Source organism: Periophthalmus magnuspinnatus, chromosome 15 (genome assembly GCF_009829125.3).
Source record: "Periophthalmus magnuspinnatus isolate fPerMag1 chromosome 15, fPerMag1.2.pri, whole genome shotgun sequence".
NCBI lineage: Eukaryota > Metazoa > Chordata > Actinopteri > Gobiiformes > Gobiidae > Periophthalmus > Periophthalmus magnuspinnatus.
In genome coordinates, this window is record NC_047140.1 from 14,993,683 (window position 1) to 15,137,861 (window position 144,179).

The window sequence follows — 144,179 nt, forward strand, 5'->3', positions numbered from 1 at the left end:
AAAATAGGGCAAAGTAGAGGATAGTGCTCAGGTTGCCATACTTCCCCCAGCTAGTTACTCCTACTGCAGCTTATCTTATCCCGGGTTTTAATAACCCTAACTCCCTCACTAAGTAACCTGGTCATACGCTATACCGAAGAGGAAGGTTTTAAGCCTGGTCTTAAATACAGAGACTGTGGGGGCCTGTTTAACATCAGCAGGGAGTTGATTCCATAGCACAGGAGCTTGGTAACTGAATGCTCTCCCTCCCACTGTACTTTTGGACACTCTAGGAACCACTAATAGTCCTGCATTCTGAGAGCGGAGTGCTCTGTTTGGCTGGTACGGGACAATAGCATCTTGCAGATAGGATGGGGCCATACCGTTTAGGGCTTTGTATGTCAGGAGGAGGACTTTGAATTTGATTCTAAGCTCGACAGGAAGCCAGTGCAGATATTTTAGTACAGGACTGATGTGGTCTCTTCTTTTAGTTCCTGTTAGGACTCTGGCCGCTGCATTTTGGACCAACTGGAGGCTCCTTATAGTACTTTTGGGGCAGGCGGCAAGCAGGGAATTACAGTAATCAAGTCTGGAAGTAACAAATGCATGGATGAGTTTTTCAGCATCGTTTTTAGGTAAAATATTTCTAATTTTAGTTATATTTCGCAGGTGAAAGTATGCGGTTTTACAAGCTAGGTTTATATGGGCTGTGAATGAGAGATTTTGATCAAATAGGACTCCAAGATTTTTTACAGTAGGGCTAGAAGCTATATTCACATTGTCGAGTGAGAATATCTGGTCTGACAGAGAATCTCTTTGACCTTTGGGACCAACGACAATGACCTCTGTTTTTTCAGGATTTAAGAGCAGGTAATTCAAGGTCATCCAGGTTTTGATGTCCTTCACACAGGCACTGAGTTTATCTATTTGATCAGTCTGATTTGGTTTCATTGATAAGTACAGCTGAGTGTCATCAGCGTAGCAGTGAAAATTAATGCCATGTTTTCTGATAATGTTACCCAATGGCAACATATACAGAGTAAATAGGATTGGACCAAGCACAGATCCTTGTGGAACACCACAGGCTACTTTAGAACAGGGAGAGGTGCTCTGGTTTATACTAACAAACTGGTACCTATCTGATAGATAGGATTTAAACCATTTGAGGGTGGTCCCTCTGATTCCAATGTCACATTCTAACCTCTGCAGTAGAATGTTGTGATCAATGGTGTCAAACGCTGCACTGAGGTCCAGTAGGACCAGGACTGAAGCCAGCCCGTTATCAGCAGCTAGTAGTAAATCATTTGTTACTTTAAGCAGTGCAGTCTCTGTGCTGTGGTGAGCTCTGAATCCAGATTGAAATTTTTCAAATATATTATTGTCCTGCAGGTGGCGGCAGAGCTGTTTCACCACAACTCGTTCTAGAATTTTTGAGAGGAAGGGAAGATTAGAGATAGGTCTATAGTTGACTAATTCATCAGGATTTAGGTTAGGTTTTTTCAAAAGGGGTTTAATCACAGCATACTTAAAGGACTGAGGAACGTAGCCATTTTCTAACGACATATTTAATATGTTATGGATGGAATCTATTATTAGGGGGAGGGCTTCTTTGAGGAGTCTGATTGGAATAGGGTCGAGCAAACAGGTTGATGGTTTTGACGACATGATGACTGAGGTAATCTCCACCTCATCAACAGGAGTAAATTTATCTAATATTATTAGAGGGTCCATATGGGATATTGGCATTACAGACTGGATTTGCTCAGAGCTGATTTTTGGAGTAGCTTTGTTAATTTTGTCTCTAATGGTTGTGATTTTGTAATCAAAGAAGTGAAGAAAGTCATCACAACTAATGTTCGAGGGGATAAGAGACTCATTAGCAGTGTGGGAGTTTGTCAGCCTGGCTACAGTGCTGAACAAAAATCTGGGGTTATTTTTGTTTACTTCTATTAGATTTGAATAGTATCTAGTTCAGGCTTTCCGCAGAGCGGCCTTATAAGTGAGCAGGCAGAGCTTCCATGCCTTCAGAGACTGCTCAGAGCGCGAGCGGCGCCAAAGCTTCTCTGTGCGTCTTACATGTTGTTTGAGTGTCCTGAGCTGTAACGTGTACCATGGAGCCGGAGGTCTTGGTTTAATGCTTTTCTGTTTTAGCGGAGCTACAACATCGAGAGCAGATTTTAAGGTGAGCATTGTTCTGTCAACCAATTGATCAGTGACAATTGGATTAAAATTATTGCCATTGTCACATGACATATCTTTCAGTAATGGCTCAATAATTTCTTTAAACTCTGTAACCGATTTATCTGATAATGTTCTTTTCATTATAGTTTTTTTCTGTGGGGCTGGATAGTCTTTTAGTATAAATTGAAAGGTAATTAAGAAATGGTCAGAGAGTATAGGGTTTTGAGGAAGGACAATTAGATCATTAATCTCAATACCATAGGTTAGAACGAGATCTAGAGTGTGATTGTGACAGTGAGTCACAGTAAACAGTGGAAAGGAAAGCATAGACCTCTGCCAAGGCACTATTATTTTTCTTTGGTAAAGACATCACACTTGCCCAGCTGAGTGCCTCATTTTGAAACCATGAAAGGAGGAAGATATTTAAATAATTCAAAATTAAATCAAAATGGTTGCTAGCTCTCACAAACTTTTTGGTACATTGCTCGATTCACATATTGTTGGGCTTCAGATGATGTCACAATATTCTATAGGCCAATAATATTTAATACAGATGGGGACAGGTAAAATAAATATTGTTAAAATTCAGTTTTTTTTCATAATATAGTGAATTCTTGGGTCTAGTCAGTGACAGAAGTAACAGCTTCAACATTTGTACATTCACCTTTTGGATATTTCATGTCAAGCTACAATGTAACTAATAGGAAAAACTGACCTTTGACCCCTCGGAGTATGACATCATCACTTCCTAGTATCTGAAAATTACCAATATTATTTTTTGGGCACAAGTTAAGAGCAGCTTTTTCAGATAGTGTATCAAAACAAAAAAGTCAGGTACATGAACTTTAACAGCTTTTATAATACTATCTATAAGGGAAAAACAAAATGTACTCGTTTGTGAGAAAAAGTCCACGACCAGATAGTGTAATCCCACATTCATCCAGGAGGGATCGTCTACCTTGAGAAAAAAAAAAAAAGTAATGTCCTGTTGTTGTGTTACATGCTATAAGTATGCCACAATAGTGTATGTTTACATTCTGAGTATGAATACTTGCACTTGCACCACGCTTATTGTTTTTGTTGTTACAATTACAATAAACCCTTCTCTCTAGTACTTTGAGTTGTTGTGCAAATGTTTTGAAGAGTCATTCAGAGACATGTGGATGACATAATGTCACACGAGAGGCCTGGGTTTGACATGAAGGAGGTGACAAGGAGTAGACGATGAAAAGACAAGCAATGACACTTTTGCTATATCAGCTATGAGATATAAGAGGAAGTAGAGTTTTTGGATTTTTGGTTTATCAGTTTGATGAGAAAAATGCGATTTGCTCTTAGGGCAAACACTAAACTCAGTCAGTATCGAGTCCTTGGGCAAGACACTTCACCCATCTCTGCAATTACTGGACCTATCCACATAAAAAAAAACAAAAAAAAAAACAACAAAAAAACAAACTGACACAAAATCCATTGTCTTCTCTGTCAGTGCAAATAATCAAAAAGGAATGCGTTTTTTCACAATACTGTCATTACAAATGCATGATTCTTATTAGTTAAAAGGAGTTTAAGCCATAAATTTAGTATGGCAACTTTGTACAGCCAACAAATAATAATCTGGTTCAGTGGGTTAATTTCAGGTGGGTCATTATGCCAATTAACTTATCTAGCATTTATTCAGTTGTAAGTGTTTTTATAGCTAGAAAAACATTAAAAGCATGTTTTTTTAGCAGGGTTGCCTCTCCACAGACATTTATAGACAGCCACAGAGATAAGCAGGGAGCGGATCTTACACCATTTACTTAGCGCACCTTTATAAACCAGGCTAGATATGACTGACCTACTGATTCACAAGCAGCAATTGTACATATTTATTTTTGTCAATTAAAAACATCATGTGATTTGCAACAATACAATTTTATTATTATTAACTGTCAATTGTCGTGTCTCTGCCCAGTTTTGTGATTTCCATTATCTTACGTAATAAATTGTCGTGACAGGTATTCAACAGTTCCCAGGCACCTGTACTTCCTGAACTAAACAAATATAGCGAGTTTCAGCCAGCCGTGCCAAATATGTGCGGCATACTACGACGCTAACACGCTAGCACGCTAATCACGGCTGCACCTAACATACAGCTCAGCAAGTTTCATTCACAAGATTCTCAAGGCGCAGTCAATTGAATGCAATGTAAGGTATGATGAATAAGTCAACAAAAATAGTACAAACAGCGTGCATTGTTTCATGACTTAAAGAGCATTAACAATTATGTAACTTTTCTGGTGGAGAGTCAGTGATCTGTCTCCATGGAGATGTAATTGCCTTGCCCGAAATGTTGTACACTGTGACACACCTATCTATTTCCAAGCAAATAAGCCAAGGCCAAGTTACAGGTAAGATCTGCGAAGAGACAAACCCGTGTCTGTAATTGAATAAATGCAAAACGTTTAATGCCATACTGTGGAATATTGCAGGGAAAACAATAGCAACTCCATGGACACAAGTAGGAAGCAGACTTCACCACAAAGAAAGTGATTAGTAAATCTAGAATATACTAGTAGATTCTCAAGTAAAATATCATAGTAATAAAAAACAAAACAAAACATGTGAGTCATTTTACAGTTGCAGATTTGGATGTTTGTCTGTCTGGTTTATTGAAATTACAATTATATTTGATACTGACCAAGTTTAAATCCAAATTTTTCATAAAATAGCAAAGTTGTTTTAAATCATCTACAAAAGTGCATAAGTTTGTAGTTGGTTACAAGTGGAATGCTGCATGGGTTAAAGGCTTGAAAATAAAGAACTGATTAGCCATGGTATTTTGAGCGTTTGTTTCCCTTGTTGCCTTCGGTCTGTGCACCTGCTGCTCCTGACAGCTTTTGGTTTGACAAGAAAATGAGGCTGAGCAGACCTCTCCACTCAGCTCTACAAACACTTCATGTGGAGTAAGGGTGAGGGGTAAGGCACCTGCTCTGAACCTAGGACAAAGGTCCTTACAATCATGTGGGGGGCAGCATCCTAAGTGGCAAAGCTGTTAGTACTCTTGCTAAATAGGAAGTGATCATGGGTGTGCGCTTCTGGCTTCACTGACTCTGGCTCCAATTCATTTTACATTGTCACCCTTCTCTCTGTAACTGCTGCAGTTATTTATTTCGCTATTGTGTCCGTAAATGAAGTCATGAATATTAATAACCGACAAATTCTGTGCCCTCTTTCCCTGAGGTTGCTCCCGCTATTGTTAAGAACAGGTCTGATTAACAGTGTTGCTCAGCACCCGCTCCCTGCAAAACCAGTGGTGCAGGCAGGAAGAGACATTACCTTCAACAGCCTTGCTCCTGATTGGCTCTTTGGTTGCTATGATACTTACAGTTGAATTTACAGATATGGAACTCGGCTCCAAATTCGCCCCTATAATTGCTAGCCTCAATAAGCTTCATTTGACTGGAGCTGAACGCTATGGGTGACGCCACACTCCCTTAGTCCACTTCTTTATACAGTCTATGGTCTTATATACTTTTACAGACGCTCAAGTCGTTTTACAGTTTTGGTGCATTATTAATTCACTCTACACTCAGTGGTGGTAAGTTACTATTGTAGCCACAGCTACCCCAGGGCAGGCTAACAGAAGAGAATCTGCACCCCTCCCACCACCACCATCACTTTCATATTAGGCAATGTGGGTGAAGTACCTTGCTTTAAGACACAACAGTTTCTGTTATTTTTGCCACTGGTGCATCACTGTAGCACCTGGAATTCCCAGTGGTCTCCCATCCAAGTAGTAACAAGGCCCAGCCTTGCATAGCTTTTGAGATCTGATGAGATCAGGCTTTGGCATGGAGGTTTAGCCACAAAAGTAGAGCTAGTTTTAGAACTCACCACTTCCTGTATTTTTGTACTTTCTTTTCAACTTTTCTCCTCAAACTGCCACTTAACTGTAAAACTGTGCTAAATATTTACCACAGGTACAATCCCACCAAATGATGTAATAATTAGAAAAACTTAAAAACCTGTCAAATGCACTTTAACTTAGTCTATGGAATCCAGTTTCCATAGTAATCAGATCCACTATTCACGGCTATTCCATATTTTAATAAACTCCCAGCTGCGAGTGTAAACCCACAGCCCCCACAGACAGCTCTAATAAACTTTTCAGAAAAAACTGATAAAGAGTAACATTCTTGAGCTCTGGCCGTGATAAGAGGCGCTGACAGACTCTAATCAGAAACCTTTGACCCCACACAGAGGGGGCTTTGTGGTAGAGGGGCCTGGACCACCTCTGGACTGAGACAGGACGTATTAGAGACACAGAGGAATGTTTGAATGAACCCAAGTCTGTGTGAAGAGAGAGTACACCTGCTGCTGCACCTGTCTTTAAATATGGCTGAAGGTCAACATCACAGTTTGGATAAAACAAATAAATAAACCAAGAAATAAAGAGAAATTTATTAAAGTTAAGGTAGATCAGATGGCACAATGAAGACTGCTACCCCTGTACACGTGTCATTAAACTATAGTAATCATGTACAATACTGTAACACTGAGTGAATCTTTACTGGTGCAATTTACTCAAGTCACTTTACCTGCACTTTATTTATTTAATCTGTCCATGTAGATAACCATAGTCATAACCATCTAAGTTTTGTCGCTTCAGGATTGTATAATCTCTGTACCACCTTCTGTTTATTCTGCTGACATAGCTTCAAAGAAAGAGGAAAGAAGTCATAGCTTTTCTCTGCTGGCACAATGTTCATTAACACCTTATTTATCTGGATTCTGACTGCATGTTTTTACTTTCCTGAACTTTGTGTTGCAGCTGTAGACTATATAAAAAAGTGGACCAAGTGACATCACTCATAGCATCTGGCTCCAGTAAAATTAAAATTAAGAATTAAGTAAAGTTAAGAATTAAATAAAGTTAAGCTCATTGAGGATAGCAGTTATAGGGATGAATTTGGAGTCAAGTTCCAATTTTGGAAATCTGACAGTGAGTAACCTTGGTCTGTTATTAATGTACATATCTTGATTTACAGACACAATATCCAAATAAAAACACCAAAAAATCATGTAGAGCGGAGTAAAACAAACATTTCAAGACCTAAATTATGAGCCTGACATCAGCATTTACAGAGGAAGGGGCGACAGTTTTTCAATAGAAAGTGAATTGGAGCCAGAGTTGATGGAGCCGAATCTCACCCGTTCTCACTTCTTATTTGAAACACGTCAACTAACAGGTTAGCTATGTCCATGTATTTTAACAGTCTATAGTTGTAACACTGTAATTTCCCTATTGAGAAATAAATAAAGGTTTATCTTATTTTATACCCTTTTGAGAGAAATTCAGGCTCTGCATTTGACCCATTCTTCAACCAGTCAGGAGCAATGAGCTACAGTGAGCGATACCGAGCTCAGACCTATCTCCAGATCTTAAGCTAGTCTTGGTCAGGACTACGTTAGCTGGACAATTTGACGTATGACAGTAAATTATGCTAAAAAATGTTGCATACTTTGTGTAACTCGCTAATATTGACATCACGCAAAAGTACACAACCCAAATGAAACCAAACTGACTAAGAGAAAATGACGACTTACTACACGAATGTTGTAACAAAAATCCTGTCCATGTTTTGTAATACTTTCTAATCTCACGCACACCAGGCGAGTGTAAGGCGTGTGTAACCCCAGGGCAGGTAAAGTCTTTGGGAGCAGATCTCTCATGACTCAGGTCGAAGGAGCTGAGTAATTGGATAATAATGTGTTTAGGACAGTAGGTTTATGCCTGTGACCACACAATGAGTCAAGATGGCAGCGGCACGGTTGAGGTAAAGATACTATTACTTCATGACAATTAGGTGTAGGTTTCACATGTCACGCTGCACATCAGGGCTATACTATACATGTGTGTTGGAATGGGATAATAATGCTTTAAGTGCTTTAAATTAGTCTTGATCAAAGATGTAAGTTCATATAGACTTGATTCTACTGCTGTAGGACTGTATACAAGCATGGGACTACTTCAAAATAATATTACTTAAGTAAAAGTAGTGGTCAAAGAAATTAAGGGTGTGTTCACACTTTGTTTGAGCACAGTTCTTGTTCCAGTCCTGGTTATGCTCTGTGTTTTGTCTGGGAGGTTGGTTCATATGTAACAGTACCCCAAGTAAGAGTTATGTATTTGGGAAAACTACTACTAAAATAAGTCATTTCATATTGTCAACATAACAATTTTTTCTCTTGTAGACTCAATCACAGCGGAAAGAATAACCAATATTAATATTAAAGTAAGTAAGTATTGTTACACTGTAAATTATATACTGTAACTCAAGTGGGAGTAAAGTATGGTGTCTGGAAACTGCTTTGAGAAGTACTTGGGTTGTAATCGAGTAATACCAAATGTCTTCTTTACCTTGTGCGTAAAATTCTGTTATGCAACCATATATTGCAATATAGTACAACACAATAGACATGTTACAGTACTTACAGAACCTTGGCTGGAGGATTTTTGCCAGCATATTTTGGGTGGATGGGGAAAACCAAAATACCAGGGAGAAACCTGCCCAGACATAGGAAGAGCATGCAAACTCTACACGCAACAGTCCCGCCTGCAGGTTCAAATCCCGAGCCTTCTTGTATGTGCTAGTGGAAATGTAGAGGACAAAATTATATAAACCTCTGCAGTAAAAATGAGTAATTATTGTTTTGTTTCAGTCAAACTAAAATCCTCCTCATCTGAAAACTGTTCAAACATTCAAAATTATACAAACTGTGTGTGCAGAATGTGCAACGAAAGCAATGAAAGAAGTGGACCTCTACAAAATAAAAACAGCAGTACTATTTCAGTCACGCTTTTGACATAGTTGGAATTTCCACTTTGGAATTGGGAACTGTCTTTACGATTCCACAGTTTCAGAGAAATTCAAGCATATTTAAAAATAGACAAAAGATTATAAGGTGGAACATAAAACCTGCACTGGGTTTGGTATCAGACCAAGTGGCACCTCATTGTTGTTTATTTTTATATTAAGAGAGATTTTCCAGCCAAACTTGAGCCAGAAAAGTCCAGCTGAGTGCTCTTACAACAATGGAAGCTCTGACGAAAGAAACAGGGACGTGACAACCTCACGTAGACCTCACCTAGATCTTACCTAGACCTCAAATCAACTCAGTAAGAGCAGGAGACTATCGTAAGACATCATCAGGAGTAGACTGGTGAGTGTACTAGCCATAGATAGTACTCAAGTAAAAGTACTGCACTTCAAAATACTACTACTCAAGTACAAAATAGTGGTCCAAGAAATTACTCAAGAATAAAAAGATATTTTGGGAAACTAAAGAAAGCTGTGAATAAGTGTAAGGGTAACTGTCTGGAAGTAACATGATTCATGAGTTGAAGCTAAAGATACAGTATGTAACTTTATGGAGGTTGCATGTCAGCTGCATGATTCTATGGAAACAGAAAGTTAAAACCATACTTCGAAACATTCTCCATGGAAATAAATACATTATAATGCCATACTGTAGACGATTATATCCAAAGGAACAAGGTTTCCATGGACAGAAGCAGGAGGCCTTTCTCAGTCAGGTTTGTGGAGATGCAAGTTTTCAAGTGCAATAAAAACTAAATAGCTGTTATTTTTGTTTATTATTTGGCTAAAAACACATACCTTATAGTAACTAGAAGGACAATACATTAAATAATGCACAGAATCTGGTATTTTCAAATGATGGACCACAAAAATGTATTTTCAATCCATATAAAGCTCCGAGTGGGAATATTAATCAAAACATTTACATTGAGCAGTACATTACTCACGTGAGAGTAAAAGTATGGTGCCGGAAAACTACTCAAGTAAGTTCAATTTTATTTAAAAGTGACTCGAGTAAATGTAGCTGAGTAGATGGATATGAGCTGATTCTGAAGGTCAAAGGAGGGTTGATTTTTTTTTTTTTTTAAAGCTTTTTAAAGCTTTTTTAAATTATTATTATTATTATTATTATTATTATTATTATTATTATTATTATTATTATTATTATTATTATTATTATTATGGAAGTTTTTATTGCACTGATAATAAACATACATAAACATCCATTCTTACTCATTTATCTCTATAGACAATGTCCCGCAGTATGGTTTTAACTTTCCATGGACTCGTAACATGCCACCTCCACAAATTTCTTGCTTTAAGAAAGTGCAACAAATACTTTACAAATTGAACTCCAATGAACTGTAAATTGAATTGTGACTTGAACTTGAATGATGACTAGAACTGATGCGGAGTGTAAAAAGCACCTGTGCATCGCGGTCTTTGCCTAAACCTCTCCTCTGTCTCTGCACAGACCTGAGGAAGGAAAGTGGTTGTTGTTGACACCAATTAGCAACGAGTAAACACAGGAAAACAAAGAGCTGTCACTAAGTTCAGAGTGCAGTGTTAGAATCTGCAGCCTTATGTCAACACAGCTGAGGAATGAGGAGCCACCGCACAAAGAGAACTGTCACAAACACAACACAAAGCTACTATAAGCGCAAAGTGTGGCTTCAGCTCAGGTTATGTAAGCCGTGGGTCTGGATGAAGCACATTTAAAGCCACAGTATGTCACTTTTAACCAAAATAAAAGTATGTTGTTGTTTTGTTTTTTTTTTCAATTTGTTTGTCTTTATTGCACTGAAAAATGTGTCCTTACTGTGAGTACTGTGGGCTTGCATCTCCACAAACCCTCCTTCTGCTTGTTTCCATGGAAATTGTTCCTTTGGCTATAATCTTCTACTGTATGCCATAATAAGGTATTGATCTTCATGCATAATGTTATGAGGTATGGATTTAATTATCTACTTCCATGGAATTATGCAGGTGACATGCATCTCCAGGAAATTACATACTGTGCCTTTAAGCTTTGGAGATTTTATTTGGAACCTTAAAATTAATATGATTTTTTTTATGTAACTTTTCTGGTTATTTGGGTCACATTTAGAGTGCTTGAGTACAAAAATGTTACGTATGTCAGTAGCATGTGGTGACTTTTATGGGTGAGCAAGCAGACTAGTGGTGGACATCAATATTTAGTCAATAACAATTAAATAACACCACATTTTATACAAGCGACATTGCAAATTAGTATTGTAGCGTTCTGTGTAAGGAAACACCGAACGAGGGCCACCGTAGGCCATAACCCGTGCCAAAACTAGAGCAAAAAAAAACAACACAACAGCAGTCAACTCAATAGAGCTGGTCTCCAAAACACAGCAACGGACGAGTAGAACCTTCACATTAACTTGTCGGCATAACAACTAAATCCCACAAACAAAAGCAGCTGGATTAATAACAACACATCAGCATTTACAAGAACAACAAAAGGTGTCAACTAACTGTGAACTAAACACAAATTATCAGATCATTACAGTATTTTTATTTTGACTGACATTAAACAGATATATACTGAGCCATTTAGAGTCAAATTCGAGAAGCTTAGACTTATAGTTCATATTTTGGACTGTATTTGACTATTTCTTCACCAAGTTATCCTTCTCCTACACTACATTTATGCAGCTGAGCCTTCAGTACTATTGTTATTTATGTGATTATAATTATGCATCTAGAAACCACGTGAGTGACATACAACAGCTCTACAGATGTGTCATGCACTTACAACACAAAATGCACATTCATGAAGAGATACTAACAACAATAGTGCACTTATCAGGCAGGTGCACCGGTCAGACAGGTGTACTTATAATAAAAAAATAAATTAAAAAAACGTATATTGTGTCACAAACATCCCCTTAAACACAGTCACGCATTAAGTTTCTGATTCATAAAAAGAAAATTAACATAGAAATATCCATTCCAGTCCACAAACTCTGCACTTTGCACATTAGGGTTTTCAGGGAATATACTATGGAACATTACAGGCAGAGCAAAGAGCGAGATGAACACATTGTAAATAAATAAATACATATATCCAATAAATGCAGTTTTCTGTGTGAAAGTACATGTGTTTGATATTACTGTCAGCGGCACCCAAGTCCAAAATACATGGATTATAATTTTGTTTCCTGTGCTATCTTATCGTTTTTGCATTCATATAAACATTTAAACTGAAATCATGACTAAGTATTTCCTCAGTGAGACAGCAAAACTCCAGTGTCATGAGCGTGCATCACAGCCTTGATCATGGTTCCAAGCATTACTCATAACTCACCTCAGGTCATGCTTTCATTTCATTTCAGTGACTATGGTAAATGTATAATAAGTGGGATAATAAGTGGGATATATATATATTTTTTTTTTGTACTCGCTTTTACTTCAAAATAACATTGTTCAAGTATAAGAACAAAGAAAGGACAAGGACATTAAAGATATTAAAGAGACTGGCAGTGCAACTGGATTAAAAGTGCACTATGTCATTTTTCTGGTGGGAGTCTGACACTTGCTTGTCCCCATGAGATTTTTTTATTCTGCCTCATATGTTACAATACGATATTAAACATATTTTTTGCATTCATTAATTGTGTGTCTTGTAGTGGTAGTGTAGTGTAGTGGTATAAATACATTGAAAAACATGTATTCTTACTGGTCACCTGTCCACAGACCTGACCTGGTGGCATTGCCTGCTTGTAAATATATAAATAAATTCCATATTGTGGTACATTTCAAGCAAAGCAACAACATCTCCATGGAGACAAGCAGGTGACAAACCCTGCACCAGAAAAGTTACATAGTACACCTTTAAATATATCGTTGTGAGGTTGTGTAACATCCATTGCCTCTGTATCATCCAGTACAGTTCATATGATTTAGTTTCATGACTTATTATGGTTAATTAAACTGAAATCAAAACTACGTATTGATTAAATTCCCCTGAGCTGATTTGAAGCGTTCTCTCGTGCAGCGGGAATGTTGCGTGCGGAGGGATCTTGTTCAGAAGCACGTAGGCTTATTTGTCTCTCTCTCTCTCTTTAGTGTGCCTCTCTCTCTCACTCTCTCTTTCTTTTTAGTACATGGCTCCCTCTCTCTCTCTCTCTCTCTCTCTCACTCTCTGTCTTTAGCATGTCTTTCTCTCTGTCTTGTTCTTGTTCATCCTGTTCTGTGTTTCATTAACAGTGTTCACCTGGATCCAGAGGAATGTAAACTATAGCTCTGACGACACTGTACAAAAACATATATTAAGTTAAAGGTATTTCAGAATGTTGACTTTGTGTGTGACTGAGTGGCTTTGATTAGTATTTGTGTAATATTTGTTTGAAGATGCACAATGGAACATTTCTGGCGAAAGGTCCACCATCTGCATGTTGTTGTATGAAATGTTTCACAGTACAAAATTTGTAATAATAATAATAATTACACTTGTAGTGCACTTCCTACCAACACCTGCACCATCCTAGTTTGTGAATGTTGTTCACTGACAATGGCAATAAAACTGATTCTGATTCTAAGGACAAACAGCGACTTGGTCAGGAATCAAACCTCTGACCTTGGCAGGACCATGAGAGACAACTGCTCTAACCACTGAGCCACTGCTGCCCAATGTCCATTTGCAAATATAGATAGTAAAAAAAAAAATAAATAAATATTATTATTATTATTATTAATAATAATAATAATAATAATAATAATAATAATAATAATAATAATAATAATAATAATAATAATAATAATAATAATAATATCATAGTGAAACCAAAATCAAATCCAAGACTTTCTGATGAAAATACTTTTTGTAAAATAAAATGTATTAAAGTAGAAAGACATTTGAAAGATGGACATTAAGTTTTTACAGTGTGACACACAGAAAGGAATACATAGAAAGAGAAAGAGTGAAGACAGAGAGAAGAGAGAGAGAAAGGAGGAGAGCTATTTGTGAATGGGACAACGCTGTGTGACATTCCATTCATAAATGTAACTGTATGTGATCTGTGTCTGCTGCTGCTTCACAGAGAGTCTGATTGTACAGGGTTAATCCACAGGGTTTAAACACTCACAATATAAATGTATAGAACTCTGACAAAGATATTTTAGTTGGATTCAGTTGAAGTCTTTCTCTACACACTTGTCTTCGAATCTTTGAAATGAGCCGATAATATCTTCCAACAAGGCAAGGTATTTTCTGTCTCTTTTTCAACCCAATCCACGCAAACATGTTACTCTTTAAGTTATTATTATTAACTTTTTAAGTTATTATTATTACAATAAAAAATACACGGTCTGCTCACTGCAAACGCCTTGGATTACCATAGACTGATTTCCATTTTTTGACCAAAATTTTCTCTCACAAACAGTCTCATTCATACACAGAGCACTTAGACACTGGAGGCATTGTGGGTCAAGTGCGTTGCCCAAGGGCACAATGACAGAACACACACTTTTTTCTAGTGATCTCCAAGTACTAACCAGGTCCGACCTTAGCTTCAGAGGTCAGACAAAGTCATGATCAATGACTTTATGCAGTGACCAGTGTGATTAGGGATGGTCTGAAATTGATTTTTTAAGTTAAACTTTTGTTGATACCATATAAAGATTTCCATAGCAAGGACTTCAGATGTATTCCCTGGGATCCAGAATACGCTTTTCTGGGCTTGAACAGAGGATGTGGGGAGTAGACTGATATTAATTTGTATAAAAAGTACAAAGAGATGATTGCCTGGATTTGTCAGGCAATCAAATATATGTTACTTTAATTTTAAGTAAAATGAACTTGAAACACAAATTAACTAAACGTGTTTATCTGGAATATATTGCATGATTGTGTAAGCATACAGACATATTTTTTAGCCTAAGCAAATGTCACCGATGCTGATATTGAAACCGATATATCACACATTCTCCTTATTTCTGAAGTTGAAAAGAATGTGGAGGAGCTGAAGAGAGACATTCAAGTTCTTCCAAATGAAACCAGAGAGGAACGAGACACGAGTGAAAACCTGAGCAGACCAATCTACACGAGGAACACCAGGATCGTCCTCAACTCTTAAACATCGCGCTCCTAAAACCGACTTAACTGCATTCAAAAAATAAATAAAAATTTAAAAATAGATGATGTTTTATGTGGTGCTGTTTATTTCATAATGTCCAGTGTTGGTTTTATTGTTAAATATATTGTTTTGGTTTGATTTATTTCACATATCAAGACAACGGTAAAATTTGTACATCAGGTGTTTTCAGAAGAAGCTTTGAAAAACAGAAGAAAGAAAGAAACTGTCTGTGAACCACCTCCTTAAAATTCAGTGATTAAACTCATCACAGTGATTCACATGACAAAGAGGGGACTAAACTAGAACTAAACCAAGATTAAACCAGGTTTAAACCAGGACTGAACCAGGACTAAACCAGGACTAAACCGGGACTAAACCGGGACTAAACTGGGACTAAACCAGGACTGAACCAGGACTGAACCAGGACTAAACCAGGATAAAACCAAGACTAAACCGGCACTAAACCAGGACTAAACTAGAGCTAAATCAGGACTGAACCAGGACTAAACAAGGACTAAACTGGGACTAAATCAGAACTAAACCAGGACTAAACTGGGACTAAACCGGGACTAAACTGGGACTAAATCAGGACTAAATTGGGACTAAACCAAGAATAAACCAGGACTAAACTAGAACTAAATCAGTACTGAACCAGGACTAAACTGGAACTAAACCACGACTAAAGTGGAACTAAACCAGGACTAAACTGGGACTAAATCAGGACTAAATTGGGACTAAACCAAGACTAAACCAGGACTAAACTAGAGCTAAATCAGGACTAAACCAGAACTAAACCAGGACTAAACCGGGACTAAACTGTGACTAAACTGTGACTGAATCAGAACTAAAGCGGCACTAAACTGGGACTGAACCAGGACTAAACCAGGACTGATAAAGTTGGGTCTGTGGACCCAGAGCCCACTCGAGGGGCTCATCGAGAAGATCCGATCTACAAATTAAAAGCTCTGATTAGTGGTAATTTGCCTCGGTATTAAACACTTATTCTAGATGGACTACAAAGCTTTTTTAAAGCCTCCCAGAGAATAATCAGCCTATTTTGTATCATATTTTAGCCATGAAAGTCCACTGAAATGAATGGGATTTGTGTTTAACCAGTAGGCGGGGCGTAATAAAGTCAACAATCATAATCTCAAAATACTCACTATTGTTTTACTGTCTATTCATTCATCGTCCACTTATTCACACATTAGATTCATACGGACACAACAACAGGACTTAACCAACAACCTTTGAGTTTTAGAGAGACTCCTCCATCTGAGCCGGAGATGTTTGTTTGTTTAAAGACTTAATGACAGCAAAATCTGATTTCTCTTGGTCCCCCAGATTACTCACATCAGATTTTGCTATTTGCATGTCATTTATTCTTAAAGCACCCATATTACGCTATTTTCTGATCTATGTTATAATGTTGTTTCCTCATCAAAAACAGACCTGGAGTTCTGTTTTGTTTAATTCGCACATGTTTAACACACAAACCCTGCATATTCTTCTTGAGTTCTTCTTTCAAATGGAAAACACTCTGTTCCACCTTGTGATGTCATGTGGTAATACAGGAAGTGCTCCACTGTGTTTTCAAACACCATATACCTTCACTATCATTGGATGATTTAAGACTTAGAATTGCCCATCTAAAGGTAAAAGGAGCTGTTAACTTGAAATTTACCGTTTCATCACAATGTGGAACTGAGCATTTTGAGCTGTGGAGATGTAGACAGACAAATAATGAACGATTACTCAAACATGTGTGAATGAAACCAGAAATCCAGTCTAGAAATCAGACTATAACCAGATTTGGGTGTGCATGTGCAGCAGTAGCTCAGTAGGTAAAGTGTTTGTCCTCAGTTAGCGGTTTCGACGCCCACTCCCTATATAAACACCATTGGTTTGAGCGGTCAAATCCACTGATCCACAAGTTTATGATGCGATTCCACTTCCTACAGATGAATGCTATCATTGTGTCCTTGGGCAAGACACTTAACCGCCCTCGCCCCTAGTGTCTGCGTACACTGATATATGAATATGTATGTGAATGGGTGAGCAGTATCTTGATGTAAAGTGTTTTAAGATATGCCTTTATTAGTCCCGCAGTGGGGGAATTAAGTGCCTTGAAGATGGAGAAGCGCTATATAAAAATGTGACCAAAATGTGTAAACAAAGCCACTGTCACATGCATATTTTTTTTTTACTTAAATTTAGCTGTGTAGTTTGGCAAATAAAAACATTTTGCATCCCATAATTTTGGCCAAATCTCTGGGGACAATGCCATAATAATTCCTCTTTAAAATGACAGTGGACGTTATAGTGTAAGTGAATGGGAATGTGTGTTTGAGCCAATGTAAACACAGGGAGGAAGTGTGTCTGTCAGTGTGTACTTCAAAGACCCACTCAGAGCGCAGTAATCCCCCATGACAGATACTTCACCTGTCCACACCACAGAGCCAAAAGTGAAATGTACCACAGCCATAGAAACACAGAAACACAACACAGGGACAGAGAGAGACAGAGAGAGAAAGAGGGTATAGAGAGGAGAGATGAGGAGAGAGAGAAGAGGGCAGGAGAGGAGAAATAGGAGAAAAAGGGGACGAGGAAGAGGAGGGAGAGGGGATATAGGAAGGGGAGGAGAGAGTTGGGAGAAAGAGGAGAGAGGAGGAAAGACACGAGCGAGGAAGGAAGAGGGGAAAATAGGGGGTAGAGATGGGGGAGAAGGAGAGAGGTGGGTTGGAGAGATGATATAGGGAGGAGAGGTAGGAGGGAAAGAGATGAGCAGGACAGGACAGAGACAAGAGGAGAAAGGGAGAAGCGGAGGATGTAGGGAAAAGCGGAGAAAGACGTGAGAATAGAAAAGGGAAAATAGTAAAGAGGGTTGAAAAGAGAGAGAGGAGATACTAGGGAGGAGAGGGAGCGAGACAGGGGAAAAAGAGAGGGAGAGAGGGGGAGGGAAAGAGAGAGTGGAGAGAGAGTGATTGGCAATAGAAAAAAGGAACAGGTTTGGACATAAACGCGATGAGGTAATCGACTGTCAAAATCAGCTGGGTTTACATGAGGTCAGGAGGGAGTTTATTGGCAAGTGTAGCTAAAGGGAGAAAACTGTTGCAAATCCAGTGCAAAAAATATATAAATACGTATAAATTACTGTTTTGAGAGAGAAAGACAAATGTACAGGTTAATCCGATGTATGTATGCGGATAATTGACGGATAAAAAAAAAAAAATCTATTTTAAATGTCTCTGTGTTTATCATTACTATATGCCAGCACTAGACCACATTGCGGAAAACTAGTGTGCACTTTGAGACGCCCTATGGAATATGTTCTGCAAACCTATCTATCTCCATGGAGACTCTTACAATAAATGGTTTGAACTTTCTACTTTTATGGGAGCATGCAAGCGACACATCAAAAATATCTTGAAAACTTTGTCACATCCATCTCTGTAAATGCACTAATTTTTTTATCAACTGGAACGCACAAAGTGAAACAGCAATAGGTGCCAACAACCCCAGTGCACCCAAAAAGTCTTGAGTTTTTTAAAGTGATATTATGTAACTTTCTGGGAGTGGAAAGTCACCTGCATGATACCATCGAAATAAAAAGTTTAAACATACTAAGGAACATAGATACATTTTATGCCATTTTGTGGAATATTATAACTAAAGGAACAGCATTTCCATGGAAACAAGCAGGAAGAGCCCTCCTCCAGGGTAAATAAAAGTCAGGTTTGTGGAGATGCAAGCCCACTCACAGTAAGGACATGTTTTTAGTGCACTTAATACATCCATAATGAAAAAAGAAGCTTTTATTTTAATCTGTTTTTTTTCTTTCTTTTTTTTTTCTTCTTTTACTGGGGCCTTAAGATATACATAAAAGTGAGTGACAAAGTGAGACAAAGAGGGACAGGTGGTCACCATGGAGACAGAGACAGGTCCTTCTTATTATAGAGTTATTAGAGCATGTCCAGTCTTTGTGTGGGGGCCGCTGGACACACCGAGACACTCAACCGGTCTGACCCTGATTAGAGGCTCGTCTCTGGGGTCCCTGTCCACAAACACCTTAAAGTGCATGTGGCAGGTTTGGATGATTGTCTTATTTTGACTTAAGTTTGACTGAGTTTTACACCAATGAAGAAGCAGTTGAAAGTTGTTGAAATGTTGAAAATGACAGGAAGTAGAGAGTTCTGTTCCATATTGATGACACCAGGGAGAAATCTATCCAAAGTCAGACACAATTTATGAAAGAAACACATTTTTTCTGATATTTTAAACATTATTTCAACAAAATAAACGTGCTTTCTTATATTTATATTTGTCAAATTATAATCTCTGTGGACATTAGAGGAGTTTTGACCCGCTGTACTACATGGCTGCAGGGTAACACTCATGGAAGTCCCTTGCATCATGATTTCCTTGAATGTGTTTTGTTGAAATGAGTAATCCAACCTGTTGTAGACTTGAACCATTGTTAACCAGAAACATCAACACAGTCAAAAGCTAGAGCTAGAGTAACCCATAATTATGGTTTTCTACTTAAGGTAAAATGTTGATATATTGTGGTAATTTGAACAAACCCACAAAGCATATTACGTTTATAATGTATAACTATTTTAAGAGCCGTGATGCACCTAGAAAGATGTTGTGTGGGCCGTGATTCATTTGGTTTAGATCTCATATAATGTTTATTGTGTGCTTTTTTTGCATTTTGATAATTTTTTAAAATATCTTTTTGTCTTGTTGGAAAGTAAATGGGTAAAATAGGAGCAACAAGTGTGGAGAGACATTCACAATCAATATCTCGGTGCAGAGGTCAAGACAGAACAAACCTCTTGGCCTCAGTGCAGTTTAATTTAGGTAAAAATGACTGTGGACCTCTCCATTAAAAAGACCCAAGCTGATCATGACTATGAGAAATCACTGAATCTCCATTAAAATTTAATTCATTGCACGTCTGTAACTGAAAACTACATTTATTAGTTTTTAATAAAAAAAACGTCAAATCTACTAGAATTGAGATCAGTGAATACCTTAGGAAATGTATCTTTTTGGCCATATTAGCATCTCATTATCCCCCGCTGTGGTTTTCATGCATGTCCCTTTGTAAAGTCTGTGTTTTTTCTGGAGTTGTTGGAGTGTGCAGCTTCACCTCTGCCTCAACCTCTGCATCTGAACCCAGTGTTGTGAAAATACTGAGAGAACTTTATGCTCCACCACTCACCCAAAGAGGGATGAGAGAAGAGAGAGCTGCGGGATAACTATAATACATCATCATTACACTTTTGAAAATGTACAAAATACAGTGAGAATACAAAAGCTTATGGTAAGTATGACAGGTAGTTCTTATGTTGAAGACCAATAGAGGTTGTGCACTCTGAAAATGCCCTTTAACATTCTGAGCGGCAGAATTATGGACAGCTTTTTGGTCCAATTTTTTCACCCCACAAAAAATATTTCCTCAACACTTGAAACATGTTACTTAAGGAAAGAAAGGTTCATTTCAACTGTGATCACACAGTCTGTATGTCTGATGATAAATGTGCATGTGCAGTGCCCCAGTTAGTTAACTGTTAACTGCTTTTTTTGTGTATACTGGATTTTCTTGTTTTAGCCAAGTACAAACTAAATATTTTTATCAGAGATGTAGACTTTTATATTTGTTATTAAACTGTAACAGCTCTTTGACATTTTAGATGTGTTTTGAGCTTTTACAGGAGAAAATGTCATTACTCGTTATTGACACTGTTATACCTGTACCATTGTGCCTAGCAAACGGGGAATGTTATCTCTCTGTATTTTTATACAGATTGATATCAGTCAGATCCCCACACCTTTACTTGCGTCACAAGCTCAGTCAAACGTGATCGTGCAATCAGATTTGTTTTTATCAGTGACACGTTTTAAACGAAGGAACTCATTGGTCACGTCTGATTTACAAATAAAGTTCAATTTATCTGACCTCAGATGAACAGAGTTTAGGCTTTGGCTCATTGACTCTGCAGAAATCCATGATATTTTTCAGTGCCCTGTGATTTTATTTTATTTTATTTATTTTTTTGTTCCTGATTTACTCATCCACCTGTCAGTTATGGCCATCTTAAAGTAGTGAGATTCACCAAAGTGAATTACAAAGTGTGTGTTCTGGATCACAGGCAACTGCCATTCACTAATAAAGTTCCACAGTTTGTGATGTCACCTGTTTAACCTCTGTTTGACTGTCAGATTGCAGATTTGTTGAACTGGTTTATGGTTAATATCCCTGTAATTACTGTGCCTATTCACATGAAACAAAAACTTGCACAACATTCAGTGTCTTCTCTGTTAGCTTAAACACATAAAAGTGAACATTTTGACAACAGCTTCAGAAAGTGGTGCCATTATTTAAAGTTTAAGATTAATACTGCAAGTTTGTGGAGGCAGTTCCACATAAATAATACGGTTCAATATTTGTGGATTGTAAGTTTGGATATTTCTTTCAAAAACAGTGAATGTCCCATAGACTTATAAAGCCTCTGTATAGCCTCTTCTCATCTGAAATTCTCACCATATTCTAAAACTTATTTATTTGTTTCAGCTTCCTGTTTTATGATGCCATTTTGAGGACTGTTGACCAATCAATTTTGTTTGTCCTTTTCATCAGTCTGAATCCCATGGATGAGACAGGCTGATAAAAGTCATTGGTTACCTCGTATTCAACCACAGAACTGAGTAGAGTTTGGTACGTGCTCCTGAGCAATGCTGTGTCCGATAGTATCAGAGCTCTGATAGAGATCTCATATTTGCCTTTTGGATTCAAACTAACTATGTCACCAATGACTTAATAAGCCCAGAGTGGAAATAGACTGCGCCCGTTCCACATGTTTACTCTGAATGAACCTGGTTTTAGATTTAAAAGCACTGTATGGATCAAAGACAGACATAAAATGGTGAGTTAAATGGGCAGCAGATTTGTAATAGACAGATAATGTGAAATGTGCCGGCTGGAGTCCTCACAAATTAAACATAAAAGCACATCTATTTAAATTTGTAAAGGTTCACTATGAAACATTTATGGTGGATCATCTGTCTCCATAGAGATGCTATTGCTTTGCTTTGTTCCACAGAGTGACGTTAAACTCATCACTCTCACATCCATTCAGTTATAGGTGTTGTTATTGCTCCAAAATATATATTGAAAAGCACGCTCACTATGACATGTAGCTTGATCTGATAGCCTCACCTGCTTGCTTTCATTAAGATAGATAAATTTAATGCCATATTGTGGAACATTCCAGCTGTGCAATAGCATTTCCGAGAAGACTAATGCTAAATGCGCCACCAGAACAGCTACGTATTGCCCCTTTAACATAGTAAAATGTCTGTCTATTAAAATGCACTTTTAAAACACAAAGATAGGTACATTTCACGCATTATTCCTTGACTCCTCTGTTACACTTGGTGGTGTGCTAATTCTGTAGCCACAGCTGCCCTGGGGTAGACTGACAGAAGTGAGACTGTCAATATGCAATATGCCTTGGTGAAGTGTTTTGCCCAAGGATACAACAATTGTAATGGTCCGTACTGGACTTGGATTGACAACCACTGAATTTGTGGGTGACTGCTCTGAACCAATATACATCAAAACAATGTGCAGTATATTGTTTAAAGGCCCATATCAAAATATTTTCTGGTCGATGTTATAATGTTGTTTCCTTATCAAAAACATATCTGGAGTTGTGTGTTGTTTCAGTGTTTGACACACAAATCCTGCATCTTTAGGTGAGATCTTCTCTCAAACAGAAAACACTGTACCACTTTGTGATGTCATGTGGAGTTTGAACTCCATGCACCTTCACTAGAATCATTTGGATGATTTCACCCCGGAAATGCCCATCACTACTGAATGAAAATTGAAAGATAGCTGGTAACTTGAAAACTACCACTACATGGGGCCCAGCCGGACACAGCTCGAAAGAGTTACGTGGGGCCATCTTCCCATGAACCCACCAACTACAGGAATATCTGTAAGGGGCCGGTACACAGGGATCTGGGTGGCAAAGGCGGGGGCCTTGATGATCATATCTCTGGACATGAAAACCGGCCTTCTTTGAGTCTCTGGGAGGGGTACTGGGCAGTGAACCGAATGGTGACTCCATTGTCCACGGTGGATCTTCAACGCCCACATGGGCAACGACAGTGACACCTGTTGAGGAGTGATTGGGCAGAACAGCCTCCCTGATCTGAACCCAAGCGATGTTCTTTTATACGACTTCTGTGCTAATCACAGTTTGTCCATCATGCACAAGAGTGTCCATCAGTGCACATGGCACCAGGACACCCTAGGTCGGAGGTCGATGATCAACTTTGTTGTCATGTCATCTGAGCATCATCTGAGAATAGATCCTGGGGGAGGCTGAGCACATGGAGCCCGAGTGGGACATGTTCTCTGCCTCTATTGATGATATGGCTGCTTGTAGCTATGGTCTTAAGGTCTGTGGTGCTTGGCGTGGTGACAACCTCTGACCCCCCCAGAAGGATTCCATTCCTACTCCTAAATTGAGGCTATGATTCTCCAAAAGGTGGCCCTCTCTCCAGGTGGGGAGAGAGTCCTTGCTTCAAGTACAGAGCATCATGAAGTCACGTCTGCATTTGTAGAGCCACTTCCTCAGATAAAGTGAGCCAGAAACAGAATGTTAAATATGCTCTTATCACTGTTATGTGTCTATATTTATCTGTACAGACACATTCCTAAACTTAGACACCAATGGAGTTTGGTGGCGTTGGTTTTCCCCTTTGGCTTCCTCTAATAGGGACAGATCCACTGGGATGTGGCTATTCCTGTACCTGCTGTAGTCTTTAGGGAATATGGGGTGTGGAGGAAGTGTCACTGCAGGCTAAACATGTGTAAATATACTTTTTAGAGTGAAATAATTTGGCAAAAACACAAGAAAATGCCATATTGGATAAGCAACAAGCGGTTTTACAAACTGTCATCACTGTTTTCATAGAGATGTTATCACTTTGCATGAAATGTACCACGATATGGCATTAAACTTATCACTCTTGCATCTGTAGAATTACAGGTGTTTTTACTGCTCAGGGCATTGCTGTTTCAATCATTAACCCAAAACATGCATATTTTAGATACATAAAATAAAGAAATAAAAATAAACTGAAATAGCCTGAGAGTTGTAAGATGAAGTATGAAGTTCTAACGCAGGAGAAGTTTGATGGAGTTTGGTGGCGTTAGTTTTCCCCTCCAACTTCCTCTAATCGGGACAGATCAGCTGGGATGTGGCCTTTAGGGAATATGGGGTGTGGTGGAAGTGCTTCTGTGGGCTAAACATGCGTAAAGGTACCTTTTATAGTGAGATAATTTGGCAGAAAACCAGAAAAATGACATCTATCTTTGGTTTAGCAACACCGTTTACTGTCATCACTTTTTCCATAGAGATATTACCACATTTCTTGAAATGTACCATGGTATGGCATGAAACTCCCTTGCACAGGGAGACAGATACTACAGGCATCATGACAATTATCAACTGTTTTTCAGGCTGTTTTTCTAACTGTCTACACAAGGTTTACATGTTACATGTGAATCAATTATTATTATTCTTTAATCTTTCATTCATCAAGGGGTATAGTGGCTTGCATTTTGTCCTTGCAGAAAAAGGTTGCAGGTTCTGAGATGTGAGCAGCATTTCTAGCTAAATTTTTATGTTCCCCTGTTATCTGGGTGGGTTTCCTCAAGGCATTGTTGTTTACCCCATTAACCTAAAACATACACATTGTAGATAAATAAAATACAGAAATAAAAATAAATTGAAGCAGCCTGAGAGTTGTAAGAAGAGATATCCAGGAGAAGTTGTAGGGAGTATTACACCTCTGATGACGTAGGCCAAGATAAAAGCACAGCTCAGTTTCTCTATCAATATGAAGTTGATATCAATGCACATTGAAGGATGGGTCAAATGCAGAGAAGAAAGTGTGTCTTAACCTTATGTTCAATGTGCAGTGGTGTGAGATCTAGTTGGGGTTGAGCTGTCGAATTAGTTGCCTTATTTAGTCTGTGCAGGTTTAATATAGCATTTACTGCAGTACGACATATATAAACTGCACAATAAAACTTCTAACAATACCCTGTATGAGAGTGACTGATGACTGAGTCCACCCACACGATTATCGGACACAATGAGTGGATCGAGTTCAGCTCTGGGACTAAATATAATCCTCATCAGGGAATAACCTGGGATTTACAATGACTTCCTCAAAACTCATTGACCTCACGTCGCCAAGAGAATGAAGCCAGATATTTTAAAAACAAAATGTGTGACTGAGTGTTGGTGGTGGCCAGAGGGGCCAGTGGTGCAGATTGACAGCCTTACAACCACTGAGATTAAAGTAACTGAATAATGCAATGTAAAGTGTCTTTGAGTGTCAAAAAATAAATAAATCTATATATAAATCCTATATAAATCCAATGCATTATACATACTTTGGAATGTTCCAGGCAAAGCAATAATTTCTCCATAGAGATCCATAGAGACAAGCAAATGACATGCTCTCCATCAGAAAGGTTACACAGTGCAACTTTAATCTCAAATTGAACGTGTGTGATTTGTGTATGACTTTGTTGTTTGTGAGCTTATGACTGAAGGGGCTGGGGCAAACCAGTAAACGGTGCAGTAAACTGTGACTTATTTTTCAGTCATGTGAAAACACAGACTGTATAAAACCCACAGCCACAACAGCCCAGCTCTGCTCTGCACCAACAAGAGGACCTCTGCAGTGGACCACGAGGAGGAGTCCAGACACAGGAGCTAAAGGGGATCTTGCACATGGTCTGCTGAGCCTCTTGGGATTTAACATTTCAGGATTTTCTGCTCTCATAAAATTGCTTATTTTGGACAGTTTTTGTTTGAATATTTACAGTTATGTTAAGGGGCAGCGGCCAGACAAAAATGGTTCCTGGTCCTCTCGGTTGGGGATTAAACACTGAGCTAACTACCTGTAAAAACTTTTCATTAGAAACATCTAAAGTGGAGACCTTTGCTTCTCATATCATGGGGTCAGAAGTTGCCCAGGACAGAGGAAAGTGGATGAGCCTGAGAGATGCCCTATGTCCCCAGGGAATCAAAAGGAATAAGTAAGTAATTGTAAAAGTGAAACTGGGTAACATAAGATACAGTTAAACTGTGTACTGTCGTTTGTTATTGCAATTATAGTTGCAATATTGCTTCCATTTTGGAAAAAGTCCCATGCATGTCTTTTCTTTCTGTTTTGTTTTTAGGTTGAAGTTGGCCTTGAGTGACTGTTCTGTCATCATGAACACCTGTCTATCAGCATTAGAGTAACCCCAGTCTAACCACAGCCCAAACCCCATCCTACCCCTTCATACAGGGGCATCAGAGAGGGGCAGGGCCACACTTCCTTTGAGCGCGCCCTTTCACCTTCGCTGATGGGGCAGATAAACAGACTGCTGTGAGGGTTGGTAATGAAAGGGCAGTTAAGGGAAGAAGACTGGTTTGATCACCCTGAGAAGAAGGGGGGTAAATGGGATTAGTGCAGAGCTGCAGCGCACGTTGTCTTTTCCTCTTAAAGGTGGAGACTAAAGGCTATTAACAAGACAAACTCCAGGAGAGACAGAGGAGAGGAGAGGAAGGAGCTGCAGAGTGGACTACAAAACTCCTTCAGTTTGTTTGATTAGCTGCTATTGTTTTTTGAATTACAAGAAAAGATTGCCATGGAAATAGAAACTTTACAAAGATTAGTTAGAGCTTCAATAAAACCATTAAAGGTGCTTCACTTGCCTGCCTCTTGCCTCACTTGCTTGTCTCTGTCTCTGTGGAGACAAACAGCTCACACTAAAAATGCATCTTTTATTAAAGGGCCTGTACCTGTTTTTTTTTTCCCTGTATTGGATGACAATTTGTCTTACCCCAGTACAGATATATTCTATAAGCAGCTCTTTAGGTAAAAAAAAAAAAAAGTATGTGCTGTCTGCATCTAATTATAAAAGATTTTATTGGCCAAGCATCAAAAAGTTGTGAAATGTGAAATGAAAATTGTGGTGAATAATTACGATGCAAACAGTCTAAAATGAAATAGTTCAGTTTTTTTCATTTTTAAGACAGTAAAAATCAAGAACAGTGCCTTTAAGGAATCACTTTGGTAATAAAAACTTGTAATTGAATAAATGCAAGATCCCCCTTTAGGATAAGATTTCAGAATTAATGTAATAATTTTGAAGCACAGAGGTGAGAATTTTATAAGCAGTCTGAAATTTAAGCTACTCCAGTTAATCTAAATTGTGAACTGATTTGCATAGAAACAAAACATTGCCCAGTATTTTCAGTCTTGTGGCCTCGTGATGTCATTTCTTTCTCACAGTAATCTACAAAAACAAAACGCCTACGCCTTCATCTAACTCCATTCAAACCCCAAACAGTGTGTATACTTCCCATTCTTCAGTCTTTTCATTGGGGCCAATACAAACATTAGCCGCAGTTAGCAGATTGGAGCGGCTTTATTTTAGACAATTTGTGAATGCGCAATCATGCATTTCGAAGCGTAACAAGCGAATTCTGAGTAAAACCTTTTGAGAGAAGACGAGACAGCTTCACGGACGGCTGACTACACTTCAGACACAAACACAAAAAAGTGAAAGAACCACAAATTCAAAGGCAAGTCTGTATGGTCATTACGCGGCAAACTCATTAGAATCACTGGCGCTTTTCTGGGGTATTCTGGGAAGTTTCAGGGCAAAAAAGGGGGGTACGTTTTGACATCGGGAGTCGCGAGGTCAATGAGGGTTTTCGGTTCGACCAATGTGAAAAGTTTACCCCAACGTTCAACTCTGCTCGCTCTATGCCAGAATAACTCCGCAGCGGCGTCTATAAAGAGCCATAATTAACAAGCCGGGGTCATCCACACTGCCCCATATGTGAGCTTGTGTATTTATGTTGACTGTTAAGTGTCACACAGGATTACGCAGTGAAAACATACTTAATACGTTGTGATTTTTGGAGAGTTTGAGGTTGGCTGACCACGGCTTGTTGCTGAATGGGTGTCCAGGATTGTCACAACACAATTAAAGATGGTTTATGTGGGACAAAGGCGGGGAAAGCAGCGTGAGGGGAGCGATAGGCGAGAGTCAGAGGAGGACAGGCCAACCGCCGGGCAGCCGAAAGTCGGTCAGTCAGTGCAGTGTTTCACAACAAGAGACAGATTCAGTGAAATTTGGCGTCGAAATAAGTTTAGGTCAAAATTAATCCACTGCAAGCTGTTTGCATCTAATTATGAAGAGTTTTATTGTTCAATTATCAGGAAGTGTGTGTTGTCATGCTAAATGTTGTTAGCAGTACTGCAATGGCAGAACTTCGCTCTGATTTGGACAACCGCAAAGTGTTTTTAAGGCAGTAAAAATCAAGGAACGGTGCCTCATGCACTGTTAAACAGCTCATCAACCTATAGCAACACAAGTGAGAGCTTCTTTCACCAAAATGTTTAGCATTGAAGTCTGTTTTTTTAATTGTAGCATAACAAGTTATCAGACTGGCTTCAAAAATGAGCCAGTCTTTTAAATAGTTCTTTCACATCAATGGATCATAAATATTCAACATCCATTAAAGAACTGCAAATGGCATTTCTCTGAGTGCTCTGTTTTTCCTCATCGAACTAAATACATTTACTGGCAAAACATGCCATTTCCCCAGCTTGGAACTCCTGATTATAAACTAAGCTGAAGAGCTGAAGAAAGGTTTTTAAGGATGGGTCAAATGTAGTGAAAAGTGCCAGCTCAGTCCTTGTTGTCTTGGCTAGTGTCATTAGAGGTATAATACTCCCTACAAGTTAAGCATGGCACTAGAATGGAAAATGTTATCACAGTGTCTTGAGGGTTTATGTCTCCGGGTGCTGGGTTCCATACTAATGCGGAAAAAAAACTTCTCCTGAGTTAGAACTTCAGCTTCATCCCTCTTCTTCCAACTGTTGAATTACTTCAATTTACTCTGCAACATCAGACAAGGAAGTACACATTTCTTTCATACTGACTATAGCTCTTAAATTGATCTCTTAAATTGGTAGTATTAAACATTGAACAAGTTTACTCGATGTACAGGTTTACACAAGCTCTACTTTGACAAAGCAGCTGATGCGTACAGAATGAATGTGTCCTCACAAACAGCTCAGTGTTAAGTTACCTGTGATCCATGAGCCCTGACAGCAGAAGAAGCATGAAGCCTCTGCTAATATCACCTAATGACTTTCTATTGTAAGACTATAGCTTAGAACCACATTTACTATAGACAGACCAGGGAGCAGAGAGGACAGGGCTAGACTCAGTTTACATCTGCTCTAAACGGACCTTCAAATAATTACACTCATTATGCGTCAAGTAAAAGAAGTAATTTGAATATTTAAGTAGGATGAACTGCATTGACTGTCACTGACTGTTACCCCCCCCCCCCCCCCCCCCCAGTCCATGCATAATATATGCATAAAAGGGGGGGGGGGGGGGTTGTAGTAACCAGAAAGTTAGCAAAAACTATCATGCTAACCACACATTTCCTTATTTTCTGACAAAAAAAGCAGACAGCACACAGTGGACTTACTTTGACCTCAAGAACTGCTTAGGCATATCTGTACTGGGGTAAGATAAATTACGCAAATATATGGGACAAAAATCAGGTACAGGGCTTTCATATTATCAAGTATGTATTCCCAGTCATTATTTTGTTGTTTTTACTCTCTCCCCACACTCCTCAGTGATGTCAGACTTTGATGGAGCACTTTTGCGTGACAGCAGCCATGGCCCTGGGGCCTGTCCCCTGTTCTGCTCTGAGTTCACAGAGAGAGATGGGCCCCTGTTCATTCTGAGCTCATAAATCAGGTACAGACGGTTTAGGACAAGACACTGTGATGCAACACTTCCTCTGCTACAGATCTGAGGCTGAGACTAACAGCTCAATACAGCTCTCTCTCTCTCTCTCTCTCTCTCTCTCTCTCTCTCTCTCTCTCTGGAAATGGATTTATATATCTATCTATGCCTCTACCTATGTCTCTATCTATCTATCTATCTGTTTGTCTATCTATCTCTCTTTCTCTCTGTATGAGTTATATTTGTATTTATTTAATTGCATATTAAATTAACAGCTCAATGTAAACATACTGTTCATAGTAAAACATTGAGTCTTATAATAAAGCCATTTGGTAGCTGATTTATCCACCGCTCCTCCTTTGTCTCCTGGATTAGTGACTCAGCATGTGTGACTGGGGAGCAGCGTGTCTGATACCACAGTCAGTAATGTAGGAACTCCTCAGGATACAGTTCTGTCTCTGTTCCTGTTCACTCTGTACTCCTCTGATTTCCAGTACAGGCAAACCATCTGCTCCTAAACGTTGACAAGACCAAGGAACTAGTGATAGACTTCAGGAGGAAGAGAACACAAGTGGAGCCAGTAGTAATATGTTGTGTACAAGAAGGGCAATAGAGTAGATGCTACTTCCTAAGAAAGCTCTGGTGATGTGTGCAGCATATTTTGTATTTACTATATTTTTATTTTTACTTGTGCATGCACAATTATATAATTATGCCTAATTTGACACCAGTCTCTTGCCATTTTTGTTAGTTATTCTGAATTTATTATTACCATTTATATTCTTGCTCCTTGTTATTATATTATATTGTGATATGTGACCTACTGTATCCAAATAATGTCCCTTGTCGAAATTTGTGTGTCTCTCTCTCTCTTTATCTCTATCTCTATCTAACTAACTCTCTCTCTCTAACTAAACTTATTCATTCATTCTTTTCTTCTATAAAGTTACACTTGTAATGCACTTTCCAGGCTTGTCGAGGCCTATGAAAGGGCAACACTGTAGTCATTATTCATTCACTCCACTGCAGAGGTCGTCTTGTTGGTGTAGAGCAGGGACCACTGCTTCCAGACATAGTCAGTAATCACACTCATTATAGATCATTACAATTACATTACAATTCTTAAGAAAAAGTGTACCACATTACTGAGTTATTGATGAACCATGCATAACACTTTGCCATGGGTTTGTAAAATCTAATTGTAAGGAAAGAAAAAGTAGAGCACTTATTTATTTATCAATTTGTGTGTTTATTTATTCTTTTCAATATAGAAATATGCTAGTTACTGCATCTTTTAATGAGTTCATTTGAAATTACCTGCATGTTGGCATAGACTTAAACACTCTGCCCCATAGCAAGAAGTCTTGAGTTTTATTCCCAGACAGACGCAGACCTTTCAGGGTGGAGTACAAGTTTGTGATGGAAGTATTGCGAAGTTTCATGCAACAAAAGTTTATTAGCGGTAGAAATACTTTCAAATATCTACCAATTATATGATATGATAATATTTGCATTGGCGCAGAAGGCATACCACATTCTGTTGACTTTAATGTTTCTCTGTGACATTGACCTCAGCCTCAAGTCTAAACACTATGTTACTATGGAGACCATTCACCTGTATCTCATCTGTTTTTGGCCACACCCCCTGTCCCGCCCCCTTCTCTCACACGCGATGGGCCTCAGAACAGTGGGGACACGTGCACTAAACACACTATTATACATTTTATAATACACTAAATAAACATGGAGTCGAGACCTGTTATGTAAATCAAAGACGATATTCTACATGACCTGCCCCTTATTCAGGCCCTGTCAAATGTGAAATACATTTAGTTTTTTCATATTTTGTCATAGGTATGTCTAATGTAAACCTCCAAAGCAGACAGAGTTGTGGGTCAGAGGTCGCTGTCCGCGGTGCTGAAACACAATCGAACCAGAATAAAACCCAACCTGCCCCATTGCACTCTCATGTAATATAGAATTATGAGGTTATTTATAACTTGCACCATGACAGTAAAGGCTGCTAAATAAGATCTAAATACAACTGTAAATTAGTAGTGAGTTTAAATTATATATTTATGTTTGGGTTAATAAAACAATGATGCAAATATTAAAGATTGCATTAAAATGGATGCAGTCAGGCTCTATAGTAACACAGACTTAGTAATAAAAAGTTAAAGTAGTAGTAGTAGTAGTAGTAGTAGTAGTAGTAGTAGTAGTAGTAGTAGTAGCAGTAGTAGTAGTAGCAGTAGTAGTAGTAGCAGTAGTAGCAGTAGTGGTAGTAGGCCTAGTAGTAGTAGTGTTTGTGTAAGTATACCTCACCGTACGTTGTTAGTAAGCGTCAGTGCCTGAAGTCTGAAGGAGGCAGCGCAGGTCCCGACGCACAGGAGCAGTGGCGAGACTCCGCCTAGTGGCCGGAGGGAAAAGCGCACCTCTCTCGTGCGCACTCTCTTCTCTCTCAAACAAACAGCTCCGAGAGAAGAACTGTGAACCCTTGTAATATGAGCCGAATGCAGGCGCTCGACACAGTCTACATTTATGATCAAAAGAAATAAAGCACTAAGACACACTTTCTAACATATAACAGAGGTACAAGTAAGTCTGAATCAAATGTAGCCCGTTATTATTTATTAATAAAACAATTCTGCAGATTAACAAATGAACAAATGTGCATTTGTAATTACGACAGATTATCTCTTGACACATTTGGTTTCAGTCATCCCTGTGCAGCACACACACTCACGCGCTCGGGAGTGGGAGTGCCCGTGCGCGCGCGTCAGGCTCGTGAGCGCGCGCCCTGATGCTGCTGCTGTGGAGGATAAATGTGGAGCTGCAGCAGTGCTGCCTCAAACCTCAATGGACCGAGGAGAGACCGCGCTGCTGTCGCCGCAGGACGCGTGCCGCTGGACCGGAGCCTTAAGTGCATGAGACCCTGACCCACTGCACCGCTCTTTTCTGAAGCTCAAGTGCACTCCTCTGATCTTCTGATGTGGTCCTCTCTGCACATGCCTCGCGTGTCCATCATGGACCTGTCGGCCGAAAGCATCCATCCCGCGACCCTCCGCGCACTGCTGCTCTCATGCGTCACGCTGCTGTTCACGGTGCACCTGTGGCGCTGGCTCCGGCTGCGCTCCTCACCCCCGGGTCTCTCACTCCCTGGACCCCCGCTCCCCGGGCCTCTCCCGTGGCCCATCATAGGGAACGCGGCACAGATGGGCAGTGCGCCGCATAAGTACTTTAAGCATTTGACCAAAAAATACGGAGATGTCTTCCAGATTAAGCTGGGCTCGAGGCCCGTGGTGGTTCTGAACGGAGACTCCATCAGACAAGCGCTCGTCAAACAGGGGCAGGACTTTGCGGGGAGACCAGACTTTACCTCGTTTAGGTACGTCTCTGAGGGCAACGGGGTCGCGTTCAACACGCCATCAGACTGGTGGAAGGTGCACCGAAAGATATCCCACTCCACTTTACGCATGTTTTACCAGGGCAACCCCGAGACCAAGAAAACGTTTGAGCGTCATATTTTGTCTGAGTTCGGGGAACTTCTGCAGCTCTTTGTGGAAAAGACACAAGAGAAGCTCTACTTTGTGCCCATGACTTATCTGGTGGTGTCCACGGCAAACATCATGAGCGCGCTCTGCTTCGGAAAGCGCTACTCTTATGAGGATGAGGAGTTTCGGCAGGTGGTGGGACGAAATGATCAGTTCACCAAGACAGTGGGCGCGGGCAGCATCGTGGACGTGATGCCGTGGCTGCAGTACTTTCCAAACCCCATCAAAACCATCTTCGACAACTTCAAGAGTTTGAATCTGGAGTTCTGCACCTTCATCCGCGATAAAGTGATGGAGCATCGCAAGACCATGGAAACCGGGACCATCCGGGACATGACTGACGCGTACATCGTGGCGCTGGACAATCTGCGGGACCGCTCCGGGATCACGCTGGAGAAGGACTTTGTCACGCCGACTGTGGGAGACGTGTTTGGGGCGAGTCAGGACACCCTGTCCACGGCGCTGCAGTGGATCATCCTGATCCTCATCAGGTCAGTACTTTAAATTATCCAAGTACAGCCCCGTTTATGTGGACAAGAACATGAACATATGTGGTAATGGTACAACTCCTGCGCTTTGAGCTCGTTCACATCGCAGTGCGCAGGTTGGGTTTCGTGTTGTCGTCTCCTGAGCAGCCGCGGGGAGACAGGTTAATGTGACACTACAGTACAGTAGACCCCACACCTCCCCTGCGTCAGGTTATGTAAACATTGTGCCTATTTCTCAGTCTCATTTGGCACGCGTAAAAGTGTAACTACAAGTTACTATAAAGTTATACCTTGCAACTTTTCTCAATGAATGGAGATCATATTTATTGGCTCTGCATGAATGAATTTGGTCAAGACATTTTTTCATAGTAAAAATAAATCAACAGGAGTTGCCAAGTGAAGTATGTGACCAACTGGGGGGGGGGGGGGGGGGGGGCATATAGAGAGAAAGAAATGGACAAACTGAGGGAGGGACAGAAACTGAGACAGAACAGAAACTGAGGGAGGGGGAGAGAGATGGAGAGTTGAAGGGACATATTCAGGGAGAGAGGAGAGAGAGGAGGGAATGACAGTGAGAGGGAGAAAAAGAGAACAAGAGAGTGCTTTCTCAGCATTTTCCCACAAACACTTCAGTCAGGTCTGACGATTAGAGCCACAGAGCAAACGGAGAACTACGAAACAGGCAACAGGTGTAAAAAAAAAAAAAAAAAAAAAAAAAAAGGGTTTATGAATGATTAAGGAACTATGGTCTGTTTCCAATCCAACCCAGACTCTCAGGATTGCTTATTCTTTTCTGGAAAGGTTGCCGGTTTCATCGGTTGTATGAATGTGTGTGTGAATGGGAGAGTGGTTCCTCGATGTGAAAAACTTTGAGAGTTTTGAAGGTAGAAAAACGCTATGTGACCATTTACCCTTTTACATTTGAACAGAAAGTAAACGGACTGGCTGGATTGGTTTATAGTTAGCAGAGCCATTCAAAAATAATATTATTCAAGTAGAAGTACAAAGTAGTGGTCCAAGAAATTAGTAAAAAGTAAAACAGAATTGGGAAACTACTACCCAAGTAAGAGAAACCGTAGGAGTAACTGTTAGAGTGACATCAAGTTAACGTAATTGGAAGGACAAAACATTATGACAAAAAAAAAAAAAAATCTTATCTGAGGGAGCAGTATCGACATGAAGCTTTTGTCACTTGTAGACTTACTCACAGTAGGAAGAGCTACCAAAAAATACTCAAGTAAGAGTACTGTTACTTCAATAAAAATATTACTCAAGTAGGAATAAATGTATGCTGTGAGAAAAATACAATTTCTCGAAAAACTACTCAAGTGATCATTGTTAATAACTCTCTGTTTTCTGAGCAGGTTCCCAGACATGCAGCGTCGTCTTCAGGAGGAGGTGGACAAAGTGGTTGATCGTGAGCGTTTACCTTCTCTCGAGGACCAGCCGCGTCTCCCTTACGTCATGGCGTTCATCTACGAAGTCATGCGTCTGTCCAGTTTTGTGCCCTTAACCATCCCCCACGCTACCACCACCGACACCTCCATCAACGGATACTCTGTGCCGAAGAACACCGTCGTCTTCATCAACCAATGGTCCATCAACCACGACTCCAAACTCTGGGACGACCCCGAAACCTTCAACCCGCTTAGATTTCTAACACCAGAGGGCGCCCTGAACAAAGATCTGACCAGTAGTGTGCTTATGTTCTCTCTGGGGAAGCGAAGGTGCATCGGTGAAGAGTTGTCCAAACTGCAGCTGTTTTTGTTTACCGCGCTCATCGCTCATCAGTGTAATATCAAGTCTGACCCCTCCAGGCCACCGTCCATGGACTACAGCTACGGGCTAACGCTAAAGCCGTACGCGTATCACATCGCGGTGACGCTAAGAGACGGGAGAGGAGGGGAGCAGACGGACTCGCATAAAAGTAGTGGGCATAAGGAGACCATGAAGGAAGGCTGAACAAAAACCTCCAGCTCTGAAGTTTGGAGCGCAGTTGTTAACGATGGGAGAAAGTAAATTAGCTTTTAAACTCATCCAGAAGATTTGACAAAATGACTGAACTATATTAGAAAAGTTATATTCTATACACACAAAATGTTCTCGTATTTTTTTCAATTTGAACCACAGTCCTTCTGATCGGAGGGTAGATGTTTGCCGACAGCACGAGATAAAAAGAGAGTAAAAAAATTCAACTGAAAGAGACAAAAAAGTAAGAAAAAAGTCAACATACCATTATAATAAAAGAAATTTGGCTAACAGTCCTAAATCTACACAGGCATTGGCGTAACTAGAAAACGTTATGGTTGGATCACGATTTAACTTTAGCAACGATTACCAAAACACTCAAAATTAAACCCTAAATACCTAAATACCTGACCCTAAATAAATATACTATGTAAACTTTTTCCATTTAAATATTTTATGATAAGTGGTTTTAATTAGATACCTCAAACTTTACACAATTTGCTTTGGATCAACATGAATAATTAGCTGGAAAAAAGGTTACATATACTTAAAAATGGACAACAATTCATCTTTTTACACTGAAAATGATCAGAACCAATGATCAGAATGTTCAAATACTTCACTAATTCTGCTTTTCCCCATCACTTTCAACTGTACTTCCAAACTCTGATCACGTATGAGAGGTTAATATATATTTATAAGCTCAAATCTCAGGCTAAATGTATTGTGGATTTTGTATCGAGACTTTAAAGTATTACATGACCTATACTTACATGGCCTTCGTGACTTATCGGGAGTTGAACCCACAACCTCGGCCTGTTATATCACTGGAGACAGGCCACTGGACGAATGCTGCTGTTTCACTAAACATGGACACACTTTTGCTGTGAAGTTATTGACTTGTATTTTGCTGTGTTAACGTAAAATAACCTATATTTTTTATTATCCAGGAATGAAAACGAGTGCTATTTTAATACTACAGTTTTCTACGTGCATTTTGGCATATTTAATACCTGTAGTTCATGCTGTAACGTTAACAGTTACATAAGCTTTTAGTTATCTCTCGGCCTTTTAAAATATATCACAAATAGTGGAGAGTTTGTGAATAGATACAGGTTTGGTGCTCTTGACGTCATTGAGTTAGAATGTTATTGATTTCCAAGACACATATTATTTTAGTAAGGAAATGCAAGATATTTATATTAGTTTAAAAAATATATGTATGTATGTATGACTTAGACATATCTATCTCCATGGAGACAATAAAGCAAAGTTACAGGTCAGACAGCCCCACTCAAGACATGTTTTTCAAGATATCTTTGAGTTACAGTATATAAATGCCATACACTGAACATTCTAGGTAAAGGAATAACATCTCCATGGAGACAAGCAAGAGGCAGAACTTGCACCAGAAAAAGTTACACAGTGCACCTTTAAAGTTAGAACCATGATTACACATCTATACTGTTGTTATGTCTTTGGGCAAGGCACTGTGACAAAGTAACACGATTACTTCAAAATTATGACTTTAAATGTCCATCAAAGGCTAAAACAAATAGAATTATTAAAGAAAAAGTTGTTAATAAACTTGCATGTAACTTGGGTGAAAAGACATTTTTTGAGGGTTGTCATTAGTTAGCAAGACTTGTTTTTCCAAAGAAAGAAGTGACATAATTATTGCAAAACTACTGTATGGTTTGCGTCACAACTTTTCCACCTGAAACTTACTTAGAAATTGGACAATGTGAATTCATGCATTGGTGCTTGCTTACAGTATATACAGTCCGACTTTCTATTATTTAGAACGTTCTCTTTACCTCCACCACTATTTTTGCCTTACATTTAGCATAGCATAATTTACTGTATAAAACAACAGATAATTCAACTCAGGAATATAATATGCAAGACTCATTTTGACACTGTTCAGACCAGATTACACAAACTCAAACGGTGGACTGTACAATACTCACTTTAGAACAGTGTTACGTAGCTATAGTGTTTAAGTTTTATTTGTGACATTTTTTTTCAATGTCAGACGCTGCTTCATACGGACTCTCTTTTGATGCCAGTAGCTACAATTTTTGCAAAAAAGCTACACGATTTTTACTGGAGTGAACTCTGAATTTTGAGTTATTTGGTCTTGAATTGTACAATGCTCAATGGTATTTCTGATCAGTTTAGTCCAGCTTAAAACAAGAATTAAAAGGTGCAAATGTTTTGAAAAAAAAAAAAAACTCTAAAAAAAAAAAAAAAAAAAAAAAAAAATCACCTCTCAAACTAAAGATGCACCATGTAACTTTTTCGTGTCACTATGACGTTATTGTTTTGCCTGGAATGTTGCATAATATGGCATTAAACTGATATTTCTTGCCCAAAAAATACCTGCTCTGACCTGTAACTTGGCCTGGTAGCTTGTTTCTATGGCGATAGATCAGTAATTCTATGGGATACGCCAGAGCAATCACTATAAAAGTTACACAGTGCATCTTTAAAGTCAAACTATCTGATTTCATGATATTCTGTTTGTTAATATAATGTTTTCTTACTTTGATATAGACTTGGTTACTTCTTAGCTGTCTCATATGTGGACGTCTGCTGAACATGAATTTCAGGCATTTTTGGCAACATTTTTAAAAGAAAATTCCTTTAGACTTTGGGAAATGCCAAAATAGGTGATGTAATCTATTTGCGTGCCTTTGTAAATCCCCTTAATCCAAAAATTTTAAACAAAACATAACCGGATGAATCAACCCGCTTGTTCCAATCGCCCACGTTACCCATGATGTTAGACGAACCAAACCAAAACTGTGCAGGAAAAAAAGTTGATATTACAGAATACACAGTGTTTGTTTCTCTAAGGGGATATCCCATAATGCTTTGCAAAGTGATGTCATCTATTTTAGCAATTGTGAAAAGCGCTACTAGAAAGTACAATAAATAAATAAATATATAAAACAAATGCCCAAATCTGATGTTTGCAGTTCTTTTACCACAAACTTGATGAAATTTGCCTTAAAGCTACTGTACAATGTAAAACCTGCCTCCTCTTTGCTGTGTATCGTCTAAAACCTGGAATGTCATTGATCTGTGTACAGTGTAGAGATGTTATAAGACAAATAAACTATTAACAAATAAACAAATAAACTTATTTTTACACTTAAACAGTAACTCATGTGTCGTGTCTTGTTTTTCATTCATATAAGAAAAGAATCATGGTGCATTTCAGGGTTCAGGGGTGTAATAGTTAGTTTAATGTCATACTGTGGAAAATTACAAAGAAGGCAAAGAAATCTCTGGAGACAAGCAGAAGATGGACTATATGCACCTTTAAGTGATACAGTATATTTTAATACATTGGGTCCAAAAACTTAATAACAATATAAAAAAATAATATAATAATACAAAATAAATAAATTAAAGCAGACCTATTTGACTTTTCATAGCTTCTGACCACATTATTGTTGTTTCCTTTCATTATTTCCCTTCTCTAAGTTGTATTTGGAGTGATTTGTGCACGTTTGAGGGATCTTTAATCACTTATTTTCAAGACGCCATACTGCGATCATCCCCATTTTCACCGCCACTGCTCTGAACTTACTTCGTTCACCAGTTTTATTTTCTTAGTAGTGGTGATACATGTACAATTTGGCAGCGTTGTGTACTCATTTTGGTACAAATGAAAAAAATCCACTGCTCACTAGTGTGATGTGCTTCCGGGGTGTGGTTGTGCTGACATTTATGATGACGTTCTCTCCCATGGGGCATTGCAGTTTTCTAACTCGGAAGTCAGCTGATTTGTTTCTTTTATTAAGTCGTTTTAGATGAATATTGCAATTTAAAATGTGTGAATGATAACAATGATTCACGGGTGTCATAGATTATAACTATAGAACAGACTCAGGCTTCTTCAAAATGTTTCATTACAAATTCAATCTCCTAATGAGCTGTGTGGAAGGTTCCATCCTGAAAAAATTTGAAAAATCCCATAATATTCCCATCTTTGTACCAGTACATGGAAGTGAAAATACTTCCTGTGTCTGATTTGTTGTTGATACTGATGTAGACTGCACACAAAAATGCTGATCTCCTTAGACCTTGTCAAAAGGACACACTGTCTGTGAAAAAACATCATGCTCTAAGGTTTGGCAATATTTTATCAAACACTTTAATTAGCCTTGATAAAACATGAACAAACACTTAATTTGTAATGACAAAAACGTTGTTGAGAACAGTGGTGGAATGTAACAGTAAAAGTAGTAGGCAAGGCAAGGCAAGTTTATTTGTATAGCACAATTCGTACACAAGGTAATTCAAAGTGCTTCACAGAATAAGAAAGACATTAAAATAACACAAATCAAAACATAAATAATCACCCAATCTGCAACTCTCTCACCCACTCGTTTGCCCCTTTAAAAACTCTCTCTCGCACTCTTTAAACACTGTCTTGTTCAGTTTAAGAACTTTCCCAGTACTTTACAAAAAACTTTCCTGTCACTTCTCAAATACTTTCCTGTCACTTTACTATGTCTAATAAAAGTCCATCAGTCCATGTTTCTTTTGTCATCATAAAATTACCATTAAAGGAGAAGAGTGCAGAATAAAAACCTTTCAGTCATATGCACAGATAAACAGAACCGTTTTGAGCCTGGACTTAAACATTGCAAAGTAGAGGCCTGTCTCACATCTTCAGGAAGACTGTTCCAGGTTTGAGCTGCATAAAACTGAAACGCTGATTCCCCGTGTTTAGTCCTGACTCTGGGCACCAGCAGGAGGCCGGTCCCTGAAGTCCTCAAATTGTGAGATGGTTTATATGGCACTAAAATGTCCTGGTTCTAGTCAGGACCCGAGCAGCAGTGTTCTGGATGTACTGCAGCTGTGTTAAGGCTCTTTTGGAGAGGCCAGTGAGCAGGACGTTACAGTAGTCTAACCTACTGGAGACAAATGCATGGATAAGTCTCTCTAAGTCTGGCTTTGACAGTATATCTTTGATTTTTGCAATGTTTTTTAGGTGGTAAAAAGCTGCAGATGTTATTGATTTGATGTGGCTGTTAAAGTTCAAGTCTGAGTCCATTATTACCACTAGATTTCTAGCCTGATTTGAAGGTTTTAGAGAGAGAGACTGGAGGTGACTGCTGACACTTTCTCTATGTTTCTGTGGGCCAAAGATGATGAATTCAGTCTTGTCTGAGTTTAGCAGAAGAAGGTTGTTTTGCATCCACACACTGATCTGTTGGATGCAGTGGCAGAGTGAATCCACTGGTCCATAGTCACCTGCTGCAGTGAGACATAGATCTGAGTGTCATCTGCACAGTTGTGGTAAGACACAGTAAAGTTCTGTACTTAAGTGCACATTTCAGCTATCTGTATTTTACTTAAGTAAAATTTTAAGTGGATTCTTATTTGAGAGCATGTATTTATACTTTCTGCTCCACTACGCCCTTCGAGACAACTGTTGTTGTGATTTTGGGCGTTACAAAAATAAATGAATTGAATTGAATTGAACTACATTTTTTAACTGAACTAAACAGTAAAAGTATTTCTATTATTGTTTGAGCCCTCATGAAAAGACTGAGGGATTTATTTTTAACATGTTCACAGTTCAAGCAAATATGGGAGCCTCAGATCAGGAGTCAGGACTGTCATAGTTGGAGGATTTGCCCTGTGGTGCATGTCTTGGGTTGAAACATGCAAACCCCCATCCTAAATATGACCGAAACCAAAATTTCACTGGGACTGGGATTCAATCATGGATGTCATTACGTTGCTCTGAATGCTCCTGAGTATGGCATTAAACGTATCTTTGTATCTCCATAGAGACAAACTGGTGACTCCAACCAGGATGAGCCCGGGTCAGATCTGTGGAGTGACTGTCATGCTTGGTTTGCATGTTTAGAATTTTAAAAACACCTTATGTATATTGAATAAATGGAGTGGAAGTGGTGAAAGAAGTGCTCAATTGTGTAAAAGTACAGATACTAGAGAAAAAAACAAAAACAAAACTGAAGTAAAAGTATTAAAGTACTGTACCTGTTTAAAAATGTCCTTAAAGAGTAAAGAGTAAAAGTATTTTGTGCATATTTTGAGATCTTATAAAGCTTCAAATGTAGTGATTTGTGCTGCATTTTGTATATTTTTATATTTGTGTATATTTTGTATGTTTCCTCAAACTTTAAACATGCTAAAAATAAACCTCTCAGCCGTTTCAAGTAGGTCTCATACAATAATAAAAATACTTTTCATTCCCGTTCAAAAATGTAATGTAGTAGAAAGTACAGATACCTGCTCTCAAATGTAGTGAAGTAAAAGTAGAAGTATCACAGTATTAAGGACACATAGGTTAATGTGTGTAGTTCATATTGTACTTTGTGTGACTCTCTGCTTCTCTGTTGTTCTGAATGGGGGAGACTCCGGTACAGTGACCTTTGGCCTCAGGCGGGAACAGGAAGTATCTGGGATCTCCCTGTTTTTATCTCACTCAACAGAACATCCTGCCCAGAAAGAGAGAGTGGGGCGGAGGGCAGAGAAAGGGAGGGAAGGAGAAGTATAGAAAAGCATAAGGAGAAGTATAGAGAAAGAGGAGGAAGAGAGAAAGGAGCGTGGAGAGAGTGAGAGAAAGAAAGAAAGAAAAAAGAAAGAGAGGTTGAGAGAAAAGGGAAAGAGAGGTAGACAAGCAGAGAGAGAAGAGAGTGAGGAGAGAGTGAAAGAGAGAGTTAGACAGAAGGAGCAAGGGGAAGAGTGGTAGAGAGAGAGAGAGAGAGAGAAAGGCAAAAGAGAGGTAGACAAGCAGAGAGAGAATCAGGAGAGAGCGAGAGAGAGAGAAAGCGAGGTTGCGAGAAAGGGGAAAGGGAGGTAGAGGTAGAGAAGAGAGTGAGAAGGGAGAAAAAGAAAGAGAGAATTAGACAGAAGGAGTGAGAGGTGGAGAGAGAGAGAGAAAAAGTGAGGTTGAGAGAAAGGGAAGAGAGGTAGACAAGCAGAGAGAGAGGAGAGTGAGGAGAGAGAGAAAGAGAGAGTTAGACAGAAGGAGCGAGGGGAAGAGTGGTAGAGAGAGAGAGAGAGAGAAAGGCAAAAGAGAGGTAGACAAGCAGAGAGAGACTGAGGAGAGAGCGAGAGAGAGAGAAAGCGAGGTTGCGAGAAAGGGGAAAGAGAGGCAGAGGTAGAGAAGAGAGTGAGAAGGGAGAAAGAGAAAGAGGGAATTAGACAGAAGGAGTGAGAGGTGGAGAGAGAGAGAGAGAGAGAGAAAGAAAGAAAGAAAGAAAGTGAGGTTGAGAGAAAAGGAAGAGAGGTAGACAAGCAGAGAGAGAAGAGAGCGAGGAGGGAGAAAGAGAGAAAGGCACACAACAGAAGCAGAGAGTGGGAGAAAGAGAAAAAGGGAAGTAGAGAGAAAGGGGAGAGAGGTAGATAGGCAGAAAGAGAGAGCAGAGAGTGAAAAGCCAGTCAGCAGAGGCAGAGTGGGTGAAAGAGAGAGAGAGAGGTAGAGAGAAAGGAGAGAAAGAGGCAGATAGGCAGAGAGACAGGAGAGAGAGTGAAAGAAATGGATCGATCAGTAGATAGGCAGAGAGGGAGGAGAGAGAGAGAGAAAGGGCAGAGAGTGGGAGAAAGAGAGAGAGAAAGGGAGAGTGAAGTGCGTGACAAATTCTGAAAACAAGTCCAGATGATTCTTGATACTGAGTGTGTCCTGTACTAAAAACAACTACACCTGCTGAAATACTTGAACTGTCTCAAGATTAAATGTTTTTTTCCCAAATCATAAACTTTTTGTATTTGGATTGATTCACATTGAGATTATGTGCATCAGAAAGACATGAAATGGGGACGTACCTGTGTAAATATATAGTTTTAAAAGCAGACCTACTCTGCAAAATTGACTTGTTAGATATTTTAACCATGTTACAGTCGTTTGAGCCATGTTTCTTTTATGTCAAATCCCATTTTCATCTCCACCGGTACACACCTTCTGCTCTGTACTTACTTCGTTCTCCAATTTTGATGTAAAAACGATGCAAATTATAACACAAGCACAATAGGTCTTGTTTAAGGGAAATTAAAGGCGATGTACAGCACACAGTGGACATATTTTGGCCTCAAGTGCTGCAGCTGTGCAATAAATCTGTGCTTGGGAGAGACATATTTTGCACAAATACATGGACAAAAATTGGGTCTTTAATGTCAAACGATTAGAGCCGTATTCAAACTATAGGATATTAATTTTAAGTGCCCTGCTTAACTTTTCAGATGAAGTGCCAGCTGCTTGTTTCCATGGAGATACAGCATTGTTTCCCATCCATATGTGTCCCCGTCTGTCTGCCTATACACTGTCTGCACTGTAGCCATCTCAGGTGCATATTTTCAGCTCACCTGGTATTTGAATAGTGGCTGCTGGATAATCCTGTGTGCAGATTTCTGAAGTATTGCATGAAGCTTGTGGTAAGACACGTCCTCTGTCGGAGCTTATACCTGTCAGAGGCGCTTTAGCAGATTAGCATCACGCTCTAGCCCTAATCTGCGTCAGGCTAAATGAATGCCGATAAAACAAGAGCAGATATGGCAGTGCAGATTGTGTAAGGAGGTCTGTAGATGTGAATGCTAAAGCCTGATTGTACAGATTTACTGTGGAAAAACTGATAGGAACATTGATAATTAGACTGAACGCTGTTTTTTGACCTCTTTATCGAACAGTACCAACAAGACAAGGAATTTTTGTAATGTCTTTGTGCCAGTCTCACGACAAACAGAGAGGACTGAGTGAAGAGGGATGAGAAATAATGACAAAAATTATTATATGTTTTTGGAGTATCCCGATTATTATATTCAGACAATGTTTCAATCCAACAGATGTCGTCTTTAAATAAAAGCTCTTCTGGGGACTGGTGTTGTGAATTAACCTTGGCTATAAACACTGTGATACATGCATCATATACTGAATTGTTAATCTGTTTGCTGTATCTGTCTCTTTATTTTTTTTTTAATGTCTTCAAATAACTGTTTATTTAATTTGTGTTTCGTGTGTCTTGAACTATGTGAAGTGTCTTTGCATATGTATTATTATGTATTAGTATGTATGTATGCATTATTGTTATTATTATTATTATTATTATTATTATTATTATTATTATTATTATTATTATTATTATTATTATTAAATGTATGTAGGTTTAAAGATCAGACATATGGCAATCTATACCTTTGTTTAAATCATACATTCTTTCCACTTTTATTTTTAATTTTTAGTTATTTTAGTTATGAAGTAGAAAATACAGATACCTGCTCTCAAATGTATATGTATGTATATATAATTTTAATAATCTGTTCACCTGTTCTGTATGAGCACTGTATTGATCAAGAAAATATTATGCAAAAATTTGAAAAAATAAGTTGTGTTTTTTTTTTTTTTTTTTAAAGAAAGTAGACATATTTTATAATTTAAAATAAAGTATGTGTTTTTTGCTTTATGTCTAATAGTGGTAAACTATTAGGTCACAGTTTAAAAAAAACAACAACTTTTAAATATAAATAAATCATTGTTACAGGTTTGAAGGCGTCTGCCCCAGCTCTGAGGACACAGACACAGGTTATGTTTGTAAAATCGTAAACAACCAGCTTAACATTATTTTGACACAGACTGCAAACTGATACAATGATATAGAGAACATAATTGGTCACTCACAAAAGGCTGAGCTCAAATCACCTCCTCCTCCTCAGACACTTCCAGGGCATCACGTACAGACATCAGCATCAGATAAACAACAGTCTATCTGCTCTCTACTGAGAAAAGGACACCAGGACCTAAAATGACTTACTAGCTTTGATGCTGTTAGAATTATTATGTTTTCCCCTTACACTGTTTTGTTTTAGTGGTTTCATTAGCTCTTTTGAAATGTTTTGGTGTCTTATTATTTACCTGGTCAGAGATTGTCAAGCTGCACAATGTAACTTTCAGCAGGGGACCCGTCACCATGGAGATTTGACTCACATATGAAGCGTTCAAGTGCAAAAACAGATACCTCCGTTTTGAAAAACTGCCAAAAAGTTAATTCCGAGGGATGGGATAATGTTTTGATAGCAGTGAAATAGATTTGGCTTTTGGAAAAATTACTATACTAAGAATAAACTGCAAGCCTCTGATGACTTTCTCAAATGGCACTTATCTGTTTTTGCAAATAAACTCTTCATATTGTCTGGATAAGCCAAGTTACAGACCACAAGAGATGATAGATGTATTAGCGCCCCCTAGGCTTAGAACACTATTTACTATAGAGAGAAAAAAAAAAAAAAGAAAAAGATATTATTCTATTTTTATTTATAATGCTGTTCTGTAAAAATAAATAATGAAGCAAAAATAAATAAATGCATAAAATAAATGCATACATAAAATAGACAGTGTGAATAGTGCCAGGATCACAGGCAGAGTCAATAAATAGCATCTTGTTATTTATTTATTTTTTTTATCAAAATGAAGTTCTGATTTATTGAGAAAAGTTTGACTAACAATTTGTCTAACAATTATTTCTATCAGACATGGGAATAATGCTTAAAAAACACACCTAAATATGGATCAAATTCACAATACCAATGTTTATATTTGTATTTTTTATTTTATTTTATATTGTCAGTTTATTTAGCTGAAAATTGTTGAAACTTGACTGAACATGCTATTTTGTAGGTCAAAGGATCTCAGGGGCCCAAATCTAAATCAATTATGTAACAGGGCTATTACAGGTTTAATCTAGGGCTAAACCAGGTCTATAATCTGCATCTAAAAAACATTGCAAAAAATCAAAGGTATACTGTCAAAACCAGACTTGAAGAGACTTATCCATGCATTTGTCTTCAGTGACTACTGTAACGGCCTGCTCTGGCCTCTCCAAACAAGCGTTAAAACAGCTGCAGTACATCCAGAACGCTGTTCCTCAGGTCCTGACTAGAACCAGGAAGTACGAGCACATAAGTCCTGTGCTCAGAGAATAAACTTTAAAGCAGCTCTGCTTGTGAACAAGTCTCTATATGGCCCAGCATCAAAGTACATCTCCGACATGTTAGTGCCATATGAACCATCTCACACTCTGAGGACTTCAGGGACCGGCCTCCTGCTGGTGCCCAGAGTCAGGACTAAACATGGGGAATCAGCGTTTCAGTTTTATGCAGCTAAAACCTGGAACAGTCTTACTGAAAATGTGAGCCAGGCCTCTACTTTGACAATGTTTAAATCCAGGCTCAAAACAGTTCTGTTTAGCTGTGCATATGACTGAAAGGTTTTTACTCTGAACTCTTTTGACTCTTTTTGATGATTATTTATGTTTTAAATAGTTTTGTATTGTGATTTTAATGTCTTTCTTATTCTGTAAAGCACTTTGTGTGAATTACTTTGTGTATGAATTGGGCTGTACAAATAAACCGGCCTTGCCTATAACAGGACTATTCAGGTCTAATCTGAGGCTAAACCAGGTTTAAAAGTGGACTACATGATTTCCACTGTAGTTCTTAACAAGAAATTATCCAAAGGAGAACAACCAAATGGATGATATGAACTCTAAACTAGGCAAACCCACAAACTGAAGGACTGTCCAAGTACCTGAAGGAGCTGCACAGTTTGGGAAATACTGGCTGCGGTTACAAGCTCACCAAAATCTGATTAATATCTGATTTAGAGTTGTCTAGAATTGACTTAAAAGAAACGAAAACTGCACAGTCTGATGTGAGTAATCAGACGTAGGCCTGTCACAATAACACATTTTAAAGTGCGATATATTGATGAAGAAAATATAGATGACACTGATAATTAAATTATGCCACAATGACCCTAAATCCCTAAAGAAACAACTGTAAATGTGAAATTGTTAAAAGCTACAAAAGATAAATATCAGAATGAAACACTTTCACAGTAACACAGTAATTAGTTTGAATTTATAATGAGTCATAGAAGTCATTTATTTAACCTTTTACAGCTCAAATCTTATTGTATTGCCAAAAAATAACATAAAATGCCCCATTATTACAAAGAAAACATACCCATGATGAATATTGACCCCTCAAAATTATTATTGTTCCATCTGTCATGTATGGATAACACTGGATGGAAATAAATCTTGTGTCATTGCAGAAGCTTATCAAAACAATGCTACAGCTGTAATCAAAGCTAAAGGCGGTCCAACGAAATATTAGAGTGCGGGACTTTTTTTGTCCAGGCAGTGTATGTAAAAGTTAATGAGACCTTAACATTATTTTGTCTGGATTTACCTGTTGCATGTCTTTGTAACATACACCACCTCCACCTGTGTATCCCACAAACAAAGTCATGCCTCAGAATTCCCCCCATTTGGAACAGCTGGAGTCTGCAGATGTGAGGTCCCATTAAACACATGCACTTCTAGGAAAAGGTGAGCTCTGTGACTGTATAAACAAACAGCTGTGTATATCCAGTGCTTCACGTTTAGCCAATGGAAAAACTGTAAAGAGAGACATGACCAGACCGGAGCTTTGAATCACATCCACGTTTGAATTCTCCACTGGCACAAGATGTTCTGGAGACTGCAATGCAAGAATGGACACTTATTCATCAGGTTTTGAACACACACCAACATGTATTCAAATACCTAAGGGTGGACTCAGCCTGCATACATTACATAAAGAGACAATTTAATGTGGCGACCGCAGAAAAAACAGGATAAGGGAAAGACAGGAGAATGGCATGTATTATGATTGCACAGGTTTAATGAGAGATTCCAGTTGTATTAATCATCAGTTTACAGGCAATGTCAGCGTACAGTAATGCAGTCGTAGTAACAGTTGTAATTCTTCACAAATGTTTATCTTTTTACCAGGGACCCATTAATCTAGAGTTCAGTGGGTTTGGCTAGTTATGATTACTTAAATAAACTGCATGTACCTGTGCTCGTACAGTTTGAAAAAAAACATAAAAAAATTACAATCCCAACTGAACCTGGGTTGCCAGTTCCTCAACCTACAGCTCTAGGAAACATTCTTTCAGTATATGAACATGTGAACGCTCAGAACCTCCAGAATTCACTAACTGAGCTGCAGAGGCTGCACTAGCAGAGGAATGATTGGCTGCAGGTGCTGGGGTTTAGGTTTAGGTAGTGACCAAAGTTCTTTTAGGTTTAAACCAACTTCAGCCTTGAAACTGGGAACCCAAACGAGACTCATGTGAGGCTCATTCTGCTTTCTGATTTAATAATCGTCTTGAGAACCAAAACACCAAATTATAACATAAACAAAATAGCCATCATGTCCAATGTTTTATGAAATCAAGAATAAATCAGCATTAAAAATGTTATCAGTAAAAATCATATTTGATTTGAACATGTTAACCTCATCGGAGAATACAGTGAAGTTTATGGAATTTAAAATTAGAGAGCGATTGGTATGTTTTGGGGTTTTTTTCATAGCTAATGTGATACTGATAGAATCCAGAGCAACTGATGGCTGATAAGCTCTTCCAACACTTTTGGGCCGATACACAGTGGTGCTTTAATATTGGCCTCTGCTGGAAATGTAATATATATAAAATGAAAGAAATAGTCTCCAAAATGATCTTGCATTTAACAGGATAATAGTAAGGTTCTCTGTGCAGATACTTAAAATAATTACTTGAGTAGAATTTTTATTCACAAGATAGTAATGTTAAAATGACTTGTATTTTTGAGCTATAAGTATACCAGATGTTCACACCTGTGTATAATTAGCAAAACATTCATTGAACAGGTAGAAAAATATGCAAAGTGACAAGTCAACTTCTTTTTTTTTTTTTTTTTTACAATAAATGTTTACATCAGATTTGTGCCCAAAATCTCTCATGAATTGTCTAAAATAAAACATAATAATCAAGGAATGTAACAGGTTAAAACAACATTAGAACAATAAAAAATAAAAATTTAAATTAGTGTACTTCATATTTTTCTGTAAACTAGAAATTATCAGGCAAGCAGCATTTCACAGCATCTCAGTCCAATATGGAAAGAGCCGTCTTCAAGAGGATGGATATAAAGCTAAGCACCATAAAAATCAAACTTTGTATAAAAAATGAAAAACAAAACTTGGAATTTATGCAAATATGATTATAGATTGTGTGAAGAAGGCATTGAGAGGTCGTGCTATAATCAAAGCATGGTTCTTGTTCGACATCTTAAAGGGGCATTAACATTTATGTAACTTTTATGGTGGAGCCATTTTCTCCAAGGAGAAAATGGCCTGGCATTAAACTTATCTGATTATATACGGATATATTGACCAAATCCACCAAATTATTTACTAAATATGCCATTTAAATTTTCAGTGAGTTCTTTTAGTAATGTATCTGCTAATTTATATAGTTTAACTTATGGTGAACAATCTCCCACCTGCCCATCAGATCATGTTATTGCATTGCCTGAAATGTTCCACAGTATGGCATTAAACGTATGTAGTTCAATGGGAATAAGTAGGTGATGCCATCGGGCCAAGTTGTTGGTCAGATGTGTCAAACAAGATTGCATGCTTTTTAACAGAATATATGATATAGGGATACATCAAACATTCCAGGCAAAGCAATATCATCTCCATGGAGAAAAGATTTATTTCTGGGCAAATGTACACACAAAGGCCCAAATAACATAATTCATAAAAAAAATAACAGAAGAAGCAGAACATTTATTTGCAACAACTAATATTTCTGCAGTTCTTCAAGTTGATTTGAAAAACAACAAACAACAAAAAGAAATCCCAGGACGGTTCAGAGCATTTTTTTTTCTTCCCAAAGTTAAAACCACAGACTTCTGGACACTCACAGAGTGAAACAATCCCTTTAAACGACGTTCACATGGATCCATATACAGTGGCTTGCAAAAGTATTCATCCCCCGGAACGTTTTCACATATTGTCACGTCACAAACACAAATTTAAATACATTTTATTAGCATACAACCACACAATGGCGCACAAGTGTGAAGTGGAAGGACATATTTTACAAGATTTCGAAATAAAAAAATAAAAAAAAACTTAAAAGTGCAGCGTGCAAAAGTATTCAGCCTCCTTTTTTATGCAACCAATTGCTTTGGGAAGTTGCCTGATGATTTTGGAAAGATTGAATGTTGATCTAATGACTAAAAAGAGTCCACCTGTGTGTAATCTTGCCTCAGTATAAATGCAGATGTGCTGTGAAGGCCACAGAAGTTTGTTAAGAGAGAGTTCTGGAGCAAACAACAAAATGAAGTCAAAGGAGCGCACCAAACAGGTCAGAGAAAAAGTCATGGTGAAGCTTAATGCGAGGCTTGGATCTAAAAATTTCCAGAGCGTTGAACAACTCAAGGAGCACTGTTCAATTCATCATTCGGAAATGGCACAACTGCAAACCTACCCAGACATGGCCGTCCACCAAAACTTACAGAACAAACAAGAAGAGCACTCATCAGAGATGCAGCCAGGAGGCCCATGGTGACTCTGGAAGAGCTGTAGAGATCCACAGCTCAGGTGGAGGAATCTGTTCACAGGACAAATCTGGTCTTTAGGGAAGAGTGGCAAGAAGAAAGACATTGACATGACTTCTAGTGAACTGTAAATATGTGGAAGAAGGTGCTCTGAAAACCTGTTGGAGGAGGTTCACCTTCCAGCAGGACAACGATACTAAACATAAAGCCAAAGCGACAATGGAATGGTTTAAAGCAAAACATATTCATGTGTTAGAATGGCCCAGTCAAAGTCCGGACCTAAATCCAATCGAGAATCCGTGGCAAGATCTGAAAACTGCACTTCAGAAACGGTCTCCATGAAATCTGACAGAGCTTGAACAGTTTTTTGCAGAAAGAAAGGGCAAATATTTCAGTCCGTAGGTGTGCAAAGCTGGTGGAGACATACCCCAAAAGACTTGCAGCTGTAATTGCAGCAAAAGGCGGTTCCACAAAGTATTGCCTTAGGGGGGCTGAATACTTTTGCACGCTGCACTTTTCAGTTTTATATATATATATATATATTTTTTTAATCTGGAAATGATGTATAATTGTCTTTCTACTTCACGCTTATATACCATTTTGTGTTACTTGTTCACATAAAATGCAAATTAAAAAAATATTTAAATTTGTGGTTTTGACTTGACAAACAAAAAGTTCCAGGGGGATGAATACTCCTGCAAACCACTGTACTCCAATACAAGAACTGCACAGTCTCTACAGGTTCTGCAGACGCCTCTGCAGACACCTCCGCACACGCCACTGTCCACAGTCAAACGCCCAACGCCGGACACAGCACATCCAGCTCCTTCTGCGCTTCTAATGCCTGGGGAAAAAAACATTGGTCCATTTAATATTTAATCTCCATTCAGTGTATGTGATTTATCCCAAATAAATGTGGCTGAAGTAACCTGATAGGCTCTATACAGGTCTCCTTTTTATTTAAAATGTTTTTATTTTAGAAGTTGCGCAAAGCAATATTTGCAAGAAATGCTTAGTATAATATTTGATGATTACATATGGATTTTAAAGACACATCGCAGTATAAATTTGGTTCACTCTGATTCTTTGACTAATTTAATGCACCTGATTTTTTTTACATGTATCTGAGCAAATGTATACAGATATACTGTATAAGCAGCTCTTAAGGTCAAAATATGGTTGCTGTGTACTGTCTGCATTTAATTATACAGCTTCTTATTGTCAGAGTAACAGGAAGTGCATGGTTAGCATGCTAGTTGTTTTTAACATTACCATGACCCCACTCTGGCCTCCAGAGAGTTAGGAAAAGCATTTGTAAATTCATTGCAGTTATTAATTAGGATGTTTGAAATGCATTAGGTAGATGAAAAATATTTTAAGACATCTGCAAATGTTTAAAATGAACTAGTTCTGTTTTTCATAAAACAAACCAGGTATCGCGTTTTTAAACATGCCTTCCCTGTGCTATCGTGAGATGTGGTTCGCTCTGTTTTGCATTGATTACCCATTTAAGTTCAGGATTAATTACAGATTATTACATTAACTCAGGTCACAGCGGAAAACTTAAGATTGAGCCCGGAGCGTTCGACTGTACCTCTTTTAATTCTGCTTGTGCTGAGTTTGCAGCTTCACACATCCTCCGAGCCCGCTCCTGCTGCCCCAGGTCTCTGTAACACTGCCAAGCACAACAACAGCACGTGTCAATGGGACGTCTCCAGCACATCATGCAGAAAACAGAGCAATGTTTACCACAAAAATGTAGTGATTAACTAAAAATATAACTTTTAGATCAATTAAGTGCAGGTTCTACGAAACAAAACAACTTCTGTCTCTGTCTTTTTACGAACTAAGTACCACATCCCAAAAATATGGTGTTTTTAATGTAGTTAGCTTGTTAGTAGTTGTTGATGCCACAATTTCAGACAGGACAGGGATCTGTGTAATTATTGGGAGATTTACTGTATTTGAAAGAAATTTGCAAATTTATGATCTGCATATCCTTGTAGGCACTGGATCCACAAACTTGCCAAATTAATCTCATGTCCTAAAGTCCTTTGAGTTAACAACTATCACATTGTTTGGACTGGATAATGGCACTATTTTCTGAAGCTGCTGACAGAGAAGACATTCAACTAGCTAGTTTTTGTTTCTTTTGGACATTACTGGGTAATTGTATATGTAATTGTGATTACTGGGAGATGTTAACTATAAACCAGAACACATCTGCAATCTGACATAAACAGCAAACTCCACCACAGAATTTTGACCTGTCCTCCAGCTCAACTTTAATCTGAAGGGATTATAGAAAGTGATGTTTTGTGAATGCAACCGATTGATAAACTGAATGAAAAGTGTCATGAGAAATTTTTTTTTAAATGAGGCCTGTTTATATTGTCCAAAACAATTGAACTCTTATAGAGTTAAATGGGGATCTGCAATATTTAGGGCCAAATCACAGCAGGCGACAGTAGCCACAATATACAGTCAATAAGGAAATAAGATGTGAAACATTTCTTGTCTGTTTGTGTACTTCCTAGCTTAAGTACTCAATTTCTATTCCATTTATGATTTAAAATAAACTAAAATGAGATGGAAAAAAGATGCAGTGTTAAGAGTGAAGCACAAGAACAGCAACAATAAGAACATGAAAAAGTATTAAAAAAATATTTAAGCTAATAGGCCCGTTAAAAACAAACAGATGTGTTCCACCAAAATCTAAATTTTTATTAGGATACAGCATCTGCAACAATTGGTAACCCTCAGGGCAACATACTTGCCCTTTTATACTTCACCAACCGTCTAAAACTGACCTTTGCGAGATACACGTAGTTGAGTTTGGAATATCCCGGCTGGATTTCTTCAACCTGAAAAACATTGCCAACAGGTTTTTAGTAACAACTATGGAGCCTCCATACAGTTAGACAGACAGCCACTGCTTTGGGTCACGAGCTGCAAGTCTCAACACAGTCCACTTAAATCAACTGGGAAGACTATCCACACGAGACTAGAGCTGGGGAAATCTTGGCTGGAAGCAGTAGGGTTCAGATTTGTGCTACATAAACAAATGAAATGTGGGAACGTGAAGATTAAGTTGTTTTAAATGCCGTGGGTTTGGCCTAAGAAAACTACTGCTGGTACAGAAGCAACCTGAAGGCATGTTGCAATTGAAAAGCCCTAGACAAATATGACGCGAGTGAAGCGGAGCATGCCTCATAAATGAAATATGTGTAACGATTAAAACAACACCTTTGTGAAGTTTTAAGTGTCATTTTTAAAAAAAAGGGACATAGTTTGGAAATTTCCCCAAGTGTCAAGTAATTAGCATGGAGTACTTTTTAATCTTTCTGCTCTTTTAAGTTATGGAAATTATTATGGCACTGCAAGGCTTTCATGTGGTTCTTTGAAACTGGCAAACCTGGATTCAGATTTGGAGCTTGACTTTCTGTATAGAAGCCAGGTGTTATATAAAAACTGTAAAAGTTGGCAAATTTTTTTTTTTTCAAATGCTACTAATACTAATACTAATACTAACAACAATAATTCCTATTATGATTATGATTATTATTACTACTATTATTATTATTAAGCAGAAAAATATTTACATCTTGCATTAACTGTAAAGACAGAAAAGTGTCTTAATATCCTATGTTAATAAGTTATTTCGTTGTTGTGGCAGCATGGTAAAAAGAAACCATTATTTGGTAATCACTGCAACATTTTAAATTATCTTGTAATTAATTTTTATTGACATTTATTTAATCATGCACTTATCCTCTGCTATGGGACTCACAGTATAAGTAGTAAGAATTGCAAAAGCGGAAGGAAAACTAGTCCCAGCACACAGTATGCATTAAACTGATTTAACTATTAAAAACAACAACAACAACATATTGTGCTTTTGTCTGCTATATAGTAGTAATCTATGAGACTTGTGGATCATTATGTTATAATTTGCACATTTTAAATCGCAATATAAAACCACTTATTAAAAGAAACAAGCTTGCTGGCCCAATGAGGTCTTAAAGGAAGATTTTTTTTTCCTGCCCTTTTACGGCATGTGGTTGTAAATGTCATCACAACATTTTGCCACATGCTGTCAGGCTTCCTATGGATAGCTGCAGATCATACTAGCGCACAGCAATAATTTTTTTTTAATTTGTGCCAAAATGAGAGAACAATGTACAGAGCACTAGGTGTGTATCATGGCATGGTCGATCGGAGCAACAGCCTCTTGAATGCGGGAGACTAAAGATTACTAAAATATACATCACTCTAAATATGACTTGGAAAGTAATTTAGAAACGGAAACATCTACAACATAGTTAAAAGCTCTAAAAAGTCAATTTTGTGCAATATGTCAATTTTTACATGAGGATTGATAACCATCAATATTTCACCAGTATCAAAAGTTCAAGATTTGTTTATATACTTGTCAGATATCCAATCAACCTGTCCTTTCAATTGTGATTCCCTTTCACTCTATGGACTGAAGCTGTAGAATTAGGGTTAAACCTGATGTACCTTTAAGAAATTCCTGAGTGCGTCCTCCACAGTGGCGCTGGGGGGCTCTCCGAATAATGTGGCAGCCACTTTTCTCTCCAGCCACGACAACTGAGCCACCTGAACACAACACAAAACAAATGTGTGAACAGTGTCAAGGCCAGAGCTGCGGCGCGATCCGGTGTCAAACCAACAATCCGCCCTCACTCCAGCACTAGGTCATGTTTAGAAAAGAAATTACGCAGCAGAGTTTTCCCTTGAATCAATACACAGCACAGCGCTCTGAAGGTATAGGTTACGGATCGGTTTTCCAATGTGTCCCCAGTGGAAAATCACATCCAAGCTACGCTCTATTCTCACATTATTTGTTAAGACAGATATAGGGATTTATTTCATTCAACAGGGCTGGGCCATACCATATCGCTGGTGATATATTGTGATATACATTTTCTTAGGATCCAGAATACACAATTCTACAACTTCTCCGATTTCGAATGGGCGTGATTTATAGGTGGATTAGCCAACAAGCCATTAGCCAGGGACATACATGGTCCATGGTCCGTATTAAAACAAATGGTTGGGTATGTCTCTCTCTCAGTCTCTCTCTCTAAAACCTTCAAATCAGGCTAGAAATCTAGGGGTAACAATGGACTCAGACTTGAACTTTAACAGCCACATCAAATCAGTAACATCTTCACCTTTTTACCACCTAAAAAACATTGCAAAAATCAAAGGTTTACTGTCAAAGCCAGACTTACAGAGACTTATCCATGCATTTGTCTCCAGTAGATTAGACTACTGTAACGGCCTGCTCACTGGTCTCTCCAAACGAGCCTTAACACAGCTGCAGTACATCCAGAACGTTGCTGCTCGGGTCCTGACTAGAACCAGGAAGTATGAGCACATGAGTCCTGTGCTCAGGTCTCTGCACTGGCTTCCTGTAGCTCAAAGAATAGACTTTAAAGCAGCTCTGCTTGTGTATAAGTCTCTCCATGGCCTAGGTCCAAAGTACATCTCCGACATGTTAGTGCCATATGAACCATCTCACAATTTGAGGACTTCAGGGACCGGCCTCCTGCTGGTGCCCAGAGTCAGGAATAAACATGGAGAATCAGCTTCAGTTTTATGCAGCTAAAACCTGGAACAGTCTTCCTGAAGATGTGAGACAGGCCTCTACTTTGACAATGTTTAAATCCAGGCTCAAAACGGTTCTGTTCAGCTGTGCATATGACTGAAAGGTTTTTATTCTGCACTCTTCACTTTTAATGTTAATTTTATGATGATTATTTGTGATTATTTATGTTTTGATTTGTGTGATTTTAATGTCTTTCTTATTCTGTAAAGCACTTTGAATTACCCTGTGTACGAATTGTGCTATACAAATAAACTTGCCTTGCCTTGCCTATGAGGAATAAAGAAAAGAATAAAATAACATAGGGGACTGAAAAACATCAGATTTCTGCAGAATCAATGAGCGAAGTACTAAACTGTTAATCTGAAGTGAGAGAAGTTAGTTTTTTTTCAAAATGATGGGTGACCAATGAGATCCTTTGTTTCACATCTGTCACTGAAATAAACTAATCTGATGGAACAGCCACATTTGAGATACAACTCTCAAGATATATATAGGCTAAAAACTAATAATAAAAGATAAAACATGAGGAGTGGAAGCACAACTTATAGCTATAACTTCAATAGCCTCAAATAAAACGGTATTAAATTGGTTCATCCTGTGCCTGCCTCTGTGGAGATACATAAACAAGTTGGAGCATTCAACACAAAGCAATAACATTTCCATTGAAACAAGCACGTGGCGGACCCCTAATCAGAAAAGTTACAAAAACAGAGCCGTTTGGAGGCAGGATAACGGCCAGAAGAAGCCCAGGTCAAGAATGTAACGCATCACTCTGCCCTATTCATTAGACTGCTGCCTAATTGTAGGTGTAGCATTGCTCTGACGTCATCCCAGAGCCTTTCAAACAGAACCGCTGGCTCCATGTACAAAGTAGATCATTGTTAGCCACAGCGGGACAGCCCACAAAACCCAATATGTGAAAATATCAGGTGTTGAGACTAAATAGAAAAATTGTACAGTCCCTCGATGCGTGTCCTATAAGTATTATATAATGTAATGAGAGTTTCCTTCCCTCTCAAGCTTTGACTTTGGCAACTGGCACCATCCGCACAGATAAATGGCTTAAAGAAAGCACAGGGTTCACACACTCCTCTTCTACAGATCAGCTTTCAAAAACTAGAAATCCACATGTAAACACATGCAAAAAAAGTCTCAAGATAATTTTTCTCAAGTGTGCAAAATCGTGTGGCAATTTGGTCTCACGTGATGTTGTGGCATGTACGGTAGGGATGTCCCTACGTACAACACAATCTGGATCTCTAATCTTTATCATCAAGTTGAGCTTGCAAAGAATTGGCTTAAAAAAAAAAAAAATGCAGATTCCAGAAATCTCAAAATCTCACCACTGTATCAGTCCTTCATCAGAACATCTCTTGGTGGAAAAAAAAAACAAAAACAAAACAAAAAACAAACCGGGAGATAATACAATTGTGCGGACCTTATTCTTGCTGAAAAAGAAGATTGTAAGTACCTTTTTTACATTAGGGTAACAGTGGCTCTTGACCAGAGGGTTAAGAATTCTATCATCGATCCAAAAAGTGCTAACTGCCATGTTAACATCCCTTGCCTATGTATGAATGCGGTGTGTGTGAGTAATTATTTGTCTTCAAAGAGTGTATTGACACAAATTGGCACCAGTGTCTCTGCCTGTCAGCCCCAGGGCAGCTGTGGCTAAAAAGGGGTTTACTACCAGTGCGTGGGGAGTGAATGAATGAGGGCATAATACTTACTTGAGCACTTTGAGAAGCGTGAAACTCAGTATAAATCCAATAATTGTTATTGAATAACTTTCAGGTATTTTTGCAAGATACACACATTATTCAAGTTATAATACAAGAAATATCCAGGACAAGATGTCCAAAGCGGTTTAAAAACCTACAATAATGCCTAATATAGAAAATTAAAATTGTGAGAAGATGTAAAAAACAATCAGAAGTGAACATTATGCAGCCAAAATAGGAAGAACTGTTGTTGAGCGTTTGGTCCAGTGATGTGGGTTAACAATGGCAATGCTAATGTCCCGTAGAGAGTCTGTGTGAAGAAAAACAAACCAGGGGCAAACTAAACATGGAGAGAATGAGAGGAAGTGCGGGTGGTGTTCGAAATAGCCATAAATTCACAGATAAGGGAGATGTATAGGACATTTTACTGTGATAAATGAATTAGTTTTGGTTTTTGCTTTCAGGCTCTGACAATGAGGTTGACAAATGGTTGCTATATAATACGGGATATTAAGCCCAGGTGTTAAAGCCACAGTATGTTTTGACCCCAAAAATGTACTAAAATAAAGGCATGTTTTTTCTTCATTTTGGTTGTATTTATTGCACTAAAAGATTTGGGAAAACATACTTCCTTGCTGTGAGAGGGGTTGCATCCCCACAAACCTGGCTCTTATTTGGCCTGGAAATGGGCCCACACCTGCTTGCTTCTATGGAAATGTTTATTTTGCCAGTCTCCATGTCCAGAGATCTGGTCGTCAAGGCCCCTGCCTTTGACTGTCACCCAGATCTCCATGCACCAGCCCCTAGTGGGTCCATGGGAGGACAGCCCCACATCGCTCCTTTGAGCTGAGCCCAGCTGGGCTCCGTGGGGAATGGTCTGGACCGCTCAGGAAGGAGACGAGTTCTGCGTCCCAGAGATGAATGTGTTTTGGTCTAAAATGTGCATATCAACCCAAGAACAAAAGTAAAAGACCTTGTGAAGATGTTGGTTGAAGCTGGTAAGAGTGTGTCATTATCCACAGTGAAACCATTGTACCGACATGGGCTGAAAGGCCACTCTGCCAGCCATTACTCCAAAATAAACATAAAAAAGACAAATTACAGTTTGCAAATGCACACAGGGACAAAGAGATTTTTGGAGACATGTCCTGTGGTGTGATGAAACTAAAATGGAAGTGTTTGGCCATAATGAGCATCATTACGTTTGGAGGAAAAAGGGGGAAACTTGCAAGCCTGACAACACCATCCCAATCCTTTGAAAATGTATGGGCAGACCTGAGAAGGCATGAGCAAGGTGGCCTACAAACTTGGCTCAGTTACACCAGTTCTGTCAGGAGGAATGGGCCAAAATTCCTGCTAACTGTTGTGAGAAGCTTGTGGAAGGATATCTACAACATTTGACCGAAGTCATACAGTTTAAAGGCAATGGTACCAAATACTAATAAAATGTATGGAAACTACTTTGAAGACAGTAATGAAAAATTGTCTAAAAAAATCCTTCTCACATTATTCTGGCATTTAGCAAATATAAATAATTTTGGTAATCCTAATTGACCTAAAACAGGAACAGTTTGCTCTGATTTCATGTCAGACAGTGAGAAAAAAAAGGATATGTGTCTTTTCGTATTTTTAATCATTTTACATTGTTTCAATTTGTATTGAGTACGTATGTATGTACGGCGACCTTGAGAGCCTTGAAAGGCGCCTAACAAATAAAATGTATTATTATTATTTTTATAAGGTGTATGTAAACTTCTGGTTTCAACTGTATCCATCTCCAGAATGTTTCAAAATATGGTTTTAACCTTCCATTTCCATGGAATCACGCAAGTGACGAGCCAGCTCCAGAAAGGTACCTCCTGTACCTTTAAATATAACAAAAATAGCCATAATGCTATACGGGCTTGTCAAAGCCTGATGTCGTCAGAGCTCTAAGCCAAAGCCAGGCCTGGTTAGTACTTGGATGTGAGTCTGGGAATACCAGGTGCCACAGTGGGGCGCCAGTGGGGTATCCTTAAGAAAGACACTTCACCCACATAGTATGAAATCTGTGTGTGTGTGAGTGCATTAGTGATGGTCAGAGGGCCCGATGGTGCAGAGTGACAGCCTCGTTTCAGTCAATCTGTCCCAGGGCAGCTGAGCCAACAACAGTAGCTTATCGCCAACGAGTGTGGAGTAAATGAATAATGCACCTAACCTTTCTGAATCAAGTGCTTCTCCTCTGAAGCACCTGTCAGGTGTGCAGAGCCTGCACAGAAACGTCACTTTTAGACGACACATGAGCCCCAACCACATCATTTACAAGCACATTTTAGCACCTTTTTCGTGAATTGTCATAATATTTTCTGAATAATAAATAAATCCAGTCTAATCATTTACATTTTGGTTTACAAAAAAGTTCCACTGACTGTGATTCTGTACATGTGTGTGATACATACAGCATAGCACCAGCGCCCCATCAGATAGTAGGACAGAGGGTCGTGTGGTTTCAGCTCGATGGCTTTGTCCAGATGATCCTGAAAACACACAGACAATGAAGAAGCTTTTTTCATAGAGATATAAAATTTGTATTAATTTCAAAATAAGTTTAAGGAATACTTTGTTAATACTGTGTGAGGAAAATTCAAATTCTCTGCATTTGATCCATCCTTCAACTCGTACTTCTAGATCTTGAGCTAGTCTTGGTCAGGACTACTTTAGCGGGAGGATTTTACCTAACGTGCATGTTTTGGGTTGATTGGGTGGGTTTCCTATGGGCACTATAGTTTACCCCGACACAGGAAGAAACATGAAACTCAGAAATATGAAAATATGCTGTGCGGCCCAGGAGTCGAACCCACAACCTTCTTATTGTGAATGCTAGCCACTCACCAGCCGTTGTACTATTTGACACAAAGAGAACATACAGATTTTACACAGAAAGAATCCAGAATATTCTTGTTGTGAGTCATGACCATGATCATATTGAGTTTTTTATGCTCTCTCTGCCTGGACCTGAGCTGTCCTGCTTCACCAAACCACAACAATTTAAAAAGCTCACACGCAGTGAAGCTAAACGTCCCTCCCACTGAACTGATTTTCCATTGGCCCTCTCTATAACCTCCTACACCCATCTCTTCCCCTCTCTCCCTCCATCCATCTCTCTGTCTCTCTTCTCCCTCTATCTCTCTCTTTCCACCACCCCAACTTCCTTTGGTTTCTCTCCCTCTCTCCGGCCCCTCACCGCTCTGCTCATCCTAAACCTCCCCATTTCTTCTCGCTCTCACTCCATCTCCCCCTCTCTTTTTGTCCCCTTCTTTCTCCATCCCCCCCTGCATCTTCCTCTTTTCTCCTGCATCCTTTCCGCCCCTCTCTCTCTCCCTCCACCTTACCCTTCCTATTCTACCCACTTAACCCTTCTCTCTTTCTCTCCTCCTTGTCCCTCACTCTCCCCATCCTTCTTTCTCCCCATCTCTGTCCCCCTTTTCTCTCTCACCCCCTCCCCACCCTCACACTTTCTGCCCCTTTCTCTTTCTACTGTCCTCTATGCTTTTCTGTCTGTCTCCTCCTTCCTTCTTTCTCCCTATCTCTGAACCCCTTTTCTGTCTCACCCCCCTCTCTCACTCACACTTCCTGCCCCCTTTCTCTCTCTACCATCCTGTATGCTTTCTCTTTCTGTCTACTCCTTGTCCCTCACTCTCTTCTTCCTTCTTTCTCCCCATCTCTGTCCCGCTTTTCCCTCTTACCCCTTATCTCCCCCACTCTCTCTCACACTTTCTACCCCCTTTTTCTCTCGTCTTTTTCTCCCTCTCCATCTCTCATCCCTTTCACCCTCTCTACCGTCCTCTATGCTTTCCTTCTCTCTGTCTATCGCCCTTTCTGACGCCTCCTCCCTCCTCCCTCTATCCCCGCTCTCATCAGGTCACATACAGGTACGCTGCGTGTGGGAGAAGCCGTTGACAGGAGATAAGAAAGCTACGTGCCGCTATCCCACGCTCCGATTATGCAACGAAAAGTGATTTCAAAAGCTTTAAGTGGGCATTTCATTCAGGACTAAGAACATAGGACAGCTTTAAGACTGGGGATTAAGGCAAATATTTAGAAATGGAGGTATAGTTTGTCTAGTAAAACCATCATCAATGCTTTATTATCCAGATATGTCAGATTTGCATAAAGTACGCTAAAGGGCCTATATCCGATTTTTTTTCCCATGCATTTGAGCTAAATTTTGTCTTGCCCCTTTACAGATATACTGTATAAGCAACTCTTATGGTCAAAATAAGTCAGTCCAATCTGCGTCAAAATATAAAGCATTTTATTGTTTGCGAATCACGAAGTGTGCAGTTAGCATGCTCGTTGTTTGCATTACTGTGATGGCAAAACTCCACTGTGATCTCTGAAAGTTGTGCTTATGAGCTCATTGTGAATAATTAGGATGCACTACAAACTGTTTAAAATGAACTAGTTCTATTTTTCATGTTTTTAAGAGAGCAAAAATGGTACAGCACCTTTAACTTTACATTACTGGATTTTTCTTTTGGATGGTACTTCTTACTTCCGGTGTGTATTCCGGGATCCGGAATACACACTTCTTCAGTTCTTTACAAAAATGTGAGTCTAGTCAGACCGGTAAATCTCTCTGGATTTCAAATGGGCGTGATTGACAGGTGGATTAGCCAATTAAGGACACGCATGGTCTGTCTGTATCGGAGCAAAATCAAGGGAAAAAAATATATATCACAGGGATCTTAAAACCATTGTGATTTCACTAGAATCAGTGAGCGAAACGGTAAACTCTGTTCATCTGAGGTGAGATAAATTAGGAGCTCACTTGTCATTTACAAATAAAATCTATCACTGAAAAAAACAGATCTAATTGCGCGATCACGTTTGACTGGGCTTGAGAAGCAACAGAGGGTGTGGAGACCAGGCTGATGTCAATCTGTATAAAAATACACAGAGCCATCATTCTGGACTTGCCGGGTAAACTTCTTACAATACAATTTATCATATTTCTGATATAGGGTAGTTTTTATATATACACCAAACTCACCTTAAAGATGTACCCATTCTTTATTTTGTTCTGTACTGTGTCGTACTCAGCCATGATCCCACACATGATGGCGTACCTGTGGACAAAAAGACAAGTTCATTTAAACCTGGGTAACTTTTAATCATATGAACAAACTGTAAAAGCACTATGAAGCAAGAAGGGCTAGAACAATAAATTGGAATATCCGATTTGTGACTCATCAACAATTAAATTAATCAGTGACTATTTTAATAATTGTTAATCATTATCTGGACCATACAGACTCTACTGCTGGGTTTCAGATGGTGTCACAACATTCTATAGGCAAATAATATTTTATACAGATGGGGACAGTTAAAATGAAAGTAGTTGAAATGCATATTTTTGTTGTAAAACGGTGATTTCTAACGTGTGGTCAATAATAGAAATGATCATGTTTACCATTTGGGAATTTACCTTTGGATATTTCAACAGAAAGTACAGTGTAATCGATAGGGAAAACTTCCTCTTGCCTCCCTCATCTGGAAATATGACATAATTGCGGTCTAGAATCTGAAAACCACCGATGGAAGTAGGCCTGTCACAGTAACACATTTTGAAGAGTGATATATTGCTGAAGTAAATAACAATAAACGCTAATATAAAACCCGATAAATAACAATATCGGACCCAAACCATAAATTATCTCCAAAACCAGAATCATCTCTACAAAATAGGTTAAAAATAGTCCATAAAATAGTTCATAATCTGACCTTCCACTGCTCAAATCTCATCGTAAAATGGAAAAAGTACACATGATAAATACTGACCCCCAGGGACTTAGTTTGATCCTGTTCTAGTCCTGGTTCAGTCTTGCTTCCCATTTTTTATTTATTTTTTCATGGTGTGCATATGTGAATGTACCCTAAACATATTGTCTGACCAGCCAGCCCCTTCTAATCGGACCATAGAGCGTGAAAAACCTCCACAGACGATGAGTCTCTCTGATTGGTTAATCTGTCTGTCAGTCACACATATCTCAAATCTAGGAGACAGGATATGGTTCCAGACCCACACATCTGGAAAGTTTTGACAAAGTGTGTGATTTTGGCTGCACAGGTAACTACACATATACCAAAAGAGGTTTCATGACACAACTATGGTGCAGTCATATGAAAATGATAAAACAAAATAAACAACAGTAATGTTCCTAAATGACACACCTCATTTGTAAATATTCTCCATCATGGAGCCTTCAGTCAGCATGAGTTGGATCCCTCATAGCAAGTGGTTAATAAAGTTGTCAACATGAAATGGACAATTGACATTTCTGATGTGGAAGTTGTCGGTACAATAAACAAACCAAAACAATAACCACCAACTGAAATAACACAAAAGCGCGTGGACTTCAAACATGTTTAAGACACAGCCAGAAGTAATAAACCGATAAATCAAAGTGTGACTCATGGTTTAGACAGTTAAGATCAGGTAACTGCTGCAGGGCCAATGTGAATCTACTCCACCAAAGTCACTGCGGAGCCTGAACATTTGACCCAGCACAAAACAGTCAACCATTTACATAATATAATGCAAAGTTACTTTATTGATACTTTGCAGCTGATGGTTCAACTTTCCCTGGAGGGTATTGGGCTCACTGCCACTGGATGTTTTAGCATAGATGTTACACTGTTTTTTACATTATAGTCAGAAGTCACAAAATGTGTCTTTCAAGTTTACTCTTGTGGCGCTAACTAGAGAAACTGCTACGTCTGAAGCTCTGTTACTTAAATTAGACTTTAATATTAGATTTATTTTAACACAATGCGACCATAAAGAACTGACCTAACTGGAAATACAACATGTGAGCTAATTTGTGCCGTTAAAGAAGAAGCTGCACATCACGCCTGCACGTATCACCCATTAAGAAAATAAAATTGGAGACGAAGTACAGAGCAGTGGAAGTGTACCAGTGAAAACAGGGGTTGAATAGCAATGTGGTGTCTTAAAAATAAGTGATTAAAGATTGTTCAAACATGTACAAATCACTCCTAATTCAACTTCAAGAAGGTAAATGAGAAGGAGAAACAGCTATAACATGGTTAAATGCTCTGAAAAGCTGATTTAGCATAATAGGTCTGCCTTAAAGGTGTCCAAAGTCGGTTTTAAAGCTATGTCAGTTGTTGATTCCATCCTGGGACAGGTCATGGGAAAAAAAAAAAAAAAAAAGAGTTTGTATGTTGGGTTTTAATATATTTTGCGTGCGATACTTGTATGGATGATTAGATCTGATGTTGATCGATGTTTCTCAAGGGTTTTCCATCGGATGTTGGAGCACAGATGTTACTCTCCTTTTTGGATCATAGTCACAAGTTAGAAAACGTTCTGTTCTTCTCTGAACTCTTTCAATCTTATGCTTGTGAAGCTAACTAGAGGCACTGCTCAGTCTGGTGCACCGTTACTCAAGACTTTTATCTTAAATTTATTTTAACACAATGAGATCATAAAGAAGCTAGCTGGGAAAGAGGAGAGCTGATTATTGCTGTTAGACACAATTAGGCTGTGTTTGTGAGTTTGTTGTGATAATGTGTGCATTATGTTATCATATAACTGCTGAACATTCCTCCATAGACATACATGATGATTACTTGATTACACAATTTTTGGAATTGAGTACTTCCTGTGTAATGCCAGGTTCTTTCGGTCAGGAGCTAGCTTTCCAACAAGGACTTAAGTAACTTCATTTCCTCTTCAAACAACAAAATATCAACTCAACCAACATTACTCCAAGAACAACCCAATCCAGAACATCTGACTTTTCATTAAAGGAGCTTGATTTTCCTATTATAGTCCGATTCAAATGAGTTGGAGTAATGAGCAGTGAAACAGGCCAATAACAAAATGCAAAGCATAAAATCAAGCGGCTGATCAAAGTGTAGTCACCATACTTCTACATGAGTCCTGCTGGTAGTGAGTCTAACCCTTTCTTCTCTGAGGATGAGGTGTTCAGTGTCTGGGATATGCAGGTGATGACAGCAGATGCAGGTGTGAATGCTGCTTCTATTAAACACAGGCATTACCAATTTCAACATGAAAGAGAAAGTGGGAATTTATGACTATGTGGACAGAAATGGGCAGCCTGCATTACTGTAAACTGCTTCAGCTAATATTACAACTCTGAACCTGTAGTAGTGCTGTCACGATACTAACATTCTCAAACTTTCAATACTAAGGAATAGACTCGATACTCAATACTGATTTTAATACCACGATAATAATAATAAAAAGACACTCTTTGATTAGGCAATACAATGTCATTTTCAACATTAAATTGCAGTACTTTCTTTTATATTACCATATATGTACCATGCATCTGTGTAATCCATAGTGGTCTATGGGTGTATACTAGTCTATGTGTCTTATATTTGTTCTGACACAGCTCAAGATCATTCTAAAGCTATTCACAAAAGGTTCACTTCTGTCCTGTGACTTTCTTTTAGTGTTAATACTTGCTCAAATGAGTAACTAGTTTCAATACTAGTTTTATTTTCAATTAGTACCTGGTTTTTGATACTTTTCACAACTCTATATTTTACATAATTTTGCCTCCAGATGCTTTCATTATGTAAAGTTGAACATTCTGATGACATATTATATCAAAAGGTTTACTAAATAATTTTGTAAAAGAAATGGTGCAGATGATCAATAAGTGGTGTATTCCAGTGTGTCTGCCTCACAACAAATTGAACATACAATTCCAAGTATCTCTCCCCTGGGATGGCTGAAGTGATTTAGCTGCTGACCCTCACAGCAAAAAGGTCCTGGCCTCCTGGGCAGGGTGGAGTCTTTCACTTTGGAGTTTGCAATTTCTTCCTGTACCCAATTTTTTACCATGTTTTTCAGCCAAATTTACCCTAAGGTCAAAATAAGTCGTGTTAGCTTTGCTGTGACTGCAAATCTCCATACTGGTCTCTGAAAAGCGCTTGTAAAGTCATCATAGTAATTCATTAAAATATTCAGAAAGTAAGTGAAGAATAACTTTGGACCACTGCAAACCATTTCAAATGCTGTAAGTACTTGGTCAATGATCAAAGGGTAGGCAGTTCAAACTTGCATTCTGTCTACTTCACCACATTGACCTGTCTAGTTATCCATAGGTTTCAGAGTGATGAGAAAACTGGGTCCGCTGCCATAGCAATGATCAATTCAAAACCAAATATTTTATCTTTTGAGTGGTCAGAAGTCCTCAAAATGGCACCTATAACAGGAAACTGAAACTCCTGAATAGCATAGAATTGGCATCTGCATAATCCCTCAGTCGTCCAGGTCTGTTCTATTCAAAATAAAACAAAAATCTGTCAACTGGATCAAACATTGTAAACTTCTTCCTATTGCTGCCAGTTCCATAGCAAAAGAAAATTATTTGGTGTAAAAGCTTGTCATTTCACCCCACATTGATCTTTTTATTGGATACTTAGACACTAAACTGTACCAAATGTAATTTAAAAACATGCTGCGGCATGAAAGAAATCCAGGTTACATCACTCCTTTTGGCAACTTGTGTTTTTTGGCAGCACTTTTCAAACCAAGACAAAAATGTGTTGGCAGATATTTAGTCACATCTCGCCACACTACTTCAGAGCCCTGAAAAGTTCTGCACAAAACTAACAAACACACTCCAAAACTTTGTTGTTTTAAGGTAGCGCTGGATGTAGCCTTAAGAGCAGAGGGCTTTGTACCATCACCAGAGTCTAAGATGATATTAGAGAGACAAGAGGTGAGGTGAGGTGCGAGCCAACCAAAACAAATCAAGACAAACTCACCAACGCTGAGGAAAAGTCTCTACGAGGAAACCAGGGCTCAGAGGGCGGAGCAGAGAGCATGAGCTACTGTTTTATATAATGGTTACAGGAACAGCAGACTTCTACGTTACAAACTGAGAGGCACAAAAGTCATATTTGTTAAACAAAATTGATTGATTACAGTTGGTGCTCCAGTTAATTGAATACCAAAAAATGGGTACTGGAAAAAAAAAAAAAAAAATCTGTTATTTCTGCCCCACAAAACCCAGAATAAAGCCAAGTCCAACCCATTGACACGTTCTTCATCTACAGGTTAAAGTTTGACAGAAAATAAATGTTTCAAATAATTACAATTGCAAATATGAAACAATTCATTTCTGTCTTATTGTCTTATTTTATTTTAGTTGAAAGGAAATAAATGCTGTTTTCAGTCTGTGTATTGGTATAGGCTATTATCAGTATCAGCAAATCGAATCAGCGAATCAGTATTGGAACTGAAAAAGCTGGATTGGTGCATCCCTAAGCAGATGATCTTGGGTTTGACTCCCAGGTCGACCGAGGCCTCCCTTAACATAATATGATCGTCTCCATGTCTGGGTGATTTTCCTCTGGTTCTTAGTTTGGTTTATTCCTGGCTAGATCTCTTAGGCTTGGTTTAGTTCTGCTTAAGCCCTGGTTCACTCTAAAACCATAACCATAAGTGGTAATTATGATTTGTATGGAACTTTCATGCATACTACAACTTTTAAGCTAGCATACAAATTCATCGATGGTTATACCTGACTCTGCAGTGGCGTGATCTGCTGGTTAAGTGCAATAAATCATACTGTGGGCTGCATACCATTCACAGTTTTAATGCTGTAGTCCTGGCTAGGCTCAGGTGTGCGGCTGATTGCTTAATAGAATGAGGTACATCAGGGCATATTTTGGCTGGCCTGATTGGGTAATAGTAGTACAGTTATTCAACATGTAGCAGTTCTAGGGCTGTTTACGTGAAGGAATGTGCACCCAGGAGGCTTGTCGGTAGACTGCGTTGTGATTGGACAAAACCTTGGACTTTCCCACTCCTCTGCACACGGCACTCACAGAGCAATACAGTTGCAACTTCAGGACCATTAAAAGTCATTTATTTAATTGGAGGATAAAAAATTAAGAGAAATTTATTACTGATTTTTATTTTTGTCATATCAAATTTTAAACTAAGATATCATTTCTATGAGGATGCACCAATTAGCTTCATGTCCTCTTTCATCATATTGTTAAATGCACTATACTTGATTTTTGGTGTTTAAAAACATGAAAAACAGAACTAGTTTATTTTAAAGAGTGATCCAAAACTTCCCTGTTACATTCCTAGCATCCTAAATATTCAGAGTGAGAAGTTTATAAGCACTTTTCACAACTTTCAAAGGCCAGAGGAGGAGTTTTGTCATCACACTGATGTTCACAACAACTTGCATGAACACCATCTATACTTCCTGGTTCGTGGGCTATAAAAACTCTTTATAATTAGTCGTGGACAGGACACAGCGGTCTTATTTTCATCGTAAGAGCTACTTTTACAATATATCTGTAATGGGGCAAGACGCATTTAACCTTTTTCCAAGATATTTTTGAGCAACCATAGACACAAATCATTTGGCCTTGAGGAGGGCCTCCGCCTGTTGTTTTCCATGGAAAAAAGAGTAATGTGTTCCTTTGGCTATATCTCCCTCAGTATGGCATAAAACTTATCCCTTGATGGGGATGTGCCAAAGTACGGTTTTAAATGTCTATTTCCATGATATCATGCAGATGACATGTCATACTGTACCTAAATTTTATATCTGTCAGTGCATTGTGCAAATTAAACTAATCATTTTTAGCACTTTTAACTTTGGCAAACACTGCTGCAGGGTAAATAACAAGGGATGACTTGTGTGAAGTGAAATCCTCCATGGAAATATCCCTCTAGTGCCCAGGCCTTATATCTGTGAATGAGTGTTCATGTTTGGGATGTGGAGGAGGTGTGTCTGCCTTAGGGACCTCTGCTGTTTATCTCCATGAGCTGAAACTCTATCTGCTACACTGTCTAAGCAGAACCAGGAAGTACGTGGAGAGGGGGAGTCTGAGCTGACAGGGGTAAAATACAGTGTGAGGAGGAGAGCGTGTTATTGTGCAAGAAAAACATGTATCACACATTTGACATTTCCCTATAAACAAAAGGATTGGGTATCTGTGGCTGGAGGGGTAAGGTTAATACACTGAAAAAAATGGTCAAAAAGAGGGGTTACTCAAATTGCAAACAAATTTGACAACGATAACTTGACTTTTTTATGATTACCTGCCCAACATATGTTTAAGTCTTACAAAGATCGCTTGACTGATTTTGAATCTCATGTTTTTGATTCCCCTCCCCATTATGAATGTTTGGGGGACCAGAGTGTTAAATATTATGTGTTCATTTAGCAAGGCCTACACACCTAGCAAGTGCTGGTAAAACCCAACACTGTTTCTCACAGGGAAGAGATCAAGTGAGAATTCATGGATTTCAGATTCCTGTTCCTGTTCAATGCAATATTTTGAGGCCTTTTTCCTATTCAAAAGACATAATATTTAGCTTTAAATTCTACATGTTTTTTATGCGAGTATTGGTGGATATTTCCTTTTACCTTTATATTACTGTAGACAACACCTTAAAACAGTCAAATCTAAAGCATGAACTTGAACTGTATCCTCCAAGGTCACTGCGAGTCAACAGGTGAACTCATGAACAAAACTCATGACAGGACGTAATTATCTTTGTGGGAGTCCATTGTTCCCGCGGTGACGACCCAAATCAACCAGTCAAGTTTACATTTATATTGTCACCACGGCGACCGGAGGCAGAACGCAGGCTGCCACGGAAACAGCCACCCAGCAAGCCAGACCGACGCGAGCAAAGGTCAAATTAAAGTCAGGCTCTGCTCCTCTGGCTCCTGTTTAATCCTGAGGTCTTTGTGTAGCGAGGTGCAGAGCTAAAGTTGGGGATTTGCAGTGACCAGGATTCACACGGAGGGATCATCCAAAACACAGGGGGATTATGGGTAGTGCAGTCCCAAACAAAAGGGGGGGCCCAGTGTCGCCAGTCTGCAGTGGGGCAGAGACCAGGGAGCAGGCGCTGTCATGAAAACATGTGTGACTGAATGTATGTGGGATTTAACACACATGGACCAGAGGAAGGGAGAGCCGAAAAACAGTATGGGCTAGTGTTTGGAGGGGGCAAGGGGCCATGGCACTTGACATAGCAAGCAGAGAGCACAAAATCTTTAGTCTCGCCGGAATCACAATCAGTATTAAATTTGAATGTGTACTATGTCACTTTTCTGGTGGGGAGACTAACACTTGTTTGTTTCCATGGAGATATTATTGCTTTGCAGAGAGACAGTCCCCCCACCATGTCTCCCCCTGGCGGGGGATGCCCAGAACACCAATCCAGGGAGGAGACCATCCAGAACAGATGTCCAATCCACCTCAACTGGCACCTCTCATTGTGGAGGAGCAGCAGATCTAATCTGAGCTCCTCCCATGTGACTGAGCACCTCAACCTCTCTCTAAAGGGAATGTCCTACTACCTTGCGAAGAAAACTCACACAAACAGTTAGACACGAGACATAGGGACCCATCGACAGACCTTGAACCCTGATTTTGCAGAAAACTCACCAAACGTTGAGAGAGAAAACAGTTCCAAACTTGGGATCTTCTTGCTATGAGACAGAAGTGCCACTATACATTACATCTACTGTTACTCTAGTAGCAGCACAAAGACAATTGTGAATTCATTAATAATGCAATGTGCGCATCAGCAGCTATATGAAACTATAATAAGATTGCAATCTGGAAGTTAGAGCTGAGACTGAGATGAGGGTGGGTTGGCTGTACCATATTTAGTGTAGTTCTAGTTTACTTCTTATATACATAGTATACACAGTGCACACAGTACAATATGTAGTGATCCACTCATGCTTTGTTGTCTCAAAAAGCTGTTCTAAAGCTGCCCACGTGCCCAAAAATGTATACTAGTACTGTGCCAAAATGTTTGGGAGAACTAGGAATGAGTTAAATTCAAATGACTACTTCTTTCGTTCATGGTTTCAAAATCCCCCGCTTAAAGGGCATTTTTTTCCATTGTGGGCGAGAGCATATGTCCATAGGATGACAGAGCGGTGGCTCTCAGGGGAAGTTAAGGCTCCTAAAGACATGACTTAGTTTCATCACCTCTTCAGTTTAAACACGAGGGTTGGAGCTCTGTGCATTTAGTCTGAGCTAAGTTTGAGTTTCCTCTGTCGTCCTCTGCCTGACTATTATAATGTAATCCTACTGTGATAACACGGGATCTATCAGCAGCAGTGTAAGCATAAGGGCATGTTACATAAAGTTTTGTCTATGAGGCAAATTTAGACTATGGCATCAAGGTGTTTCATAAGTACCCACTGTACAGTGTGCTACTGCAATTCCTGTTGGTACTGATGGCCAAATGCTTAGCACTTTTGGTCACTTTAGGTGGTCCACACTACACAATCTGGGAAAAGACCATTTCATTATAGATTGACAAAAATTTGAAGAAATGAACGGTCAAAAGTCCAGATGAGGTAGTAAGACAGTGGCTCAGTAGTAAGGGTGGGCAATATTGAAAAATTATATGTATGTTTTGCATATGTAGACAAGCCACAATATGCTATTTTTTTTGCCAAAATATAGACTAAAATAAAAGCATGTTCTTTTTCATTATGGATGTTTTTATTGTGTTGAAAAACATAGAAAAACATGTTTTTACTCTGAGTGGGCTTGTATCTCCACAATCCTGACTGGTACTTGGCCTGGAGGAGGGCCTCTTCCTGCTTGTTTCCATAGAAAAGTTGTTCCTTTGTGTATACTACTCCACAGAAAAATGTATCTTGATGGAGAATGTTCCATAGTGTGATTTTAACTTCCATGTAATCATCCAGTTCACTTTCCACCTCCAGAAAGTGCACTTTAGCGGTGCAGCTTGGTTAGGGTTAGTGTTGCACAAACTGTGAATGGATCATAAAAACTAGAAAAGTGCCAAATTATCACTTTATAATTTTGGGAGATTGCACTAGACTTTAACTTATTTTTAATCAGCACTTTAAAGAAGAAATCTTGTCCTTGCACCTGTTATATAACTATAATCTGTGACAGCTGTGCATCATTATTTTATCATTTGCACATTTTTAATCACAATATTGATTTAAAACTACTTAATAAAAGAAATAAGTCTGCCGACTTCCACGGTGCACAACAAAGAGCTGTGTTGTTGGCAGCACCTTCGATGGATAGATGAATGACTACGTGACACTGCTGAATCCTGCATGTATCACCGATTAAGAAAATAAAATTGGAGAGTAAGTACAGAGCAGTGGGCGTATGCCAGTGGCAGTGAAAACGGGAGCTGGTCGGCAATATGATGTCTTGAAAATAAGCGATTAAAGATTATTTCAAAGACAACTTCGACAGGATATGAGAAGGGGAAACAACTGTAACATGGTCAAAAGCTCTGAAAAGTAAATTCTTCTTTAATTATAGACGAGGGACTCAATATTCTAATTTTGGATATTTCTAGAACATCTCTCGCACCTTTACTCAGTGGTTACACCTCACATCCACAAATCCAAATGTTAGTGGTTTGATTACAGCTCATTATAATGATGTTGTGTCATTGGGCAAGACACTTTTGCCTAAGTATGAATGTGGTGTGAGAGTAATTGGTGGTGGTTGGAAGGATCAGTCTACTCAGGTTAGTAGTGGCTACAGCAGTAGATTACAACCAGCATGTGTGGTGACTGACTTACGTATTTTCAAGCACTTTGGGTGTTTTAAAAAACCAGTAGCAATCCAAAGCATCAAAAACTGAAGACATTTTACAGATTTTATAATGGAATGGCACCACCAAGGCTCTATATTGTGCAAAACTGACTCTGAGCGTTTTAAGGTTAACAGCAATTTTTTGCCTCAATTGAACAGCTTTTCTCTTCAGTACTCTATAAAATAACCTTAAAATGTTTGCTTTTATTTTTGAATAGTTTTGTTTTACCTTTTGTTGAGCTGAGATTCTTTGAAATTATTAAAATTATTCTAGTGAAGCTGTATGTGTTTAAAAGTTTAAAAGTTTAAAACCACAATGAAACATTTCTAGTATATCCACTTAATGACATCACAAGGAGGAACACAGTATTTTCAGTTTGAGAAAACAACACTGCCTAAATATGCAGGATCTGTGTGTAACATTTATGTGAATTAAACAAAACACAATTCCAGGTATGTTTGTGATGAGAAACATATTCACAAAATTAGTTGGTGTGTTTGGAAGTATGCTTAAATGTAATCACTGCAAAATTTTGAAGTGAAACTCAAAAGGTGTTTTTCAAGTTTCCTCGATAACACAAACTACCTAAACGAGGCCGTCCGGTCACACCCTTGGCTCCATGTGTGGCTCCACGCAAAGAATTATGCAACATTGAACTGCTATTGTCAGTCCTCCTCCTTTGACACTGTAATTACAAGGCACAGGGTTTTTACTGACTTCAGCAGTTTACACTATCAACACTCTGCACGTACGATTCACAGGCACTATCAAAATATATCACTAATATTGAACAAAAAAAAAAAACACTCAAAAACTACATTGTACAATATAATGAATGGGGGATGCAATTGGGAATGCAATTAACAGGTCTGATCAAAATGAAGAGTGCATGTAGAAAAGTTGTGCACAAAAATATGCAAAGTCAAAACAAGGATATGCATTAATAAACAATACTTTGTTTATTTTGGTAAAAGTTAGATGATAGGATGCTTTAGAGCAGGGGTCACCAACCCTGTGCCCGCGGGCGCCATGTCGCCCCCAAGCCTCACATGAGTCGCCCCGCAGACCGGTTCTAAAAATAGCACAACTCACTAATGAGCTGCATCTAAAATTAGATTTTATTCTGTTGCCTTTTTTTAATAACCCTTGCATTTATATAGATTTAAAAATGACAATATCATAAACATATGTTCATTATACGTGAAGTTTAGATAAGTTAAGGTGAACTTTGACCTACTCACTTCAAAGGTCAGTATTGTGCGCATGGCAAAACCAGTGCTCCGCTCGCGAGCACTGGATGCGCTGAATGCAGTTTCTTACTCCAAAACATGGTAGAAAATAAAGAGATCACTTTCACAACGATTTAAGACTGTAAATGAAACCTGCGCGTATCTCATCTGCGGAGCGACTGTGGCGACGGCAAAGCGGCACAATGTGGAGGGACACTTCACTACGTCTCACAAAGCTCCACACTAACTACCCACGGGGACGAGCGCTCCCCCACGGGGGCGCGCACTATGGGCAGAACAAGCCCAGAGCTAAACGCAGCTTTGGGTAAACAACAGGCTTTTTTCACGACACCGGTGAAAAAGTCACACAACGCAACCGAGATTTATTTTAAAAATATGTAAGCTTATTTTTCTTTAACATTACATAATTGATAACTTTATGAAACATGGTGCAATGTATATTATTTATGTTTTGTTAAAAAGGTTTGTCAATGGATAGTGAAAATGGGACACTTTTCCTATGAGATGTAGCTTTATTTGAACGCTTTAGTGTGAAAACATAACTGCACAAAACATGACTACACAGCTCTTTTAGGTTTATGGTAAAAAGGGCTCTGGGTGAGTTTTTAAATTTTTATTGTATAATTTGTGGAAAATGATCAATTTTGGCCCTATACAGTATATATTGGTATAAAAATATATGCCCAAAACTACTGGCAGTGCTTCTCCTTCTCTTTTCCATCCTTTCTCTGGTTTCTAAACAATCGGTATCGGCATCAGCCAAACTTGCAACTATAGACTCGAAGCGATTAAACCTCGAACTTTGAAGTTACTGAAATCTACACAGCCACTGCCACCTGTAGTTATTCAATATATTTCACCATAGGACTTTTGCCCAAGGGAAAAACAACATTATGGCGATATGTTCCTAACTCACAACAACCTTCTATAGGGCTGGGTGCTCCGGTTTCATTCTCATTAGAGATTATTATTATTTTTTTTTAAATGTCATAAAAAGCTAGAATTGCAATAAAAATATTTCAGTAAAATACCGGATTAAAGTTAGGCTCAGTTTCTCACCAATTTTCTTTTTTTGTCTAAAGGATTTTTTTTTTTTTTTTTTCCCCCATTATTAATTTCCACAACATATACAGTACAGCTTTTTAACCATTGCCATTTAACACAAATATAGTCAAACTTCTCCAAAGTCTGAACTGATCCAAACCACACACTTTTACTGACAGAGGACTGGCTGTAGATCTCCCCATTAAAAAACAAACTGATCACTGACAGAAATGACTGAATCTGTATTCAAATCCGATGAATTGCACAGCCCTATTTTTTAAAAATTTTTGAGATTTTTATAATCATGATTTTTCAATGAATGCACTGTACTTTAGATTTGAGGTTTTGCCGTGGGGTGAAGTTACTATAGTTCACCTGTAGTCCCTGAGGCAGCAGGTGTACAGAGCCGGTTTGATGAGCTTGTGTCCTCAACCCAACCTACACCTGTCATTGAGCCATTTCACACGAGACAGAGTGAATCATTCATAAAAATACCTCCAACTTCAGTCTGCAGAAACAAGGAGAGTCCAAGCAGTGCAAGTGTGGATATTCCACTTGTTTATAGAACTGCTGGAACATAAGGATTAAGATGTCAACGTCATTGGGTTAATCGATAACCGTGATGAGACGTGATTTTTACATTAGTAGAGATCAACCAATATGTTGGTTTTTTTTCATGGCCGATGCTGATATTTTAGAACCCAGAACTGCCAATAACCAATAACCTCTGCCAATATAATTTAGGACCAATATGTATGCAAGTGTTTAAGTTTAAAAATGTACTTAAAAAGAAAAATGTAAAAGTATTTTATGCAGATTTTCACTTAAAAGTAGTGATTTTGATAAAGAATTTTGTTCAACAGAAACAACTGAATCAACAGTTTTTTTTCCTAACCATTTTTATTTGTATATAATTTGTCTCAAACCATCAATGTGTTAAGCCTTTTTAGCAGGCCTCAAACAATAATAAAAAAATAAAATAAAATAATAATAATAATATTTTTTTTGTCCTGTTAAAAAATGTAGTGGAGTAAAAAGTACAGATACATACTATCAAAAAATGAAAAAGTAAAAAGCACCCACTTTAAAATCTACTTAAGTAAAAGCACAGATTCCTAAAAACTGTACTTAAAGTAAAAGTAGTAAAGTATTGTACTTGTTACATTCCATCACTGCCACTTAAGTGTTATAATAAAACTTTGATTTTCCATTAAGTAGTTAGCCCAAACTAAATATCTTGCTATACTGAGATTTCAGTCCGATACACATAAAAGGGTAAATATCTCTGATTGTTAGAACTAAAAAAAAAATAATAATCGTTACCATTTTAAAAGCAATAAAGTCATTTAAATTCAATCTGTACTCCAACAAATATAAACATGCATTCATAACTCACTCTAAATACAGCTAAAATACAATTACTTGCTTGACTAAAGACATGTCCAACCAATTGATGAGTCGATTAAAAAGGAGATGTGGTAAAAGCTCTTAAAACTATTGAGTACCGTATATGTATCTGACCCAAACTGCACGCACAAGACTACACCTGCACAGGAGTTCATGCAAAAACTATTTATGCAAAAAAAGTACTAGAAAACAATGTACTTATATACAGACAGATCAAACTTGTGAGTTTAATCTGACTTTTTATACCAAAAAGCTCTTTCACTCAATAACTTCTCTTTTCTGTTGTTGTCCCACATAAATCCTTATAATCTAAATAAAATGATTAGTCGACTAATACAAAATTTGGTCAATTGACTAAACAACTAAAGGCCCACAGCACCATCTCCTTTAAAACTAACAAAACAATATCACTTTGATGACTGCATTGTTTGTATGTTTAAAAGGCTGTATAAAAAACTGATACTAATTATAATAAGAGTTTTTACCATATCACCAAAACAGCATTTGTGATACCCAATTTTGAATATCACTTTTTTTTTTTTAAATATCTACCTCCTTTACCTGGGCCCTTCTTGCTGTGAGGGGAGAGTGCTAGATTTTCAACCACTGTGCTACCAACTGTGCAAATGCATCTGTCAAAACATTCAACAGAGATGCACAAAAGCTTTACACTGATCTAGAAAATGACTAAGCACTCATTTCAATTAGATACAACTGGTGCAATAACATGCTATACAACCAAACGCAACAGAGCGGCACAAAGTTACCAGTGTTAAAAATACTTCTGTCATCAAGCACAAAGAGCTTAGTCAAATGGCTCTTGTGGGTTTGAAGTGCACTTACTTTTCATTCACATATTAATTTAAGCACAAACAAACTCTGAAGAAGCGTAGACGTTTCCTGCTTTAGTTCACCGTGTTCTTTATAACCCACATAACTAGTTCTGCACCAGTAATCACGTCAGAGTAAAATATAATTACCTCCTTTCTACAACCTCTTCACTTAGCTTTTACAAGTTTTTTTTTTTTTTTTTTCAAAGTTCACAATGGACAAATGAAATAAACTGCAAATATATTTAAAGTGGGGCTGAGCATGTCCACTAGTCCGGAGGTGGGTGGTTAGATCCCTGTCCTGGGCTGTATCATTTGGCTGAGACACTGCAGTAACAATGTATTAATAGGTCTGTATTTAGTGGAGGGTTCACTTTCACCCCTCGCTCAAACTGCACCCAGTTGTGACTGCAGGGAAAGGTCAAGGTGTTACAATCACACTCAGGATGGTGCTCTGTTATGTCATCGCCTTTGAAGCTGCACACGCCAGACCACGTGTCCACAGCATAGCTATTCATTTGTTAAGGTAAAAGGCTGCAGTCGGCTCCGGTATCCAGCCAGAATAGAATCCCAATGGAAAGAATCGGGATCGTCTAAGCTCTTCTCCCTACTGTTAATTACATTCTTGCGTCCGCTGCTCCATGCAAAATTTGAGCTGGGGTCCCACTTTCTACATTGTATGCAAGCAAACACTGAAGATAAAGCAGGTTAAGAATCAGAATCAAACCAGCAACTTTCTATTGGGCAGAGCTGTAGTCTTAAATGAATCTCAGTAAGTGGTAATAGCTCATTTGGCTTCTTGAGCAGAAATAATTTCAGTGGCAGAACAGGAAATGAGAGGCAGTTGTCTAAACCTGTGCCAGACAGGTGACACGCCGAGCCACATTCGGGAAACAGGTGACAACTTTTCTCACGGCATTGCTGCTCTAAGTAAACAAACCAGAGCTGTATAAACTACCTTTTACAGCAGCCAGCCCTGCTCTCTGCACTGTACTATTCAAACGTCTTGGTTTATTTTTTAGATTATTTCAGTGCTGCTGGGGCAACCTGTTATAAGAGGCCCATCTAGAGCTAGGCTTTGTCAAAATAAACAACATTAAACGTGAAATTAAATCTGAACCTGCGCAAGTTTCGCGTGGAGACCTGAACAACATGCATTTGAAATCAGGGCTCTATCACACTACATGTCTGCGTTATGTATGTGTAATTTTATAATGTTCTGTAATTTTAGACCACATTCAGTTAAAAAAATACAAGAAAAAACCTATGAAAATCAGTCATTGGCATTTTAAATTATGGAGCAGTGGATGTTTTCTTAACTACAATAACATATTTGATACTGTAGGTACAGTGAAACCTGTCAGAAAGGAAAAGGGTCAAATCATTTAGGTCAAAAACTGCCTCTCTCCCTACCTCCTTCTCTCCCTCCTTCCCTCCTTCTCTCTCGCTCCCTTTCTCTTGCTCCCCCATCTCTCACTACCTCTCTCTCACTCTATCCCACTCGCTCGCACTCTCTTTCTCTCTCCTGTCCTCTCTCTTTCTCTCGCTCTCTCCTCCTCCCTCTCTGCCTCTTTCTCTCTCTCTTTCCCTCTGCCTCCTTCTTTCTTTCCCTCCGTCTACCTCTCTTCTGTTCCTTTCTGTTCTCCCCCCCTCCTCCCTTTTTCTTTCCATCCCTCCTCAGTGTCTCACCCTCCCACAGCTCAAAGTGCATTTTTCCCTCTACTTTTCTGCTGTCCGTTCAAATTACAAGACGGGGTTAAGAGTCTTACAAATTCCATTAGTGAATATGGGATTAAGCATTAAGCCTTTTTAAAACTGTTGCCAGTAATTAACTAAACAAACAGAGCCTTTTGTAACGTGGTACGTGCATGAGCCCGGCCTAATTATGTGGGAATACAGGGAAAAGGCTGCCGGCTACAAGGATTTTAGGCCCATGGAAATGTACACGGGAATGCTACGGTCTGCTTTATAGGAAATGTGACTAATGTAAATGGAAAGTATAAATGTTGTATATAAATGTAAGGTCTTCCTAAACAAGTCTGATTGATAGCATGAGCTCATGGGAAATGAGTTATTTACTGGGGTGTTTTACTACTATACACTGATGACATTGCAGTGTCCCACTTTGGAATATTTTACTTTTTATTTTAAAAACATATTTACCAATTTGGTGTTATGAGAGAAAACAGTGTATACTGTTGTTGTGTACTTAGGCAACACACTTGTCCATGTACAAGTCCATGTACCAATGCTGATTTTTGTAGTAATACAGTGAGTTCTTGGATCTAGGCACTAATAAAAATGATCAGGTTCAATATTTGTGCATTTCAGGGCAAAGTACAATGAAATCAACAGGAAAATTCTGTCTCTTGCCCCCATCTGGGAGTCTGACGTCATCACATCCTGAAGACCACCAGTGCTGTGATATGTGCATGAGTGAGTGGTGGTGGTTTGCAGATTTTCAGCCTTGCTTCAGTCATTGTACACCAGGGCAGCTGTGGCTACAGAATAGCTTTGATTGCTTATACCATTTCCAGGTATACACCAGATGCATTGTTGTAACTAGTTTTTACACAAACTATAGCACTGCATAACAAACCAGGACTGAACCCTGGACTAAACAATCAATTACTCAAACTTATGTCATTTACATCTTTTACAACAGCATTACCAAATGATTCACGGTAAACAAACCCATAATGTCCATAATAAGAGAGGAAAGATGTTGGCAAACTGTCTGTTATTTTTTTTACTTTGAAACAGGTTTAATGTTCCAGCCAGATCTGGTGCAATGTATGTAAATATCCCATTCATTCTACACTGGGAGGGAGTATCTGAGCTCCTCTTACACTCCACTGGATCATTCATTACAGACTTAATGTATGAATGAAGTGTACATGAGCCAACGGGAATGAATGCAGTTTATAGTACATATCATATCCATTACTACTGTCTTCCAGGAATCTGGTGATACAGTACAGATCACGATGCGCACTATGATAAGATCCAGATACCTCCAGACACTGACTAGTACTGCTAACAAAGGTGAGGTAAAGCATTATTATCATAACAGTCCGCAGTAGCTCTGAGTATTTAGAAAAGTGTTGGTTTTATCCATTGAATAGTTTCAGTGTATTTTTGTTTATCGTGATATTGTCAATTTAATATTGTGACAGGCCTAACTATAAGATGCCCAAAAGCTGACTAAAGCCCGGCACACAGTACAGGATTTGTCAGTTTTAAACAATTTGTAAACTTGCAACAAGCAACGCAGACCACAGACTCAAAGAGAATGTGTGTGCAATCGTTCAGATAAATGCTTTTTAAAGCACATAATCTTTGCAATAAATTACAGGAAGTGGAATCCCTATTCCTATCCGGCAGCAGCTTCACCCCGATGCTCACTGCCTGGATTCAGGTAAACAGACATATGCAAGGAACTACTCTCGCCTTTTTACATAAAAAACAAAACAAAACAAAACAAAAACTAAAAAAAAACTTTCAAATTGAATTAATAGTGCTGTTTGTGGATTAGATGTCATAATGGATAATATGGATGAGAATGCTGCAGTTTAACTTCACAACTTTATGAGAGGTGAGGAATAAAGTAGTCTTTAAATTACTTTTGCTATTTTTGCTTGTATCTTGCGCCTCTGTGTCAATCACTCCATTTGCCCCCGGTGCTCTATTTTATTGGCTGTTGCCGTGTTGATCTTTTGAAGGTTACGATATGACACAGCAGCTTAGAGTCGCACAGACACCACACATGAGGAGTGTGGTGGATTCAAAATTGTATACAAAGCTCCAGTGTCTTCTGTACTGTGTGGCAGGCCTATGTATTGACATCACAGATTCAATTATTCATCCATATGTCATAATAATTATTTAATACCATTTTTTATGTCTTCATTTTATTCTTCATTTTATTTTGCAACACAGCAAAATACACATTGGTATTCAGTATAACCAGAAGCAAGGTCAATAGAAGTTAGTGACCAGAGCCTGGTGCTGTTGTGCAAAATGACAAGAAATATATACCGGTAAATAAAAAATATGACACACTTATGCACATAATCCTATCTTAGAGTCAGACTTGAATAACTAAATCAGGACTAACCCAGGACTAACCCAGGACTAACCCAGGACTAACCCAGGACTAAACAAGAGCCAAGCAAGGACTAAACAGGTCTAAACAAGGTCTAAGGAAGGACTAAACCAGGTCTAACTAAGGACTAAATCAGTTCTAACCAAGACTGAACCAGGACGACACCAGGTCTAACCCAGGACTAAATCAGGTCTAACCTAGGACTAGATCAGGTCTAAGCAAAGACTAAACCATGACTAAAACAGCCCATAATGCAGTTCTGGAGATGCTGTGACCCAGTTTTTGAGCATCAAAATATGTCCATTGTCAAACATTCTCAAGTCCGCCTACTAACCAACGATTCATTGATAAAAAATTGTTACGGCATCAACTGTACTGTGCTCACAGCTCAGTATTGGTGATATGAGAGTCAGGTTTGGACACGAGAGCAGTTCCATTATTAGAGGAATGTTCAAATACAAATGTCAGACCCATTCGGCAGAATAATTATTTGAAAAGGGGGATTTTCCACTGACTCACCTGGCAACCACCAACCAGTTGCGAGCAACCACGGAGATATGGAGGAGTTAAGCCAAGGTCAAGGTTAAATAAGAATTATGTGATGAAAATTGTTAGCAGTATCCCAATTGGTACAATATTACTCAAATTACTTCACCAAACAATATTGGAACAATATTTACACATATTTTACTACACAGTAGTTTTGAGAGCCATTAGCACTCTCCCTACTAGTTGTATAATTCAGTGTTTTCCAACCACAGGTACATGAGTAATTAACAAGGGGTACTCTCAGAGACTGTATAAAGAAGCATAGTAAGTTAGTGTGACATCTGACTACGAATATCATAACAATCAAAGAGCCAATCAGTAGCAAGGGTGTTGAATGCCCCTTCCTGCCCACACCGCTGCTTTAGTGCTGTCAATCAACTTGTTGCTAACAATAGCGGGGAGGCTTTAGCAAAAGAGGGCAGCTCATTGCTCTGTTATTAAAATTCATAGCTTGATTTAGGGACAAAATAGTGAAATAAAAAACACAGGATCATGTAGACTGGGTAATATGGATGTTTTATGTCTGCCAGGAACAGTTACAGAGAGAGGGGCGACATTTTTTCAACAGAAAGCTAAATTAGAGTCAGAGCTGATGGAGCTGAAAGCGTGCGCGTGCTTACTTACCATTTGGAATATGGGGGCTAGTGCATGAGCAATGTCCATTTAAACATACAGTCTAAAGTGAAATTTTATAGTATTTAAAAAAAAAAGTTATCAAGTTATTCTTAGGTACTTCTTGGAGGATTTGTGGATTTTTTATGTCAATATTAAAATGAGAAAATGTAATAGTAGTACTTTAATACAACTTAAAGCCATAGTATGCAACTTTTTAGCCCAAAAAATAGACTTAAATATAGGTGTTTTTTTTCAGTGTGGTTGTTTTTATTGCACTGACAGAAATGAAAAAGTGGGCTCGCATCTCCACAAACCTGATTCTTTATTTGGCCTCGTGGAGGGACTTCTTCTGCTTGTCTCTAGGAAATGTGGTTTCTTTGGCTATAATTTTTCACAATATAGTTACATTTATTTGCCTAGTACCTGAGTTAAGGGGTACTCGCTCTTAAAAGGTACTCATGATCAAATACATTGGGAAACCACTGGTCTAATGTTATACAGGCCGAGTTATTAGTTGGTCAAGAATTTCTTTAATTAACTACAGTACAGTGTGTACCTTTTCACTGGCTTATACAATAGAGTACAACGTGACTATTCTCTCAGACAGGAAACATCCAAAGTGAGATATAGATATGAGACTATATACAATTTGTGTTTGAGCCAAAAGACACTGACTCAACCAATGTTTACATTCCTGAACTCAGATGTGATACTATCACTCAGAGATGGGAAAGACAACGTGTTTGGGATGTACGGGAGCAGGAGACTACCTCATGAGTGCAAATTACTTCTAAGCTGCAACTTTTCAAGGAATTTCCAAAGCTCCTACTGATAACACAAGTCTGCAGGGATGTGGGCTTTGCGACTTGTCATTTTTGATTTGTTCGTTTTACCTCCAGTGAACCATACCGCACAGAGAGAGAGAGAGGCCCAGAGGCAAAATCATCATTCAACAACATTTTAGGCCCCAAAAGGAAAGTACCTGTGTCCATATGTGTAGGAAGCAGGGAGGGGGAAGGATTTAAACATGACACGCACCATTGATGACTATCAGCGCAGGTTGGGTTGAGTTGCACGGCCTCCTCGCCCACTCTCTTCCCTGAGAAGACACACAAAAGGAAAATAAGTATAATTAGAGGGAGAGATGAGCAGATTCAAAGTCTACTTGAACTTGGGGCTTTTAAGCTCTTTAACTTTTTAACTGAACATAGTCAAAGATTATTAAGAGTGGATTGCATCAATAGAGTTTAACTTTAAGCTTAAATCACTAATTAGTGATGCTTGCAGACGTTCTGGAAAATTTCAGTAAAAATGGACTTAAATCTCATCAAAAATTAAGCATGGTTAAAGATGCTGTTCCTGATTTTTACTGTGGTAAAAATGTAAAAAAAAAAAAAACAGAACTAGTTCATTTCACCGGTTTGCTGTGGTTAGCATGCTAACAGCACACTTACCGTTTCTCAAACGATAGATGCTTTTTAATTAGATGCAGACACCTCGCAGCTCACTTATATTCTAAAAACAGCACTTGCGGTCAAAATATCTGTACTTAGACAAAACTAATTTTTCATGGAAAATAATTGCGTACAGCCACTTTAAAAGGTGCATGTAACTTTTCACTATGAAACTGACTGCTAGTCCCCGTGGAGAGATGATAGTGCTTTGCCTGGAATGTTTCACAGTATTGCATTAAACTTATGTCTTGTATTTAAACAATTGCATGTTTTGATTGCTAGAAAATACATTGAAAAAGTGTCATTCTTACGGTGAACAGGCTTGCCTTTCGACAGATATGACCATCAACTTGGCCTACTGGTGTCATCTAGTTGTCTCCAAGATATAGCTTTAATGCCATATTATGAAACATTCCTGGCAAAGCAATAGCATCTCAATGGAGACAAGCAGTTGAAGAACCTTCGGCTACAAAAGTTTCATAATGCAGACTTTAAACTCATTAGTGGTGCTAGATCAGTTTAGGAAAAATAAACTTAAGTCTCATTCAAAGTTAGGCAGAGTTAAAATTGTGCAACATTTTAACTCTGAATAACTTTAATCTATGCTGAGTTTTAATACTATTCAAAACTAGCTGCATATATTGTATAATACAATATAATATAGTAAAGTATGATATAGTATAGTATAGCATACTATAGTATAGTGTGTCAAGGTCATTAGTGACCGTCACAAAAATAATACAATACAAAATGTCACATTAATCCTAACATTATTCTAAAATCAATATTTAAAAATTCCATATACCAAGAAGAGAGGTGTATCTACGTTTTGAAAATGGTTATTACAATACTGTCTTCTGAAACCATTTGAGGTGGAACAGGTCTTGCATATTTTCATTCAAAAAACACTGGCATGGATTAGCCAAGACAAAGCTGGGCTGACTGAAAAAACAAAAGATATAGATAAAACAACAATTATTCTTAATGACAGGATTAAAACATACGTGATAGTTCAACAACCAGGAAGTCTCAAATCATTCACGACTGACCTATTCATGTCTATTTGTCAAATGGTATTTTTATATGTTGAAAGATGAACTACATTTGCATAAATATTTATTTTAAATCCAAATGTGAAGGATTGTGAGAAACCAGTGGATCCAGTTTGTATTTAGCCGACTGACAGGACAAAAAGCATTTGACTGTAGGTTTAGAGTAGTGAGTGTAAGATGAGAGCATATGAGGAGTCATTGTCCTGTCACCCACGGGACAGCTCTCTGTCATGGTGACGCTGTGCTCAGAGATATCATGTTACTGTATATGGGAGTTTACACATAGACAGATTTGACTGGAAAGATTAATAATAAGGGGTCATCTTCTCTGAGCACTCAAAAATGCCTGAATTGTCTGAATTGTTGTGTCACTGGGAAAAAACTAAATTTCTCCCCGCAGTTTTTAAGTCCATAAGCCATCACCAGACTTGCTCTGCAGTCAAACTGTGTTCACAATGAATGCACAGCTCTATTAGCATAGCATTCACAGGAGATAAAGACTTACTTAGGACTTATTTGCTTTACCATTGTTCATTCCGTTGCCAACAGCAGCAGGAGCTCTAACCCCTAAATGCCTCTTTTGGAAATGGAGGTGTAGTTTACAAATTGTGTTTTCCTTGTATAGACATTATTTTAATCCCAAGGTGATCTAAAGTATGTTTAAAACAATTAAATATGTGTTCTTTGAAAACGTGTCCTTGGGCAATACATTTATTCATAGTTCTGAATGTAGTGAATGAGTGATTGGTGGTCACTTATATTTTGTCCTAGTAAAAAAAAAAAAAAAAATGTCTTTCAGTCTTAATGTACCATTAACATTTCTAAACAGTGTCATTTAAAATAAGACCATTTCTTCCTCCAAAGTCTTGATTAAAAAGACCCAGGATTATCCAAGGCCCTGCTCTCGCCAACTGAATTTTAGGAGAGCAGATACAGATACATGTTTGTATTAGGCATTAGGATTGAATGTGTGGGCAAGAATTTGATCTGTCTATAGCTAGAGCTGGCCTTGAGATGCTCATTGACGATACAATCTCAATTTAAATTTGATTAACTGTCCTAATTATCTGTTTGAAAAACTAACTAAACCATAACCCAAACTAATCAGGTGCTGTCACATTAACGTAATATGTGATCACTGTAATTGTACCCTGGTCTTACCCGAGACCGTTAAACACATGTTTGTAATGCCATTTAACCATGTAGTGTAATAACTATAACTAAGATAAGTAATACACATCTATTGACGTCATATGGTCGGACTCTAAAGGATGTGGCGTGATTTGCAGTAGTAATAGTAATTTACTAATACTATACAATATTAGTAATAACTTTATTCATATGCCCATCCCTGTTTCCCCTGTAAAATTTGCTCTAGGCTGACACAGAGGCTGCTTATTTCTAGTATTACTGTCATTAACTGCTTGTGTGTGATGTTGTAATGTACTCAAGCTTGTATTATAACAAACCTCTAGTCAGGTCTGATGAGAGCTTTGACGATGACTCAATTTAAAGTAGAGTATTATTTCAATCAGGATCAGGCGGCTGTGTTCAGATGACGTCCTGCCATTTTCATTCTCTATACTTTAAAATTGGCATAAAGGAAAGGCTATGTAGATTTCTATGGTTCTGATTTAAAGCCATGACTGATGAACATTATGGCGTAGTTTAGTGTGTTAGCTTTGCATACTCGGTCCCTTCTCTCAATTTACTGCTACTGATCACTCTGAACTGATCTGAACTACTCAGATAGTAACACGCAATTGTTTGTGAACCAAATCACATTCAAATCACATTCAGAATGGTCAGGTTGAATTTTTTATGGGATATTCCCATTGGAAAAAATGAATCTTCTAAGTAAAACTGGTCTACATCTGAGATTTTGGCAATAATGGGTTAAAACCGTATTAAACACATTTTGAGATTCTCTTAAGGTGCGTTCACACTAGTTTTGGTTTAGCCCTGGTTTGATCTTAGGTTTAGTCCTGATACACACTTAATAGGGTCCTTTTCTAGTCCTGGTTTAGTCCCATTATTGTTGTGTATACATGAGATACATGTGAACATGCCCTTGTAATAGTAGTAAACAGGCATCCTAATGTAAAGTTGTTACCTTCTTCTGCTTGCTGTTTCTTCTCCTCCAGAGTGCTGCAGAAGTCATGCACGTCACTGTAGGCTCGAGTCAAACGCCACAAAAAACTGGAGTTCTGTCCTAACTGCAAAAACACAAGGAAATTTCAAGCTTTTTATAAACATATTACTTAAATAATTTAATCCTGTCAACAGACAAGGCTAAAGTTGGGTATTTTGGAGAAACTAAAATGTGAGAAAGGAGCTCGTTTTGCCATTTAGTTAAATAAGTAGTTCTCAGACTGTGGTACATGTATTCTTCTTAAGTCACATAATTTCATGTGATTATTTTCTCGGAGTGGATCTTTGTGATTTAGGGCAAACGTACCTGTTCTCTGTGCTGGAGGAGCAGGCTGAGGCTCTCCCTCTTGTCACACTCTGATCCCTGGTGCAGTCGGTCGACTCTCTCAAACAGAGATAAGGTTTGATCCAGAAGGGGGCGCTCTTCTCCCCCCCTCCTCTCTGTGACAGCTTCCTCCTCATCCTCATCAGAGTCAGTCAAAGCTGTGATGTATCTGAAAACACAAATGTATGTTTCAGAAAATAACTGGGCAGAGATGACTTCCAACTGTTCAACTTCCAGCAAAACATCTAAAAGTCTGGCATTCTTACCCAGATAAAAAAAAAATTAAACTAACGATCTGTGGTCTCACACCTCAGTGAGTGCAGGGTGCAATGTACACACAAAGAAAAGTCCCATTCATGACAATACGGATATTATTTAAAATAGAGCAGAGTTAGATTGAAAGATTAATTGAATTTAAATCACAATTTGAATGGACACAAACAGCAAATTGCAAAGGCTGCATTTTTTATTTGGCACAAAAACTGCTAACCCTGTAGTTTAGATCTGTACAAACATGTTCTGAAATGTGACTCTTGTATTAGTTTGTCAGTTCATATTTCTTCAGGACAGGTTTGGAAAGTGAACTTTGAACAGAATCCTATTGTTAAAAGATAAATCGTAAATCTAATCGCAATGATATTTTCAACCCTTGCAATTGGATATTTTCTGAAATCGTTAAGCCCCAGAGCAATGTACAGCTGAGCAGTATATCAATATCATTTTAAAAGATAAAAGGAAGAAAAAAAATCCTGTTTAATTTTTAATGGATATAAAGTGATATTTATGCACTTTTCAATTTTACAGTCCATTACATTTCTGTGTGATACTCGAATGCACTCAAAACGTTTACAGACACGTTCTAACATATTTCTGATAGATTACAAAAATATGATTGGATTATTGTTATTGGGACAATTCCAAAAAATAATTGAGATATTCGTCAATGTCTCTCACGCGGAGTGCAGTCACTACAGGCCTCATCTTACTTTTGTTTGAAAATATGATCCCGGTGTTACAATTTCGAGGAACCACAATGATCCTTAAAACACTCTTTATGTAGACAATGTTAATTTTATTTTCAACTTTAAATTGTAGTACTTTCTTCTACATTACCATGAGACCTTATATCTGTGTAATCAGTCGTCTCAGTCATCCAAGTAGGTTCCGTAGTGGTACATGGGTTTATACAAGTTTATGTGTCTTATACTTGTTCTGATACAGCTCAAGATCATTGTAAACCTATTCAGGAAAAGTTTGTTCATTTATGTCCTGTGAATGCGACTTTCTTAGTATAGATACTTCTAGTGTCAAAACCATCAATTAATATCTGATTTTCAATACTTTTGTCAACCCTACTTATAAAACACTAACACAAAACACTTTGTCAGCAAAAAGATCCATGAAAGGTTTTTGTAAACATCTGGTGTGTTGCATTGTCTTTTGTCTATTCATTCATTTTTACACAGTATTTAATTGTAGCCTGTAAAATGTTTCTAATGCCAATATGAGAGGTGTGTAATAAAAACACAGAACAAACTGACTTAACCTGGGTGGGCACTTTTGAAATCAACTTTGAAAACAACTTTACCAATGTCAACATGAAGACGCCAATAAAACTCAACATTTGATAAACAATTTTGGAGCTCTCCACAAAAGATGTACTTGCCTGTGTGGTGCATTCAAAACCGCCTTCAACAAGAGGAATTTTTAAGATCAATTTGAATCCTGATTTAACAAGGACTTTTTACAACTTTGTGCCAGGCGCTGCTGATTAGAGGGATCAATGTGGTGCGCCTGTTTTCTTACCGGGTCTGTTTACATAAGCAGGTCACCTAATTGTTTATAATACTAGCTGTTAAGAAACTTTGACGTCTTATGCGGCTCCCCTTAGGCCTTTCCCCTGCCCTCAGACTTGTTTGTGAGATGGAGGCACGCAACGGCGGCGTTATACGTTTTATGACGCTTTTTCAAACGCTGGAGGTCAAAGAGGTCCAAGTATCAATGCGTACTTTCCTGGTTAAAGGTCCTATATTACACAAAATGGATTTTTCTGAGCTATAAGCCATGTTAGAATGTTGTTACCTCATTAAAAACATACCTGGAGTTGTGTTTTGTTTCATTCACACATGTTTGAGTAATCCTTTTCTGTACATCTCCAAAACTCAAAATGCTCTGTTACACCTTGTGATGTCATGAAGCGGTTGATTTCAAGTTAACAGCTAACTTTGACCTTTTGTTTAGTAGATTAGCAATTCCTGGATGAAAATTATTCAAATGATTCTAGGGAAGGTTTGATTACGAAACAATATTATAACAATGCAATGTAAGAGTGATTAAGCTAGGATTTAATGATGCTGGGCCTGATGTTTAACGTGGAAAACAAAACTAGTTCATTTTAAAAGGTTTGCAGTGGTCCAAAGTTATTCCTAATTTTCCTAATGCATTCTGAGCATCTTCACCACATCATTCACCACAAAGTGGAGTTTTGCCATCACTGTAACACTGTAACAACAACTAGCATGCTAACAGCGCACGTCGGTTTGTGGAGAATGAAACGCTTTATAATTACATGCAAAAAGCCCACAGAGGTCTCATTTTGACCCCAACAGCGGCTTGCACTTGGACAAGACAAACTGTATTTAAATACATGAAAAACCCTTTTGACGAGAACTAATACGGATGTAATGTAATCTTCTAATGATCTATTTACCTGATTTTGATATGTTATAGTATGGGGCTAAACAATAAACATACCTTTTAACTCAATTATACTATCTCCTCTTTGTTCAAAGCAGAAAATGGCTTTATGGAGCCATCTTCCTGTATTTGTGAAAGTTTGACTCAATATCACTACTCCAGTGGGATTACGGTGGCACTGTTTATTGTATTGTGAATGTTGTATGATTTAATATTTTGTTTAGACTTAGTTTTGTGTTTATGTTCTCTTCATCCAAAACCAGGCCCAAAACAGAACTTAACAAGAACTAAACATGGTTAAACTGGATCAAAATCAGGGCAAAACCTACACTGGGTTTCATCATAATTAATCAACAGTATTTAAAAAGGTCTGTAGAATGTGTTTTTTCAAATTCCTTTGACTCAAATGTAGCGATTTAAAGCAATACTGTGTAACTTTCTGGAGGTTACACAAATGAAACTCACCGAGGAGTTCCATATTTGGAATTCTGACCGCGAGTATGCCGCGGGTATCGTAGCAACCAAAGAGCCAATCTGGAGCGAAGCTGTTTAAGACAGCGTTCCTTCCGCCCCCAGCCGAACCAGCAGTGCGGGCGCTTAGCAACTCTGTCAATCAAACCTGTTGCCAGACAGTGAATTGGAACCAGACTCGATGGAGCCAGAAGTGCATCCATCCTCACTTCCCATTTGGAAAGCGGTGGCTAGCAGGTTAACTATGTCCATTTATATACAGTCTGTGGTTGCACATCAACTGAATGATTCCATGGAAATAAAAAGTTAAAACAATTTTCCATGTAGATATGTTCTATGCCAGACTGTGAAATATTATTAGTCAAAGGAACAACAATTCTATGGATTCCACAAGCAGGAGAGTAAGAGTCAGGTTTGCGGAGATGCAAGCCTGCTCAGAATAAGCACGTATCTTTTTCTAGGTTTTGACATGGAGTAAACAAAACCAAAATGAAAAAAAAAAAAAGTTACATACTAAGGCTTTAAATTATTACTCAAATTGACTGACAGAGCATAACATTTAGAAATTCAGTTAGACTCTTTGATTATGAAATAAACTCAGCTAAAAGTTACAAGACAAGGTACAAGTACATTTTGTGACAAAAAATTCCTAAAAATCACATAAGCCAATGTAAATTATCGCTAACTACTTGTTTCTTTTAACACCCTGGGCTACACATAAAGTTGCGGTAATAAAAGATATAGCTGTGAAACATGCACAGGTAAAATGAAAGGCAGGAGACCAGGTGAAAAAAAGAGAAGAGGCACTATTAGAGCTGGCAGCCACTGCATGTGCGTCACGGTGGTAAAGGGAATGTTTTGGGCAGAAAGCCACAAATGGAGGGATCTGTCGAAGCACGGCCACAGACAACAACATGGTCGACTTCAACAGGTGCCCAGAGCCTGAGGGAAGGCCCGCCCCAGCCTCAACCACACACCTTTATAGGGACTATGTTATTCTGGCATTTTAAAGTAGTTTGGCCAATTTTACCTTTGTATATCAAGGAATTGGAATCATGAAATTGGTGTATACAAAATGTCTGAGAGAGAGAAATGGATATGGATTTTTTTTTTTTCTAGAGGTAACTAAAGCTTCTTCTGATGCTTCATACTTATCTATGTTTGATTAAATCCAGCTGTCACTCACTCAGAGCATAATAGAGGTTAAACAATAGGATGAGTTGGAGGTAGTGCTGTCAAAAGTATCGAAAATCAGATACTAATTGATACTAAAACTAGTATCAAAAATAGATACTCATTTGAGCCGGAATCGGTGCTAAAAAAGTCCCACTCACAATGACCATATCCAACTGCACTACTATATGCAGACTCCATCAATCAGTCTTAGTTTATGGTCATTTTGTAATGGAAGTCTAAAGCCCAAACTATTAAAGATCCCATATTACGCAAAATTGACTCTTGTGAGCATCAAGTCATGTTAAAATGCTGTTACTTTGTTAAAAACATACCTGGAGTTGTGTTTTGTTTCATTCACACATGTTTGAGTTTGAGTACCACTTATTAGTCTGTCTACATCTCCAAAGCTCATAATGTTCTGTTCTTCCTTGTGATGTCATGAAGCGGTAGTTTTCAAGTTACCTTTTACCTCTACCTTTGTTTAGTAAAGATAGGAAATCCCAGAACTGAAATTATCCAAAAGATTCAAGTAAAAGGTGTATAGAGTTTAAAGCATAGTGGCACTTCCTGTATTACCACATGTGAGTGAAGAGTGTTTTCTGTTTGACAGAAGAATACAGCCTATATATGCAGGTTTTGTGTGTTAAACATGTGAATGAAACAAAACACAACTCCAGGTATGTTTTTGATGAGGAATCAACATTATAACATAGATCAGAAAATAGCACAATATGAGCCCTTAAAAAAAGACTGCAAAAAAACTGATTCAAAATAAAACATCCATACAATGTAATCTTTAAAACAAATCTATTTATGCACTTAGTTAACTTAAAGCAGATCCAAAAGAGTTATAAACAGTTTTAGAAATAAATGCCATTCATCATGTCCTGCAAAAGCTGAATCGTGCATTGCTCTATCTATAAATTAATGTCTTTTCACTAAATTCATTCATGTTTTTGACCGTCATTTATCGGTGTATCTTGCACAGACATTTGCCTTATATTGAGTGTTCAGTGTTGAGAGCCTCCTGTCACAGGCCATGAATCATCTTTGCCCAAAAGAAGCAGACACAAACACACATCTCAGTGACTGTGTACACTACTCCTCTGTTTGAAAAACCAGCCGCCCATCCAGGAGAAATTAAACAAATACAACAAGCTGTCAGGATGAATCCACTTTCATAATGTATCATAATTTATGGTTTACACAACTGGCGACTGCAGCTCTATCACTGAGCCATAGGATAACGTCATGTAACAGCTACTTCACTGCATCCTAAAATGGAAACTCACTTTACACTAGAGCTCTGCAGTTAGTGAATTTTAATAGAGACCAAGTTTCAGTCATGGTCAATGGGCTTGGCTCTTTTAAATGATAATAATAATGATAATACATTTTGAAGTGCGATATATTGCAATACAAGTAAATATAGGCGACAAATGATAATACTGAAATCAAACCACAAATCAGAAATATCTCTCAAAAAGTCTTCAAAATAATAAATAACTAAATGCAGTTATTTTGTATATATAATGAGTCATACATCATAAGTTTATAATTCAACTCTCAAAAATCTCATCATAGAACAGAAAAAAATGTTCCTAATGATACAAGAAAAAGGACCCAAATTGAATTGTTATGGTCAATATAAAAATAAAAATAAAAAGTACATCAAAAAATTTGGTGGATGCCATATAATTAGAAGGCAGGTAGTTCAATTTCTGCTCTAAGCTGTTCACTACTGTTGTGTCCTTGGGCAAGACGCTAAACCAACCTTTCCTATGTGGATGTGCAGTTTGAGTGAGCTTCATGAGGTTGGAGAAGCTGTAGGCAGAGACACCAGTTTACTCTAGGGCAGCTGTGACAAGTATAGACCACAAATAATGTCTTGCAAGTTGAACTAAAAATCATTATTATAATATCTAACTGAATCAATATTCACTCATGTCTAATGGTCAATGATCAGTTCAGGTGTTTTTAATGGAGAGGTCCACAGCCAATCCTTAGCTCAAAACCACATGCTGTTACTGAGTTGAGACTTTGGAGGAAGAAATGTAAATTTAAATATCAAATCAACAAGGGGAAAAGAAAGATACATTTTTCGCTATATTCCTCAGTGCTGATTTGTATGTGTAAAACTGGGATTATACGCAGAGCTTGAAAACAATGCCTGTGGTCTTGGAGAGGCTTTTTACACTGTTGTGCGTCTCAGCCACAATTTGTGGATGTTGACAGGACTCAGGTGCAAATTGCTTAAGTCTGAATGAAGAGCAGAGATGTTGCAAAATTCACCGCACAGACGCTCTGGCCCTGGTGCGGCAGAAGATATAATAACATGTACTTTAGTTAATAAGGTCACATGTTCAGAGCAGCAGTGAGAGCTTAAGGAAACGCCCTGTCAGCACTTTCATTCACAAATGTAGCTATTATCCCTAACAATACGTTAAGTTAGGGCGCCAAGATTAATTACATCTGGATCAAATTTACAAATTGAATGGTCAAAATGAATAGATGGAATTATTTATGAGCAGTCCTGTGCAAACAACAAAATATCCCAGTGTCTTCATGGCATCTTAAACCTGCTAACCCTGCACTCTGAGAATATTACCTCATTGGATTATAATATGTAGTTAGTGGTTCATAGGTCAGTCCGCTACAACAATGTTGAGATGAGAACTAAATTGCAAAACCTGTCTTAAAATTGCATAGTTTTCCAAACTCATTCAGGCTATACAAACTACAACAATTATTTTGCTGTTTCATTCATCAAGAAATTTCGTAGAGTTGTCATCACTTCATACAATTGAAACAAATATTAATTCATGTAGACACTTGCAAATTGGTAGATTTTACAAAGAAGGTCCCAATGTAACCCTGTAGATTAGACATCTACAAACTGTTGTGAAATGCATGCCATTCTTGATTTGATATGTTATCTAATAAACTGCATAGATACTTTTCCTTACCAGGTGTTACACAACCCACAACCTAACAGGGATGCAACTAACAACAATTTTTCCAATTCATTAGTCAAGTGATTAAGTACAATTATTTGACTACTTAATAGTTGTTTAAGTAATATTACCTCACTTACTAATATGTGATCATCAAAGACTGTATATACATGGACATAGCTAACCCGCTTGCTACTATGTTGCAAATAGGAACTGATCACAGGCACACTTCCAGCTCGGTAAGTGCTGCTGTCAGGCTTGTCATTGTGGCCTTAAAATGTCTGTATTTACCCATCCTATATGATCTTGGTATTTTATTTTGCTATTGTGTCCATAATTGAAGATATGAACATTAATAACACACAAATCTGGTGCCTTCTTTCCCCGAAGTCGCTCCCACTAGTCTTAGAAACAGGTTTGATTGACAGCGTTGCTAAGTTGCTCACCCTGCTAAACCAGCGGTTTGGGCTGGAAGGGACGTCATCTCCAACAGCCTAGCTCTGGATTGGCTCTTTGGTTGCTTATCGCGGTCGGAATTCCTAATATGCAACTTGGCTCAAAATTCACCCCTTGAGTAACTGCCTCAATGAGCTTCATTTGACTGGCGTCGAACACTATGAGTGACGTCACACTCACTTAGTATGTAAAATGAATTGATGTAGACCATAGACTGTATACAAAGATAGGTCACATTATATCCTTGTAGTTTAGATATCTAAAACACATTCTGAAATGCAAATTCTTGAATTAGTTTAGCAGTTCAGATTTCAGTCTCCTCTAGCATGTCCTGGACGTGTTTAAAATGCACATTGTGAAACAAATCTTGATTTTAGACACACTAGCACTAGACTTTTTCATGTCATGTTTTTTGCTTTATTGCCATGATTATTTACCTTCTCACTGAAGACATCAAAACTATGAATGAACATATATGGAATGTAGTAAACAAGATAAAAATATGTTTAGATATTAGATTTTGAAAACTGGCCTCTGTTTGCTTTCATCATCACTTTGCAGTCTGGACATTCCACTAATTAACTCTGACAAGGTACATCTGTGAAGCAAAAACCATTTCAGGAGACTTCATCATGAAGCTCATTGAAAGAAGGTCAAGGGTTTGCAGCTCTGTCGACAAAGCAAAAGGTAGACACTTTCTGTATTATCATACGACATCACAACATGGAACAGAGTGTTTTCAGTTTGAGAGAAGAACTAAGCCTAAATATGAAGGGTTTGTGTGTTACACACGTGTGAACAAAACTCATGGTATGTTTTTGATGAGGAAACAACATTGTAACATATATTTAAAAAAATAGAATAATATAGGCCCTTTAACATAATTCTCTTTGCTACATAATCTCACACATCTTGCTTTATATATTTGATGTCTTCAGTAGCTTCAAAATAGAAAGCGCTGAAGGTAAAAAAATAAAGCACTGAATGAGAAGGTGTGTTCAAACTAGTACATATTACAAGTACAACTTACTGTTTCTAAAATCATTCAACTCTAAATTGTGGCTTATCTAATGAGGCTGTCAGCACATTCATTCACAAATTGATGTTACTTCTTCACAATCGGCCCGGACAAGTATAAAACTATAGTGAGTACAACCAAAACACATGACTTCATCGGCAGAGCTGAGGCCAACATTTGTAGCACGTTGTTTTCAATAGAAGACGTGCTGTATTGAGAGGAAAGGCTCTTGGGTACAGATCTCAATGGGGCTGATGGAGCTAGCGCCAGTCTCCGCAGTTACACAGTGCAAAACAAACCCGTGTTACCGTGCCAACCACTGCAAGGCTGAGAGCATGCAGTTGCCTCTGACAGAGCGGAGAGAGAGGGGGAGAGGAGCAGACAATCAGAGTTTAAATAGAGGGGAGAACTGGCTGTGAATGTCTGATCAAATATTTAAATACCTGTTTAGTTAAAACTACTATCTGTAAGTTTTTTGGGTTTTTTTTTGTTTTTTTTTACCAGTACATGGCAGAGGTAAAACCAGCCAAAGCTGGCACACTATCAAATGACAGTAATGTAGATAGCATCTAGTGCTGTTACATGAGAATACAAATGGTCTGCCAATCTAACATTCCCGGCAAATCAATGACATCTCCCTGGAGACAAGAAGGTGGTGGACATTGCACCAGAAAAGTTACACAGTGCACCTTAGGGCTGCATCTACGGATTATTTCAGTAATCAAGTCATCGATTGATTATTTACTCAGATTGAGTAATCTATTCATTTATTTCACTGGTTTTCATCATGATGGTCCTTATGCTCTCGCACAATGCTCAGCCTAAAGCCCCACGACGGCTCTGTGCGCTTCAGCTTCACAAGGTTTTAAAGAATTGAGTCATTTTTTGCAAGCAAATTACTCGTTTTACTTTGATAAAACATATACTAAGGCTGAAACGGTTCATTTTATGACTGTCCTATTTGATAAGTTTAATAAGTATTCAGTAATGATAATAGACTTATAGGAATACCTGTCTAAACACTGCAGCATTTATAGATGTTCTGAGCACAAAGGACAAATGTCGAATTGACGTCAGAGAGTTTGAACTAAGCCTCTTTTGTTTTTAGTGACTGATACCCAGAGGAAACATTCAGCTGTCACAAACCAGGGCCATAATTCACCATGAGATCATTCTGCTCTATATTCTACACTGCCATGGTGCAAGCACTGTGCTCCAAAAATAGAAAAGAGTAAGGGACACTTTTAGAACAAGTTGTAAACAATAGAACACAAATCCAATTCACCTTTATTTATAGGAGACCAGTGAATGACTGTTAGAGATGTAGAATGGCCTGTACATAGGTGAAAAAGTCCCTTATATGTGTATAGCAAGTACTTTTAACCCAAGTTTGGAACAACTGAATGACGTTTTGGTTGGTAAATTTGCCAAGACACACATAAAAAAAAAAAAGTATCAATAACAAAAATAGATTACATTTTCTAAAATCAAATAGCCTTAATGATTAAAAAAAATTGTAAAAGATTAGCTGGTGTCAAAGCAGACGATGCAGAGGAGAGGGTCAGATGGAGCAGAGGGTGAAGAGGACAGGGTCAAATGGTGCAGCAGATGCAGAGGAGAGGGTCAGGTGAAGCACAGGATGCAGAGGAGAGGGTCAGATGGAGCAGAGAATATAGGAACAGGGTCAGATGAGGAAGTATTCATCAAAAGAGCTCACCAAATATAATTTTTAAACCAAAACATATCAAGGTTTAATCATTTGAACAACACAGCATGAATTATTTTGAGAATTAATACATTAATAGTTGTTGGTTTACTTAAGATCTAATTTAGTAACATGAGAATTTGCATTGTAACCTGCGTAGCCCCGCCCACAGCTTTGTCTTCACAGGGACTTTTGCACCTGCTCTGGCACAGACTCAAGCCATTTCATCACTCACACTGTATTGTTTACAAGTTTGGCAAATTTAGCTTCCTCTTCTCGTCTATTTAAGGAATAAAGACAGTTGTGACATTTAAAGTGGTTTATTAAAATGTTTCGGGCGTTTTCACATTCGTAACTAAGGTTGGAACTTGTGCTGTGAACATGGCACTGAAAACATGATTTAACTGAACAGTAGCTAGACCTGAGATGAAAGAAGAAAGCAGTTAAATTAGGGCAGAATTATAATTTTTTCTGTATTTTTTTTTTAGACACTGCAATTTGGAGCTGCAATTGACAAAAGAAATTCTTGGTGGACAAAAGAAATGTCCTGCCAATCGTTTAGTTGACTAAAAAGAGGGCATGGCAAAAGCTCTCAAAATTATTATATAGCTGGATGCTCCATTTTATTTTATTTGTAAATGAGCTCCAATGAGCTCCCTCGTTTTACATGCATCACTGAAATAAACACATTTGATTGGACAGCCGTGTTGAAGCCTGGCTCAAGTGCTTTTACTGACAGAGGATCGGCTGTAGACCATTAAAGAGTCACAAGCTGATGATCTGATTTAAAACCATTAGCTCTCAAAGTGATTAAAGAGGGGGTATCATCCATAATAAGCTCTTTGGAGCTTTCTACCATGTTATAACGTTATTCCCTCACGAAAAACGTGCCAGAAGAGGTTTCAGATATCATCCATGTATGTTTGCGTAATCTAGTGATCTTTTCCAGGCCCTATTCGAACCCTCCTTACAGTTAGCTGTAAGATTCTGTCCAAAGTCCAGCCCACAAGACTACGTCACCGATGGTCCCGCAGGGCAATTTTCCATAAATATACAGTTGCTTTATTAATGGCATGCACACCGATTGTAATGTGATGACACTCTGAAGGGGGAGTGACGGGAGTGAACGGCAAGCAAAGGGAGGGGAGACTTGGCAAAAACTGCAACTTATTAAACACGTTAATACATTGTTCAGTTAATTTAGCGTTTTCAAAACAATGAAAGATAACATGAACTAAACACAATTGCTGACACATAACTAAATATGTTATATGTTAGCAATCAATACCTCATAGAACTGTAATACCCCTCTTTAACAATAGAGTCATTTAACAGCCGCTAGCATCATGACATGTAAACAAATAGTCTAATGTGGGAGGCCAAAGTCACAGCAGACAGTCTCAGGTCAGCTCATGTCTCATCTTTACACTGCACTATAGATTAAACCAAGCCATCTGTCGCCGTCATATGAATAAAATAATAAATATAAAGCCTCCATGTCTTCAGTTTTGTCGTCTTTTAGCTCTTAGACTGAACCTGAGTCGTCTGCACGTACCACATGTGCACCCGACACGTACAGTGACGTCATGAACTACTCTGACTAAAGCTTTTAATCAGAGCAGACAATGTGGGCCTTTTTACCCTTTATAAACATCCCCGCGCGTGGTGATCGGACTTGCCCTTTTCTAAACAAAACCTAATTCTGCTTAAATCAACAACCATCTAATGTCATAAATGCATTTTTTTTTTCTGGAAAGGGAAAAAGGAGCAGTAATTATGTCCTCCAGCTACAAAAATGTGAATAAAGTCAGTGGGAATGAAGATGAGGCACGTGTTGGGACAAGAGCAGTTCAGAACAGCGATGGTAACTGTAAGGAAGCTGTTTTGACATCTGAGCTAATTGGAAAAAAATAATAATAACAACTGGAAATTTTGAACTTTGGTAGACCCCGATTTTTTTCTGTTATTATACAAGTTGTGTTCACGTCATTCTAGTAATTGGTGTAATCATTTAAAGTGTAGGGCATGGGATTATATAAGTTATGGGTAATTCACAGTTTGAAAGGCTCCGTGTATTTGCGCAAAACATGTCCTGTCCCAGTACAGATATATTGTATAAGCAGGTCAAAGTCTGGTGTGCTGTCTGCATGTACTTATAAAGACTTTAATTGTCCGTTAATCAGAAAGTGCATGGTTATCATGCAAGTTATTATTTCAGTAGGTAAAACGCCACTCTGGTCTCTGAGAGCAGGGAAAAGCTCTTTTAAATGTATTGAAATTAATAATTGGGATTATCAAAATGCATGAGGTGAGTGAGGAATAATTTTGGATCACCGCAAAATATTTAAAATGAACAAGTTAAAATCAGTAAAAATCAGGTACAGCACCAAACAGAAAATACATATTACTGCATTATTTGTAAAAAAAAAAAAAAAAAAAAGAAAGAAATTTGTCTATTATTCTTGTGGCTTAAAGGTATACTTTGTAACTTTTCTGGTGGGGGCTCCTCCTCCTTGTCTCTTTTGGCATGGAACTATTATTATTCAGCCTGGAAAATTCTACAGTATGATATTACACATATCCAGCTTGCATTTATTTATTACAGCTGCTTTTTTGTTGTTTCGTTTTATTGTTAAGTGAATTACCTTGAAAAACATGTGTTCTTAATGTGAGTGGGTATGCTAGCAACAAACAGGTGTCGGACACTCCATCTGAAAAGTAGAGGGTGCAACAACAACAATTGTACAATTGTGTGTTTGAAGAACGCAATATAATTTTGAAATTTTACATAGATTAATTGCAAGCCAATCAAATGGACACAATTAGCAAATCGTAATGGCTGCAATTTACAGTGGAGTGGTCAGTGTCTTTGAGATGGAGATCGACAGCAGACTGTGGTCCCAAGGAGCTCTCACGATGGTGTTGGTACATTCTCTTATGGAGTGGCTGTTTATTTTCTCCAATACAACGCTCACTGCAGTCTTCACTACACTGAATGGAGTAGACCAAATTGCTTTCACTTCAGATAGATACAAGGCAGTGTCCACAAGTGATCTGACCAAAACTGAAGCAGTGGGTGAATGTCCAGTTGACAGATTTTACATTTTGTTTTTACTAATCACCATGCTTGTGAGAAAAATAACAATTAGATATTTTTTTCCAAAATTGTCTCAAATGTGGACAGGCTCAGTTGTAACAAAAATATGAATCATCTGCATTGTGAGAATTAAAAGTACAAATTCGACCAAAGAATTCTGACCTGTCCGTCAACCCAGCACATGACACAACATCACTGTAACTGCTGTTACTGATGAACATTATAGAACATGAAGAAAATGACGCAGCTCAGACAGATGTTGCCAGACACCAATCAAACTTCAAAGATAGGATTCTGGCTCTGAGGAAAGATTAGTTTGGTTTTATAAATTTTCTGTGTAACAGACAAAATGATTAGGCTCTGCATAATCAATCACCTTCAGACTGCCATCCTTAATAATGTTACAAATGTTTGGGTAAAGACATCAAGTTTTATAGGTCAATTATTAGATGTGGGCAGCTAAAACTCATAATGTTAAATGCAGATTTTTGTTGTAATACAGCGAGTTCTTGGGTCTAGTCACTAATAGAAATGATCAGGTTCAACATTTGTGAATTTACCTTCCGGATATTCCGTGAACTCTTATCCATAGGGGGCAAAAATGGCTCATCTGGGAGTGTGACATATAGCATTCTAGATACTGAAAATCACTAGTCTTTTGAATTTGAATATACTGAGCATTTAGTCTATAATAAAAAAAATACCAGAAAAGGTGGCAAAAAGATGATAGACAGTAAAATAAACTTTGAAATGGGGGAATGCACTGTTATTTATGAAATGTTTCGTTCAATTAATAGTCTATTCAGTTTTGGGCAAACTTAAGCTACAACCATAGACTGTATATAAATGTAGCTAACACATTAGCCACCGCGTTCCAAATAGGAAGTGATCATGGATGCGTTTCTGGCTCCATCGGCTCCAATTCAGTTTATATTGTAAAACTGTTACCCCTCGCTCTGTAACTGTTGCAATGAGCCTTGTCATTTTGGTCTGAAACTGTTTGTATTAAGCTACTCTACATGATCCTAGTGTTTTTATTTTGCTATTTCATCCATAAATCAAGATAACATCATTAATAACAGACAACTCAGGCGCCTTCTTTCCCCAAGGTTGTTTCCACTAGCATTAACAACAAGTTTGATTGACAGCATTGCTAAGCGCTTGCTCCCTCTTAAATATTGTTATTTTAATAGATCCATGTCTAAACCAGCAGTGCGGGTGAGATTGGGCGTTACAGCCTGGCTCCAGATTGGCTCTTTGGTTGCTATGATACTCTGGTCAGAATTTCAAATATGGAACTTGGCTCCAAATTCACCCCTATAACATCTAGCCTCAATGAGCTTCATTTGACTGGAGCCGAATTCTATGGGTGACATTATACTCACTTCTTTATACATTCTATGACTACAACAACAGTTCTAATGGATTGCAAAAATACTGTACGAGTCCTGTCATTGGGATCATCCAAAAAACGTTTTGTCGATAGCACCCTGCCACCCCTATCACACCAGCCCTACATAGAGAAATATAATGTTGCTTTCAATGAAGGCAAAAAATCTCTTCAAATGGTAGGGAAAAAATGTACCGGTATCTAAAATTTCCATGCAAACCAAGTACAGTGAAGTAGAATCAGACTGTCTATACACTCACTGAGCAACTCCCAAGATGGCAAAGTTCTATCCTAACATGTACAGTGCCCTCTGCTGGCCTTATAATAATGCACAACACACATCACTATTCAGACACAATCATAAGTACAAGTTTGTTTGCTGTCTAATAAAGCATTTTTTCAATATTTCAACATAATCTGTGCCTATCCCATCAAAGTTTCATCAAACTCTCAATCAAAATATTGTGAATGGAGTAGAGGTATAGGTAGTTCTTAAAGGGGATGTACACCTGACCTGGGGCTCTGGTTGGCACAAATGACAGAGCGGCTAAGAAATGCCTTTAATTATGGGAGGAGAGAGAGGAGAGATCTGAGTGAAGCGTAATAGGCCTGGCTGTAGGTGAGGCCTTTGAAGAGGCCGTCCGCTGTCAATCAAAATGTAGAGTTAAATCACACAAGGGCTCAGCAAGTTTGGAAAAATTAATCTGTATCACAAACAGTTTATCTGAACTAAAATGTGTGAGTGGATTTAAGGATTTAATTAAACTGCATATGAGTAGACTACTCAGTTCACTCAAAAAATATCAAAGGTTTAGCTAAATCTTTCCCTCCAGTTTCTCAGTTTTAGTTTGAACGTGAAAAACAGACCCATGAAGACATGGGAATATTTAGTTCTGGAGAGACACTGAAATTTGAATGGAAGATGTTGTAACAGTCCATAACACTTCTGACAAAGCGATATTGTGAAACTGCTTTAATAGAGAGTTACAGCACAATGATCTTTTTCTCCATACTTCTGGAGAGACCAATATATTGTTTAGTAACTGTAACCTTGGAAATAGCCAATTCTAACTGTTCAAATTACATTTTTATCAATTCTGAATAATCCCTGTATCCTTGAGCTATGCATTTTCCTCAACTTCTATCTAAAATAAGAAACATAGAACAACAGCATAAACTAGGGCTGCAATTCACAATTATTTTGGTAATTGGTTAATCTGGCCATTATTTTTTTCAATTCAAGTTGTGAAAATTAGATTTTTACAAAATTTGAGCGAAATGAACCCAAATTACCTAAATAACTGCAACCTTTATAGTTTGAGCATTTCAACATAGATTTTAACATATTCATACTGAATATTGCATATTCGGTTCATTACCAGTGTTTACAGTACAAGCACGAATACAAGTGTCTTAATCCAGATTTTATTAGATTCATCTCTGGGTCTGTGTGATTTTTACACTTCACATGAGGCCAGTGCTATGAAAGAGCACCATCTTTTGGTTTTGTCGTGGGAGGTCGGCGCAGGTTAGATATTTGAGTTTGAGGTGAATGAATAACATTTACTCACATATTAATAAAAACATATTAACAGAAAGTTGGAAGCATGGAAATTTGGGTATACTCGAAGAGAAGTGCATGTCACTTAAGTAAATAAACTTGATTAAGGTATAGATTTAAAACTATGTTTTTAAGCATAGAAGCTTGCAATTTCATATACGCCACAACAGTCCCTGGAGGACACTTCTGATGAAGCAATTTCATACACTTTAACATAGAGTTAGGGCATAATACTCTTTTTGTCCTTAGGCCACAATTTGACATTTAAGGTCATGTGATAAAAACCTGCCTCTACGCCTCTACTGCCTCTAAATACTTGATCCATTCATTGAACTACAACCAGCATTACAATTGTAAATATTCTTATGTTAGGCAGCAAGTATCAGTGTCATGCGAGGATCACAGCCAGGCCAGCTGACACAAGGACACAGCTTATTTAGAATGAGAAAGACAACTGTGGTTTTTAAACTGATGTGTTTGTCATTTCATAAATATCTACTAATCAGCGTGTTTTTGCACAAATGCCATTGTGGTTTAGTCATCTGGTCTTTGGCTAAGACATAGGCAGATATTGTTGAAGTAAAACTGCATGGACGAGTGTTCAACTAGTTGGCAATTTTCAGTGTCGGGAAGTAACTGAATACATGTACTGAAAATACATATTCTGAATATAAATTTAGAGTACCTATATTCCGGTACAGTTATTCGTTCATTTGGTGATATTCAGAATACAATTACTTTCTAACATTAAAAAGAATACATGGCAGTACTTCATCGTGCAATTTTTGCTTTGAACTGCACAGTATTAGTGAAAAAAAAGAAAACACAGCTGTTGTGGTGTGATTTTCCATCTCTAATTAGACTTTGTGCTGTATTCGATTTTCAAAGTATTCTTCCCATTTATTTGTAAGGTTTGGAAAAGTTGGATTATCAAGTTAATATAGCTGCAAAAAAGTATATAAAATAGCTATTTGCAGGGTAACACAAGAGGTGACATTTCTGCACTTATGTTGTTTAGTTTAGGCAGGTTTAGGCAGGTTTGGGCATTTTTCTGAATGGCTACAAAAATATCAAATAAAACTATCACTCAGGATAGAACTATGGGTGAATTTTGTCGTGCTTCAGTACAGATAAATTGTACAAGCAGCTCTTTAAGTCTAAATAAGTTTGCTGTGTGCTATGTGAATTATAATTTTTTTTTTTTTTTTTTTTTTTTGTCTGAGAATCACGAAGAGAACTGTTACCATGCAAGCTGTTAGCATTACTGTGACAGCAAACCTCACTATGATTTCTGAACTATTTCTGTTTTTTTCTGTTCATCTTTTCTTTTCTTTTTTTTTTTCCAAAACCTGTACATTTAATAAAGAAACTAATGTAATGAATATTGTTATCAGGTGAATGACACTTTTCACAGTTGGTAAAAATAGATTGTGACATCATATCGCAAAGCATTACGACTTCTTAAACAAAAACTAAAACAAGCAGGTATGTTCTCGTCCAGCAAAAACAACCTCCTCATTTCCAGTTCTAACATTCTGTAAGGTATGTTCAAGGTACACTTTATTGTAGGGAAATGTATCCTCTGTATTTAACAAAGGGCTGGGTGATATGGAAAAAAAAGGACTTTTCCCCCCCATATTGATCGATCTCAGTTTTGATCTCGATTTTCTTATTATTGTCTTATTGAAAACATAGAAAGGTAGACTTCAAGCATAAAGAGCAGGCTGTCAGGATCACTACAGTTCTTATTTTGTATTGACATACAGAGATGCACTGTGGCTCTGACTCAGAGTTTTCACCTAAACAAGAGAGCTGCAACTCCTCTTCATCACCACACGCTCTTACTGCTACAAGATACACTTGCCTTACCTTTGATATAATGATCTTTTCATTTATGGCACAGCCCCAATTTAGCCATTTAGTTTAGCCATCATTCTCCAGATCTTAAGCTTAAGACCTCCAGATCTTAAGCTTAAGTTTTGGTCGAAACTACTTTAGCTCAGGGATGGTTGGCAATATTAAGTAGTAATATTAACTTGTTTACTTCATACATCATTTTTGTTTTTTGCAGTGTTTAAATGTATACAGCGTGCCCTTTTTTATCTAAGGTTGTGACATTAATTGCAAAGTGGGCTATTGAAACAGATTTAAGTGTAGTGTAGCCCGACTTACCCGCCCTCACTTTCTGCCTCCTCTGAGCTCCTGTCTGCGCTCACAGCAGCAGTAGTGGCCCGTTTTCTCCTTCCAGGCGCAGGCCTGTGTAGAGGGCTAACCCTCCGCGTCTCCGGGCCTCGAAGCTCGTCCCTCACGGCCACTTGCAGTGTGGGTATTGCGGTCTTCAAAGCCTTCATCTCTTCCTTTAGCTCAGACACGCACTGAATCAGAGCCTCTAGTCTGTTTAAAACCTCCACCTGGGCCCTGGGAAGACCGCCGGGGCCATCCGCTAACATGAGCCCAGAGACGAGGTCACTGCTGGGGGTGCGGAGGGCATGCGCGGGCATGGAGTGGCGTCTGCGGTGGAGGGTGTAGCCTTGGTAACAGGCCACAGCCAAACCGAGCCCTGCCACTCCAGCCAGAGCTCCCAGAATCAGGACTTTGTTGTCGGACTGAGCCATTCTTGGGGACTGTGGAGGGAAAATGGCAAAGAACATTAAGACAGCCCAGTTTAAGATATTCTTAAGATTTCAAATTTAGTTACAGACAGATGTATTTTAAAAAGAGGGTTTACACTTCTATGGGTATTAATCATTAACATATTAAGACCACCATGATATCTTTTACCTTTGTGCCTGATGCACAAGCCGAGCAGGAAGAGAAGAGGCAAAAGACACAGATGCTCTTCCTGAAAGGGCGAAAAAAATTGAGGGAGAGATAATGGTCAGGTGATCTGGAACCAAAAGACCCACAGGTAGAAAACTACATAGGTCTAAACATTAAAGCCTATCAGGTCAATCTACACAGAATATAAAAGCACAGTTTATTTAATGCAACTCTGGTTCTATGAATGTCTGTTTATCGTTCTCTCATCCCGTGGCAGCGCACACATTTCCTGGCCACTTCTTTCCATATGGATAAACGGCATTTAGGCCTCTGAATTCAAAAATAAAGTGATCAAAACTAATACCACATTATCCTAGCCAATGTGGCTTTCAATTTCCTTAATTAAGTAAAATGCCTATTTGAAGCAATGTGCTGCTGATTTTTGCAGAGACTGAGATATCTAAAACAGCCTGTAGGTAAAAAAAAAATGCAGTTTGAATGTATTATTGTCAGTGTTATGGCACTAAAATACAGGGTGAAACAGTCCTCTTTACAGTGAAGGTGAAAGCTGGTTTAGGTAAATATGTTTCTCAAACTGTGGATGCGGATTCAGAAAAGATTGTAGATAGTTTAAGTACAGCACAGTTTTTAGCTTTTCTGAAGCAAGAGACTTCATTAATCAGATGAAATGATGGCGAGTAAAAAAATACATATACAGCATGCTTTTTTATAAACTGAATGATAAGAAGATAATATAAGCAGTAGGCCTAACCATTGTTAATTCCTCTGAGTCTCACTTAAGTATATCCAGAGAGAAATCTGCCCAGATGTGCAATATGCTTAGCTGGAATCACTCCATCCAGCTAGGAAATCTGTAGAAATGATCCAAAATATAGGAAATATGATGTGTTTTCCCAAAAATGTTGGGGTAGGGCCCCCAGGCCCTACCCCAATTCCTCAATGGCACTACCTATATATAATCTAACAGTCCTCTACCTCCAGGTTCTGTATTGGCTCACCTAGTTGACTTAATGTATTGTTATTGCCAATTGAATTGTTGTCATTTTGATGTATCTCCATTTAAGAATAATACAAATTTAAACAAAAAATGCAATGTGGCAGGCATTTCTTCTTTTGCGGTGATGGTAGGACGGCTGAAGCTGAACCTTCCCATAGTCTCTCTGAAATCTGTGGGAAACTCTGGGTTGTAAGACAAAAATCTATACAGAAACTACTAATCAATACAAAAAACAATATCAAAACTAGATACTCATTGGATGTATCAATATACATTTTTTTTCCTCTCAATCTGAACTAGTACCACATGATCATCGAAAGTCCAGTAATTTTGTGTGAAAATAGCAGTCCATAGTCTTATGAGAGCATTTTTATTAGGAATGTGGTGCCGTTTCTGTGTACACTCTGCACACCTGACTGGGCGACAGGTGCGTAGAAGGGGAAGCACTTGGTCTAAAAGGTTTAGGAAACATCCGCACACTATCTCACTCTTGATTCAATTTTATTCTTACAACGTTTCGGTCGCTCTGACCTCCCTCAGGTAGGAATGTGGTGCCAAAATCATTAATGAATCATCTTAGTATAATAGTATATGAGTTTGAAATGTTACTATCATGAAAAATCAAATTGAATGTGTAAAGAGGCTGTATACAGCCCAAGTGCTTGGACCAGTGGTTCTTTACCTTGTTGGAGGTACTGAACCCCACCACTTTCATATGCGCATTCACCGAACCCTTCTTTATTGAAAAATATGTTTGGTTTTTTTTCAAATTCAAGACATATGTTTTACTGGTGCACAAAATGAACCATGCATAAACATCTAAAACCAATACAATGCATGAACTCACAACAAATTACATACATACCTTTTCACAAAGACATGACCTTTTTTAATACTACCACACTGAAATTATTTTAATTTTTAATCTTATGTATTCCAATAATGAACTTATTGTATTTATGCAATTTATTATTTTTAACATTTTAACACACACCCATCACCTAATTTCGGTAATGCGCTTCTGTGGTCCCTCAAAGATGTCCAATCAGAGCGCAGCCTCCCAGTCAATGCCGGGGCATCACTCTGGCCGTGTCTCATGCCGTGTCTCAATTCAAGTGCCCTTAAATGTCCTTAAATGCACCATTGTGCCATTAAATTAAGTCGGGCAGGTACTTTGATAGGCATATTGAAGGGTGCATTTGTTGAATTGGGGCACAGCCAGCGTCTGGAGACGCTCGCAGTCCACGAATCAAATTGGGTGCGTGTCTTGACCTCCGCCGAACCCCTGAGACTGACTCACCGATCCCCTAGGGTTCGATCGAACCCAGGTTAAGAACCACTGGCTTGGACACAATGAACAGACCAGTGAGCTGGTGACTGTGACATAAATACAAACAGCCAGCCATTGGCACCCAAATTAAATTAAACATCTGGAGTGGCCAAACTGTCTAACCTGCATTTCTGTGGAGGATGGGAAAGCAAATTGAAAGTTAGGAAAACATGCATCGAGGACATGTTTTCTTGGTCTTGGTATGATGTAAACTCAGGGACAGTTTCAAGGTTTCCAAACTGTCATCCCAAAACTACTTACCCCTCTTCCCAGGGACTGTTTTTACTCCTACTACCAAAACTAACAACTAAAGTGTATTGGTTTAAGTGAAACTGGATTCACACAAAACCCATTAAATAAAATGAATACTGCTAGTCATATTATAATGAATGTTAATTATACTAAGTTCATCAAAGGTGTCCATAAAACCACTTCTTACATCATATATGATTTTACTAGTCCTCAAATATAATTACAAATTCTTATACTGCTACAAAGTAAATGTGTAAAAAAACACAGAACTTAGCTTAGAACTCAAAGAGCATTACATACAACTAGCTAAATACGTAAACAAGATATTTTAAGATATTTACATTTTTAATTTAATTTTATATGGGTTAACAAAAACAAACACGCCCATTAGCAAGGATAATCAACATTACCCTTAGGATGTGGCTTGGCTTTTTCTTCTTTAACTTTATACAGACTGGTCCGTTTCAGTGTATTTTAAACATCAGATGGACATAATACCCCCGCGTACGACGTTTTATTGATCAGAAGTTATTTTATCAATCCCACTCCAAGGGGTGATGGCTAATACAAGTGTCAATATTACCCACAAAACCTTCAAATATTTGACAAAATAGACGCTTCCAACTATAAGCATTAACCAGACAATCCAACACCGTTCACACAAGTTACTCGCAAATTCAGTCGAGAAATTAGCCTGTGGCTAAAGTCCCCAGTGAAAATGATGGCAAACAAACTTACCTCTCAAGGTTATTCGGGTAAACAGCGTTCAATTCTTAATTGAATTAAAAAGCATGTTAATGAAACTGTAATCGTGGGTTGTTGAGAACTAAAAGTTCAAAAGTATTTGATAAAACGCGATAAGGTCAGGAGCAGAGCAGACACACGTTTGTTTACACTGGTTTTAACTTGACAGCTAAGTGGTGCTACAATTTAAAGGTCCGGGTAGGACCTGCTACCGTAAGAATAGTTCCGCCCAAATCGTGCATCGTATAATTAATAATTGCAAATTAAAAAAAACTGAGCACTCAAGACTCGAATGCAGAACAATACAGGATTACTCAAAATGTCATTATTATTATCATAGTTCAGGAGTAATGATGACGGAAGACCATATATCAAAAATGCTTAAAAAGTCTATTTTACATAATGCATGGGGATGTAACTGATTTCAAGGGTGGCTATTTTTATTGAACAAAAAAAAAGTTTTCATATGCACCCTAGGACACCTAAGAAAATACTTTCAAACAAAATAACATCGTAAGTACCGTAAAACAACAACAAAAAACATGGATCTGAATTAATGCCAAAACATCAGAAAAGCCTATTCCTACCTTTCTGCAAGTTTTGAGCAGTTTCTTCTCCTGTGTTTAGTGACAAAATGAGCCAAGCTTTCATGCAGTCTGCACATTATCAAACGAACCTTGAACTTCAGTGAGCTCTGCATCCTTCAGTTTGCTGTAAAAATGTCACATTAAGAAGGATGTGTTCTGGGAGTCCATCTGCAAATGAATCAACCAGATACAAAGAAATAAATCACTTATTCATTGTAATATTGTAAGCTTTACACAAAATAAATACATAAATATTACAATGACATAATAAATATAGACTACACTTTTTATCAACTGTATAGTGATGTTTAGTGGTGAAATAATTGTCCTGTGAAAGCATGGACTAAAACAATGTGGAGCACTTGTTGGATTACCACCTAATGATGTCATACAGTGGGACCAAGCCACAGGGATGGAGACAGAGTTAAGTATGGAACCTTACCCCCACTTAATATGGAGTGAATGAATAATGCAATTTAAAGTGCACTACCAGTCAAAAGTTTAGATACACTGGATACACACTTTCATTTATATCTCTTCTTCATTTTGCATTTTAGATTCTCACTGAAAGCATAAAAACTAAGGATGGACACATATGGAATGTAGTTTACAAAAATAAACTCAAAATAACTCAAAACGTGTTTTAGATTTTTAAAAATATCCACCCTTTGCTTTGATCACTGGTTTGCACTCATTGCACACCTGTGAAGTGAAAACCATTTCTGGAGATTTCATTGAGTGAAGGCCAAGGGTTTGAAACAAAGTAAAGTGTAGATACTTTGAGGAATTTGAATGTAAAATGTAAGTATTTATTTGAAGGTTTTTGTTTGTTTGTTTTCTTTCCTTTGCTGCATAATTCCATCTAACTTGTCGTGTGTGTGTGTGTGTGGGGGGGGGGGGGGGGTATGTATGTATGTATGTATATATATATAAAGTAGTAAAGATGACACAATAAACAAATACAAACTAGTACACCTAAAGGTACCTGAATACACAGAGATAATACAGTGACTAGCTGAATACACAAAAATAAAATCTAAAGTTGACAGCATCAGAGGAAAGCTCAAGGGCTGTTAAACGCCATCTCAAAAAAATGTGTTTTGAGGAGGGTTTTAAAATGACGTAAGGAGAAGCATTTTCTCAGATGAAGTGGGAGGTCGTTCCAAACCTTTGGGGCCACAACAGAGAAAGCTCAGTCTTCTGTAGTTCTGAGGCGCGATGATGGGACAGACAGGGGCCAAGGGGGAATGTGTGGGGTTAAAAGATAATGCATGTACTGTGACGCAAGTGAAGTGTGTGATTTAAAAACAAATAGTAAAATTTTAACATCAATTCTGTATTTAATAGAGAGCCAGTAGAGTTTTGCCTGGATGGGTGTGATATGGTCTCTCTTTTAAGAACCGATGACCTCTCTGGCAGCAGCAATTTGGTAAAACTGTAACATGTTCAGGGACGACTGTGGGAGGCCTGAGTACAATGAGCTGCAGTTATTCAGTTTATTGGTTAAAAAGGCACGTGTGATTGTTTCAAAGTCCTAGCATATTAGGATTGGTTTTAGTTTAGTGATTTGTCTTATTTCTGTGTAATCCCTCAGTCGTCCAGGTCTCTTTTGCTATTTATCTTGGCTGAAAAAAGCTGGTTTTAACAACATTTGAAATTTGCTCCTCAAAGTTTAAAAGTAAGTCCATAAAAACATAGATTTGTAGCAAAGACACAAACACAACCAAAGTATGATTTTGTTAAGTAAACTAAATTATAACATAAAATATGGTTGAAAACTTTAAAATAAAATGCCAGTTTGGTGTAAGACCTTTAAATACATTTTCTTAAATTAGTAAAAATCTAAATGTATTATTTTATTTGTTTGAATGTGTTTATCTTTAATCTGTATTTTTAGCCTTGAGGTCATTGGAGTTTCCTTACATAACACTGCTACGTGCTGTTTCTTTCCTGCTCCTTGAACGCACCATTGTTCTGTGCCCGCGTCCTGCATTCTGCCCTCACAAAAAAACAAAAAAAAAAAACAAAACACCTGAACATGAGTCAGGGCCAAATAATAATAATACACGTGAAAAATTTAAAAGATGTTTTGATTTGCAATGTGTTAGCATCCAGCCGTGGCCTAGGCTGGCTCCCACTGGGTCAAGCGCAGCAGATAAGGGAGATCATGTCAGCACCAAACTATTTGTTGAGTGTTTAAACCTGTAATACATTAGAACAATATTATAACAAGACATAGGAGTGAAAATAAAATAATAAATATCCTAAGTGCAATAAACATCAAGGAGAGAAACCCAAAATCAACTCATTTACAAGAACAAGGATGGTTAGGCTTTAATGTTGTCACTAAAATAAAGCATATATAGGTTTGAGCAATGGATAGATTTGCAGACGTTTCATTCTTGTTTGTATTTACTGTATGACTTCCAATGGAATATCAAATGCATTTTTTTTTTTTTTACTCCTTGGCTTCACAGAGTTCTTATCTCTCTTCTGTGTTGTCACGTTTTGCTTTTGAGGAACAGTTGCGTGCCGCTCTGTCTGCTCCACTGCTCTGATGTGGTGAGGTGTGGTGGTATAGCCCGTGGAGAGGGGAAGTCCCAACATGAAAAACATCAACCCACCTGTCTCTGTGGTTTTATCCAGGTCACAGGTGTGATATAACTGCAGCTGCCATATAGTCTGGTGTTTTGGACAAGAAGCTGTACCTCAAATAACCAGCAGGAGGCGATAAAAGCACTGGTTCTTTCAATATAAACTTAACAGACTTCTCAGATTCTTGTGCTGGCTTTTTTTGTTCAATGGGCAGCAGCATTTGGAAACATTTTAAAAGGGGTTCCAAGTATGACTATAACTAAACTGATATTAAGTTTGGTTTATTTATTCAACAGAAGGCAATAACAACTTGGATTCTTTCAAATGGCTTTTTATTAATTGCATTGTTTTGTTTTGTTTTTGTTTGTTTTTTTGTTTTTGTTTTTTACATAAACTGACAAATGTTGAACCTGATCGTCTCTGTTAGTGACTAAACCCAAGAACTCAGTGTATTAGAACAGAAATCTGCCTTTTAACTGTATTTATTTGAGCTGCCCCCATCTGTATTAAATATTATGGGTCTATAGAATGTTGTGATGTCATCTGCAACCCACCAATACAAACTTATCTTAGTTCAAGGCATGTTTTTATTTTCATTACATATTAAAATTAAAGGGGTTTCAACTGTGGTTTTATTAATTTACCCTAATACATGCAAATTATCTATTTTATTTGGGACATATGGAACATAACGGTTACATATATGTGACTTTTTATTGAGCTTGTGTTGATAATTGCTACTTTTTGTCTTGTAAATGAGTAAATTTCCCTTTTCTTGCCACACAGAATATTGTGGAAGTTGCACTTTGTGATAAAATTTGACCTCTGTGCACTGTTTGCATCTGATTATAATGTCCAGCATCTCCCTCCTGACCAAGTAGCTCAAGGTCTAAAGGTGCTGTTTCTGTTCTCCAGATTTGTTTTTAATTATATAGGGCTAGTTATATACATTTTCCATTGATTACATCGTACTTTGCAATGAAATATCCAAAAAGTACTTAAGTTAAACCTGATCATCTTTATTGTTCACTACAGCCTAGAACTCCTGCAACACAAATCTGCTTTTTAAACAATTTAATACTGATGAGGGGAAGCTAAAATGAATTATCACTGTGCTATAGAATGTGATGTAATCTGAAACCCAGCACTTATATAGTTCTAAGATCTTTTACTGTACAAAGGTCTGAAATCTATTTGGCACCATTTCACAAATCACACAACGTCCTCTTCAACTGATTAACAGTTTATACTTTATCAGAAAATACTTAACCAGAACATTATGCACTCCTCTAGTGAGTTCCATCTGAATAAACAATGTGTCTAAAGTGGAGGTCAAATATTATACCTTGATCTCATGGATGGATTTTAACCTGTAATGCTTGTAGTGTCCAGCAGGTGGCAGGAAGTTATTGAGTTTTACTGAGGAAGATGAGCTGGAAGATCTGTACATCTCACTTTTAAAGGAACTGTATGGAGCTTGCACTTTAATTGTTTTCAAAAGAGTGTTACAATCACAACTAAACCTGAGCTGCCAGTCCCTTAAGAAATCACATTAGAATTGTTATCAGTAAAAGCTATATTTTATTTGAACTTGTTTACCTTATATTTGGGGACAAAGACAGGTCAGGTGTATTCAAATTTGATTTTTTTTTTTGATTTTTTTTTTTTATAAGTACACACAAACATGTGTATACAAGTAAGTACAAAGCAATATGTAATATGAAAAATATCTGTAGTAAAATAAACAAAAAAAGATAAATAAATAATATATTTCCATCTTTTTAATAGCTCTCTATTGGTCATCATCAGCCCCCTCTCCACAGTACAGTCATCACAAATACTATTTGATGGTAATCCATGCTCCAGATCAGACATTATTTATGCACTTGACTTCCATTATAAACTTTTGTTATAGGAGTTTTCATTATTATTAATTGTTATTAATTCTCTAGTTTATATAACATGATATCTCTGTTATACATTGTATTATACTAATCACCTTTATGATTTTCACAATTTTGACTTTATTATTACTTTGATTTCTGGTCTGGAGTTTGACTTACCTCCACTTTTGAAATGTCAGAGGTCAATAAGGTGCCCCCATACAGGTCCATCCTATGTTTTAATTGCATAAGTCTGATACTCTACATTGGAAATATCTATCAAATGTGGGAGGACTGTCTTTAATGGTAAAAATAAAGTTAAAGTTAAATAAAGTTAGTTACATTTTAATATAACTATTAAAATGTATATATAACTAATTTTTATATATATATATATATATATATATATATATATATATATATATATATATATATATATATATATATATATATATATATATATATAAATGTAACTAACTTATATTATATTATATATTATATTATATTTTAAAGCACAAAACATTTTACACATTGTAGATTTTATTGAGGTCTTATATATGTGGTGTTTCTTCATATTAGGATCAGCATAAGCCAAAGATAATCAGTTTTACAACACTGAAAAATGCACTAATCTCTCAGTGAGTCATGTCTGGGTGTCTTTATCATAATCACACTTTAGGATTAGGCCAGTTAGAAACATACAGGCTTAACTCTTTTATGCAAACAGAGTTTCTCCACTGCTGAATTTGCAGAATGATGTTTATAATGATAACAAGAAACGTTTTTTTTTTTAATGCTGTCGGTCATTTAATTCCATTATTAATATTATTTACATTTACCACAACTGTATTTGTGTCTGTAAATGTATTATTGTTTATTCAAACCCACTCATCCTCTGAAAACCTTCACTTTCAAAATAAAAATTAAATTAAATGTTAAATTGCTCAGCACTTAAAGGTGAATTAAGTCACTTTTCTAGTAGATGTCTGCCAATACAGCATTCAACAATCTCCAAGGAGACACGCACATGACACCACCAGGCCAGGTTATAGATGAAATATGCGTTCATAGTCATTTACATACAGGAATTTATGATCATTAAAACAATACAATAATAATCCAATGGTTAATTATTTACTTATCTTTATATAGATATGTTTTATTCTATATTGTGGAGCTAACTTCCCACGCAAAATAATATCATTACCAGAGAGAGATGAAAGTTGAGAACCAACAGAAAAGTTACATCTCGGAAACTGTTGGGAATATATCAGATACCACAGTGGGGCAGCAGTGGGTTTAGCACATTCTGATGTTGTGCCTTTGGACAATACACTTCTGTCATCTTGCTTAGTATGAACAAGCTATTTTATTATTATGTTTTGATCTTTTGTTTTAGATTGTTTTTGAGTAATTTCCTCTATTTTTTATGATGATTATTTGTGATTATTTATGTTTTGATTTGTGTGATTTTAATGTCTTTCTTATTCTGTAAAGCAATTTGAATTACCTTGTGTACAAATTGTGCTATACAAATAAACTTGCCTTGGCTTTATAGATCAGAGTTGTTTAAGACCACCATCATACTCATGGTTATCAGTTTCTGGTTTACAGGCGCCATTTTGAGGACCATTCAAAACATAATATTTTGTTTTGAACTGGTAATAGCTGTGGTCGAGCTATTATATTATATCATTCTAAAACCCATGGTCAGGCATAGGGGTACCTTTGTGTATTTATCCACTGCACATACACTTTTTAAAGAAGAATTTTTTGACAACCACACGATAGTTAAAGTTGGACAGAGTGGGAATCAAACCAGCAACCTCACAGTTATACTTCTCCGCCCCTTGAGCCTCTATCCTCCACTTCTGCCTTTGAATAACAAATGTCTTTTTCTTTGTAGTCACACAGATGTTGTATTTTACTTCCAAGCAGCTCAGAACCTGGCAACTCTGATGTTTAATTTCACCCGGGCTCATAAAACGTACTCCAGAAATATCCAGGTTCTATTTTCAGGTCCACAGCTGCAGTGGGTACGATCTAGTATCCCGCCTTTGTTTAAACCCACAGCTACATGTGAGAACTGGGATAAATCTTTGGGAAAAAAGGGTAAAAAAAAAAGTTATACAAACACAATGTGACAAAACTGTAACTTCGTGGGAAAGACTATAATAAAAGAGGAATATTATGTAAAATTGAGGTTATAATCACATTATTACAAAGATGTTTCCTTCTCAACATTAGTTTAAGCCATTAATTATTAATTCATGTATCTGTATTGTACTGATTTTCATTTAATTTATACAGCCCAATGAGGTTTGATTATAAATATTTATCACCAGATTATTAAAGTGCATTAGTGTCATTGGTGCATCCAGTTTTGCATGTCCTTTTTTTTTTTTTTTTTTTTGTATTTTATTTCTAGTGTGGTCAGTTTTTATATGTGGACAATCATGAGATCTTGTATTAAAAGATTCCGTATCAAAGTTCACCAAACAAGTGAGATATTCAGGGAGTCATTTGAGGCTTGAGTGCTCCGAAAGTTTCTGTTGATATTTAATTGCAAAGTCACAATAAATTAAAAAATGTATATTACAGGTCATGCATGTAGGGTTAAAGTCACATATTTTAACAATAAAAACAGGTAAATGAAAACCTTTTGCTTGTTATTGTGAAATGTCAGTATGAAGAGACAGGGGCAGCAGCACAGAATCTGTCCTGCAGTTTTGAACAGGATGTGGATTTGTTTATATTATTAAAAGGCACTGTACCTGATTTTTACAGTTTTAAAAATATGAAAAGCAGCATAAGTTAATTTGAAATGGTTTGGTCCAAAGTTATTCCTCACTTACCTTATGTATTCTGAACATCCTATTCAGCACAGTGGTTAAACACTTTTTACAACTTTCAGAGACTAGAGCAGAGAGTTTTGTTGTGATGTTAAAGCTAATAATAACAAGCATTATAATGCAAGCATTATATTGTCCAAAATTATTGGACAATAAAACTTATTATAATTTACTTTGACCTCAAAAGTGCATAAACAATACACATTTTGCTCAGTCACACGGGAGGAGCTCGGAGTAGAGCCGCTGCTCCTACACGTTGAGAGGAACCAGCTGAGGTGGCTCGGGCATCTGCTCAGGATGCCTCCTGGACGCCTCCCTAGGGAGGTGTTCTGGGCATGTCCCACCGGGAGGAGGCCCCGGGGAAGACCCAGGACACGCTGGAGGGACTATGTCTCTCGGCTGGCCTGGGAACGCCTTGGGGTCCCACCGGAGGAGCTGGAGGACGTGTCCGGGGTGAGGGAAGTCTGGGAGTCCCTGCTTAGACTGCTGCCCCCGCGACCCGGCCCCGGATAAGCGGAAGAAAATGGATGGATGGATGGATTTTGCTCAGATACGAGGAAAATTTGGGTAGAGGGCCTAAAGTACCTCCACCACATGTCTTAAAGGCAAAATTGACTTTTTAGAGCTTTTAACCATGTTATAGTTATTTTCTCTTGTCATTTACTCTCTCAAAGTTGCATTTGGAGTGATTCATACATGTCTGAGTAATCTATATTCTCCTGGATTAAAGACGTCATTGTCTCAATCTGTTTTCAAAGTCACAGGTGATCACTGCTCTGTACTTAGTTCGTTCTCCAGTTTTACTTAATGGTAGGATTAGGAAGTGTCTTGTAGTCGTTTTAGCACAAATGAAAAACCCCTCACCTATGACACCTTTGTTGTGTGACATTTATGGTGACGTCAGCTCCGCAATTGGGCTCTGCAATTTTCCAAAGCACAAGTTAAGGCTCTTTTAATTCATTTTAGATCAATATTGCGATTTCAAATGTCCAGATTATGAGATAATGATTCACAGGTGTCATTGATTATAGCGATATAACAGACAAAAGTCTATATGTCCTCTGCAAATCAACACAGTGTACCAACCATAAAATCAGCACTAAGAGTAAACAATGATTCCAAGCCACACTTCCTTGGCCTCCTCACATTCCCATGTATTTGAGTTTAGTTTGGGAAAGTGAGAGTCGCCACATGTCTCAGAATATCTGCAGGAGGAGCTTTGTTTTACATGTGGTGCATCGCTGCTTCCTGCTACATTCCAGTGGTCAGTGTAACAGACACACACCCTCCACTATTTATGTACAGAGCTACTGCACAGCTAAAAGTGTGTATGACAAGTTTACATGTTTTTCTAATTACTTAGTTTGGTGGGATAGTACCTGTGGTAAATATTTATCACAAAGTGACAGCTATATATATATATATATATATATATATATATATATATATATATATATATATATATATATATATATATAACTTCCAATCCTTTTTTATTAAATCATTTATCTATTTATTTGTCTGGCTGCAGTGGCTGGGTAATGGGAGGGGGGAGGTTTGTAGTAGGAAGAAAAAAGATAAATAAAAAGTCACTTTGTACGGTTAAAACCATGTTTTTTTGTTTTGTTTTTTACCTGATTTATGTGCACAAAAATGACATAAATAATCTTTATATAGAAAGCTATAAATATATTGGTGGATGGGAGCACTTGTGAGCTGTAAAAGAAAACATACATATACTACAGAGGCAGACAGAGGTGGCAGTTTTATGTCTGAGTTTAAATGAGCAGTTTGTATCTCTGACTGAAGTGGGCTGGACAAAGCATTTGACAAACTGGTCAAACCGCAGACTGTGGTGATGTATTCTGGCTCATCAAAACAGAAAGACAAATATGGAAATGCTGTGAATCTTAAACCAAAACCATAGTATACATGTTTTTGTCAGTGCCCCTACAATGCCCTATCTCGTCAGATCTCAGAGGCTGAGCAGGTTTGGGCCTGGTTAGTACTTGGATGTGAGACCACTGGGAATACGATGTCCCACAGAGGGACAACGGTGGCTCTGGTGCACACTGTCACTGTGTCAATAGGTACTTCACCCACCTTGCCTATATGAAAGTGGAGTGTGCATGATTGCTTGGTGGTGATTATTATTGCTGCATTATTGAGATCATAATAATAAAAATGTTCTTGAAACTTAGACTTAATGTTGCTGCAAGTCCCGTGAGCCAACCACAGAGGGCAGTATTTCACCTCAGACCACAGCTTGGACCACTGGACTAACTCAAAAAAAAAAAAAAAAAAAATTGCTTCTAAGGTCCCATATTCTGCTACTCAACAGATGAAACCAGGAGCATAAAGATTATGATTCTTAAGTTAAATTGGATTTAAGCATCTGTTTGGATAATTTTGACCATTTATTTATGAATTACCATATTTGTATTTTTGATTAATACACAATACTGTAGAGTACTGTAGAATACTGCACTGCAGATTTTGTATTAATTTTTTTCTTCTTTTTTTAGGCTGAAAGTGACCGAAATGTGGTAAAATTATCTTTATATAAGAGAAAAAATGGCAGTTTGGCTCAAGAACACAACAAATATGGGAAATCTGGCGTCAGACACTATGTGATGTGAAGCGTGTTTGACAGAAACATGGGGGCGACAGTGGCTGCATAAGTAACTAATACTACGGAGATTGAATAACGCAATGCAAATCTATTCTAAAAGTGCAAAAACGTGACATACAGTGGAATGGAAAAATCCAAGTTTTTTGTCTTCTTCGCTTGGGGTCAGACTTGGGCCATAGTAATTACTGTATAAATCTTTATGGGAGGAATGCTTTTACAACAACATGTCATTCCTGCCGCATTACTGCTAATCACACAATTATACTGCACTGATAATACCTACTCCAGCCATAAATATTTAGTCCGCGAGAATCTATGACCATTTTATCTGCTCCAGAATTATTTTTATGTTTTCCCAAATTGCTCCATAGGGAAATATCCAATCCAAACATGTCTGAGTTATTTTTCAGCCCTGTTGTCCATTCTTTTGTTTTACTGAAGCCTTGACTTACTGTTTATTATTCTTAGCCGACTTAAAAGTACACTTCGCTGACACAAAAGCTCGTTGGAGAGAGTTATGGTTTGTTTTTGCACCTGTGGAAGAAGATGCATGGCCAGGGAGACTTGCTGTAAAGGAATGTGCATTAAAAGCTATTTAGAAACACCACTGTGGAGAGTTTGTCCCATTTCTTTGGTTTGGAGAGGAGCCAGCTGCTACTAAGAGAGAGGGGCTGCAGAGCCTGACTTACTGACCTAAATTCAATGTTCAAATGTTCACAGACACATGTACACTGTAAAATATAATTTGTTTGTCGGCATATACTTCGTGACACATTTAAAGGGGTGCTAGGTAACTTTTCAGGTGTAAGCGACTTGCGTGTCTCTACGGAGTTACTGCTTTGCATTATAGTATGGCATTAAACTTGTCTATCTTCATGGAGGTAAGCAAACTATTTAACCAGGCCTAGTTACAGGTCAGATCTGTGGAGAGGTGAGCCCATTCACAGCAAAAAAGAAGACACATTGTGCTTTTGTGTGCTTTATAGTTGCAATCTATGACGCCCGTGGATCATTGTTGTATTTAAATGCAATATTGATCTAAAACAACTGAAATTAATCACTCTAAATATAACTTTGAGTGTGTGGGAAAACAATTATGACATGGTTAAAAGCTCTGAAAAGTAAATTTTGTACAATATGTATCTTTTAATGCTTGTGATATGCAGAGGGTTTGTTACAGCTAAGAACTTTTTACATTAAAGCAGACCTATTCTGCAAAATTGACTTTTCAGAGCTTTTAGCCATGTTATAGTTGTTTCTGTTTCTCATTTACCCTCCCAAAGTTGTTTTTGGAGTGATATGTGCATGTCTGAGCAATCTTTAATCACTTATTTTCAAGATTCCATGTTACCGGTCAATGCCAGTTTTCACCAACACCGACATGCAGCCACTGTTTTGTACTTACTTTGTTTTTCAATTTTATTTTCTTAATCAGTGATACACGTAGGATTTAACAGTGTTAGTTCCTCATTTTGGTACAAATGAAAAAAATAAATAACATAAAAAAATCACATTTATGGCAACATCAGCTTCCATATGGCACTGCACATGGAAGTCAGCAGTTTTATCTTTTATTAAGTCATTTTAGACCAATATTGAGATTTGAAATGCGCAAATTATAACATAACGATCCACAGGCGTCATAGATTATAACTATATAACAGACACAAGCACAATAAGTCTTCTTTAAATACCTTCCTCACTTCAGTGTTTAAAAAGCTATCTGTACTAGTGGTTCTCAAATCTTCTACCAATAAGTACATTTGGCTTTCTAGACAAAACCAGGACTAAAACGGGACAAAACGTGGACTAAATTATAACTAAACTGTGTAAACTTTAAATAAGGATAAGTCTCAGCTGAAGGAAAAACACTATGGTCTGGACGAAATGAATGAAAAGAAACACAGAAACACCACACACTAATCGACGTAGATCATCAAGTCTAGTCAAAACAAGATTTGATCCTTTAAAGTTCGTTTAGTGTTTGAGACATGCAGTCATTATCAAGGGTGGGGAGAATTACAACCTCTCGTATTTCTAAAGAGGAGTGGTCTGTTTGAACTATTTTAGGAATGTTGCCAAATGTTTACACTAATTTGAGGAAAATGTGGGGTTACGCCTAAAACGGTCCAACTGTCAAGTGCAAACCCAGTGGCACAACGATGTTACCAGAAATTCCAACCTCAGCCATGGCAAATTTGAGATTCAGATGCTTAATAATAATACACTTATTCAGTTCAGTGATTAAAGTAACTGAACTTGACCTGTCTGTGTCCCCTGATACAAACTAGACATGTCCACTGTTTATGTAAATAAGAATAAATCAGCATTACAAGTGTTATCTGTAAAGGCTACATTTGATTTGAACAAGGTCTCCCATTTTATTTATGGTATAATTTACTGTTTTGGTTCTCAAGATGATTAACCAACCAGAAAACAGAATGAGCCTCACATGTCATTTGTCCCTCGGTGTCCCACTACATGTCTCCCTCTTTTACTACAAAGTATTTACTCTGATTTTAAAGTGAAAAATATCCTGAATTGCCATCCTGTTATCATTTTCTGCTTGGTAAACCACACATGAACGCACACATGAGCTTGTTGGTCCCTTCCTCCTGTCTGCACCTCTCCGCTCTGAGCTTGATTGACAGCTGGCTTCTGTTCCATAAAGTGGAGACATAAACAAATGTGTCGGTCGGCCTTGTCTGGTCATGATAGAAGCCCTTAAACATGTGAAACCCATGTCCACCACATACACACGCTAAACACATGTTCTAACGCAGAGCAGATGGAGACGTGATGAGCGCTTCATCTGTTCACAAGGACAGGACCTCCTCAAATCTTAAGTGACATCATTTCAAAATAATATAACTTTACCCCACGTTAAAGGAACTGTATGCTGCCTGCACTCTCACTGTTTTTTTGTCTTAAGTATTGTCACAATTGAACATAGGCTGCCAGTGCCTTAACCTGCAGATAGAGGACACATACATGTTTTTCTCATTCTCAGTATATGGAAAGGCCTATTCCTCAAGTGAAACCTCCAGAATCTACTCACTGAGCTGCAGGGGCTGCACTAGCACTCATTAATGACTGACTGTAGGTGCTGGGGTTTAGCTCGTGAGTATTCAGATCACAGAGAGCCTTTTTTTAGGTTTAAACCAATTGGATTTCACCATTGAAACTGGCAACCCAAATAAGAGACACGTGTGGGGCTCATTCTGCTGTCTGATTGCATAATCATCTTGAAAACCAAAACAAATAACATAAAAATACTTGGCCGTCATGTCCAATGTTTTTGTAATTAAGAATAAATCAGCATTACAATTGATCATCATATATTATATTGTACTCTATTTGATTTGAACATGTCGACCTCAGTTTTGGAGACACGGGTAGGTCAACGTTTATGAAATTTAAAATCAAAACCTGACATACAAGTCCTTTAAATGTACTAATAGTTTCTAGTGTTTTGCTCAGAATGTTCCATGGTATGAAATTAAACATACCCATATTGCATTTAATCAATCTGTTTCATAGATCAAAAATATCTCCTAGAGCATCAATACAGCACTATTGACACTTGTAATCCTTTGAGTCTGTCATTTGTGCATTTTCTGGCTGCAGCTAAATGCCAAGGTTACAATATGTGTCATGATTGTGGGTTATAGATGAATGGGGATGAATTTGAAATGATAAAAAATGAGGTGAGACCAGGGTGACCAGTAAAAAAACATACTATAAGACTATAAAATATGTTAATTCATTACAATAAATTAAAACAACAGAGCTCAGTGATAATAAAACTATGATAAATGTAAAAATGTACTATTAAAGACATGGTGGAATGAGACTAAACGGAGGAACGGAGAAGGAGGTCATGTGATCCACAGCGACATGTAAGAAGGCTGAAGTAAAGGCAGTAAAACACAACAAATCAAAACATGCTACTGGGATTAAAGCAAGCAATTAATCCCATCCCACTGTACTGCTCAAACATGTAAAGTTATTTATTTTAAGCTGGATGCCCTTCCTAATAAAACCTTCTTAGTTAATTGCGGTAGTAAATTGGCTGAATATTTAGGTTTCTCGACAGCCATCTGGTACAGATTTTTGTTCTCTTTCTTTACACACATTTTTTACTGCAAAAATAATATGATTGTCAAGGGTAAAACTATGTGCTTTTTACTACAAACTTTCCCCATAAAAAACTTTTTTTTTTCTTTTCCAAACTTTGTGTCTGAACCATTATAAATCAGTGACACATTCGCACAGCAGCAGTTCTACATGAAATGGCTGCAATCTTGATATGTGTGAAATGGACATCCTTCTGTGTCTTTTAGTCCACAGGATTTGAAGATATCAGCGTTTTCATTGTGCTTTGATTTATGATAGAATTTTGGCACAGGAACCAGAAACAGTAGAAAGTGATGAGCTCAGGAGCGGCTCTGGATTAGACGAGTTCAAATCAGGATTCCCATAATTCTCCAGACATAAAGTAGTAATATATTTTGTCCTTGTTTGAGTTAAGTTGGCATGCACTGGTTCATCATTTTAATGGGTTTCATTGGCAAACAGCATTATGTGGAAATCAGCAAATGTTGTGGCTGTGACCAAAGCATTCATGTTTTATTGGAACCAAATCTCAAATAAACAAATACAGTGTTAACATATATACAGAAATGCAAGTACTGAAGCTATGTAATTAGGTTTTCACTCACATTTGGTTTATCATTTCATATCAAAGAACATGGAAAAATTCTTAGCCTAGAAACAAGAAAAGACAATATGACAAAAACAATATCACATATACATAATACAGAAATAAGAACAAAGGAGCATGCATAAGGTGAGAAAAGAGAAAAGAGCTGCACATATGTCTATGAAGACACCAGATACCAAACTACCAGCCTTCATGTGGTCCATAAATGTCACATTTATTTCAGGGCTTATATTGGCTGCATTCATGCAACTCATGATAATTACATACAACCACGCCTCATTTAAAATCACTAACTGTTTATTTGATTTATTTTGTACCAGTAGCTGGCAGATATGAGACTTTCTCTCTGTCCTCACCTGGTCTTTGTTCAGGCTCATCTGTGCTCTCTGGTCTTCTTCTGTCAGACCAAAACTGTTTTTACAGTATTTCTACAGTATTGGGAATTGACATCATCATCTTCTGGCAGTAGGGAATGTCGTTGTAATGAACTCAGTTTGATGGCAGAAATGCTCAGATTTTGATTTCTGGATTTCTAGACAGGAGACCTGACTTTTACCTATTGCGTAACAAAACTTGGAAATTCAAAATTACATGTTTTTAATGGCGCTTGAAGGAGTGGATTTACTAAACAAGGATTCATTAACAAGTGTGAATTAAGCAAAATACAACTCCAGGCATGTTTTTTAATGAGGGAACAACATGATTAAAAAAGCTCAAAAAGTCAATTTTGCATATCTTCTTTAACTTATACCACACTCCCTGTTTTTTTCCAACAGAAGGCAAGGTATCCATTTCATTGTTTATCCTTTCCATAAATGCATTATATTGCATTTGAAGTGAAAACAAGAAAAACAAACAAATATAAATGCTAAAATGCTCATATAAAAAGTTGCCTGAATATAGCATCAAGTGTGAACTTTAAACAAACATTATGACCACACTTTTCACACAGGATTGATGTTCTGTTGATGTTGCTCATGCCATGTTTGCAGGTCGTGAATAGAGGCATAGACATCACATGGTTTCATCTAAAAGCAAAAGAAAAAAATACAAGGTTCATATTACTCACATTTGCTTACTTTGTCCTTGTTTAGGCCTTGTTAAAACTGCATTACTAAATATTCAAACTGTGAAAGGATAAAATATTTAAATCTATCTAAGTAGTTCATTGCGATCACAAACCTTCTGGCACATCAATACTATTCACATGAATATTTAGGCATGAACGTGGCTTTAGAACTGTTTTTGGGATGATGAAGTGAGTTCAGTCTAAGCTTTAGAATCAATGATGAATCAATGAAGTCTTTGGTTATCAGAACAATATCTCTCTCTATTATTTATACAGAGTGATATCTGTCTGGTCACCTCTCTCTTCATCACACCTCTAGTCAGATTCATAGAATAGCAGCAGATCTGTCTATTTCAGTGACACATGTGAAACAAAGGAGCTCACTGGTCATCAATCATGGAACAAAATGAAACTCCTCTTGCCTCAGAGTTTAGTGCTTCGCTCATTGATTCTGCAGACATCTGCAATGTTTTTCAGTCCCCTGTGATATTTTTTCTTTCTTTTTTCCTTGTAAGCAGCTTGTTTGCTTTGATATGGACATGACTTGCATGTCCTTGACTGGCTAATTCACATGTTAATCACAACCATTTGAACTCAGGGAGATTCAGCTGTGACTAGATTCACATCTTAATAAAATATCAGAGAAGTGTGTAATCTGGATCCTAGGCACACAGTTGACAACTTGATACTTTATTTATTTCAGTAGCTTATTATGTTTTTTACCTTTATAATGATTTTTTCTGAAATATGAGATTCATGTTCAATACTCATACCACAGCAAGTAAGAGCGATCACTCAAGCCAAACCAAAGCACATTTAAAAGTGCCTGACTACTGAGACCGAGATTTGAACTTGGTCGACATTCAAGAGGAGTAGCTTTGAAGCATATAGAGCAAAACACATTTGAACAGAATATCTATCCTAAATATTGTTCTGTATGAACTGTTATCAGTCAGCTTTAAGTCTGCATTTTACTTCACTCATAGACGGGCTGTGCTCAGAGTGAGACGTCATACCAAAGGCATGTATATTCCACTGGGCCCTGCGTCGTCGTACTCATCGTTCTGAATCTGCCTATTGTCTACAGCCTCAGGACCTGTTAAAATAATCAATCAGTAATCACCAAACTAAATAAAATTAAATAAAAAACAAAAAAACAAAAAAACAAGTCCTTACCACTTGAACAATAAATGGCCGACACTGATTCAGAGGTGAAACTGTTTTTGCCACCAGAAAACTAGAAATATAAAATATTTCATTCAAAGGGTTGGTTAAAGTCACACACAAAAAAACAATAACAAATAAATAAGGTTGTTTTCACATGTTAGTGCTCTCTGTGGAGCGACTCCTGTGCACGGTAGATTTAGTTCTGTTTCCTTTACTTTGGGGATGAAAGAACTTATTTCTATCACACTGCGCTTCAAGCAGACAGAGCCCTGTGAATACATACGCACACACACTCACCTCCCTGATACGCAGTGGTCTTTTCTTTCACCTGTGGCTAAATACACTGTGGCAGTGTGAAAACAACCTTAGTCTTAAACACAATTGAAAGTACTGAGCAAACATTGTTATTATTAAGTTTAAGGTTTTGTTTACCTGTCCAGCACTGCACACACCCTGTGTGTTTTTGTTATCTAGAACAGAGAAATATACACTATATGATGTTATATTAGGAGGTACATTTTCAATGTGCAAAGCTGCTGTTTACCTGGGTCACTGCCTCGTGAGCTTTAAGGAAAAACAGACAAAGTCATGTTTTTTTTTTAAGAAGTGTGCACATGTGGAAATACTAGAACAGAGTTTGGCTCCTATCAACCAAAGTATGCTGGGAGTGGAGGGGACAAACTGGTGTTGCAATTGAAAGATTAGATATATAACATACATCTTTCATTAATTGCAACACCATATTTGTAGTTTACCATTTGTACCTGTAGCTGTTTTTTACATAGGCCGGACAAAGTGGAGACTAAAGCATAGAGTGTACGAGCACAAGTATGACATTAAGACAAACAATCTGGACTATCTCATGGCCAGGCATTTTCTCTGTAAATACCAAAGCAATCCGGATTGAGTTTGTCATCATGTTATAGTTGTTTCCCTCATCATTTACTCATCCAAAGTTGTATTTGGAGAGATTTCTGCGTGTTGGAGCAATCTTTAATCACTTCTTTTCAAGATGCCATTTTGCCGATTAACTCCCATTTTCACTGGTACAGGTGAACACCCACTGCTCTGTACAGCTAAAATGATTTAAAGAAGATCTACTGTGCTTGTGTCTGCTATTTAGTTATAATATATGACACCCATGAATCATTACATTATAATTTGTACATTTTAAATTGCAACATTAATCTAATACAACTTAATAAAAGAAACAAGTCCGGCTGACTTTCATGTTAGAGACAGCGATGCCCAACAAAGAGTTATCACCTCCATACCAAAATAGCGTTGCCGAATCACCAATACCGATTAAGAAAATAAAATTGGAGAATGAAGTAGAGAGCAGTGGGCGTATGCCGGTGGGGGTGAAGATGGGGATTGATCAGTGTCACAGCCCCAGGCCTTGTGCTCTTTCCCTTTTCAGTATCTGTCCTATGTTTTGTGTGTGTGTTTGAATCTCTCCCCTTTCCCCATGTGACCCTGGCTGTGTGAGCCCTCACTGGTGATTGGAGTGAAGACTGTTTTACTGCTTGGCCAATCCTGTGTCTCACCTGCAGCCTCCTCCCCCATTTAAGGAGATTCAGCAGACCTGTTTGAGGCTGCTGGACTTTGAAGGCTGTCTGCCATTTTGTCTCTGTCTCCCTTAGTAGTTAGTCACTCATGTGCCTCTGTGTCCAACTTTGTGTATTCGAGACACTAGTTTCAGTTCTGTTTTTTGTCACTTGGTTTGTCACTCGATTCTTTTTTGTGTGGTGTGAAACTCGTGTTTATTTTGGGACATGTTTGGTGTTCTTTTGTGTCAATTATTTTTGTCACTCATTTTTAATAAACCTACATGACTAGTTTTTTGAGACATGGAACTTGGTTATCCTTATGGTTATCCTTTAACCCTGTTATTTTTGGTTTCTTACTTAAGGTTATTTTGTTTATACATTTGCTTGAATATTTTAGACCATTTTTGTTACTTTGCTTTTTATAGTCCTGTTTATTAAATTACAACTTTATTTATATAATCTTTCCATCTGTTTTTGTTACCTCTCTGACCCTAACCAAGCTGGGTCATAACAATCAGCAATATGGCGTCCTGAAAATAAGCAATTAAATAAAGTTCAGATGTGCATGAATCAGTTGAAATACAACTTCAGGGAAGTAAATGTTGAGGGGAAACAACTATAACATGTTATGAAATTCTTTATATTATAGTCTTGAATATACATTACCTCTCACTCACTTAGCTTTTTTTTTTCTTTCATTACAAATATATATGTCATTACATAATTTTATTTGTTTGCAAAGAGCTGATGTAGTATGTAATGTCACGTCCTCCACACCCAGGTTATACGCATCTCCTAATTATAAAAGGGAAAGAGGAGAGCTGCAAACTACACCCTGAAGAAGGCTGCTGACGCCCAGTTCGTATGGGAAATAATAACCAACACATCCTTTTAAAATGTTTTGAAATGATGGTTTAGTCCAGAGATATAAAGGCCTTTTAAACTAATCATAAAAGACAAAGTTAAATCTGTCAACTGGTCAAATCGTTGTAGGAGTGAAGACGTTTTGCTGCTCATCCAAGCCACTTCTTCAGTTCTTTTACTAATACATGAAGCGGACTTTGGCTTTTGTTTTTCTTGTAAAATGCCGTGACAGATTTTGCCTATTTTTCTGTTTACATTTTTGTAAATCAAAATGTGATCCTGAGAAATGTAAATGTGAGTTTCTATATGTATAATATTGACAAATTCACAATATTTTTTCTTTTCTACAAATAATTGCTTTTTAGTCAAATTTGAACCGTTTAAAAGCCCTTCTGTGAACTGGTGTTGTGAATTACCCTGGGGTATAAACACAGCATCAGGTTATCCAATTGTTAATCTGTTTGTTGTATCTGTTCCTATTAGAATAAGTAATAAACAAATAAAATAAACTATACATGCGTAAGCCCATTGAGCACTACTAAACTTACCCTCTCAAGATATGTTTGCCTGAGGAAAGAAATCAATTTGTTAGATCACCAGGGCAAATATCACTAAGGCCAGATTCACACTATACACGGGTCGGTGCAGTGCACAACAAATTAAATCAATGACTGCTGTCACTCTAGTCTCCGAAAATAATCCACAAGATGTCTGTTTTTTCCCACCGCACTGCTCTAGAGCATTTTATAGGAAATTAAACAAGTCCTGTTCTATATCAAACAAAACAGAGTGAAACTGTGCTCCTGTGGTTAGGTACTGTGCACCGTGTTTAGTGTGAACCTGGCGTGAAGATGTTTACTACGTAAGAGAACAAATATTTGTTACCTTCCTCCTTGTTTGACAAAAAAAAGCCAAGAAGCACCACCACAATCCCTATCACGAGACCACAGGCAGAAGACACTGGCACCATAAGCCACGCATTTGATTCACAGCTGACTAAAAAAACATCAGGGTTAGAGCAAAAGGAGGATCAGAGGTTGGCTGACTTAATTATTTTTAAATAGGTTAACTTGAGTAAGATGAAAGCTGTGTCCCAGCGCAACAAGGCTGTCCCATTTCACGCAGACCACGATTACAGCTGACAAATTTGGCGTGCGTTTTCATGGAGATTGACCATGAATGAAATGGCTCTGTTGACTGGACCTGTCTCATGGCCTTTGCAGTCCACGGAGACTACACAGAGGAGCAGCCTTTGTTGGCTGGGTCCTTCAGAGGATGCAGCCCTTGAACTGAGACAAGGCTTTGTTATGTTTCAGAACCAAACAGATTGGTGCAAGCTTCACCAGATAACTCAGTCTTCAAATTATGCAACAAGATGTTTGCAGCACAAGTAAGCGATTCTTTAAAAATAGTATATTATGGAGTTATGTGGCAAGAAAATGGTCTGATGAAGGGTTGATGCCTGAAAATGTCATGTGGCGCATGCAGAAAAAACAAACAAAAAACTAAACTAAACACTAGGAGCTAATACACCTGTGTGGACCTTTTTCTTGCAACATAATTTTTCCTTGGCATCCAGCACACTGCTGAGATTTTCAGATGTGCACGTCTTCTCCTAAACCTTATGGAGCGACCCTGTCTCAGTGATTCAGGGCACTTACCCACTAAGCTAAAGGGTGACAGCCCCACTTGGACCTGTGGACACTAACATTGGGCCCCTGACCAGGACACTTCACCCACTTTGCCTCCAGTGTTGAAGTACTCTCTGTATCAATCAGAGTTTGTTTATTAGAGCGAATGGGACTTAACCTGTGGCTACAGTCCTGGGTGTTTTCATGCAGCATTATTCATTTATTTAAAAGACACAGAACTAAGAGCATGGTTACGTTTAAAGTAGCAACCAGTTCATGTCCATCTGCCATCTAGCCAAGGGCTAATGTGCCCCATCTATAAAGCTTGCTTAAGCACTTCACATATGTGTGATTTCTAAAATTTCCCTGGTGTGCGCTCTCCGAAAAGATGACACTCAGTGACACTGTGAATCAAATGTTTGATCAGGGAGATAATCAGGAAATATTCTGCATCTTTAAAATTATTACATTTAAATTTGATCAAAACAAAGAGAGACAATATCGAAATATAGAAAATATCTTAACAAAAAACATGCTTTCTTAAAGTGAGCAGGCTGCCTCTCCACAGATCTGACCTGGTAGCATTACCTGCTTGTCTCCATGGATACAACAAAATATTGTTAATGCCATGTTGTGTATATTTTCATAGCAAAACCATAAAATCTCCATAGAGACAAAGTGGGGGATCTTTCACATGAAAAGTAACTTTTTGGTTTGACTAATCATTCTCTCTTAAAAGTAACAGACACTATACTGAGATTTCTCTACCTCTACAAAATAATAAAACTGGATCTGAGCTGGAGGACTTGTCCATCTACAACCCCAATTCCAATGAAGTTGGGACACTGTATGTAAAACTTAAAAAAAAATACAGAATACAATAATTCATTTTCAACCTACCGGTATATTGAACTGAATAAACTACAAAGACATGACATTTAATGTTCAAACTGATAAATTTTATTGTGTTTATGCAAATATTCACTCATTTGGAACCTGTTTGGAACATTCCACAGGTGAACAGGTTAATTGGAAACAGGTGAGTGTCATGATTGGGTATAAAAGGAGCATCCCCGAAGGACTCAGTCATTCACAAGGATGGGGCGAGGTTCACCGCTTTGTGCGTGAGCAAATAGTCCAACAGTCTAAGAACAACGTTTCTCAACGTACAATTGCAAGGAATTTAGGGATTTCATCATCTACGCCCCATTAATATTATGACTCAGAGAATCTGGAGAAATCTTTGCACGTGAGCAACAAGACCCGAAAACCAACACTGAATGCCCGTGACCTTCGATCCCTCAGGTGGTACTGTGTTAAAAACAGACATGAATGTGTAAAGGATATTACCACATGGGCTCAGGAACACTTCAGGAAACCATTGTTATTTAACACAGTTCATCACTACATCTCCAAGTGCAAGTTAAAACTGTACCATGCAAAGAGAAAGCCATATATCAACAACACCCAGAAACACCGCCAGCTTTTCTGGGTCCAAGCTCATCTGAGATGGACTGACGCAAAGTGGAAAAGTGTGCTGTGGTCTGACGAGTCCACATTTAAATTGTTTTTGGAAATCATGGACGTCATGTCCTGCGGGGAAAAGAGGAAAAGGACCATCCGGATTGTTATCAAAGTTCAGAAGCATCATCTGTGATAGTCGGGGGTGTGTTAACGCCCATGGCATGAGTAACTTGCACATCTGTGAAGGCAACATTAACCTCCTAGGACCTGGCGTCCTCATATGTGGACAACACATTTTGGGCTGTCTAGGCCACAATCCAAATTTTATGAAGAAGAACAGCATACAAGAACAGCAACAATACAAAAATGTTCAATTTAGAATCTTTTTAAGAGTTTAGATTTTTTTTTTTTTTTTGTAAAGGCACATGTCTTCCTGCTCTTGTCAGCAGCTCTTCATATGAGACACATTGTTCCAAGAGGAATATAATAATGTAAAAAGATAATTATTTGTTTTTACACTCATCAGGTCTAAATCAGCCCAAATACCAAAGAGAAATTAATAAAGCATGTTATGAAAGAGCTCGGGTCTTAGTTAATGCTGAACGGTACATACAGGTTTGGGAGCAACATATGCTGCCATCCAAGCAATGTCTTTTTCAGGGACGTCCCTGCTTATTTCAGCAAGACAATGCCAAGCCACATTCTGCACGTGTTACAACAGCGTGGCTTCATGGTGAAAGAGTGTGAGTACTAGACTGGCCTGTCTGCAGTCCAGACCTGTCTCCCATTGAAAATGTGTGGCACATTATGACTCGCAAAATATGACAACAGAGACCCCGGTCTGCTGAGAAACTGAAGTTGTACATTCAGCAAAAATGGGAAAGGATTCCTCCTGCAAAGCTTCAACAATTAGTGTCCTCAGTTCCCAAACGTTTGTTGATTGTTGTTAAAAGGAAAGGGGATGTAACACAGTGGTAAACATGCCCATGCCCCAGCTTTACTGGAAAGTGTTGCAGATATCAAATTGAAACTGACAAAATATTTGCTATCATTTAAAAACAATAAAGTTCATCTGTTTGAACATTAAATACCATGTCTTTGTAGTTTATTCAGTTCAATATAGGTTGAAAATGATTTGCAAATAATTATATTTTTTTTAAGTTTTACACAGCGTCCGAACTTCATTGGAATTGGTGTTGTACAGCACATAAGATTCTCTCAGTCAGGAGACAGGCAGAGCTTCCCCAACTTTGACCATTTTCATGAAGAAATAACAACAATTTGTCAATTTGTAAATAAAACTAAATGTTTTCAAAGTTAATTGTGACAATCTTAGTCTCTGATCAGTAAATCTATATGCAACTTCAGACTTCGGGCGATCATGGGCTTACCTTGTCCTTTGGCCAAGGAGAACATATCTGTTGATAAAAACAAAAGTACATGTTTGAGACCAATGTCTATGCCATAAGTTGTATTTTAATAAGAGGTTGTACCATAGAGGTGTTCAATAGAACATGAGAACTCTTGTCTACAATACTCAAACATAACTGCACCTGTATCAGTGAATAATTAGACCATTTTTTGACACTGAATTGAGGAAGGAAAAAAACAAAAAACAAAAAAAAAACAAAACACTTATGTATAAGCACAGTAATTAGCAAAAGAGAAATGGACAAAACCTTTGTCCAGTTGACACATTTGGATTTTTCTTTTGTTATGGGTCACACCTGAACAACTGAGGGATCACACAGACAAGCACAAGATGTTACAATATCAGCAAATGTACACTCAGCATGGGCAGGTCTAGAGCACTGACTCTCTGGGGTGGGGCTGGTGATAAAGCTTTTAGATGAGGCTTCAGTGATACTTGACAAGAAAACTATAGCAACATGTTTTTTACTTTTCACTATGACCCTCAAAACCTTATCAAATAGTGAGATGGATTAATACTCTTGCTCAGAAGTGCCTCAAAGAGATATTCTTCTGATCATTTTCCATATAAATCTATAATAAAATAGTGAATATGATATAAACAGTGTTGGGAGTAACGGCGTTAAACTATAACGGCGTTACTTTTTCAGTAACGGAGTAATGTAACTAATTACTTTTCCTAGCGTCGTAACGCCGTTATCGTTACTGACAATAAAATGTAGCACGTTACTTTTAATTGAGTTCACGCTGCTCTTCATCAGAGTCTCTCAGCCGAGGAGCTGCTGTTGTGTTTCTTTGGTGAAAGAGGAGGCTGGGCTGAGATAAAAGGCTCGTTTGAGATGAGGCGGGCGCAGATACGACGCCGTCAATCGGTGCGCGGTGCATGCCGGTTAGTTTTGTGTCCAAGATGCCACCGACTTGCTCTGACGTATGCGCCGGTAACGGGAAGTTTTTGAGCGAGGCGAGCGCAGCAGCTCTCCACCGACTGCGGCCGCCTGCATGGACTACAAACGCGTGATGCATGATGGGAAATGATGTCCTGTCCACACGGGCGTTCACAGCAGATTAGGTCCGAGACCCGAGTTGTGTTTTGATCAGAAACGTGACTGTGTTCTCTCCAAAGAGGAACAGGCTCAGATCAGAGGTGATTAATATTTGAATACTGGACAGAGAATTACAGTGCGTGGCCAGAGAAGGTTAAAGGTTTTGTCTTATTTTACATAATAAGTAACGTGGAGTAAAGTAACGCAGAGTAGTTACTTTGCCTAGTAACTTGTAACTATAACTAATTACATTTTTGAAGTAACTTGCCCAACACTGGATATAAATACAATCTGTGCAATAGGTACATTTGTGGGACCATTTACAACAAAATAAGTACTCACTACCGAAGAAGATGAGCAGGAGGTACTTGGCCATGATGACAGCAGACTGAACTAACACCAGGTAGTTCTGCATTTTGTATAGCGGAAAACCACATAAGTTACTATATAAAGACCCAAACTTTTTTTCTTCACTGTCTTATATGAAATCAGACTAGACTTATCCTGTTTTAGATCAATTAGGATTACCAAAGTTATTTATTTTTGCTAAATACCAGAATAATGTGATACATTTGTTCATTACTTTCTTTAAAATCATAAGTTTACTGTACATACAGTAAGATTACTGTTCATTTAAACAATTTGGGAAAACCCAGATGATGATGCATGTCTTTGGAAACTTCTGATTGTTTGACAAGATCAGTCTGGTTCATCCTTAGATACAATTTCCAGATGCCTGAAGATGCCACGTTCTTCAATTATAGGCAAGTATAAACACCATGGCAATGGACAGCCTGTTAAAAGTCCACCGGACTTCATTTCCCAGGGTGCACCTGCTGTTATTGTAGTGCCGGAAGGCCCGTGGCCCGTGAGTTCAGCAGAATCATTGGCTGTGTCTCAATTCGCCAAATGCACCCTTCAAGGGTCCTTACGAAGTACTCTTCAAAAGTGCAGTTTGAAGGTTCCGGTGGAGAATCTGCCCTCCTCAGTGTAGCCGCCATCTTGCTGAAGTGGGACAGGCCTACACCACGGACCGCACTTCCACCGCTGTCTTTGAACGTACGATACGTACATTACGTACGTTATTCTTAATGATTTATTATTTAATAGAAGAAAAGTCAAGATGTCGTCGTCACAGCCGTTTCTTTCTGTTTAGATTGAATATCAATAGGCAAATATAACGTTCGAGGTGATTTTTTTTCTCAATTGTAGCTACTTCATAACTTAAACAAAATATACCTTGTGAAAACGTAATAACAGAGACAGAGATAATAATATCATTTTCACATTCATAGTCTATAAACCAGAGAACACTGATTAGTTGTACATATAGTGGGATATTGCAGTTTAATGGTTCGGTATTTTGGCCAGTGGCTACACCACTTTAATAACAGTAGAGGGCGCTGTTTCCCTTCTATGCCGTGCCAGTTCTTTTCATCTGATTATTATAAGGTATTTTCTAGCAGTGCAGCGCTACATCAAGCTAGTATCTTGATTTACTAACACGAAAGTAAATGACACGTGCCCACGAGGGAGTGCAGACCTATGGAATGTACCGGAACTCATGAAGATTTTGTGCACGTCTCAGGACTCTCTTCTGTCCTTTCCTCAGAGTCCGTTGCTTCATTGTTCACATTACCTGTGTGCAACTCATTAAACTCTTCTGACTTTACGTTTCAGTCTCTTGGTCTTTGACGCTTACAATAGAAACGAAGATTCTTACATTATTCTTATTGCAGTAATAATTTTTAATGATAATAACGTCTCTTATTGTCTAGCAATAACTGCACATTCCTTTATTCCATGTAACTCCTTTTTAATCATCATCAAACACACTGTACAGATCTTTATTCAGATTTAACAGTTTCATGTCACACTGTTGTAGATGAGGTAAACCAGTACGAACATTTGAACGTATATTGCGCAACGGACTCCATTTGCTTCTCTTTTTTGCGTAGGCGCGGTGCATGACGGGATATAGAAGTGCGTGAAGTGTGCACGGATGCAGGCTTCAGTTACGTCCGATCTCCATGGAAACGGTGCAAAGGGAAGGGCAGGTTTGTCGGCCGCATTCAGTAGGGTGGGGTGAAATGGGACAGCCCTTGTCGCGCCGGAAATCACGTCACTGCCCTTCGAACCGCCCTTCCAATGGTGATTCTAAGGCCAGGTGGGCGAATTGAGACACAGCCAGTGTGGTGTTTAGAGCGGTGCCTCGTGTTCTCAGGTCATCCTGCCTGTTTTTGTGTGTATGCGTACCGTGTGCGTTCTTACGAAGTGAGTATTGTTTGGAATTGTTTATCTACTCATTTTGTATAGTTTTGACCATATTTTTCATCGTTGCATTTATATTTTATTCTTAACGTTTGCTTAGAAGTTGATTTATTGTGTTAGAGCGCCTCCCTGTGGTTCCTTCCCGTTATAACATGTAATTTTCTCTGCTCATTTCAATGTATACTTATCAGTGTTGCTAATACATGTATACGTTGTTTTCCTTTCAGATAACCACACACGCACACACACCCACACCCACCTATATATGGACACCACCCTAACCTACCTGTATAACAATCAGTCCCTCAATACCACCTGCTCTCTCCTCCTGAATAAACTTTCCTCGACTATCTAATCGGAGTTCGCCTGTTCCTTCTAACCGAGGACAACTCAGTCGGAGACGAATCAGAAAACAGTGCATGCCAGACGCACACAGTACCTTACACAGCCATTATACCGCTTAGGAGGCTTTGGTTTCGAAATGTGCACATCAATCCAAGAACAAAGCAAAAGATCTTGTGAAGATTCTTCTGAAGCTGGTTAGAGTGTGTCATCATTATCCACAGTGAAACAAGGACTGTACTGAAACAAGGACTGTACTGACATGAGCTGAAAGGGCACTCTGCCAGGAAGAAGCCATTACTCAAAAAAAAAAAAAAAAAGACAGATTACAGTTTGCAAGTGCACAAAGGCACAAAGACTTTCATTTTTTGGAGACATGTATTGTGGTCTGAAACTAAAATTGAACTATTTGGCCACAATGAGCATTGTTACATTTGGAAGAAAGGGGGGGAAGCTTACAAAACTGACAACACCATCTAATTCACAGGTTCACAAGAATCGATTTTGTGTAATATAGGACCTTTAAACACATTTCTGTTGGATTTCCATAATATGTTCTGAATGTTTTTATTCATGAATATTCCAACTGTAGCTATGCCTTAGGCTCTGACTGTACTTCAGTAAACACACTCTAACGTCTTTGAAGTATTGTATGATCAGTCACTTTTTTACACCCATACCACTGCAATAAGAGGATGATTGTCAATCAAATAAAGAGCTGTGTAAAGCTTGAAAGTTCCTTCACTCATACACCTCATACCACAGACCTGCATATTTCTGTGGGTTCTACTTCGTCACACTCATCTTAACTTGTTTGCAGCCTCAGACCCTGCTAGATATAAACATGTTTGGGTAAAAAAAAATCCACTGACAAATAACGCCCAGCTGGTTAGTAGATGTTAAATTTTTCTGTGATCCAAATCTTTTGGATCCATTCATGTTAAAGAGTCATTCAGAACACTTTGAAATTTGTTTATATGACAGAAGCCAATGTGAGAACTCATTTTATCTACAAACTAATCACAGAGAGAAATGACCAAGACTAAGATTTGTTTAACATGGTTCAAACTGAGAGTGGAAATTAAATTATGCATAAATTAAATGTTGCACTACAATAATAAAAATTACAAAAATGTTATTAAGATCAATTTACCATACAGTTTGCAGAAGAACACATAAAGTAACAAAGTTTAAATGATTAACTGAAATCAAACCAATTTGAAGATACTGCTGGTGGTCAAGGTTACTATTGTCTAAACACAGGCTCTCTGGATTCAAATAAAATATTATAGCAGTTAATATCTCATGACAGCTATAGGAGCACGGTGGCAGTAGATAGCACTCTCGCCTCATGGCAAAAAAGCTTCGGGTTCCATCTCGGGGTCGCCCGGGCCTTTCTGTGCGGAGTTTGCATATTTCCCTCATCAAACAAAAAAATCCACCATAGGTCAAATCTTCCAGTTAAGGTAGTTCTGACCAAGACTAACTCAAGACCTGGAAATGGGTCCCCGGGACAGTACTGCACGTGACAGACTGCAAGATAGTACAATAACCAACAGTATACTGTGTGCTAGTTCTGTTCATGTTCTCACTGTTACCTCAACTGACAGTTTGATGTAGTGGGTCTATGGTCTTCACAGGGTCTAATGGAGCAGTGATCACATGGGATTTAGTGTGACTTAAGCGGAATACAAATATATTTAATTTGCAAACTGCTTTATCTTAATGCAAACATTTAACATAATGTGACTGTAAATGCTTTTATAAAAGTGTTACCAAGGGGGACTGCTTTAGAGTCACTTCCTGTTTCATCTTGTGGGTTTCTGGTCTTCACTAGAGGCAAGTTTATTTATAGAGCACAATTCATACACGAATGTGACTGAAAGTGCTTTAAAGAATAAGAAAGACATTAAAATCACAATACAACAAATCAAAACATAAATAATCATAGTAAATTAACAGAATAAACAGAATAAAACCTTTCAGTCATATGCACAGATAAACAGAACCGTTTGGTGACTGGATTTAAACATTGCCAGAGCTGTGACTGAGGTGCTTTGGTGTGAAATACAAAAGGAATAAAAATGTTCCTAATTTACAAGCAGTTTTATCGTAAACAATGTGACAGAATTTTCTTTTTTTTGTTTGTTTTTTTTTTTAAATTAAAAAAATCTTACCAGGAAGGACAGTGTCAGTCAGTGTCACTTTCCTATTTCATGTGGGTCTGTGGACTTCACTATCTGGGTCTAATGGCACTTGTGGAGTTAAAAATAAAATATATATGGCAAGCTCCGACAAGTCTAATTCTGTGATTTTTATAGAACATATTTGTTACAGTGAAGTAAAGCCAGTACAAATGTTGTAACCTACTTTGTGACATGGGTTTTGTCACTATGGTCAGATGAAACATGTAGTCCCTGTTCTACAACACAGTAACACTGGACTTTAACTTGACGACTCTGGTTCATCATCAGCAGATCAGAGCCTCTCACAGACTGGACACATTTGGAGTTTTGCCAGTTTTGTCCATCTGTCGTGTAAAAAATAGCATTGAGACACAGAGAGGTCACGGAGGTCAACAGACTGTAGTCAAAGTGGGAGGAGTCAGTAATCAGAAATATTTCAGGCTGGTCACAGGTTTATAATGAATAATAAATAGCTCTCACTTAAAGAAAACATAATGATCTTTCTGGTATATAGCTCTGACATACGTAGATTACATATTTTCATTTTGTTTACTTCATAATATTGAACTGAAACAATCCCCTTCTGTGGCTCCATTGTCTTCTGAGGCCTGCCTGTGCTGAACCATGCAGATAGAGAGCAGCAGCACAGTAGCAAGAACATGTATCACAGATAAAAAACAAATAAATAAATAAAAATACATTTAAAAAGTGAAAAATTTGAAGAACTAAATAAGCATAGATGGGTGTGTATGGGGGGTAGGGGACAATAGGAAAAGGGGAATGCAAACTCAGCATAAAGTGTAAAGTATAAAGACTGATCTGAATATTTCTGTATATTGTTGAGCACAGTTGAATACTTTGCCCACTGACACCAACCACATGTATCTTATATTTATCACCCATGTTTGGATTTACATTGCACCATTCATACACTTTGCACTCAGTGGTATAGTCACAGCTGTGGCAGAAGCAGGGCTGTCAGTGAATTAAGCACATAGCAGATTCAAACATAACTTAAGTAGAGAGTTGTCTTGCCCAAGGACACATGACCATTATGCACTGGTCAGAACTTTGATCGGAGCACCAACCTTCAGGTTCCTACCTAACTAGATATTGTGTTTCAGGCCAATCTGATAATTTTTCCAATGCAGAGCAGATACTCAGCCGTGACTTTACTGTAAGAGCACAAAAAACGACAGCACAACCTGAAACTTTCATACACAGACCTCACATCTCAACCACTGTCTCACACCAAACCCAATTCCTGTTCTTTCAAAAACGAAGACATGTTTCACTTATATGAAGTTACAATACAAAATGCATTTTGTCTCACACTTTTAAATACAAAAATGCAAAATAAATGTATATATATATATATATATATATATATATATATATATATATATATATATATATATATATATATAAAACATGTCAGTTACTGTAAAAAAAAAAAAAAAAAAAAAAAGCAAAAACAAACAACCAAAAAGCAGATTGAGCCTGATATGAGTCTCTCATTTGTGTTGCCAGTATCACTGCAGTATTGTAGCACCTTTTTAAAATGTAAGATCTGATTTTTCCACTGCTCTGACAAGCTTTGGTAAGGTTTCATAGAGAGCGTTCATGAAATTGACAAGACTTTAAACAGCATTAGTCTTTCCTCTTGATAACAGAGCTCCATCAGTGCTGAGTACAGAGCACATTCACAGAGTCGTAGAGAATGTTCTGCACTGATCCTGAGCTGGGTTCATTCTGGATAGTGTCGTACAGGTGATATGTGTCACTCTGAAGCAGAAAACAACACAGCATTACATTTTTGTGACTACTTAAAGATGCAGTATGTAACTTTTTTTTGTTTGGTGTCCGCCACATACTTGTCTCCATGGAGAGGATATTGCTATACCTAAAATGCACCACAGTATGGCATTACACATATTTATCTTGCATTTATTACATTGCAGGTGTTGCTCAAAAATACCACATAACAACATTCTAATTATGAGCAGATGGCATCTTCTCATAATTAGAATGCCATGCTGTGGAACATTCCAGGCAAAGTAATAACATCT

General features: G+C 38.0%; 3 protein-coding genes across 4 annotated transcripts in view; 1 reads left to right on the forward strand and 2 right to left on the reverse strand.

Moving 5' to 3' along the window:
• The first annotated feature begins 32,832 nt into the window (after positions 1–32,832).
• LOC117382961 (cytochrome P450 1B1) lies at positions 32,833–38,234 on the forward strand. Its single transcript, XM_033980205.2, has 2 exons — positions 32,833–34,035; positions 35,397–38,234. The coding sequence occupies exons 1-2, from the start codon at positions 32,981–32,983 to the stop codon at positions 35,992–35,994; spliced, it is 1,653 nt and encodes a 550-aa protein (XP_033836096.1). The 5' UTR covers positions 32,833–32,980; the 3' UTR covers positions 35,995–38,234.
• A 13,872-nt stretch (positions 38,235–52,106) lies between these two features.
• Positions 52,107–111,879, reverse strand: LOC117382962 (regulator of microtubule dynamics protein 2). 2 transcript variants are annotated; one of them, XM_055227263.1, is made up of 12 exons: positions 111,815–111,879; positions 108,498–108,558; positions 107,889–108,340; positions 89,174–89,360; positions 88,829–88,931; positions 85,248–85,308; positions 63,808–63,883; positions 61,214–61,291; positions 55,941–56,039; positions 54,230–54,283; positions 53,014–53,094; positions 52,107–52,263 (listed from the first exon to the last, which is right to left on the reverse strand). In XM_055227263.1, exons 3-12 carry the CDS (start codon positions 108,329–108,331, stop codon positions 52,210–52,212), a joined length of 1,236 nt encoding a protein of 411 aa, XP_055083238.1. In that variant the 5' UTR covers positions 108,332–108,340; positions 108,498–108,558; positions 111,815–111,879; the 3' UTR covers positions 52,107–52,209. The 2 variants fall into 2 exon arrangements, with proteins under 2 accessions (XP_055083238.1, XP_055083239.1); XM_055227264.1 differs by lacking the exon at positions 108,498–108,558.
• Positions 111,880–143,673: 31,794 nt separating this feature from the next.
• The window catches only part of LOC117382964 (mucin-13-like), a 13,035-nt gene continuing 12,529 nt past the window's right edge, over positions 143,674–144,179 (reverse strand). Inside the window, exon 13 of the mRNA XM_055227303.1 lies at positions 143,674–143,895. Coding sequence (XP_055083278.1) covers positions 143,791–143,895 — 105 coding nt within the window. The 3' untranslated portion in view covers positions 143,674–143,790. The remainder of the gene's footprint in view (positions 143,896–144,179) is intronic.

What these genes read in the sequence shown, in the direction of transcription:
- LOC117382961 (XM_033980205.2), top strand. Translation starts at nt 32,981, where the DNA reads ATGTGGTCCTCTCTGCACATGCCTCGCGTGTCCATCATGGACCTGTCG. An exon ending in ATCATCCTGATCCTCATCAG is followed by an intron (nt 34,036 to 35,396) that starts GTCAGTACTTTA and finishes TTTTCTGAGCAG; the next exon opens with GTTCCCAGACATGCAGCGTC.
- LOC117382962 (XM_055227264.1), bottom strand. Translation starts at nt 108,331, where the DNA reads ATGGCTCAGTCCGACAACAAAGTCCTGATTCTGGGAGCTCTGGCTGGA. An exon ending in TGCGCTGATAGTCATCAATG is followed by an intron (nt 63,884 to 85,247) that starts GTGCGTGTCATG and finishes TTTTGTCCACAG; the next exon opens with GTACGCCATCATGTGTGGGA. An exon ending in CACTCAGGAATTTCTTAAAG is followed by an intron (nt 54,284 to 55,940) that starts GTACATCAGGTT and finishes AATGTTTTTCAG; the next exon opens with GTTGAAGAAATCCAGCCGGG.